Source organism: Myxocyprinus asiaticus, chromosome 27 (genome assembly GCF_019703515.2).
Source record: "Myxocyprinus asiaticus isolate MX2 ecotype Aquarium Trade chromosome 27, UBuf_Myxa_2, whole genome shotgun sequence".
NCBI lineage: Eukaryota > Metazoa > Chordata > Actinopteri > Cypriniformes > Catostomidae > Myxocyprinus > Myxocyprinus asiaticus.
The window spans coordinates 12791306-12912995 of record NC_059370.1 but is presented as its reverse complement, the minus strand read 5'-3'; the positions used below and the strand labels follow the sequence as shown (position 1 = coordinate 12912995).

The following is a 121690-nucleotide window of genomic DNA, read 5'->3' as shown; positions in this document are numbered from 1 at the left end:
TTTCTTCTGAAGAACACAAATGAAGATTTTTAGAAGAATATTTCAGCTCTGTAGGTTCATACAATGCAAGTGAATGGTGATCAGACCTTTGAAGCTCCAAAAAAGCACATAAAGTCAGCATACAAGCAATCCGTAAGACTTCAGTGGTTTAATCCATATCTTATGAAGTGATATGATAGGAGTTGATGAAAAACAGATCAATATTTAAGTCACTATAAATTCTCCTCCCTGCCCAGTAGGTAAACAAAAGAAGATTGTGGAAGTAAAAGTGGAGACTGAGAGTAAAAATGGACTTAAATATTGTTCTGTTTCTCACCCACACCTATCATATCTCTTTAGAAGACATGGATTAAACCACTGGTGTTTTATAGATTAATTTTATTCTGCATTTATGTGCTTTTTGGAGCTTCAAAGTTTTGGTCACCATTCACTTGCATTGTATGGAGCTACAGAGCTGAAATATTCTTCCAAAAATCTTTGTGTTCAGCAGAAGAAGAAATTCATACACATCTGGGATGGCATGAGGTGAGTAAATCATGAGAGAATTTTAATTTTTGCGTGGATTATTTATTTAATGTGTGGCCGCTGACATGTAATAAACTTTGTATTTTAGTTTTTTCTTTAGACTCATTTATTACCTCCCTAAAATTTGTGAGCTCAAACCAATTCTTTGTGTTATAGCCTGAGTTACAGAAAGTGCTTCTTTTTTTGTTGTTAGTGGCATTCAGTGATTGGATAATGACTCTGCTTTCTGATTTACAACTGCAAGGCAACTATTGTTAATATTTATCTTCTAACAGTACAGTATGTTTATTATACTTGCATCTAAATAATAAAAAGATTTATACTCGACTTTTGTTATATTCAGTTTTCTTTCTTTCTTTAAAATAAGTGCATTTATTTTAAAAATAAATTTTTAAAATGTAAAAAAAAAACTGCATATAAAACCTGTGAAAACAGGAAGCAAGAACATGTTTACATGAGCTGTTGACCCGTTACCCCCACAAGAGGGAAACCTTAGTTCAGTAAGAAATCTGGAAGGTCATCACACCAAACTGTCATGGTGGCTAGAAGTCTGTAGGCAGGTGCAGACTGGGACTTAAAAGTGGCCCTGGACTTTCTGGCCCAGAGCGGCACACCAAACCCAGCTCACAACACAACACACCACACCAAAACACACAGGCTCATTGATTAGATTTTCCGGCTCAACTTAAAGTTTTTGTGTTGAAAACAAATGTCTAATGACTGCTAGTCATAAAAATGGGCCCCACAGTGCAAACATTTTCATAACTTTAAAACATATAAAACCACTGTAAATGTGATGAGTGGATTTTTTAAGAGAAAGCACTAAAATAAGTACTTTATAGATCAGACAAATAACATGTCTGTAAACTTTTTTCCCAACATACAGATGTGAGGTTTAAATGTACATGAAAGTACAAGGGAAAGTGTGTATTTTAGGTACTGTGACAAGTCAGCATTTCTTTAAAGTTTTTAAATATCTTAATCACCTTTCAACATTTTTTCTAGAAGTGCAAATAAACTATTGTCTTAGTTAAGTATAATAATAATATATTATATATGTATATATAGCTATACAAGATCATAAAATATTGTTTAAAATAGTTAGATGAAAATCAATTAAAACAAAATTGGCCAGAATATGTACATATATAAATATAAACAAATATAAATAAATGTAAAAAAATAAATAAAACTTAAAGATATTTTGCAGATTATTTGCTCATATTTTCACTCTATGTGAGTTTGTTGCATCTTTATATCGGTAGTGTTTTAATTCCTTCCCCAGATTATTCTTGAGAAAAAGAGAAAAGCCCAATGCTTTAACAAGTGTTGTTTCTGCTTTCCTTTAAACAAAGTAAGCCTCAGAGACTCAAACTGCCACAAAGTAATACTTTTCATGACTTATTTTCTGCATTTTTATCAGGCGTGAGCATTATTCAGCAAGCCGCACTGCAACTCCCACTAATGCTATTCAGTATGAATAAATTATGCAAATGACTATGTACTGCTCATAGTTTTACTGTTTGCAAATTTTATATATACTGTTGTTATTGTATTTGTTGTAACTTGCAGTTATTTGTCATTTTGTGATTATTCAGAGCTCATCTTATACTTGTATAATATATGTTGTCTTTGGTTGTCACCATTATTTTAATTTGTATGTCAAATAATGAGGTCCACTCTAGGTACATAACTATTGTGCTTATATGGAAATGTGCCACTATGTGAATGTAATTTCAAGATAAAAGTCATTTCTGTTTTTCAAATAAAAGCCATTGTGTTTACCTTACAAAGTTTATTGAATATTCACTTTGTAATGGGGTCCGCGCGGGCATGTTGGAGCCCAGGGTGGCTGCCTATATCGCCTGTAGGATGGGCTGGTACTTGCGCAGCAGCGGGCCAGCCCAAATTGTCCAGCGGCCCACCTGGAAAACGCCCGGTGCTCCCGGCGGCCAGTTCGCCCCTGTCTGTTGGTAAAGTTTGGACACACTATTCATTCTTTATTATTACTATTTTCCACATTTTAAAATAATAATAAAGTTATAAAAACTATCAAAAAGTTTACTCTCTGGTCAAACTTATCTATGGAGGACTGTGAGGACTTGTGTGCCGTATTATTAAATAAATCTTTCATTAAAATCATCAATATACTGTATATACATTTCTTTCAACAAAGTAATGACATGAAATGTGTCAATAATAAATCTGTCAATAAATAAATCATGAAGTTGTCTACACACACACATAGATGTGTCAATAAATATATTAATAAATCAAAGTTCTAGGAAAGCATTTTATGTTTTTTGACACATTTCACATTCGACACATTGACAGTGTTTCATGATTTATTTACTGTATATTGATGCTTTTAATGACATCTTAAAATAGTTTTTCTTTATTTTTTAGAAATTTATACCTATGCACTTCTTTTTCTACAAATATATGTAGATGAACTTAATTTGTCTTAAAAACTAATTTCAAGTATAAACCTCAAGGGATCTTAAGGATGATAAGTAACAAACATTCAGTCCAATGTTCCTAAACATTTGTAAGGATTAAAATACATATATATATATATATATATATATTCACTGCGTGCCCAATTATTAGGCAAATTGTATTCCTCAGAATTAATTTTATTGTTGAACAAACACAATGCTCTCAGTCAATCCAAAATGTCATTGAACCTCAAACCTTAATGTTTAACAAAGAAAAAGTGAGTTTTGGTTTTCTCAGGGGAATATATAAGTGTGCACAATTATTAGGCAACTATATTACAAAAATAATTTCTCCCAACTCAATTGTTTATTCTCAATTTTTTGAGTAAGCGCAACAAATAAGTAACACAAAATGACAATTAAATAACATTTTTGGCCTTTCAAAAATATTCAGTGACCAATATAGCCATCCTTCTTTTCAATAACTGCCATGAGCCTTCCATCCATGGAGTCTGTCAGTTTCTTGATCTGTTCACGATCAACTTTCACTGAAGCAGCAACTACAGCCTCCCAAATGCTGTTCAAAGAGGTGTATTGTTTTCCCTCCCTGTAAATCTCATGTTTGAGAAGGGCCCACAAGTTCTCAATAGGATTTAAGTCAGGTGAGGAAGGGGGCCAAGTCGTTATTTGGGCAACTTTGAGGCCCTTGCTGGCTAGCCAAGCAGTGGAGTACTTGGATGCATGTGATGGAACATTGTCCAGCATAAAAATCATGGCCTTCTTGAATGCTGAGGATTTCTTCCTGTACCACTGCTTGAAGAAAGTACTTTCCAGAAATTAGCAGTAGGTTTGGGAGTTGAGTTTCAGTCCATCTTCAACTCGAAAAGGTCCAACTACCTCATCCTTAATGATAGCAGCCCATACCAGTACCCCTCCTCCAACTTGCTGGTGCCATAATCGAAGTGGTGCCCTGTGTCCATTAGAGATCCAGCCACGGGCCCATCCATCTGATCCATCAAGAGTCACTCTCATTTCCTCTGTCCATAAAACCTTTCAAAAATCTGTCTTCAGGTATTTCTTTGCCCAATCTTGACGCTTCAACTTGTGAATCTTATTCAGTGGTGGTCGTGTTTCAGCCTTCTTGACCTTGGCCATGTCTCTGAGCACTTGACCTTGTACTTCTGGACACTCCAGATAGGTTGCAGTTCTGGAATATGGTGGCACTGGAGGATAATGGGTTCCTGGTAGCTTCATATTTAATTCTTCTCAAGTCTTTTGCAGTTAATTTGCGCCTTTTCTTCTCCATGCGTTTTTTGTGCCCCAGTTGACTATTCGCAACAAAATGTTTGATTGTCCGGTGGTCACGCCTCAATAGTTCAGCTATTTCAAGAGTGTTGCATCTGTCTGAAAGGCATTTTGAAATTTTTTACGTTTCAGTGCCAGTTAAATCTCTTTTTTTGGCCAATTTTACCTGAGGTAATGAAGCTGCCTAATAATTATGCACACCTTGATATAAGGTGTTAGTCACTTTCGCCACACCCTCCCTCATTACACAAATATATATACCTGAAAATGATTGAATCCAATAAGCATTCAAGATTATATGGTTTGGAGTTGGAAAATTTGCATGGAAATAATAAGATCAGAATACTCACTTGCCTAATAATTGGGCACACGGTATATATATATATATATATAGTAATAATATATATATATATAGTAATAATAATAATAATAATAATATATATATATATATATATATATATATATATATATATATATATATATTATTACTATTAAAACTTTTTAAAGTGGCATTTAAAGCAATAAAGGCTCTCGGCAATCTTTCAAAAGTCTTGGAAATGGTGAGAACAATATTAAGCAAAGCTGCTGATTCTTCGTATTAAGGATCCCTTGACAAACACCTCCTCATGTGCAGTTACAGACACGTTCTTATATTAAGCCATTGAGCATGTCCAGGGAAACACCTTTTTCTTGTGCAAACTGAGGCCCTCCTATGTTTCCATTTTAAGTTAGATGACCTCTGACCCTGCATTCTCATGAAGTGATAAAAAAAAATGCATGACTGCATAGATACTGAACTCTATAGGATATTTTTTTTTTTCATTCAGAAAACAAGTACCACCTTTTCTGTCAATATATAATAAAGAAACAGAAAACCTCGTTCACTCAAGGATCAGTTATCTGAAAGAAGTTTTTCAAACAAGTTAGGAATCTAACTCGATGGCCCTGTTGCTTTTCTCAAAGTACCAGTGAACTTTGTGAAAGCCCTTTGCTTTTCTTAAAGGACCAATTTAAGTCTCTATACAGAGACAGAATAGACTCCTTATTGTCCTCATGACAATGGCCCATTCTGATCCATCAAGCACAAAATTCCTCTCAATAGATCCAGATCTGATGTGCAGGTGTGCAGGGGCTCTGTGAAGTTACATTCTTCCCCTGAGAAACGAACTTATAATACGCATCAGTTATAGGAGTCCAGACCAATGAAAACTTTTATCAAGGTTATAAATAAGGTTAGACTTTTATTAAGGGTAATTAAGAATAAAATATAGAGTACGTGGAAGAAAACAATAATGGAAGACATGTTTTAAACTTTTATTTTACACTAACTGAAAGACAGTTTGTTTGTTTTTTCAGAGTAAAAAGGAAAATCTTCAGTCAATTTAAAGTAAAATGCCAAGGTTTATGTGACACTGAGGTAAAGAACATCAGACCTGTATAGTACAAATCTAATTAATACATTAAATAGAAGATGAAATTAAGTAGTTTTTAAGTTACAGTATCGTTTGCTAGGTGAAGATATATCAACAACTTCCAAGTCTTTTCAATAGTCCTGCACTAAAAAAAAAAGAAAAAGAAAAGAATTTCACTATTGTCAATTTTACTCAATCCTCCCATGTTCATATTACTCAAAAAATTCATGTAACCAAGGAAACTTAAATTAAATGAGTTGATTCAACTAAAAAAAAAAGTGTCTTGTGAGCTTTACTTAGTCCATGTGCGTTGGGACAACATGAATATTTTTTGTTTGGCTAACTGAAACTGGGCAGAGGATTTCTAGTTCCAAGCATGCATTGCAAGGGACTCGACAGGGAGAGTAAATGTTAAAAGTGTTATGTTATGTGTCTTTGTGCAAGATTAATATAAAGAGGGAGAACTGTTAGTGTTTAATGTTTTGTTATGTTGAGATTTAGAAGAATTTCTGTTTTCTTGTGGTTAATCATGAAGAGCGGAGCTTGAGCAATTGCTGTGCTAACCAGGATAGTGACCAAGCTGCACTCAGTAGTGCTTCTCACCATGTAATTAGCATGCTAACATTTACTGTCACTAGCTAGCATATCACATCATTTGAGTTATTTTGACATATTAAATTATGTTGGGTTTACTTGATTCAGTTAGGTTCCCTCTACTTGATTTCAGTTGAAATTACATGGAAAATTGTCATTTAATTTAAACTTAAATCAAGTAGAGGGAACCTAACTGAATTGAAGAAAACTCATTTCAAACATGTGGAACCACTGTCCATGACTGAGTCAAGTTCAGCTAAAGAGTTTTTTTTTTTTTTTGAGTGTGTACACACATTTGCATAAAAACTCTCCTGAATTGTCATCTTACATTCATGCATTTATGGAAATCTTAGGTCAAAAGAGCAGAAAAAGCCCACCAGATCACATCAATACACATAGTAGCTTGAAATGCTTTATAAGGGATGTCTTTTTTTATGCAAAAGACAAAAAAGCAGACAACTCTTACATTGTATGCCTTTAAAGTGCAACATGCTTTGTAGGGAATGCACAAGAACAAATTTTTAGTCTCCATACACTTCAGATTTCAGTCTCTGAAGAACGGCAGCATAAACATATGATGCTTTAAGTTGTGATTTATCATAAACTGCACGGGGTAATATTTCATAATTAAAGCACAAAATAAGAACTATAATGGAAAAATAGTGCTAGAACATTCCAATCAAGCTGCTAATTTATACGCAATTTAATTCAAACATTGTGATTGATTAAGAATCTGAATACAAATCTCATCTCTAAAATAAAATTTGGGGTGAAAATTTTGCACAAAAAAAAAAAAAAAGAAAAAAGCTTTTTCTGTTTTGATGCTTCAGATAAACATTTATCAAAACAAAATCCCTTTCAATACTTCTGCAACACAAAACATCACATAATGTTCATTTTGCACCTCTATTATGCTTTTGGTTCATGTGTGTATGCAGTTTATACAGTAGTTTAATTATTCAGCTTAAAACATTGTCTCAGAAATCAAAAGGCAAACTCAGATTAGGAGCCAGAGGTTTTGGCATCAGCCTAATCTGAGAGGCCAAACAACACTCACAAAGTCAGATTTCAGAAGACTCAATCCTCTCTATCCAGGGCAGACCAGTGGGCGGTTTCTCTTCTTGTAAGGCTCCGCTGGCATCCCCGCCCCCTGCTCCCACCCCTTCCACTCTGGCCCTGCCCCCTCTCAGCATTGCCAGCTCTCTTTCCAAGGCCTCGCTCTTGTGGTACATCTCGAGGTAGCTGGCCTGCAGCTCCTTCTGGTACCGAATCACCTTCTCCTTTTCGTTCTGCCACGTGCTCCTCTCAGCCTCGAAGGCTGAAGTCTGCGCCTCATTCTGCCGCCTCTCCAGCAGCAGTTCAGCTCTGAGACGCTCCTCTGTGGCACTGGCTCCTCCGGTGTCACCCGTGTCCACTCGAGCGTCCTCAGAAGCAGGCAAGGGGCATTTCCGCCGGGCGCCCTGTAGGGCCATCTGCAGCATGTCCATCTGACTGTCTTTGGCCTGGATCTGATTGCGTGCCTCGTGCAGTTGAGTCTTTAAGAAGAAGATTTCGCTCAGCTTCTGGGTGACCTCTGCCTGAGAGTCCCGCAACTGTTGCTTCAGTAAAGAGATCTCTCCTGACTTCTGACAGACCTATACAAGGTTAAAAATCATTACAATTTTAATACACAAAAGTCAAAATATGATTTGAACATATTAAACATAAGACTGTCAAGGATAATTTCAATAGTTCCAACATTTAAACCCTTCTTGTAAATTAAGTGTTTTTTTAACATGGTCCATAAAATCAAAGTTTATTTGTTAAATATAATATGAAATAAATAAAATTGTATACAAAATTCTATATGGCATTTCAACCACTTATTAAAGGTGCAATATGTAACAATTTTCATGTAATATTCGCTTTTTTTTTGCCAATGTGTGAACGGCTTGTAACGCAATTTAAAAAATGAGCCCTTCCCGGACTTCCTAGGTTGCCTATTAAAACCTGTAGACTGATTGTCATGCGAAGGGAGTGGGTCGCTTTTGCCGGAAAAATCCAAAGGATGTGACGTTTATGCGTGCTCCCGAGAGCCTTGCCTCAGACAGTAGTGTCTCTTCCACTATTCAACAGCGACAACAAACTGCAGCACCAGGTAATGTTATCTTAGAAATGGAATCCAGCAAACGTCCGGCTCCCAGCACAACACCGACTCCTACACAACTCCGAGTAAGCGAAAAAAAAAACAAAAAAAAACATTCCCATCTGGCTAAGCGGGAACGTGATCGTGGTCGAGCGAAAACTAGAGTGAACATCGGCAGGGCATTTGATTCCTGGAGGGACCAAAGTTCGGTTTTGGGGATCAAAACCGACCCTGAATTGGCGTTCTTCTTATTGGACAGGTAAGCTTAAGATAAGATTGATCTGTGTCTTTTTAGCTAACTTGATCTTGCCTGCTAACGCTGACGAATTGCAAGCTACCTTGCTTCGTAACTTTCAAATAATTTCAACGATCTTCTCTTTATGTTAAATGTCAGGTTAATGTCAGTGTTAATCTGTAATTATTCAGGAAGGTAAACTACAAAAACACATGAAATGAATGCTAGTCAGTGTTCAAGATATTGCAAAAAGACCCATCCATTAGTGTAACATAACTTGGTTATACAGAAAATATTTACATTCTATAATTATAAAACAATAGTGCATCGATATATCAAAATGACAGTTGTGATGGAATCACATCAATTCTGAATTGTGTCAACATATTTATAATGTACAGTCTATTTTATAAACAGCTACTGTCATCATCCACCAAATTTAGCTAACATCTATTGATAAAGCTGGCTAGCTAGCTAACACCGACATAGGCTACCGTATAAATGCAGTCAATGTATCATGCAAAGAAAAGTGATTAATTCACACTACAGTCTCACATAGTCAGACCTATATCCACACTTTGTTGTAGCCCTGTTCCAGCACTGGAGAGCCAAATATAATATACAGTCTCAAAGTTGAGGAGTATTATTAAAACTACACTCATTATTCAAATTAAATTTAAAATGACAATTCAGCATCTTGTTTGCTACCTAGATTCGAATTCAGGAATTTATAATGCATTCTCAATTCAATTCTGAATGGAGCACATCCCTGCTAAACATGATGCATCCCCACATGTATCTCCAAACTAAAACCTACTTGTTAAATTTATCTCGTCTAAAAGTCTCTCAAGCCCCAAAGCCCTGATCACACATCTCTGACTTCATACATACCTCCCATTGAGTCTCCTCCAGCTGGGGATTATTGTTCTGGCTGTGTGCCGTTGGATCTTGACTCTTCAGGGTCTGACACTCGAGCCGGACAGCATCCAGCTCCTCCTGCAGCCGGTAGCGTTCCTGCTGTGCCTTATAGATCTGCAGCTGCAGGTTTCGCTGTGACCGCTGGGACTGCTGCGATACCTGACGCAGTTTGGCAATGTACAGGTGCTTCAACTCTGTCACTTCCTTCTCCCAAAGACGCTGCTTCCCTTCAAAAACCTGCAACATGGCATACATTTAAAAAGTTAAAATGACATATTTCACTTCTGGACATTTCATAAAGATTGGGATTTTATAGTAAAGTAGCAGTTTTCTGGTCTGTTGTAGATATATGTACTTTTGGAGATGCTGACCTGTGCAATGGCATCCTCACTCTCATCCAGGTTCCTTCTCATCTGCCTCAGCTCGTACTCCTTCTCCTGCAGATGCTCCTCCAGGTCCCTCACCACGTCCTCCAGCGAGTGCGACAGCTCGTAGGGGGGCGGGGCCTCACTGCCATAGAACTGCAGGCGGTTCAACGTAGCCATGCTCTGACAGGACACGTCCGTGATGGTGGAGGCGGCTCCTTTGGAGCCCAGCGAGGTCCGATCCAGGGAGCCAATGTGGTTGATGTGACCCATAGAGGCACTGATTTGCCCCAAGTGAGGGCGGAACGGCGGCCGATAGGGCGGCAGGCTGTTCATGGAGTTATGCCCTGAGTCCGATGTGTTCTCCTCTTCTTGGCTGAGGTCCCGGGCTGCTGCTAGCACGCCTTTGCTGGCACTCGTGCCAGGTCGTGACGGGGAAGAGGACGTAGAAGAGGTGGACAGTGATTTGGGTGCTGCTTTGGCATAGGACAGATGCATGCCGTTGGTTAAGCCGCTCTCGAGCTCCTCCGACTTGGATGGGTAGAGGTTCTGCATGGAACTGAAGTTTTTTGGAGTGACCGGTTTAAAGGCAGAAGGCCTGAAACGTGGCTGTGAAGGAACACGGATAAGTCAGTTACAGATTTAAGCTACACTTAAATATATAGTTCACCCAAAAATGAAAATTCTGCAATTATTTACCAGTACTCACCTACGTGTTGTTCCAAACCCATACTGTTATTTTTTTCCATGCAACACAACAATCGAAAATTTTGAGGAATCCTTCCATACAGTTCATAGTGACCATGACCAAAAAGCACCATGAAAGCATCATAAAAGTAGTTTTTACGACATTACAACATTGTATTAGTTTTCTGAAGCCTATTTTAGCTTTGTGTGAGAAACATACCTATATTTAAGCCATTATTCACTGATAATCTTCACCTTAGTGTCCTTAGGGTTAGTGTCCAGAATTAAAAAAATATGCATCATGTTTGGTCACCACACATAACAACCAATGGTGTTTGACATCAATAATGTATTATATGTATCCTTTTTAAAGCTAGACAGATGTGGTCACTATGAACTGACTAATTTTGGAACATATGGAACGACATAAGTAAATAATGACAGAATTTTCATTTTAGGGTGAACTGTTTCTTTAAATGGTAATTTAATGTAGACTACATTTACATCCATATTTCTTCTGTCCTGCAGAAATGTCTGCTCAATAACATCACCTGAGGGAGACCATATTGGATTATAGAGATAAATTTAGCCAGCAGAGGCTAGTCAGTTAGTCTACATGCTGCATCTGAACAGTTTATATGATTTATCTCTGTTTGTGAGTGGGGGGAGTAGTACACCTATCAATAAATTGAACTTGCCTGAGGAAAAAAACATTGCCTTTATCGAGCCAGACTGGAAACATTGTCACTATTTCTGCATCGTTTGCAGTCTTTGAAAAGGAACCCATTAATCTTGTTTTCATTCTGTCATTTTAACACCTGCTCTTTCAAAGATTTGTTGAATGCTTACTGAAAGCAAGTGTTCATGAGTCACAAAAATACCTATAACATTTGATATAGCAACTCAACCAATTCGACAACTACTGAATATTATTTACTCTTTCCACTAATGCTTTGTTCATGTCATTTGGAATTACCGTAATTACAAGATGACTCTGAGCTCTTCATGTCTTCAGCCTAATGGCAGTTTCTATGGCAATGCTTTTAATGACCTAATGGATCCATGTATGGCTTTGTTGTATGGCAATATATTCACCTCCATATGCTATTGCAAAATATTAAAGGTGAAGTATGTCATTTTTGGCACCACTAGCATCACAGAAACAGAGTTGCAAAAATAATAACTGTTTTCAAAAATGTTTCCCTGAACACTCCCCTTCCACCATAGGTCAGACAAACAGACAAACTCCACCCCAAACTCACGACTTTGTTTGAGTCAATTTTGATGCATCAGGCTGGTCGGGATGCTCAAACAAACAGAGAAATGTTTTGAAAGTGTCACAGAGCCACAGTATCTGGGTTCCATCTACGTATTTTCATGCAAATTTTGGCAGGCTATATCACATAAAAAATGCTGGATGAAAACAGGCATGGAAAAATGTATACGCTTGCTTGAGGTGGATATATCTTTTATTCAATAAGAAGACATGTGCATAAACTATGATGGAAACACATTTACTGAATACATTCCAATAGAATTTATATAGGAATACAGATGTGCTTCAAAAAAAGTCGTGCGACTTTGCCTCTACAACTTCCATTTTGTTGCAGTTTCTTCTGAACGCAGCTTTATTCGCATTTATTCAGATTTTTCACTTAAATTAATCCGTAACTTGGATGGAAACATCCCTGATCGCACACGTACATCACCCAGATGTCTATTTGATGTGTGTGTGTTTACATCTGGAAGACATATTTTTAGGTTGTTTGCTCAACTGCAATACATCTATATGCAATACATTTCCACTCGGATGTCAAAAAGACATTTAGCACATGTCTTTGAGAAGTTTGTAATTCTGCATGTTTTTTTTTTTGTTTTTTTTTTTTATTTTCTTCCCTTTTTCTCCCAATTTGGAATGCCCAATTCCCAATGTGCTTTTTAAGTCCTCGTGATCGCGTAGTGGTTCGCCTCAGTCCGGGTGGTGGAGGACGAATCCAAGCTGCCTCTGTGTCTGAGATCATCAACCCACCCATCTTATCATGTGGCTTGTTGAGCTCGTCGCCACAGAGACATAGCGCGCGTGGAGGCTTCACGCCATCCACACTCAACTCACCATGCGCCCCACCGAGAACGAACCACATTATAGCGATCACGAGGAGGTTACCCCATGTGACTCAACCCTCCCTAGCAACCGGGCCAATTTGGTTGCTTAGGAGACCTGGCTGGAGTCACTCAGCATGCCCTGGGATTCGAACTAGCGAATCCAGGGGTGGTAGCCAGCGTCATTTACCACTGAGCTACCCAGGCCCCCGTAATTCTGCATGTTTAAGATGTTTAGCAGATATTAATCCCAGATAGCACAAATACATCTCCGAAATGTCTGTTTAAGAACGTTTCTTCTGGAAATCATCACAATCTAATAAACATCTGCTAAACATCTTAAAAAGCATCAGATTTACAAACATTCTAAATCATAAATGTCTCAAAGACATCTGCTAAATGTCTAATTGACATCTGAGAGAAAATGTCTTATAGACGTATTGCAGATGAGCAAACAATGTAAAAATACATCTCCCAGATGTAAACACACACATCAAATGGACGTCTGGGTGATATACGTGTGCTATCAGGGTTTTAGAATGCAATGCTTTCCAAATGAAATGCTCTGAAACAGACATCTCTGAGATGTACCTGTGCTATCTGGGGTGACTAGTGTTGGCATAGTAGGACAATGACTAGAGGTTTCCACAAAACTACCTTTAAGTGTTGAAACCAATGCCAATTTGGTTGTTTTTAGACAACCTCACAATGGTCAAATGTGAAAAGTCTGAGCTTTTATGACATTTTCCAACTTGTAATTATGAGTTTGATAAAGATATGAACAGATTTCACAAGCAGAAAAACAATTACGGTAATTCCGACATGACATGAACGCAGCATTACTTGTAGAACACTATATACCTTGTCAAACTTTCCACCTATGGGAAGTGAGTTCTTTCCCAAATCAATCTCCTTTCCATCCCTGTGGTAGACCTTGGCATAGAAATCCTCCTCCTCTCTCCTGTGCTCTCTCTTGATGGAGGATGTCCCAGAGATGATGTGCTTGCTGCTTTTCACTTCCTTCTTGGTTATGTTCAGGTAGTTAAGCAGCTCTCTCTGGTTGAAACCCTTCTTGAGCAGGCCGTGGTTCTGGCGTCCTGGTACCTGTGGAACGGCTCTATTGCTCTTGGTAAGCGACACGTCTGGCTTCTCAATAAGGCTGCCTACACTTCCCATGACGCAGTGGCCGGATGCCAGAGAGGATGTGGGGTAAACAGCACCGATGCTTTTGCTGGGGTCCTGGGTCAAGGACAGGGCCTGGACTGTTGCCATTGGTTACAGGATGAAATAGCTCCACTGGGATTTCTAAATTGGAAGAAGAGAATGGAAAAATTATTAAAAAGAAACCCTTCAGAGGATCAGCTATGAAACCTGAATCCTTTTTCTGCAGAATATCTTGTTGAGTGTGTTACTGCAGAGACACAGTGTGTGTGGAGGCTTCACGCTATTTTCCGTAACATCCATGCACAACTCACCACGCGCCCCACCGAGAGCAAGAACCACATTATAGTGACCACGAGGAGGTTAACCCAACATTACTCTACCCACCCTAGCAACCGGGCCAATTTGGTTGCTTAGGAGACCTGGCTGGAGTCACTCAGCACGCCCTGGATTTGCGACTCCAGGGGTGGTAGTCAGCGTCAATACTCGCTGAGCTACCCAGGCCCCCCATTTTTGCTGCCTTTCTAAACAAAGCCGTTGTCTCTCTCTAACTCTCTCTCTCGATCCATGTTCTCTTTCCAGAGCACCTCATTAAGGGCCTGTATTGATTTCACCTCAACTACCTTCTCTTCCATTGCTATAAACATAAACTATTGGTCTGAAACAGTCGTAAAGACAAAATACGATGCACTCAAGTGTGTTTGCCTGTGTATAAACTCCTCAACAGGCACATCCATTGTGAATATGTACTCCCCCACACTCTCAAACGCAAGTAGATCTAATTTCTGTAACTAAGAATTTACCGAACTCTATTGAAAAACAGCCAGTGACCTCTGAAAATGTCCTAAATAATAAAATGACCGCGTTTGAACAACACCTCTGCCTAATTCTGACTCGCATTGAAGCTGATATTGAGAAATGGATCTGTTCCGAGGCCTAAAATATTCCAATATGCCGGCATTCCGCCAGACCACAGCGACTCAGCACCTCTGAGTCGAGTTCCTGAGAGCTGCCTTCTTGTCTAATGCATCTTCACCTCTGGCATCTTACCCAAAGGAAACATTTACTGAATGTGAACTTCCCCCAGTGAAGATCTGCTATTGCATTTTTACAAGTATAAAATCTCATAGACCCTACAGCAAAATATACTGATATGATAAATACATGGCAAATTTAATAGATGCTTCACTGTGAAGAAATAGTGAAATATTTAAAGGGGTCATGTCATACAGTTTTTTGTCTTGCTACACAAATTTATAAGTTCAAGGTTGTTTGTTGCCAGATCCAGTAAAGTATTTAAAGAAATATTTCACCCAAAAGAGAAAATTCTGTTATAATTTACTCACCCTCAGGGCAGTTGCAACACACTCTCACGGCAAAATCATCAGGATTCGCACGGCTTTTCTAAATTTGGCTAATTCGTATGATATTGAGCGACTGCACTCGTTTGAATTCCTAAGACTTTCACTACAGCCAATGACGTCGCTGTACATCGTTTCTATCTAATACGCGACAATTACTTGCTTCTGTCACACACACGCGTAATATTAATAAGTATGTCCTTAACGCCTTGTGCATCCGGGAATTTGCATGTGATGAATTCGTACGAGTTTATGCGAACAACATTGTGCGAGACCATACGAAATAGTCAACTTGTAAATTATGTACGACTTTTCATGAGATCGGGTTGGCAGTTGCCATACCCTAGCATGCAGACAAAACCGGGGAAATATACACCTCATTAAAGATAATTATTTATAGAACAGACTTAAATTTGAACATGACATCAGCAGGAAGGGTCTGTCAATAGCGGTGATTTATGGAGGTCATTGATGAGCTCTGTTTTCATCGTAACGGCATCCCGTTTCAGGATTGTGGGTAGTGTATAGTTTTTACCAGTTTTTGTTTTTTAAATAAAATCAGTTTAATGGAATCGGGCTGCATAAAGTGCGTACAGCAGCTTCAAAAAGCGTATTTTAAATATCCTAAGCATTCGCATGGTGCAAGGGTGTATGTATTCGTTTTCTTATTGCTGTTATCTGTAAGTCTGTGTCTGTGCATCCTTAAAAGTGTGGTGATTGCTTTCTGCACATACACTACCGGTCAAAAGTTTTGAAACACTTGACTGAAATGTTTCTCATGATCTTAAAAATCTTTTGATCTGAAAGCGTATGCTTAAATGTTTGAAATTAGTTTTGTAGACAAAAATATAATTGTGCCACCATATTAATTTATTTCATTACAAAACTAAAATGTAATTAAAAAAAAAAGTTTTTGAAATTGATGACTTGGACCAAATAATAAAGAAAATCAGCCAATAAGCGCCCAACATAGATGGGAACTCCTTCAATACTGTTTAAAAAGCATCCCAGGGTGATACCTCAAGAAGCTGGTTGTGAAAATGTCAAGAGTACGTTTCTGCAAATTCTAGGCAAAGGGTGAGTACTTTGAAGATGCTCAAATATAACACAGTTTTGATTTATTTTGGATTTTGTTTAGTCACAACATAATTCCCATAGTTCCATTTATGTTATTCCATAGTTTTGATGACTTTACTATTATTCTAAAATGTGAAATAAATTGTAATAAACAATGAGTAAGTGTTTTAAAACTTTTGACCGGTAGTGTATATTTTTTATTTATATACAGTTGTGCTCAAAAGTTTGCATACCCTTGGAGAATTGGTAATATATACACCATTTTTAAAGAAAACATGAGTGAGCAGGCAAAACACATTTCTTTTATTTCTTATGTGATTCATATTCAACTGTAGGTTATAACAGAATGGCACAATCATAAAACAAAACATGGCAACAAAGAAAAAAATGAAATGACCCCTGTTCAAAAGTCTGCATTCCCTTAGTTCTTAATATTGTGTATTGCCCCCTTTAGCATCAATGACAGCATGCAGTCTTTTGTAATAGTTGTCTATGAGGCCCCAAATTCTTGCAGGTGGTATAGCTGCCCATTCATCTTGGCAAAATGCCTCCGGGTCATGCAAAGTCTTTGGTCGTCTTGCATGAACCGCACATTTGAGATCTCCCCAGAGTGGCTCGATGATATTAAGGTGAGGAGACTGTGATGGCCACTCCAGAACCTTCACCTTTTTCTGCTGTAACCACTGGAGGGTCAACTTGGCCTTGTGCTTAGGGTCATTGTCGTGCTGGAAAGTCCAAGAGCGTCCCATGCGCAGCTTTCAAATCAAATCAAAATCAAATCAAATCACTTTATTGTCACACAGCCATATACACAAGTGCAATGGTGTGTGAAATTCTTGGGTGCAGTTCCGATCAACATAGCAGTCGTGACAGTGATGAGACATATACCAATTTACAATAACATCAAATTAACACAGCACAATTTAAACATCTGATATACACATAATTACACTCAACAATATACAAATAATAACATACACTGTACAGTATACAATAAGAACTATATAGATACACATTATTCAATAAAAATAAAAAATAAAATATATTTTTATATATATAGTGTATATATAAAAATATATTAAAAAAAAGTATATATAGTGCAAAATATATATTTCATGCTGAAGAATGCAAATTGTCTGCCAGTATTTTCTGATAACATGCTGCATTCATCTTGCCATCAATTTTCACAAGATTCCCCGTGCCTTTAGAGCTCACACACCCCCAAAACATCAATGAGCCACCACCATGCTTCACAGTGGGGATGGTATTCTTTTCACTATAGGCCTTGTTGACCCCTCTCCAAACATAGCGCTTATGGTCGTGACGATAAAGCTCTATTTTGGTCTTGTCACTCCAAATTACAGTGTGCCAGAAGCTGTGAGGTGGCATATTGTAACCGGGCTTTTTTGTGGCATTGGCAACTCGACCATGCAGCTCAATTTTGTTCAAGTATTGTCATATTGTGGTCCTTGAAACAACCACACCATCTTTTTCCAGAGCAGCCTGTATTTCTCCTGAGGTTACCTGTGGGTTTTTCTTTGTATCCTGAACAATTCTTCTGCCAGTTGTGGCTGAAATCTTTCTTGATCTACCTGACCTTGGCTTGGTATCAAGAGATCCCCGAATTTACCACTTCTTAATAAGTGATTGAACAGTACTGACTGCCATTTTCAAGGCTTTGGATATCGTTTTATATCCTTTTCCATCTTTATAAAGTTCCATTACCTTGTTATGCAGGTCTTTTGACAGTTCTTTTCTGCTCCCCATGGCTCAGTATCTAGCCTGCTCAGTGCATCCACGTGAGAGCTAACAAACTCATTGACTATTTATTCACAGGCACTAACTGCAATTTAAAAAGCCACAGGTGTGGGAAATTAACCTTTAATTGCCATTTAAAACTGTGTGTGTCACCTTGTGTGTCTGTAACAAGGCCAAACATTCAAGGGTATGTAAACTTTTGATCAGGGCCATTTGGGTGATTTCTGTTATCATTATTATTTAAAAAGGAGCCAAAGACAGCTTTTTTGCATGATCAGTCATATTTTCAAAATCAATGCCAAAATTTCACAATTTCTGCCAGGGTATGCAAACTTTTGAGCACAACTGTATTTAATGTGCTTTTATGGTTCCGTTAATCTTATATGTCAATGTGGTACGGCCAGAGGAAAATAAGCCATACACTAGGTTTTTGTGAAACGCAGCCACTGCTCACCCTCATGTTGAACACAAAAAGAGATGTTGTAATGAATATCACAGTCGGTTTTTGGCACTAAACAATGCAAGTTCTCGAGGGAACACATGAGCCACTGCAAACAAGCTTTTCTCATAGCGCACATTTTTGGGAGAACTTTTGCTTAAAGGTTGCACATAAGTGATCAGGGACCTTGTTAAAAATAAACCTCGGCCACTCATTTCCAATGTTGAGATACATCATAAGGACATGCAGAGCGGCAGGTGCTACACAGAGAGGGGAAGAGCATAAGGTTAACCTATTCTGTGAATAGGTGGATTGTTGACATGCAAATGACTCAAATGTGGTCTTGTGTTAAAGCTGAAGAGTCTAAATTCTGCACCATAGCGCCACCAAACGGAACTGCAAAAGTAAGAGTTGATGACAAACAGCCTTGTGAATACCCCCGTCTGCAGTTAATCGAACAAACAGATAATCCCTCCCTCAACTCACGCCATTAGTCGAGTCAGTGTTGTTGTGTTGGGTTGGACGGGTCGCTCAAAACAAACAGGAATTTTTATGATGCCACAGAGACACAGTGTTTACAGTTTTCTAGAAACTTAACCAACGAATGGCTTACTTATGTCTCTGTATATTAAGCAGGGATAGGAGACAGTATTTTATCACCAAAAAAGTTGCACACTTCAAATTTAATGTGTTCATCTGCCTGACGTCAGATATTTGCTGATGTTTGGAATGAGCCGTTTTTGCAGCTTAGTTTCAATAGATGGTATTTTTGTTCTGAAAAGTTACTATATGTTTTTATAGTGCATCACACTCTTTCTTTTCAAAAGATCAAGGCAAATTGGATCTCTTTAATGATATGACCCCTTTAAAAAATTATAAATACACTCCTGCTGGGCAAGATACCCAGCAAGAGAGCAGCCGAACAAGAAGAAAAAGATTTATTAAAGCTTTCTGGTTCCCTGAGGCATAATCGCAGTGCAATGGAGCACCAGTAAAGTTTTAGTAATTAAAATTAAAAGCAGTAACTCATTCCACTGATTTTCCAATTCAGAACTGCAATGCTAACAGTTTCTAGCACATCCCAGATGTAAACAGCCTGGCCTACTGTCACCACATTCTGCCAACAACAAACACAGTAAAGCACAGCCTCTCCTCAGGGCTCTCCGTTACAACAAAAAAATAAAAAATAATTTACCAAAACCAGGTTTCAGATACTGGAGTGATTATGCAAATAGTTGGAGAGGAAGCAATAAATGTGGCACTCAAGTTTGGGCTCTCACCCAGAGAGATCAAAAAGCTGCTCATGATTTTATGCATGAGATGTGGCTGAGCTCTCCTCGGTTTTATACCATCACAGCTCTCAGCTAACTACCACACTGCTGCACATGATCTGAATCTGCGCAGGCGCCGTTATAAATATGCCATGACTTGGAGTGCCACTTAAGTTTATGATTGACAGGATGAACACTGAAGTATCGTAATGGGGGATGTCAGAGAAATAGGTGACTGACCTGAATATGAAAGCAACTGGGTGTGTCGCCGGAATATATGAACAGATGCTAAGCTATGCCTGATGATGTTGGTTCATTACGGGTTGATATATTGAGTGACTGCGCTTTGTGTAATAGCATGAATAAATTCTGAGTCATATCCTCATATCCCTCAAGTGTAGGACTCATGGCCACATTTTGGCAAATATAGTTATTAATACATGTGTACAGAAAATGTGCATACTGTGGACAGTATAAATACTATATACTGCAGAAATAATAATAGTATGGTAGTATGCTGTTCTAAATAGCCAAAGTGATGCTGACACACAGACAAACCAGAAAATGTATGATGTTTATCCAGCAAGAGAAAATATTTCAAAATATACTATACAATTCTATGTGGGAAACATGCAGCTTGCGTGAATGTAGCTGTGTAAGGAATGTCTGTGGTCTGTTTTAAAAAGCCTAGAAGGTTTTTATGAAGGGAACAGGGGAGATGTAGGGGGAAGGGTTGGTAAGGGTTCAAAACCCTTTTAAAAGTGGCCACAAATCCTGAAGGACATGAAAAATGTTGCATCCAGTCTTTTTCCATAATTGCCTCAGACATTGAACAGCCAGAGTAGGTTGAGAGGCCGGGCATGATTTACAGCCTAGTCGGGTCCTTCAGAAGCAGTGGCCCTTACACACACACACACACACACACACACACACACTCTCTCTCTCACATACACATTCCCCCTATGGAAATGCTTTAATTACAAGCCTGTCTAACTTACAGCAGGAGGTCAGTTCATTTGTTTAAAGAGCACCTGAAACTTCCCATTTCCTCATTCTGATGCTTCTGATCCTATGCAACAGATGTAACAGATCACAAGTCCTCCATGAGTAGAGCTGGAGTTTTTTCTATTTACTAGTCCTATTTACCTGAAATAGGGTGTTTGGGTGAAAAGTAACAGTACAGCCAAAGTTACTACTAACCAAGCTACTCATAAACTTACAGTAGTTTAACTACAGTCAAGCTACTCTTTAAAAAAGTAGTTAGCTACACTGCAAGCTATTAACAAATGGTATCTAACTATATATAATAATTGGATGTTTAATTGGATATTTAATTCTGCAATCAGATATATACAGTACATATATATATATATATATAAAATTAGGGTGACACTGCCTAGTGCATATTTCATGGTCTTTGTATTAAAACCATAGTAACCACAAAATTAACCATGGATACTGCAGTCATAATTACTTAAATACTACAATAACAAAAACATGGTACTAGTAGAACCTTAGTTAATTTTCATAAGGGTTAAACAAGCAGAGTGAGAACATTCAATTGAACATACATTTTATACTTAATTATTACACAGCTCTTTGGAACACTCGATTCTGACTGGTCAATGGCGCCATCCAGCGGTCCGATATTGCTCTGTAACAACCGCAGATCCACATATCAGACCATTCTGGTTCTGCGAGCCATCTCTCCTACTTCTCGCACCACTGTGCGATCACTACAAGTAAGCTACTAACATAATTTCAACTCAAATCTATGTTTCATGTCTATTTATTAGTTTGTCCATTTACTGGTTGTTATCACACAATAAACCCTGACAGTGTGATATAATAAGCCTTGTGCAACCGCAGTAACCCACCCCTTATTCCTGGACCAGCCCATTTGAGCTTCACAAGGATGCCAGATTCCCCCTTTGTTTTGGACACCTTTTCCCCATAAACACTTTGATTCCCCTTTTTGGACTTTTTATGTTGTGTATTACTTAAAATAAAATTCCTCTACGAGGCTGACGCCACACTCACTGTGTCTGTCTCTTGCTCACCCCACCACACTGACTCCAATGCTAGAAATAGGAATATATCTTTCAGCTCCTGTCATGACCATGTAAAGCTGTAAAACACGTTATCTTTTGCACGATATGCACGAGGATACCAGAAAGGTAAATGTATGTTTACATGGAGCGAACTCCACCAACAAAAATGAATTTGGATCGCATAACTAGAAGTTTATCTGCCTAAAACCATATACAACTAATTTAGACAACTTTACAATGCAAATACCACACATTTCTGTATGGAAGAAGTGCTTTAACAAAAATACAAGCTTCATATTTCTGCATTTAAATGCTCTGGAATGCCTTGCCCCATAAACTTCCATTGCAATTATATTGTAATTCTATTGTAAGTGTATTGCTAGTTTTTGTTTGTCTTTACAAACTGAAGGAAATTATTTCCTGTGGTGTATCAACACCAGGCCACAGATGCTGTCAATTGAGCTGAACTTGTAATAAACTCGGAACTTTCCATTAATGTAATATTTACTGTAATTTCTTTACTTTTCACAACTCTTACAACAATGTAATTAAACCCCATATGCAGTACAACTTTATTTTATTAGCTGGGCCAGATATTACCAGTAAAAAAATAATGCCATGGCCTAAAACATAATAAAACTTCAAAAGCCAAAGCATCAGACATACACACAAGCAAAATAGTTCCTTTACATAAGCGCACAAGTAAGGAGGATAAGCAGAACAAAAAAGAAAAAGAAATTCCAAACATACTTTTAAAAATCAAGTTAAGACTTGAAGTCTCACTCAGAAGACAGTTCCCGTCTAGCTTGACATATCTCTGAAAATATCATGTTCACTTCCTCCTCTAGTACTAAACATTCATACTGCCCTATTCCTGCTTTGTTGCACATTTGTGATAGGAAAATAAGCAACAATTTCAGAGCACAGACTTATAGGCTATGTTTGGAATAGCATATTACCATATAACAATTTTAATGCTTAATATTTCTGTAGTATATAGTATGTTCTATATACTGTGCACAGTATGTGAATTTACTGTATATGCACAGATAAAACAGTATTTATGAGATGATAACTGATCACCAATCACCACTAGTCATTGCATAATGTGTTCTTTTTCACATGCTTAAAAAAAAACAAACAAACGTTGGCAGTATGCAGTTTATACTGTGTAGTATGCAATAAGCTGTACACTAGAATTCCATTCTGAACCCACCCACACCCCATGATCAATGTGTTAAAATTAAAATCAAACTTAAAAACACAGCCACAGTCACATGGCTGACAGCAGGATATGACACACGTCATTCCACTAGGCATTTCCACTGAGCCGTCCTTCATTTGCCGTCACCCAAAAAAAACAATAGAGGGTTATGTATTCACTCAGCATGTGCTTTCTGGTCAATGATCTCTGCGACTATGATGTAACAATGTTGTGATTAGTATTGTTTTGCCAGAGGCCATGAACAAAACAAGAAATGTACCCTTTTGCATTTCACACAAAAGAATGTCACGGAAACTGAAAAAGTTAAAGGTCATGTGCGTAATTATTTCGATGTTAATATACTTTCTCTCATCCCAGCTTATACAGAGACAGAGACAATTTTGTAATCCATTTGAAGTTGATTCGCTCAAAAAGTGCAAATGCTGTGGCTCTGTGGCGCTATCAATACATCGCTGTTTGTTTGAGAATCCCCACAAGCCCGGCATTGCAACACTGGCTCAATTAATGCTGTGTTGTGAAATTCTGTTTGCTTGATCAATTGAGTGCATGAGGAGTGTTTGGGAACACCTGTTTGAAAACAATCGTTATGATGGCTTGATGAAGACACTCAAAAAATGTATCTTTCACTATTATCTGTTTTACTAAATCTTCCATTGTTCATATTACTCAACAAATGCATGTAACCAAGTGAACTTAATTTAACTTGTTGTTTCCATGAAAAAAGTGTCTTGACAGCTTTACTTAATCCATTGGTGTTGGCTTTAACTGAAACCACAGGGATTTCTAGTAGCCAGCATGCTTTGCATGGAACTGGATGGAGGGAGTAAACATTTAAATTAAGTGTTTTATATCTGCTTTTGTTCAAGATGAATAAAGGGGGAGACTACTTAGTATTTATTTATTTTTTTTATCCCCCTTTCTCTCCAATTTGGAATGCCCAGTTCCCACTACTTAGTAGGTCCTCGTGGTGGCGCGGTTACTCACCTCAATCCGGGTGGCGGAGGACAAGTGTCATTTGTCTCCGCTTCTGAGACAGGCAATCCGCGCATCTTATCATGTGGCTTGTTGTGCATGACACCGCAGAGGCTCCCAGCATGTGGAGGCTAATGCTACTCTCCGCGATCCACGCACAACTTACCACGTGCCCCACTGAGAGCAGGAACCACTAATCGTGACCACGAGGAGGTTACCCAATGTGACTCTACCCTCCCTGGCAACTGGGCCAATTTGGTTTCTTAGAAGACCTGGCTGGAGTCACTCAGCACACCCTGGATTCGAACTCGCAACTCCAGTGGTGGTAGTCAGCGTCAATACTCCCTGAGCTACCCAGGCCTCCTGAGACTACTTAGTATTTAATGTTAGTTATGTTGAGATTTAGAGGAGTTTCTGTAATGTTGGAGTTTTGGGGTTTACCACTTGTGACGGGGTGAGCAAGAGACAGACACAGTGGGTGTGGAGTTAAGCTTCGGTAAGGCATTTATTGGAAATAAAATATAAACGCATGCCCCAATTTCCCCAGCATCGCATCTAACTCACGCAGGGGTGTTTGAGGGAGCGGGTCCAGCGCGCATCTAATTCGGGTGGTACCCTCCCTGCTCAGCTCCTGGACCTGCGAAGGACACCAGTGTGTGCACACAAGAAGATAGAAGCCGGCTTCCCGAGGAGAGGCGCGCTCTACCTTTTAATGGCAGCTAAAGTTGCTTCCCTATCTGTCACTCACTCGACGTTGGTGTCGATGTAGTGACACTAGGGGTCACTCTTGGGAGCCCGAGACACCTCTGGTCTTTGATAAAAGGCCAATGAAAATTGGCGAGTGGTATTTGCATGCCACTCCCCCGGACATACGGGTATAAAAGGAGCTGGTATGCGACCACTCATTCAGATTTTCTCTTCGGAGCCGAACGGTCATGCTCATTGAGCTGAATACTACTGTTCATTCACCTCTGCTGGATCTGATGGCGCATTTCAGCGGCTTCTCCCTCCTCTGCACTGGTGCACTGCAGAGAATGCCCCTGGGTGCTTCGGCAGAAAAACTAGAGAGTATATTTTCTGAAAGAGCGTTTTTCCCCTCTAAAAGAGTATATGTTTCTCTAAAAGAGCGCACACACGGAACGTCTTTTTAAAGACGCGTCTTTTTAAAGATGCTTTTCCGATTGTGTGTTATTCCTGGTTGCACTCGTTATCTCTCGCCTTCTAACGGTCATGATCACTGTCTTTTGTGTCTGGGCACTGCTCACGCGGAGACAGTGTTCGTGGATGGTCATGTTCTCATTGCGAGAATATGTCCATGGCAACGTTGCAGTCACGGCTCGCCTTTGTAAGAAAGCGAGCCACCCCAGAGGCTCCCGCCTCGGTCCTTTTACCCACGGGTATGAGGCCAGCGCGGCTAGCACTGCGGGGCGATTTGGGGACCCCAATGGGACCGCCTCCGCCGGGTATCCCCCCGCAGACCTCCCATTCCCCAGCACGCTCGTCTGCCCCGATCGGGCTTCCGGGTGAGTTCGCCGGCTCGTCTCACCGCGAGTTCGACCTCTTATTCGGAGCCCGCGAAAGTGATGAGCTCTCGAGCGCAGCATCGGAGAGCGGGCTCGTCCAGTTGGAAGCCTCAGCTGGGCTCCTCTCTTTGGGGTTGATTGCCCAGTCACAGGCTGACGCGGAGATGACGACATGCCTTCCCGGGCAGCCGCGAGCATCGGTTAGAGTGGATCTCACTGCTCTTCCCTGAACCCTCGCGGCTCGGTGATTGGTTCCTGGGCTCACTGCGCCGCTCAAAGCCACGCCCCACCCCCGTTCCTTTCTTCCTGGAAGTGCATGAAGAGCTGACAAGGTCGTGGGAGGCACTTTTTACTGCCCGGTCCTGATCTTTTCAGCTTCCCCGCCCTCACTACCCTCGATGGTGGGGCGGCCAAGGGCTATTCGGCAATCCCCCGGTGGATAAAGGCGCTCGCGGTGCACCTATGCCCGCAGAGCGCCGCCACCTGGCGCAGGTGCCCAAAGCCCCCGTCCAAGGCCTGTAGGTTTACGTCGTCTCTGACGGCCAAGGCCTACGGTGCCGCTGGACAAGCCGCCTCCGCCCTGCACGCCATGGCTCTCCTGCAAGTCCACCAAGGCGCTAAAGGAACTGCACGAGGGTAGTTCTGCCCCAGGATTGATGCAGGGACTGCGCCGGTGACCGACCTCGCTCTCCGAGCGACGGAGGTCACGGCGCGGTCTCTCGGGCGGACGATAGCCACACTAGTGGTCCAGGAGCACCACCTTTGGCTCAACCTGGTCGAGATGGGTGAGGCCAACAAGACACGATTCCTTGCTGCCCCATTTCCCAGGTGGGCCTATTCGGCGACACCGTCGAGGACTTTGCCCAGCAGTTTTCGATGGTAGAGCAGTTGATGGATGCTAGCCGGCATATCCTGCCCCGGCGCGGCTCAAGATCCCGCACCCCGTATACTCATCGCCAAGGGCGTCCCCCTGCGGTGACTACACTGGCTCCGCCGCAGCCCGCCCCTTTGGCCTGGCCCTGGCGTGGAGCCCACCGCAGGAAGCAGATGCCACCCGTCTCGCGGCCGCCCAGAACCCGTGAAAGGCTTCAAAGCGCCCTTGAGACGGGCAACCCAGGGACAACGAAAAGCTGGTAAGCAGATCTCCATCTTTTTGTTACCTTTTGCATTTAATTGCGCTGTATGCCCAAGTGGCTGCAGTACTCAAGAGCTCAGCAAGAGCGGTTTCCTTGTTCCCTGGGTCACGTGTTCGGTGTGTACGGCCGTCATCACAACCACCGTCCACCACTCTATTTGGCAGGTTTGGTGCTCCAGCGGCGGTCTCCCGGGTTGTTCCTCTAGAACTGGTCCCCAAGCGCGTCGTGGTCACGACAGACGCCTCCAAAACGGGCTGGGGCGCTGTTTGCAACGGGCACGCATCCGCCGGCCTCTGGACGGGTCCGTGACTGCATTGGCACATCAATTGCCTCGAGTTGTTGGCAATTCTGCTCGCCCTGCGGAGGTTTCGGCCGTTGATCCAGGGCAAGCACGTGTTAGTTCAGACAGACAACACGACAACGGTAGCATATGTCAACCGCCAAGGTGGTTTCCGGTCTCGTTTTATGTCACAACTCGCCCGCCGTCTCCTCCTCTGGAGTCAGCAGCACTTCAAGTCGCTGCAAGCCACTCAAATCCCGGGCAACCTCAACACTACAGCGGACACGCTGTCACAACAGATTACCTTCAGGGGAGAGTGGAGACTCCACCTTCAGGTAGTCCAGCTGATTTGGAGTCGATTCGACAGGCACAGGTGCACCTGTTCGCCTCCCAAGAATCCTCCCCACTGCCCGCTCTGGTACGTCCTGACCGAGGCCCCCCTCGGCATAGACGCGCTGGCACACAGCTGGCCCCCTGGCATTCGCAAATATGCGTTTCCCCCAGTGAGCCTGCTTGCACAGACAGCAAGGTCAGAGAGGACGAGGAGCAGGTCGTCCTGGTAGCACCCTACTGGCCCACCCAGACATGGTGCTCAGACCTCATGCTCCTCGCAACAGCTCCCCCCTGGCGAATTCCCCTGAGGAAGGACCTTCTTTCTTAGGGAAGGGGCACCATCTGGCACCCACGTCCAGACCTCTGGAATCTCCATGTCTGGCCCCTGGACGGGACACGGAAGACCTAAGCTGTCTCCCACCTGCGGTGGTAGACACGATCACTCAGGCTAGGGCCCCCTCTACGAGGTGCCTGTATGCCTTTAAGTGGCGTCTGTTCGCTAAGTGGTGTTCTTCCCGTTGGGAAAACCCCAGAGATGCGCAGTCAGATCAGTGCTTTCCTTCCTGCAAGAGAGGTTGGAAGGGAGGCTATCCCCTTCCACCTTGAAGGTGTACGTTGCTGCCATAGCAGCACACCACGACACAGTCGACGGTAAGTCCTTAGGGAAGCACGACCTGATCATCAGGTTCCTAAGAGGCACCAGGAGGCTGAATCCCTCCAGACCGCACCTCGTTCCCTCATTGGACTTCTGTAGTTCTTCAGGGTCTACAGAGAGCCCCCTTTGAGCCTTTGCAGTCAGCCGAGCTTAAGGCACTCTCCTTGAAGACTGCCCTCCTGACTGCGCTCACTTCCATCAAGAGGGTAGGTGACCTGCAAGCGTTCTCTGTTAGCAAAACATGCCTGGAGTTCGGTCCAGGTTACTCTCACATGATCCTGAGACCCTGACCGGGCTATGTGCCCAAGGTTCCCACCACCCCTTTAGGGACTAGGTGGTGAACCTGCAAGCGCTGCCCCAGGAGGAGGCAGACCCAGCCCTGTCGTCGCTGTGTCCAGTGTGTGCTTTACAGATCTATTTGGATCACACGCAGAGCTTTAGAATCTCTGAGCAGCTCTTTGTCTGCTTTGGTGCACAGCGGAAAGGAAGTGCTGTCTCCAAGCAGAGGATCGCCCACTGGCTCATTGACGTCATAACTATGGCATATGTCGCCTAGGTCATGCCGTCCCTGGTAGGGCTACCAGCCCATTCTACCAGGGGTGTAACGGCTCCATGGGCCCTGGCCAGGGGTGCCTCTCTAACAGACATTTGCAGAATAGTGGGCTGGGCAACACCCAACACCTGTGCAAGGTTCTACAACCTCCGGGTGGAACCGGTTTCGTCCCAGGTAGTGGCACGCAACACAAGCGGATAAGCCCGGGATAGCTGGCCGAGTGTATCGCTTGCACATAGCGCCTTCCATCTCCCTTGGAGCTGAAGACGTGCGCCATTAATTCCCAGTAGTGTTCACAGACTTTGTTCCCTGGTTGACTTCCTCTGAGCCCTGTGGCAGTCGAGTTTTCGGAGAGACTCGCTGCCGGCCCAGTACACGCGCTAACTAAGAGCCCTGTTCTGGGGTAGGTGCTCCGCATGTGGCGGTTCCCTGTAAGGCTAACCCCATGCGATCTATATCTTCCGCTAGTTCGTTTCCCTGCTGGCAAACTGCGTCTTCCTTGGGCAGAGCCCCTCTGCCCCAGTCTCCATGTTTGTAGTAACTCCTCCCCCATTGGGCAGGATCTACCTTGAAGGCTCTCCACATGGTTGGAAAGACCATGTGACGTATTCTTCCACTTAAATATCCCCCCCTCTCTTTGGGAGAGGTGTGGTCTCCGCGGTGTCTTCCCCTTCGGAGGGACACCCCCTGACTAGAGCTGGTGGCCCAGTCGGATAATCCCCCTTCTTTTTAGGGAGTGGAAAAAGAGAAGGGGAAAAGAGGCCACGACTGGGTTAAGCCTGTCTCTATCTTTGGGTAGTCGACTTGTCCCCAAAAAGGGCCGTTCGACACTCATAACTGTGTTGGTGGAGGTTACGTGTAGACCTGGTGTGCTGGCTATGAGGCACACATCAAGTCTGCCCACCACACACCGCCAGTTCACGTAACACAGTTCAGCCTTGTGGCGTTTTGTATAGGGACCCCTAGTGTCACTACATCGACACCAACGTCGAGTGAGTGACAGATAGGGAATGTCATGGTTACTGGTGTAACCTCCGTTCCCTGATGGAGGGAACGAGACGTTGTGTCCCTCCTGCCACAACGCTGAACTACCCGCTGAAATGGCCGGACCTTATATCGGCTCCTCAGCATAAAACCTGAATGAGTGGTTGCATACCAGCTCCTTTTATACCCATATGTCCGGGGGAGTGGCATGCAAATACCACTCGCCAATTTTCATTGGCCTTTTATCAAAGACCAGAGGTGTCTCGGGCTCCCAAGAGTGACCCCTAGTGTCACTACATCGACACCAACGTCTCGTTCCCTCCATCAGGGAACGGAGGTTACACCAGTAACCATGATGATCTCTCCTCTTTCCAGCCCACTCCCATCGTGAGCCTGACTGAAGGACGGCCCTAAGAAGCGGGGAGACGGTGTCGAGAATGGGGGCAGATCGTTCCACCACACACTGTGGTGAAAAGTGGAGTCTGAGTTTAGGTTTAGGAGGACAATTTTGTTGTGATTAACGCCAATGCCATACATTTACCATGATCAAGCAAACTGTTATCTGAAAGAATAAATTGGAATTTGTGTAAATTCAATGGTTATTATCGAGTAAGACAGACATATAATGCAAAACACTAACAAATCCAAATGGTTTGCATTTAATCAGTTTTGTCCAATTTACTTAAATTTATTTTGTTCATACAACTGAACCATGGCTTATCAGAACCACTCAACCCTGTTGCGTGGAATCACTTGACACTGCTTTTTTTTAAGTGAATCCAACGGTTTCTTTTTTTGAGTGCAACATACTGTTATTTCACAGTCTTGGTTTAGGGTTTTTTCAAAATCCCCTTTCATTATTCGTCGGTTTAGCACCAAACTGCAACGTCATTAAACTGAATATGACTCTCTGTGAAATACGACATAAGTCAAATAGTGGCGAATTCATTCACTGAAAAGGCCCCACCTTAACACTAGCTCTCTTTATAGGCATTGCATTATGTTCAACAGAGGTCTTTTTTTGGTATAGAAGCACCATTCATTTCCACAGTGTTGCGCACACTGGAGACATTCTCTTCAGCATGTACAGGGCCATTTAGTCATTGGGGAAGCTCCATAAACACTTGGCCCTTCAGGGTTAGAGGTTGGGGGTTAAAGAGAGAGGGCAAAGAGCGAGTGAATGTCTTATCACAGAGTCATGACCAGAGGGCCCCAGAGGGACATGCAGAACACTAAAAGTCCACTCTCTTGATAACAATGGTGCCGTATTTAACCAATTAGGTATAAGAGATTGTGCTATATTGTAAATCTAGTCACGGCTGAAGGGTGTTGTTAGGCATGACGTGAAGCGTGCTAATTGTTTTGATGATTTAAAAAACTTAATTGCATGAAATTACTTTTGTAGACAAATATAAATTGTGCCTACATTTGATTTTCTTTAAAACATTTTTTTTAATTAAATAGATGAGTTGGACCAGATAGTGAAGGAAAATCAGCCAACAAGTGTTTTATATGGAGGCTCCTTTAATACTCTTTAAAAAGCATCCCAGGTGGATACCTCATGAAGGTGGTTGTGAGAACGCAGTGTTAGATGTTATTTTATTCTACTTTATTTGAGAAGATTTGTCAATTAATTTTAATATTTTTCGGCAACTACATAATTTGTGTTATTTCAGTGGTTTCGATGACTTATTCTGAAAATAGGTGTGTCCAAACTTTTGACTGGTAGTGTAAATATCCCCATTATATCAGCCACAATCCTCACCTCTATTTAGATATCAGCATCATCCATTGAAAAACCCTGGATCTGAATAATCTGGAGCAGATTATTTATTACCAACAGTAAACTCTAAGAGCTTTCTTTAATAAACTTAAAAATGGTAAATGAATACACATAAGCAAATATTCTGTCAGCCAAGGGCGTAGATTTGGCTTGAACAGCAGTAAGCATGACAGAATTGTTGGACAGGAACAGTTGACATGGTCTTTCCGCTTACTATGAAAGGAAATTCATTTTACCACACAAAAAGCAACATCTACCCAGTCTGATCTAACAAATTACAGCAGCTACCATCTGATTAATTCATCCAAATAACATCAAACATCCCACATGCGCTCATGTATGGGCAAGAAAACTGGGAAATGTGGTCTGGAGTGCAACCAAATGCGTGTTGAGGTGTGCCGGTTACCACACGTGAACTAATGTAGCAAAGACAGGCTGAATAGCTTGCAAGGAGGATTTGAAGAGGTCACTGTGAGAGTGTTAAATCGTATTATCTCTAAAGCTGTGAAGTGCCCTAAACCTGAGCCGTTCATGTTTGTTTTAACACACCAAATCCTTGTTTGTCACCACACCCCACACCCTCGCCTGCTAAGTGCTGTCAATACTGACCACCAACTTCATTATAACAGAATGTAACCACACTTTTTCAAACAACTAGGTGAGACATTTGTGCAACAGTAGATTTGGATGTTCCATAACTCGACTGTAACGTGAAACTTTGAGAGCACTTTTCTGTTTTATGGATGCATTTTAAACAGTAACTACGGCAACTGAATGGAAACTTCAACCTACCTTTTGAAACTTTCTGGAAATATAGCTGGGATGTTCTTTGCTTGTTAACACATACAAAGCATTTTATGCATGGTGCATTGCTTCTAAATTGTGCTGCCAGTTTGATGACCTTTCAAAGTGCTGAGGAAAAAAGTATTTACAAAGATATTACAGTGATCTGGCTCATGTAGTTTTGTTGTTAATTTGAAGCGCAAATTTCCCTGTTTATAATCAAAAGTTATCAAATCTGACCTACCAATCTCCAATACCAATCAATATGTCATAAGCATAACAACAACTCCCATTACAGATATCTGTGCCATCATCAATAATCATATGATTTTGCTGGTGGTGATTTAAAAGGCAATAATTAAGACAGCAATCAAACATTCAAGTACTAAGTACTAAACTTCTTAAGGTACAGATTCCTTTCAAACCTTGTTTTTAAGTGCTAGCTATTTCTGGTTTTGTCCAGACTGATCTCACTTGCTGCATCCAAATATCTATACTTCCCTTCTATATAGAGCCCGACCGATATGGGATTTTTGAGACCGATACCGATTTTAGAGAGGGAAAATTCACTGATTACCGATATGGTGGCCGATATATTTAATTTTTGAGCTGGAATGAAAACAGACCTTTTTATGTGGATTTTTCACCAATTTTGCACCGATATGACTATGCAAAGGTACTCAGAAGGCTGCTTTCTTAAACAAATATTTTTATCAAAGAATATTTGACATTATTATTATACATTGTCAACAAATTCTAGAAATTAACACTGAGAAAATAAAGAATAAATAAAAATACAATAAATAGCTTAATAAACATCAGTACTGTATGTTTAGTATCAGTAAATGGCTGACCATTAAAATAAAGAATAAATAAAAATAAAATAAATAGCTAAATAAACATCAGTATTACTGTTAAGTATCAGTCAAATGCTGACTATATTAATACTGCCAAGACAAGAGATAAACACTGGCAGCGGCATTACACCGTATTCTGCTATACAAGTTCAGGGTTAACTTTCAACGGTGGAAAACCAGACTTTTAAATATTACATTTTATAAATGACATGACTGGAATTGTTCGGTTGAAGGGGGTACCAAACTGTGAATTCTGAACAAAACAGTTTGGTGAATACATGTTTACTCATTAGCTTCCACTCAGCTGACAACAATGAAAGTAGCTACGTGATTAGCTAGTTAGCTATAAGAGAGTAAAGATGGACGTTGTTTATTTTACTTTCCAGCATTGTGTCTCACCAACTAGGTAATAACATAGCGTGAAATCAACACTCCACAGACACAATCCACCACCACACCGTTGTCTACTGAGCTGCAAAAAGATGCTCTGATGTTTACCTTTCAATCTGCTATATTACTGCACTGACAAACTATAACTGGCTAACAGCAAACAGACATGAGTGATATGGTTGTCAGAGAAAAGGGAAACTGATGGGGTCATTGTTTATTAAGTTTCCAGTATGTATTTAACAGACTAGTTAACAACTTACCGAGACACCGCTTAACTCCGCCCTGTTTGCAGAGCCACCATCAGCTCAGAGTCACCTCTAAGCTGTCTGTATCAGAGCACGCTCTGCTGGACAAACTACGTAATGACACCAATTCTAAAGCATTGTTTTCTGCATTATATGTTCTGAAAAAAAGTTTTCATATCGGCGCATATAGGTAAAATATACGCTGATACCGATATATCAGCGAAAGGCTAATATCGGCCGATAATATCAGCCAACCGATATATATCCGTCGGGCACTACTTCTAATTGCCAAAAACAGTATAACAATGGAGTAGTAAGTCCGAATCCTCAGTATTCATGAAGTAGTAAGTGAGAAATACCCGGATGACCTACTATTTCCAGTGAGATTCAGAAGTGCGGATTGACTGGACATTTTACGATCCCACAATCTCTCGGGAGCTGTGGCGACATCACGTTTAAAACGCTGGATTTAAAAGAATGGTGGTGGGCCGTGAGTCGGATGGCTCTTTTTAACTGTAAGTTATATATGCAGTATACCAAGAAAGTTGTTCCTTTCCACGGGTCAATACCCACGTCCTTTGATGAAGTATGTCTGGAACCTATTCATACTACTTGCATGCATACCTAAAAGAACATAATCTTTTACCGGTCCTTTCAAATGCACTACACACTTTGTCCGTACACGATTTTGGATGTTGGGACTGTGAATTCGGTGACAGTAAAGGCGGGTACAGTAAAGTAAAATCATCAGTGCTCGTGTGGTCATGGCTCGTATCAAGTGAGAGGAATTACGAGCAAAGCCGAGTGGCTTATGAGCACCTCACGACCTCCCGATAATTTTTAAAACTGTCTAAAAAAATGTGGCCGCTGTCAGCTTAAATTTGTGAGGTGTGTGTGGTGGAACGAGCCGATTTGGTGATCTACCTGAAGTTTACCAATCAGGAGAAGGTGTTTCAACTGAGTGTTCATGAAGCTTTTAGACATTTGGAGAAAATGGTCATGTTTAAATTGTGTTTTTCCCATATTATTTATGACCACATCACTAGGAAGGATTCTGCAGAAAGGCCATGCTGTTCTCTGCTCTTCACACAAATCATTTGCCATACGGGTTGCGCTAGAAAACAATCTTTATCACTCTGACGGACAAAGTTTTAAAATTTCCGTCATGGTCTATTTTTATTCATCAAACTTGGATTCATTTCAGTTCTAGGGCTTCATTTAGCATTCATGTATATGCATGATAGTGGATATGTGATTTTTTTCAACTCCCCAAACGCGAGTCTGGTGAAACCAAGAACTTCTAGGTTGAAAGTTCTAGCTGTCAATCAACTGCTGCGCTAAAACAAGATTTTTAAATTTGGCTACGTGTGACTTTAAAGCGCGTTTACATGGACAAGACCTAACGAATCTTCTTCAGTATGTCTGCTATCAACATGCATGCACTGACACAGATGAGAAGGATGTAGCCAACATCTAAAGCTGAATAATACAGGTAGCCTACTCCACTAAAATAACTCACATCATGTTTGCGCCTAGATTCAATTAAAGTGACCGGCAGAAACGGTGCGTGAATTTACCACACATTCTTTTTAATCTTGTACATTTTGTGTGCTTTATTATCATGCATTAACTAACTGGTAGCAACACACTGACGTTATGATTGATGTATGCAGTCATGAAATCACACAGCCTCCCTTCGAAATCAGAATCTCTCAAATGTCGGACAGCATTTGTAATAATTTTTTTTTTTTTAATCGGCAGATGAGTTTTCAGCTAATTTAGCCCCTGGCCATGCCAGTCTTCTTTTTAATTTCTAGATCGCAATCTACAAGGAATTAAAGCAATGTCCTCCTCTGGCTTTATGTCTTAAAATGATAAATAGTGCAAAAATTCATGTGATTGCTTTGGAATTCGCCAGGTCGTAAAGTCGTGTACCACTGCATCTGTACCATTAGCAGATAAATTGTCTTGTAACGTGTGCAGGGGCTCACGATCTCCTGAGTGTCAGAACTCACACCATGTACGCCCGACTTAAGTTGGAAGTTCTGCAGCTGAAATCTCCCTGTGCTTACTGAAATACAAACCACTGCCCCAGTGGCCGAAGCTGGAAGTGTTGTTGAACTTATGGGGATGTGTGAGATCCAATTACTGGGTGAAAAGCGAATTGTAAAGCAAGTTGTTTTTAGTTGTAAATGATGTAATAAAGTCAGTAGGAATGCATATTTTATTAACATACACCTAAACCCAAACCCCATCCCTAAACCTAACCGTCAGTGGAGTAAAAATCACATTTTAAAGGGCAAATGAAACCTCAGAATCAAGCTCATCATTGATTCTGTGACGGTGACTACGTCCTTGTTTACATGGTATCAGAACACGCTTCTCTGAGGCTGCAACCTCAACACACTATCACTGGCGTGACAGGAAGGTAAACACATTTGAATTAATGCAAAAATGTCTACTGGGAAATGCCACTTGTCAATAACTTGGCAGAATGGGGTATGGGAAGCACTGAAAAAGTAACCAATAGCAATGCCGTTATCATAATATTTACATGTTGAATTGCGATTGGTCTTCAATTTATCCAACTATATTGTACAATATATTACCATTGTCCTCTCTCTCTCTCACTCGCTTTCCATTTCTCTATATTTATTTGGGTATATAACTGTTCTAACTATCATGAATAATATTTATGATAATGATAATAATATATCATTAATACAGTATATATCCTGCAAACAGTGTTTAGCTTGCTTTCTCATGATGTAATGCTAATGGTATTTTCTGTATTACTCACATCGAGTCAACAGGTGCTCTCCCATATTTCATCATTTACATCTTCATCTTTACAAGTACCAACCAACGTATCAATATTAACAACACACTGCAGGCAAAGTAAATGGAGCAAGAGGTCAGTAGTGACGAGGGGCATCAGCTTCTATTGTTTAACCAGCTCCTTTTCTATTTACTTTTCTCATTGAGTTAATGTAAGCCAGTCCCTCTCTCTCTGACCTGTTTCACTGGGATGCATGTTCCCTAATACGAGAAGCAAGTTAGATAAGTGAGTAAAAAAATGAGCATTCCACACATTTCTGTAGAGGTAATAATTAATATGAGCTTAATGGCTAACCTGACTAGGATGATGAGATAAGACCATGAGAAAGATATTTTGAAGAGAAATATCCGGCCAAATCTACACAAGACAAGGCAGCTGCTATACACAGTTTTTTGGAAAAATCGATGAATTCTGAGACCATTAATAATTAAATAATAATATAATTATATTAATATACTATTATGTATTATATTATATATTAAAATATATATATGAAATTAATATTAATATAATAAATTACTATATATATTCTATGTTTATTGATAGCATGTCACATATGCTGTCAATAGAGCTTAACTTGCATTGAACCTAGAACAATCCTTTAATTATGACATTGCACACACCTACCATGCCAGCACATGAAAGACAGTTCATGGTTTTCAGAGTTAAACCTTGTCAGTGGTCTCCGAACACAAAGCATTGACTTGAACAATGCCACTCTTGCGCAATCGTAGTAGAATTACAATGTTGTCCCTGTAGGGAATGAGGATGTTGCAGATCCTGGTTTTCATTGGACATCGGTAATAAAGAATTAAGTTGGTGCAATGCATTTCAATTGCAAATAAGCTTCCCAAAGGCTACAAAGAGTCTAACTTCACAACTTTCTTGACAGTAAACAGAATGGAAGTTAATCAGCAAGACCATAATAGGTTTGTATGCTGAGAGGATCTTTTATGATGCAGAGAGAGAAACAGCCTTCTGTGAGGCAGATAGAGTTTAATGTCACACTGAGAAAGTATTTTAGACAAAACACCCCATCCTTCTTATTTATTGATAGTACAAACACTAGAGAGAATTAAGCTTCTTTTACACAATGAAATGTAACCACATAAAATAAAGGTGTTCACCTGAGTAAAACTTGCTGCCGCTGCTCTTTGGTTTTTGTTCCGGTCAAAGCATGTCACTGAGAAAAAAGTTGGTCCAAATGACCCATCAACAGTTAAAGCATCTCATCTCTCACTCCCACAGACCTGCTGCCAGACTACAGCCAGGAAAATCCCGGGGAATGTCTCTGGTTACTCTCTCCTGCCACCTTTGCACCGATCTCCCCTTTCTGCCTTTTGTAAATAAAGTGCGATATTCTATGGGGCCAGTGTGGAAGAACCTGTTCTCCTTGTTTTGTGACAATCATGAAGGACATCACTTTTGACATGGGCAGCGATACTGAATGCTGCTAAAGCTGAACAGACTAGCTGTTTGAATGCGGAAATAACTTTTTTGCCTAAAGCCACTGAATTAAATGCTGTGTATTGATGGAGATGTTCAGAGGCTCACCGCAGGACCATTGTCCAGAGGGAAACAGGTTGTGCTGTCATCTTGCAATGTATCTAAACAATATAGGCATAGTCTTGCATGCCACAGCAGGCAGCCTTGGCGAGCTCTTGGCAGAATCAAATTACATCATGCTGGTGGGAGGCACTTGAATAAAATAGGGGGGCTTGTTCTACATGAGAATTTTGAACAGCAGATCTCTTTTGCCAACCATGTGACTACAAATATTTTACAGGTATTTGCACATTTAATCAGTTATCGATTCTTTAATACTGGGTCTACTGATAAATGACACCAACTGGTGGTCTCTAAAGAATGGCCCCCAACAATGCCATTACCCCTCTGTTCATTCAACAGGAAATAAAGGTGTTTACAGGTACAGTAACGTTCTTGTTTAATGTATTGTTTGCATGCATTACTCAACTTTTTACATAACCTACATTCATTTTAAACAGAGACATAGCCCAAAATATAGATTTGCATCCATTTAAAACAACTTTTCAAAAATATAATGGCACAGACACACAATCTATAATTATAATAACAACAACTACAACAAAAACATAATAATTATTATTTCTGGGGGCCTGGGTAGCTCAGTGGTAAAATACACTGGCTACCACCCCTGGAGTTCGCTAGCTCGCTAGCTCAAATCCCAGGGCGTGCTGAGTGACTCCAGCCAGGTCTCCTAAGCAACCAAATTGGCCCGGTTGCTAGGGAGGGTAGAGTCACATGGGGTAACCTCCTCGTTGTCGCTATAATGTGGTTCGTTCTCGGTGGGGCGCGTGGTGAGTTGAGCATGGTTGCCGCAGCGGATGGCGTGAAGCCTCCACACGTGCTATGTCTCCATGGCAACGCGCTCAACAAGCCACGTGATAAGATGCACTGGTTGATGGTCTCAGACGCGGAGGCAACTGGGATTCATCCTCCGCCACCCGGACTGAGGCGAATCACTACACGACCACGAGGACTTAAAAGCACATTGGGAATTGGGCATTCCAAATTGGGAGAAAAAGGGGAAAACATTTTTTTTATATTATTATTATAATTACTGGTAGTATTATTGTTACTGTTATTAATAATATTAAATATTAGTACATAATTGCATAATAATATTATTAAATATATTACTAATGCATATAAGGCTTAATCATAACAACAATAATAATTATTACTACATAAATTATTATATTATTGAATATATTCATAATGCGTTTAAAGCTGTTGTAGTTTAATGAATATTTAGTTATTACAAGCCGTAATAAAACTACACTTAAAAAAATAAATAAATAAAATAATGGGGATTCTTTGTAAAAAAAAAAAAAAGAAAAGAAGAAGAAAAAAAAAAGGTAGACTTCTGTTGCAGGTGCCAGGAAGGGCTGTAGAAGCCAATAATGTAATAACTACCTTTATTGTAATAATAATAATGTAATACATTTTCCATTCTTAATGTAATAAAAGTCAATAATGTTATAACTTACCATTAATGAAATAAAAGTTCTGAACCAATAACGTAATAATTTATTGCCCATAATGTAATAAGTTCTTACATTATTGGCTGGCTATTACATTATTGGCTGGATTAATAAAAAAAGAATATAAATTGTATGGAAAATGTATTACATTATTGGCAGTTATTACATTAATGGTAGTTATTACATTATTGGCTGCTGCAAGGGTCTTTCACACCTCTGAAATGTCTAAGATGATTTTGTGATACACTTTAAACAAAGTACAATACATCACTCTTGGCCAGAGATCAACCAGACAAACACATTCTTTCAGGGAGGGAGATTTTTGCAAGGCTGTATTAACATTTTTATTTCACAGCCAATTAGGCAGTGAGATCAAACAGAAAATGAAAAGCTATTCAAGGAAGAAGTAGACTTTATAATGAGTGAACGATACGTTGCCCCAGTGCTGTTTCTTAAAAACCATGTTGCATATTCTCTCTTCTCCAGACAAGTAAGTCTAGAAGCTTCCATAAATTCAACCATGGCTTGGGCTGGCAGGGGAAGGCGTCCCCCAGATAACAGAGGAGCTGAAAAGGAGTTACGGAACAGAGCAGGGGAGGAGATAAAGTGTTAGTCAGGGTAGACGAGTTTAAGCCTGCTCTCAGTTATCTATCGGACTCTTGATGAAAGACAGCTAACTGAGGCATACCTGTTTCATCAACCTGAGTCCACCCTGAAACAAGGGAAATTTCTCAAGAGTTCCCTGAGAAGAAACTACCTCTTGGAAATTTATGGGGGCAAAAAAGACTGAAATAATGCGGAAACAACTAAGCACATTTGTAAATAAAATTATAGTTGAAGTGAGGGTTTAAGAAATATATGAAAACTATATGAAATATGAAAAATATAATATAAAAAACATAAAATAATGATACATACAGTATATAAAATAAACCCCTTAAGGGTGATACAAGACCCCTCCACTTCACGTTGGGGTCCTGATCACCCTGTCTGGAATTATTGTACGATAACAATCGGCTGACTGTTCATTATCACTTACATATATATAGTATAATGTATATAATTTTTTTTTTATTGGACTTTGCTATGTGATTGCTAGGGTGTTGTGGCTAAAGTCAAAGGAGCACAAAATATATAATAATAATATAGTAGTAGTAGTAGTAGTAATAATATTAATAATAATAATAATAATAATATATGTGTGTGTATATATATATATATATATATATATATATATATATATATATATATATATATATATATATACACACACACATACATACTGTATATACTGTATGACTTAATTTATCATATATGCCTTTAGTGGTGTGTTATGCACTGGTTTACAGTATTACTTAGGTTTATGGATTTGTTCAACACTAATAATTAAAACCAATTAAAACATTTGATTGATGAAAACTGTTTGCATACAAATTATAGCCGAAAAAATACGTCCATAAATAAAATGTCCAATTTAGTTTATACCTACAAACTAAATTGAAAAGAATAGAAAACTAACCCAAACATGCTCTGCTTGCTCTAAACTAGCAGCATCAATGCTGTGCTCAGAAAACAAGACATGCACATCTAAAGATCCCAAACCATAGAACAACCTTGTAAAATTCTGGAGCAGCCATTAGCCAGCTATAAAAAGAAACAATAAGTACAGGAGTTAGACTCCTACCCTCCTGTAATGCAGCACAACAGTGAAGAGCTGAAGAACTGCAAACTGAGCACATATATATACTCACTTCAGGGTAGATTTGATTACAACCTGTTTAATGCTATGAGAGCATGTGACCGATACAAATAAAGCACTGAAACTGATATCACCTTTGTTTCTGTTGCTAAAGATTTGTTGGAAACTTGACAAGGAAGAAAATAACTACAGGTCACACACACCTTAAATATAACTAATTATTACTTACTTCCTCATTAGTAGACAAATTTGATCCAAAGCAACATGCGTTACATTAACTGCAGGGAAAATCACAGTGGAGCAACCTGGGGTAAAAATGGTAATAGAGCACAATTTTGACCAATAAATCTCTAGTTCCTAGGATTACAACCCTACAACCTTTGCATAAGCAGTCCAAATCAATAATCAATAGACTACCACTATCCCAAACTTGCTCATCATAGTAAGAAAACAGTTTCAGGGTCAAGCACTGTAAAGATATTTGAGGCACTATTTAGGGTTCTTCACACCAGTAGAACCCTCCGGAGATCCTCCAGATCCTCTCAAATATATTTATGTACTCAAGGAACTTCAAAATATATTTCAAGTGCTTCTAAGCCTTTCTCTTAGGATGGGGTTACTGAAGGTTCCATTGACAATCCAGTTCTTTAGAGTTCTTGCAGAAACTAAAAGTAAGTTTAGAGAACTGAAAGGGTGTCTAGAGGGTCTCCAGAGAGTTCTGCTGGTGTGGCAGCTGAGGATCCCCAAATGGTGCCTTGAGTATCTCTTTTTGAAACCACAACTTTTGTGTATGCAACCTAGTGTACGATTACCTAATTACGTCAGCTCAACAGCTACAAACGCAAAACACTTCATTCACATTATATCCAACAGACAATGGATCCACATCCAAATGTTCGGTAATGTAACCTGATACAAACAATGGCTGTCACCATCAAACTCCAACAAAACCTCTATTCTCTAAATTAAAAGAAAGTTAATGGTCACCACCATGGTACTAAAGGGGAAACAGAACAATCTTCTTACCAGCATAAACCAGTTTGGAATTAATGTAGGTCTAAGCTGGTCTTTAGCAGGGATCACACTGTTTAAACTATCAGCTAAACCAAAAGAGAGTGGTTGGACCAATGTGCAAGAGCACAGTCTTTACTTGGCTTGTTAAGTTTTGATATCAAAGAATCACATGAATTAGTAGAAAGCACAATTCAGAATTATTTCTGGTCAAGAAAGATACATTATTGGTATAGAGCACATTCAGTTAGTGCAGATATTTCAAAGGAATATTCCGGGTTCAATACAAGTTAAGCTCAATCGACAGCATTTGTGGCATAATGCTGATAACCACAAAAATGTATTTTGCCTTTTCTTTAAAAAAGGCAAAAATCTGGGTTACAGTGAGGCTCTTACATTGGAAGTTAATGGGGCCAATCTGTAAACGTTAAAATACTCACTGTTTCAAAAGTATAGCCACAACATGTTACCAATATGCATATAACCATAACATGATTTTAGTGTGATAAAATCACTCAGTAACCTTTTCAGTGTAAAGTTATAGCCAATTTTACAACTTGGTTGCAATGACGATGTATCACCGTAAACTAAAACTATAAAACAGCTCAAATAATGCTCAAGCTTTAACAGAAGAATTAATGTAGGTGGATTTATTAAATTATAATCTTCACATTTCTGATTTTAAACACTACAAAAATTGGCCCCATTCACTTCCATTGTAAGTGCCTCACTGTAATTTCCATTTTTACTCTTTTTAAAGGAAAGGAGGGACAAGTCAAAATATTTTTTGTGGTAATCAACATTATTCCACAAATGCCGTTGATTGAACTTAACTTGTCTTAAACCTGGAATATTCCTTTAATCATATTTTTTTCGACAGATCTGAAAATCATCAAAAGATCGCCTAATGTTGCACAATAGGTAAAGATTTTCTATTTACTTTATTCTTCAACGTCCCAAATTTTTAATTACAATGACAGACGTTTCTCTCAACGGATAAAAGGATCTAGTGGTGAGTGTGTGTTTGTGACGTTGTCCTGAGAAAGAAAGATGACTAATCCTAATCTGGCACGAGACTTTCTCCTCGGTATCAGATGAGTCACTGAGGTTCATGGGACAGCGAGTCAGCCCGCAGAGGCGAAGAGGAGAGATAACTCGGTGGGATTATTGCAGCCCTGATTAGCTCATCTTCCCTGTGCATTTAAATAACAGCCTGTTTAATGCTTTCAGAACATGTGACTGTTTAAATGTGCCGGACTCGATGGGGGTATTTACACTTTGTCACTTCATACATTTTTCCTGATCGGACTGCTATCCGATTGAATAAGCACAGTCTATTTACACTTGGCCACATAAACACATCTCTGGCAAACGGATATAGATCCGATTTCCAATTCCCCCTCTATACAGGTATGCAAAAACAGAGTTCACTTCCGTGATTATTTTAATGCCAGGCAGCAGATTTAAAAGATGTGATTTATTTATTTTTTAAGTGACTTTGCCCCATGCAGGTATCTATGTGTGCACACTGTGTATTTTTCCCCTGGGGTCTTGTTGTAGGTAAGATGCATAATGCACGTCAGCATTTTTGTTTTTAGTTTCTATAGCGATTTGCATCAAATAAATTAAGAATAAGGTTCTGTCACTCCTTAAACATACATCCGTTCCTTTCTTTGTTATCCTTTACTGTGCGACACGAGCCTTATGCAAATACTTGGTAGCAGCTGTTACTGTACGTTTTACATTTTCCCTATGTTGACATAGTCCCGTTTGGGCAGAGTTAAAGGGATAGTTCACCCAAAAATGAAAATTCTCTCATGATTTACTCACCCTCATGCCATCCCAGATGTGTATGACTTTCTTTCTTCTGCAGAACACAAATTAAGATTTTAAGAAGAATATCTCAGCTCTGTAGGTCCATACAATGCAAGTGAATGGTGATTAGACTTTTGTTTTTTTCTTACTGTAAATCTCCACTTTTACTTTCACTTTTACATCAGAAAGTCACATGTAGTGCCTGTTTAGTTTCACTTCACATCTGAAAGTGAAAGTGGAGATTTAGAGTACAAAAGGACACATCTGGGATGGCATGAGTGTGAGTAAATGATGAGATTTTTCATTTTGGGGTGAACTATCCCTTTAAGTTTACATTTGTGGCTTGAACGGTCAGATGCATGTACACTTGATAGAGTTTCCTCCGGAATGCCTCTGAAACCACCACCGGAGATGGTTTGAGTGATCGTATTTAAATCCATCTGGAATCGTTCTTGGAGGGCATTTACACTTGGTCCTTTCATGATCGGATTGCAGTCAGATCAGCAAAAACGAAGTGACCAAGGGTAAAAAAAAAAAAATGATATCACCTTGAAGTGATTTCTGCTTAAGATTTGTTGGAAACATGACAAGGAAAAAATGTACATGTCAATTAAAGGTCAACTAATCTACTCTAGAAGCCCAATGTCCCCACTAAGGTCATGTGGCTGGAGATATCAGCTACCAAACGATTCAAATTCTAGAACAAGAGGACCTTTCAGTGATTTGAAGTGTTCATGGCATGTGTTGAGTGGCCAAAAAAGGGCTATAGGATAGAAGTATAAACTGTTGACGCGATTGCATGCTAATGCATGGTTTAGATGCCGGGCCAAAGCCCTGAAAGGACCAGCTTTAAAGGTGTAGTTTCTGATCACGCCGATGGACAGCTTTTTTTTTTCAGCACATCTGCTTTCCTGATGCTTACGCCAAGTTATTCCTGCTCACAGTTGGTTTGTGTTTCTCCCCTAGGTCTTTTCCTAACTTAGAGAGTGTTAAATTATACATCCTTATTTAGGGTGCACTCAGTCATTTTACTCTTTTAAAAATGCTTTAACCCATAAAAATATGAATAGCACTTTTGAAAAATATGTTTAAAATTCTGTACACTCACAAGACATTTTTTTTTTTTAATCTCTTAATCCCCCTATTATTGGACACTAAATAAATTAATCAGGGCTATAGCAAATTTCTAGGCTTGACTTATTAAGCAAAATGAAAGTATATTAACATGATTCTATGACACCAGTTTGGCATTTCTACAACAGCATCTGTAAGTGAAAACATTTGCGTGATGCTGCATCAACGGTAGGTGTCAGTATGAGTTCATAACGACTGCTATATCGGCCAGCATGATATAATGTAAAAATGTGCAGCTGTAATGTTGTGAAATCCACAATCCACAGAATGTTTAGTGAGGAAAGAAGCTTAAGTGATAACAGATGAGAATCCTCCCCCGCTGTAAGAGTAACAGGGCCATTCCTTTCCAACAAGTGTATTTAGCTGCTCAGGTCAAGTATGGTATGATAGTTTGTGCTAGATTGATTCACTGAACACCAACCTCTACAATCTCATCTGACAATGCCGACAACTCACCTGTGACAACCTATCAGATCAGTTCAAAACCCTAAAAATAAAGACCACTTCCTAAAGGCTTCTTAGGTTTACTCTGAATGCATGTGCACTGAAAGCTTTCATTGTGTTGATTTCACAATAAACAGTCCAGTCCATTGTCAGATCTCCCACCACCTTGTCTAAAAGCCAGTAAGAGACACTCTAAGTGCAGTTTTATGTTGTCAGACATTCCACTTGCTCATTTGAAAGAGATGTGAGAGCCATGAAGGAGCTTCAAGGCCTCTGACCAGCATCACTTGAGAGCCACTGCCACAATGGGCCATGACTCCATAGGTCAGGGGTCCTGTTGTGGCCCCTGGTTTCCAAGGTTACTGCCAGGCGGAGAAGAACGCTGTCTCAGTTCCCTTTTGTCCCTAAATTCAGGGCATCGAAAGGAGAGCAGAGCTGGAGTCTAGAGCAAGGACTCCCAACCAAACATTTCTGTATAGTCACCTGAAAATACATGCACACACTATAGAGTGACGTGAGCTGGGGGTCTGAGCACGCTACAACCACCAAGGCAGATGACAGGAACGGGCAGGCTGCACTCCAAGTATGCATATTGCATTTTTATGGGTTGTGGCAACCTACTAAGTGCTGAGAAAACGTCTTAGTGACCTTAGCAACTGACCTGCTAAATATGCATTGCAATTGTTTTTCAGACAAGAGCCAAGAAATCTTTAAAGTATGGTTTTCATCCAGTGTGTACAATCACTGACTGCCACCATGACCACTAACAAGAAATAGATGAGAGACAGAAAATAATGATAATAAAAAAGAATGTTTATAACAAGAATGTTAATTATTTTAAGCAGGTGTACAAAATTAGATGTTTACCAACATAATGCATTGCCCTTTGTCAACTATATGTTAATGTATAACATTACATAGATAAACTTATTTCTTTAACGTTTTGTATTACCTGTCACATGAGATTTGTTTACAGATGCACAGTAATTTAAACTCTGAGACACCTGTAAAGATACTATTTCAGATCACATGCACAATTAAAATACATTACAGTTCAACAAAGTCTTAAGAAAATATTTATAATAAAATATTTGAAGCAGCCTATATAAAGACACTGCAGCAAGTGCAATCACACTCTCAAAGTCACATCAGACTCACCATTATTGCTCGCGCTCAATCACAAGACATATGCGACTGACGTCTGGATTGCCAGATCAATTTTAGATGGTTTAAGGAGAAACAGCGAGCTATTCCTCAGCGCCGATGGCGAGCGGTGAAGACGCTCGGAGATGATCTGCTTTCGGAGCTCCTGCACAACAGCGTCATGTACTGTTGCGCGCTTCGGGTTCCCTCTCTGAGATTTAAACTAGTGGCGCGCTGGAGAGATTCAGCCTGTTTCATAGAGCGACAGAGGACGACTCAACAGCGACACCTTGCGATTTCATCGAGTAGCTGCTTTCACTTTCTCCTTGAACAGTAATTACAACAAAGAACATTTTCAAAGACTTTCTTTCTTTCTTTCTTTCTTTCTTTCTTGTATTCAGGTCAGTGATATAACGTTTATTAGTTTTTTTGACTGGATCTATGAAGCTTTTCCAGCTCAGTTCAGGCAATTTTCATATAATAATATTAATAATAAAAAAGTGATGTTACCAACCAGACAGAGTAAATATAAAACAATACACTCACTGAGCACTTTATTAGGAACGCTAACATGGTTTTCTGCTGTTGTAGCCCATCCGCCTCAAGGTTCGACGTGTTGTGCATTCTGAGATGCTATTCTGTTCACTACAATTGTACAGAGTGGTTATCTGAGTTACTGTAGCCTTTCTGTCAGCTCGAACCAGTCTGGGCATTCTCCGTCGACCTCTCTCATCAACAAGGTGTTTCTGTCTGCAGAACTGCCGCTCACTGGATGTTTTTTGTTTTTGGCACCATTCTGAGTAAACTCTAGAAACTGTTGTGTGTGCAAATCCCAGGAGATCAGCAGTTACAGAAAAACTCAAACCAGCCCGTCTGGCACCAACAATCATGCCACGGTCAAATTTTTTTCCCCCATTCTGATGGTTGATGTGAACATTTACTGAACCTCCTGACCCGTATCTGCATGATTTGATGCACTACACTGCTGCAACACGATTGACTGAATAGATAATCGCATGAATAAGTAGGTGTACAGCTGTACCTAATAAAGTGCTCAGTGAGTGTAAATAAAAGTTTCATTAAAAGCTTGAAATTCTTGAAAATAGAAATGTTGGAATAAATAGCTTACAGTAAGTAGGAATAACCTTTTATTATCCATTCTTCAAAAAAAAAATTGCAGTGAAATAATTTTGTTTTGAATATTGTTAATTGAAAAAATGCTGTCCACCAAATCAAAGTCAGGTGGCGTAACCAAAATGCATGTAGTAAATAAATAAATAAATAACTGATAACAAAAACATTTTTCAAGGAGCAATGTATTTTAAAAACTTTTGATGGTTAAACCACTTTATTTATTTTTTTTTTTGTTTGTTTGTTTGTTTTTTTTTGTTTTTTTGTTAGAAATTGCTATAAATGTTTCATTTATCTGAGGGAAAAAACTGTTCTTGTGCCTAACGGTTCCGGTACTCAGTGCTCTGCAGCGCCAGCCAGAAGGCAACAGTTCAAAGAGGTAGTGGGCTGGGTGAGTGGGGTCCAGAGTGATTTTACTTTATTCCGGAGGATAGCTGGGATGATGGTGTTGAAAGCCGAACTGAAGTCCACAAAAAGCATCTTTGCATATGTCCCTGGTCTGTCCAGATGTTGCAGGATATGATGCAATCCCATGTTGACTGCATCATCAACAGACATGTTTGCTCGATAAGCAAATTGAAGGGGATCTAGAAAGGGTCCAGTGATGTCCTTCAGGTGGGCCAACACCAGTCTCACCAAACTCTCATTTCATGACCGCAGAAGATTATCTTTATGTATAATCATATACTGTATGCACTTACATGAACAGTATATGTAACATATCTATTGTTCTATATATAATTTTAATAATGTGTTACTGTATTATAAACAAGTGCGTATTTTCTATGAAGTCTCCTAAGTTTCGGATTTTGCTGAATATGTAAGACAAGTAAGACCTGAGGCTGTACTGTGTAAAGAGCTGCATCAGCTTCATAAAACTTTTAGATAGAAAATGCACTTCCAATGGGAATGAACAGAATACACATGATCAAAGATGTGTATCCCAAGCTCTGACACATCCGGTGGTTATAATTATTCACATAACTCACAAAATCAGATGCATTTAGACACAGACTCCTATCTACCCCAGACATCATTACAGTGAGTAAGACTGACGGCACCCTGTCATTATCGTTCCTTTCCCCTCAGAAACGCTGATGACATTGGCCTCTGGGCACACACCTGAATGCACACTGCATACTTCCTGCGATCTGAGGATGGAGGAGAGACATCCTGAGTGGTTAAATTTCAGGTCACGAGAAAGGTAAATGAATGAAAAGCTGATTGCATTTACTCTCAAGGGAAAAGAGTTGGGGTTGGGGCACACATATGACACATGTGGAAGACACTCATCAAAGGTTCAATGGGCAGCTTGGTCTTGGTAATGGTCAGTGGTTGGTGTGATAAGGACAAAATGCTTGTTCAACAGAACAAATGTTACGCCCTCTGCTGGTAATGTTCAAGCTGTTTTATGGACAATTTAGTGGCCAATTTTCTGCATTGATAAAGTAATCTGACAAACTATGGCAGAATAATGAGACATTTATTATCGTTTTATTGGAAAATAAAAATACAAATTCAGTTTACATATACTATAGCTGGTAAACTGTGCAATTTATAGTGCAATTATCACAAGAGTTTTAATTGCTATAGAGAACATAAAACAAGAATCTGGCATAAATATCCTGTGTTTTACTTGCATAGTCTGAAAATGTAATTTAGGTACAAGATTCGGCAGTATTAAAATGTGTTAAATATAATTACATGCAGTCTATGTTGTTTTCTGAAGGTAGAATAAGTACAGACAACCCTATTTCCAACATAAAATATATTTTTAAAAAGTTTGTCTTTTTTAAATCTTATGTCTCTCAGTTTTGCATACTTCATGAATTTGCCATAATTAAATTGTTGACATTTTGCTCAAAGGACATAACATGTTTACATTCTTACGTATGTTCTACCATCTTCATTAAGGTTATGTCGGTGGTACACTGCACACGAAGCCAAAATAAAGTCAAACAATAAAGTCACTCTGTTCAGGTCTGTATCAGAACCCCAAGTTAAGAGAAACTGAGATTCTGATTGGCTTGTTCCAGGGTTCAACAAAAAAGTTGTGAAGACTGGGACTTCTCTGATGGACACCTCTTATAGTTTTTTAGGTTTGTTGGTAGTGCGTGCTGACTGCACTTTGACTGAGGTGGATGCAGATCTTGAACCCACAAGGTTCTGGGCTGTGCAGGTGTATGTTCCTTGGTCGACCTCTCTGATCTCATCCACCAGCAGCACCGTCTGAGAGCGCTGTCGGTTCTGCCCGTCCACCTGCACTGTTTGCACACTGTCTTGGGTGTACAGTGGGCGGCCAATCTGATATTAAGAAAATATATATAGCTAAAATGCAACCAGTTTGGAATAAGACATTTCTTAACAATGAACTTTGCAGTTTAATGAAATGTAATGTTTAATGGACCCTTTTAAGTGCTATCTTAGATTCATATTCACAATTGAGGCTTTGCATTAAAAGCGATTTATGATCTAAATCAGGTGACTCCAGGGGTCAGTGGCAGTACTGCAGGGAGTACGTGAATTTGTGTTTGATCTTTTATGAAAAAAGGAAAAATGTCTTAAAATGCAGTATGTATAATATCTCAAGGCTAATGTCAAGAAGTGAAAGTTCAACTAAATGTTTCATTGTCTCTCCAACAATACATTTAAAGTATAAATAAAATGTAATGTAGAAGTACAGGTATTTGACTGTTCACATTAAAATTATAATTTTAATGGCTTTACAACGTAATGTTATTGCCTTAATATAATGTAATACATTAAATCAGTACCATATACACATGCTATTATAGGCCAGGCTTAAAATGCAACACTCTTGACCTGAAAAAGTTTGAAGACCCCTAATCTAAATTATTAGGGGATCAAAAGCCAGAGTCCACTTGTGAAAGTGCTTTTATTTAGCTTTTATATATATATATATATATATATATATATATATTGAAAATGTTCCAAAGAGCATATTTTGTGCTTCAATGAATGCAAGGAATTTGACATTTCACGAATTTGCTTATTTGATAAGTGAACTGGGCGCAGAGTCTTTAATTTTTCATAACTGTTTCTCACCCCTACCTCAAGATTTTGAATCCCAGATTTTAAAAGTGGACTTTTGAACCCCACTATATAAATTGTGAGGTTGTGTGTAGTCACTCTATTCTTACCTTCTGTCCAGGGTATTCCCAGGTGAAATCCACCACCACATCCTGTTCTCCCACCACAGTGCATGTCACCTGGAGATTCTGTCCCATTGCCACAGTGTTAGAAGAAGCCTGGACTGCAGGTGTTGGAGGGGCGGCTGGATCTGGCAGGACAAATGTAGACATTTCTGCGGTCAAACATACAGCATATGGTTTCATCAGTATTTCCAAAAGAAAGCTGTTTTTGCAGCACAGGAGCCTGTCGTAAAACACAAATACATTATATATACTATATGGTATATACAGTGTACATATACACACATATATATATATATATATATATATATATATATATATATATATATATATATATATATATATATACAGTATATATACAGTAAATATTACAAAGCAAACTGAATTATTAACTAAATTATTTTTTGTGGTAATCAACATTATGCCAGCTTAACTTGTATTGAACTCGGAATATTCCTTTAAATGTGTTGGATATGACTGAAAGTAACAGTAAAGTAAAGGGTTACATACTTATGCACTGCATTCAATTTCAGTTGATGCGCTTGTGAATACTCACAGTTGACATAGATCAGCATGTACTTGGTTGAGCTCTGGCGAAGGTTCCCTAGGCTGGCCACACAGTAGAGAGATCCAGCATGATACTGCTTTGGCCTGTGGATGGTGAATCCTTTTTTATTGTCAAAGGAGATCTCTGTACCATCCACCTTCACCTCCATTGGAGGAAACTCTTGGTGCAGGGTCACCTTCGCCAACGGAGAGGTCACCTGACACGGCAGGATGGTTGGCCAGTTAGTACGAAGCCGAAGGACCTCATAATAGTCAGAGGAAGGTACAAACAACTCCTGAGGATCTAGGAGAGAAACAAAGCAAATGCCACAGACATTTTTTTTTTTTTTTTTTTTTTTTTTGTGGATTTCTGTGTTTTGGATTGGACACAAAACAAATTTAGGTATTATTCAGTGAATATTTGAATATACAACTGTTCACGTCTCATGACAATGGTGCGAATTACAGCAGGGGATTGGTCACATAACATGTCGGTCAGATGGTCTCTTCCTGTCTAAGTGGGCGGTTCTTGGACCGAATAAACTGCAATAATGACCAGACCTTTATACGTTAGGCGGCTAAAGGCTTGATTGATACTCTACGAAACAAAATATGCTCAGCTATACAGTTGTATTTCTACAGTACATATTAAATAAAGAACACTTCATCAGTGAAAAAGTTGAAGACCATATTTTCACATTCAAATAGACTCACATTTTGTTCGAGGAGGTAAACATGGCAACAGAAAGCTGCTGGTGCGCTTTTGGATCAGTATTGGTTGCAACATTAGAGCTTCAGATTAAATTTGCACACTATTTAATCACAAAAGGGCTAAAAAAAATCTGTGAGATAGGAGACATAATTAACTGTGCAAGAGATGAACCTCATTAGATTAATGATTTAGGCCTACCAACAGAAATCCTTTTAAAAACTTGACACCGCTGAAAGTTAGTGTAGCGTACAATTCGCACAGTTTCCTCAATTTAATTACAGTACATTACTCATATTACCAGAGAAAAAGATGAAGACTTTGACGCCTTTGACATATTCTTTTCTGCAGTCTTTGTCCTCACAGTACAAGGGATAGCAGGTGTACTCCCCTGTATCAGCCGCTGTTGCATTTGCCAAAATCAGTGTGCCATAACGTTCATGCTGAATCATCCTAGAAATACAGACAGACAAAAAACAGCAATCCATACAAAAGCGATGTAATAATCTAATGCACTAAATAATCGGACACTGGAAATTGCCACTTGTCAGCAATACCTCAAATCATTTGCCTTAATATTATTTACTAATACAACTTGCACCATAATATTATAGTTGGTACTCAAGTCAAGCTCTTTATTGTCATTTTACAGGTACAATGAGTTGTCTAATAATCTCATCTAATACATATCTTGAGTTTGTGACAAACTGTTTAATGACTCATAAAGACTGGGGTGAAACTGAACTAAATTGATGCAACCTAATGGAATGTAATGACAGATTAAATATCACTGTTAGCTCATACCTGAGTCGTCCTTCATCATCCTCTTGTAGATACGCAGGAACAGTCCACTGCACAGGATTTCCTTTACACCTCATCTCTAGCGTATCACCTGCTTGAATAGTCAGCGTGTCCCCCACTTTCTGGAACTTTCCCTTGTCCACCACCTGGGTGAGGTATGTCTGAGCAGCTTTAGGAGTCTGAGGGGTGCTTTTCACTCTCGGTTTGGAAGCGAGAGCCTTTCCTGACCCTTTTCCAACCTTGGCCTTGCCATTTGGTCTCTTGTCAGCTTTTGTCTTTGTGTTGGGTTCAGCCTCTTGGCACATGCCTGTTTTTAATGTGATAAATAGTTCTAAAACATCATCAAATTGTAAGACTGTTCATATTTATTATACTCCTGGAGATGAAGCAAACATATGGACTTATTGGTCTTTAAAGTCAACATGAAAACAAAACTGATCCTTATTACATTCTTAATGCATGTTCATGGCCTTATTGTGCATGATTCATCAGTACACATGATTCCAAATAAAAAGGTTACTGCAGAAATAGTAAGAGTAATATGGTAGTACGCTTTTTCAAATATTGCCAACCACTCCCCTCCAACCACCTGGCTGTATTCTGGTTCATAACATCCACTTTTCAAGATCAAATCGATTTCTGATGGATAAAATCAAGTCCCGCCATATATTTTGATATATTTTGATATATTTAAATTCTCAGATATTCTTGGTGAATATCCTGTTCAGGGGCATAGATTCCAGGGGGGATGGGGGAGAGGTAACCCCCTCAATAATCAAAACAAGCAAGTCAACCCCCATCTCCCCCGCTTTTCACTTGAAAATACTGTAGGTTAGATTAGGGAAGTAAAATTGGTTATGAATGCTGTTTCACAGTGACTATAAAGACTAAATTGGAATGCACATGAAGACAAAATACCCAAAGTTTCTACTTTATGTAGATGCACATACTGTAATTTTTTACATGCACACATCAGATTTTACAGTAATAGTTATAATAATTTTCTCTGTCTTCTGTCTATTACTAAAAATGAAATACTTTTGAAAAAGTAATGGACGACGTGGCCTCTTGAGAGATAAGATACTCACCAAACTGAATGATCAAAATAGAAACAAGCGGAGCAACTAACAGCACCCTCCACTTCATGGCAGAGAATCCTCACAGTGACCACAGAAAACTTTTAGTTCACTCTGTTAAAGGTTCCCAGATCTTCAGGAAACATGCAGTGGATGAAAAGACAGAAAGAGAGTGGGAGAGGAGGAATACAGTGTGCAGAGAGAGGGGTCAGTTGTTTACCCGAGTGGCATGAACACCCTAAATTCCTCTGGTTGCACTCAATGGATCCTTTCTGTGTTCAGTCTGCCAATCAGGGGCTGTGGGGAGCTGGTCATCCAACTGAAAAATGCACTCAATGTTTATTTAGCTGTAAAAACAAGCTGCAGAGCATAAGCATCAGTTGGGAAAACAGTCTGCTAGCTGTTCATCAAAAAAGCAAAATGGCCCCATCAAAAGACTACACTGGCAATTGCTGATGACTACATGGTAAACATCAAAATGATCTGCAAAATATTCATGACTATGAATATCTATACAGTATAAATACTATATATCTAGTCAAGCCAATACAGCTTCTATCTACTTTTGCCTCCTAAGATCAAATAAATAATAAAATTATATATATATATATATATATATATATATATATATAGTATAAAAAGACAGATATGATTTCACCACAAACGTAATGAAAGCTCTGTTTAAAACAAGAAAGAAAGAAAGAAAGAAAGAAAGCTGCAGAAATGCTATCAACATGACAGATGCAAATTATTTTTGGAGGTTTACGGGTTTTGTTACTTTGGTCCATCTTTATCAGGTTTGGTTTCAGTGGCTTCAATGTTGACCTGACTGCTGAGTAACCTTTGCCTCTGGACACTGTTTCTCACTCCATATCCAAAGTAGATAATGAATCCTGAGCAGATAAAAAGACACAGATTTTCACAAAGTTTCACCTAAAGATATACATTTGATGTTACATTTGGTAACATTTCAGATTTTGAGTTGTATACCTCCAGCCATCCACACAGCGAAGCGAGCCCAGGTGGCTCCTCCCAGCTGAACCATCACGGAAATGTTGATGAACACACTCACCACAGGAAGTAACGGCAAGAATGGTACCTATGGTCACAGAGAAACAGGTTTAATCATGTGGATTTGTGTCTTACTTGGCCATTGACCATCTGTATCTCTTAAAGTTCTGGTGTCACACACCCAATATCAGATGTTTCAAATAAAAATGCTAATCTCATACACATGAGCTTTGCATTATTTGCTAGATTCTCCCTATCACACTCAACAAAAAAGTGTCACACAAAATTGGCGACAAAAGGGTCCATTTTTTGGCCTGCTAAAATTGGTCTCTCTTTTACGAATTTACGAAACACCCCCCGTGGCCAAAGCTGGAAACGATTCTAAGTTCAGTCATCAAACTCTGCATGGCTCAAACTGATATAAGCGGCCTTCTAGCTATAAGTGATATAAGCGGCCACTTAGGGCCCCGCAAAGCAAGGTCATTTTATTTATTTTTGCATTTTTTTTAAATATACTAAAAGTAAAACTCAGGCAGCCATTATGGCTCAAGTAGACAGTTATAGGCCCCCTTGTGGCATGAGAGGGAAGGGAGAATGTAACTGCAAGGATAGAGTTGTAACTAGATGTGACAGGCACGTGCATACGCTCGCTCAAAGGGCTTTTTGCCATCATAAAGCGCACCTTCAAGTCTGGAGTGTAAAAAGCCAAGTAGAACTTTGCTTAGGGCCCCCATATGCTCAGAAACGGCCCTGCTGATTGGTCCTTTGACATTTTTGATTTGCATACTCTCTCATTTTCTAACATTTAAATTGCTCCATCCTTTGCAGGTGAGCTGGTTTCACTGCAGCGCAAGTTTTCTCTCTGAAACTCTCCTCCTCCCCATCACCACCTGTGCAGATCTGTTTCAAAGGGATTGTATTTACAGTATGTCTTATTGTGCGGCAGTAGCATGTCTTTCATACTTGATGCAACATGTCTTATTATGTCTAATTGTGGAGCAGCAGCAGTGTGTCTTGCATGCTCAACACAGCATGTGTTTGTTCTTAGCAGTAGCAAGTTTTTGTACTTGCTTTGCAGCAAAAGCAACAGCAGCATAAGCAGATCTAGTCCAAAAAGACCAAACCTACCAACTTGTCATATACATTATAATACCTTCAGTTTATTCTGAGGATTGTCATGACTGAACTACAGTAGAACACATGCAAACCTTTGCGTGACACACTGCACAAGACATGAGCAAACATTATTCGAACAAAACATTTTAATATACTCTTAACCCTAACCCTAACATTACTGAGATCAAACTGCATTATATCACTTGTTTCTTTGCAAATGTAGTATCTCACTAGCCGCATATGAAAAGAGATGTGACCTCAAAGGCACAGTGGGGCCAATTTTCGGGGCATACGATTTGGAACCAGTATGCCAATTTTGCTGAGAGATCATGTTGATTTAAAACTGAAAACCATTGAGCTAGGTGCTTCTATTATTGGTCATGTTGTCACAGTACTCATGGACAAAAGGGTTCCAATGAATAGTAATTATTTTGACTCTATCAGGTAAAATTTTGACAGATAACTATTCTTCTTCAATAGAGTCCTGTGCTCACCATGAAGGAGGCTTTGGTTGGGTTCTGGGGCTGCCGCCAGACAATAAATTCAGTGAGGAACATTATGACCAGGATCACAGATACACTTGCAACACTCCAGACCTCCACAAGCAAAAAAGATCTGATAGCTTTGGACATCAGCAATGCCAGAATAAGCACCAGGAAAAAAGGTTAACAAATCCATTGGCTTATGCATTAAAAAAAGATTTTTGCTGCTTGTTCAATTGATTAAAGGAATAGTTCACCCAAATATTATAATTCTCTCATCATTTACTCACCCTTCTCAAACTCGTATTGCCTTTTATCTTCCGTGGAACACAAACAAAGATATTTTAATGGCGATATGATGTCTGTAGGTTCATACAAATTGTGAAATCCCAATTTATCTTTGTGAGCCTCAAGTTAAATTTGGAAACTAAGTAATGCAAAATAATAAGAATAAGAAAAAACTAAGCACAGTGGATCCAGTTAGAATCATTAAATCATTTCAAAAGTTATTTTATAGAGTAAATTTGTCATTTTATAGGCAGCCTTATATGAACAAACATTTTAATTATTATATCAAATATAATAAAGAAATAATTAAATATAATACACAGCAAACTTAAATATAATTTAAGTTAGAATGTGCTAGTGTATAAGTGGCTGGAGCTTCTCTACACTATTGCTTCATACAGCTGATATTGCATAGAGAGATGTAAGAGATATAGTAGAAAGTAATGGAATTCTCATTCAGTCTGGACGGAAGCCTGATTTTTGGCTCCATAAGATAATAATGAAAAAGCACAAACAAAGTTGCCTTTATGTTTAAAAGTTGCTTGCTGGCACACTTTCTCTTTGTGCTGGTTTTCGCTAATCTGTCGACGAAAGATTTAGAATCCTAATCCTGCCTGGAATCTTTTACTGCATACCTGCATTCTATCGCATGGATCGCATATACAGACCCATACATATAGAACTCAGTGTTTCAAAAAATGTTACTTTGCCAATATCATGTGTAGGATCCTGTTGAAAAATGTACATTATCCTATGTTTTCTAAGTGCATGCAATTGAAGATTTTTTTGTATGCTTTTCAGTATTTTCCTTGCATTAATTATACACATGCCATTGCACTGAATGTTACACTGAAAAACAGTTGCAATGATGCATAATCATAAAATAAGAGAGGTTGCATGAATGCATTTCATGAAGCATCTGTTTAGTAAATGAATGTATTTGTTTCTTTACCTTGAATTTGGTCTGGAGAAATTTGCAGTCTGTATCTGACAGTATCCGTCCCTTTCATACTGATGTGACCAAATGATTTTATTTTTTTATTTTTTTACAACAATATATACAAGAGTGGCCTGTTTGACCCACCCACTCAATGGCATTAGCAACAAAGTAGCCTTTCTCTCTGTAGTTTGAAACTGGTCTGGCCCCATAAAGTGCTCATATACAGTAGTTGGAGCCAAGGCACGGGGTGAGAATGGAGGATAAAATTCCATGGTGAAAACCAGTGTTTCATAAAAGAATGAAATAGGACATTCAGTTTCTTACAAGCAACATCAAGGGCTACCCAACATGTTAGTTCAAGAACATTTTGAAACTGCACTGCACTTTCTGCACACTAGATGACAGCACAGAACAATTTTGCTCTTACATGTTTTTGGACTGCAAAGAAGTCAGTCAAGCTATGTTCACAATGGAATGCTTACCTTCTTGCTACTAACTAAACACTGCCGACTATTATTTTAAATATTACGTGAAACATAGGCAGTATTCCACAATAAATATCTCTTACAGTAGTTTGCAACATTGTTGTCACCTGACCTCATCACTTACACTGAAAAAAATATGTTGGATTTACTTAAAAATATATATATGTCAAATGTTTGTATCACCCTTTTTAAGTAAATTCAGGTTATGGTCATTTTATGTCAGCACAACTAGCAAACCTTTGTTAGATATACACAAATGTATCAGTATCAGTTCATTCAAATTGATTTTCTTAAAAATGTATGTCTCACTAATAATTTTCCTTAACAAATAAGAAGCTGCGCATTCAAACGTTTCTTTCACACTTTCAGAAATAAGAATTTATGAATTTTTTAAAACTATTTTATAAAATTATATTTAAAATCAAAGTATGATCTGTAATATTCTGGCCTGGGTCTAATCTGGGTGGGCCCGGCCCACCCTTGGCTACGCCACTGTTTATTTCACTGTTTCTACTTAATTTAATTGTCTTTAAAGAAAATACTAACTGAGGCCAGGCACTGAACTTGATTCCCCAAAGAAGTGCACATAAAGCTGCACTTCATTTATGCATATTCACATGCACAAGGAAAAATTAAATAGATTGATGAGGATCCACTGATCACAAGACACTAGTCACCCTATTAGTGACTTAAGATGAAATGGTTAATAAGAGTAAAACAACATCAATAATACTGAAAATTGCTAAAATCTCTATGAATCCTTTATAACAACTAATAAAAGGCCCACAAAATTTCCTGTTGACCAAACAAACAGGCTTAAATTATTAAAGTGCAAGGGCTTATGGGTATTCCCCACAACCTCAGTTGATTGTTTGAGTTAGTTGTACTTAAAATCTCAATTTTACGGAATTGTAAGCTAAAGAATTTCAATGAACTCATGATAATTCATTTACTTTATGTAAATTTCTAGTTCACCTTAATCTCATAAAAAGTAGAACTGCATGGGAATGCACCTGGCAACCTAACGTTGAACATGCAATCGACTTCTCGTCACTTCAACCTTGAGAGTTGCAAAAGCAAAGTGACCTCTTTTCGACTGACCCAGGTGAGCGACACAAGACATCTTTTAGCAGTTTATAATCATTTTTTCAAATATTCATCATTTGACAATAAAAATCTGAACATAATTTTCGACAAGTAGCTGTGAAAAGTTCACGTTCTCAGACAGATACTATTAGTTGCGTTAGTTGTAACGGCCATTCTGTATAGTATTGAAGTAAGCACTTACACATTTAGAAGTACTAAGTAACCAAATTACCTTGTCTGTGAACAAATGTTGCTGTATTTACCCCAGTCGAATGTGCGCAACACCCCGTTTTTTATTTTGATTTATACTGGCCACATTATATGACCCATCCATCTAAAATATAGGCTAGTTATATTATGTGCAAATATAACATGTCTAAATGTTTTGCTATTTGCTATTGATTTTTGTATTTTGTTCTCTAGGTATGGACAGGCAGAGAATTGGAGTGTTCTTCAGTCATTTGGACATCTGGTGACTTAATACTGAAGTATTTGAATGGACTTGTAAATGTGTATAGTCACAATTTACCTTTATGAGTAACATTTATGTGATATATGAGTTGTCATTGTGTAATAAATGTTCTGTTTGCAAAAAGGCCTCACTTGTTTCATTCTTTTTTTAAACTTGTAATAGACAGAAGTTTACTCTAACTCTGTAAGCTAAAACTGTGCTTACTGTGGTTAGTTCTATGGTATGGACACTGCAATTGTATATACAACATACAAACAATTACTGTAATTAATTTTACTGTACAGCTAAAATACTGTATTTTAATATACGTCAAAAAAATCTGCTGTAATACATTTTACAGTATGACTGTATGTTATGGTCCCCTTTCTACTCTACTATGCAGTTCTGATCTTGAATTCCACACCCTCTTACTGGAAAGGCTGGGACAGAAATAGCACTGTCAGAATCTAATGTCAAGGCAGACACAATCAGTCACTGGATACAGAACAAATACGGGCAAGGACACACTTTTCTTGTGACTATTTCTCTAAGGTTAATGCATAAAATGCCGTGTTTGACTTTATTAAACTTGGCTGCAGTTCAGACTTCAGAGCACTTAATCTGTGCTTTTTCGTTTACAGTTAGAATAAATAGTTTCATTAGACATATTTGCCCTAATACGGCTTACCCTGCATATCCAGACTCATGTTTGTTAAGTGTTATGCTCTGTTCCCAACAGTTCCCATGCAGCTCTGCACTGATGCATGAAGAATCAGCAGCAGATAAAAGAGTTTCATAAAATATAAATCATTGAATTTAACTTTGAAAAATTATTTGAAAGGATAATTGATGAACAAAATCAATAGATGAGAAATCTCATTAATGGCATATATGTGTGTGTAAAGAGCAAAAAGCAAGAGTAGCTTTTGTGTTTCTTATTTTTATTGTTTACATTTTGCTGGAAAGCATACAATACGCTTTTTAATGGCAGGTTATATTGTGACAAACTTACACCATTGGGGCATGTGGTCACAAATCATCAAGGTGTGTTGAATGAACTATATATATATATATATAATTTTATTTGTATTTATTTTTTCTGGGCAATAACTGTGGAAATATTCTCTCTCTCTACACACACACACACACACACACACACAGAAGGTGTGAATGCGTAAACTCAATCTTAATATTTTGTGCAATATTTAACACACATTAAGTATATTTTTACATTCACTATGCACCAATAGACATCTAATCTCATTTTATGTAAGCAATTCAAGGTGAATATTTGATCTTATCATTGAAACTGGAAATTACACTTTCTGACATAGAGCATTCATATGTGGCTTGATGCTTAGCAAGTGCACTGTAAAACACTCCTGAAGACCGAGGTATGTATTTATTAACCATTTGAAAACTATATAAACTAAATAAATCAGCTGAGATTTAGATTTAAAGCAGTTGAAATTCACCAGCTTCGCCAAAGTAACATCAGTGTTGGGACTGACAGCATTCACCATTTACTTTCATTGCATGAAAAAATAAAAAAAACATGCAATGAAAGTGAATGGTAACTGAGGCTGTCAATCCTAACATCTGCTTAACATTAGTGATACCACTTATTTTACAGAACACTCTCAGTGATTTAATTTAAATAAACGTATAACCAACGTCACACAAACCCATTATGACAAATGTCACATTTGGATTTGTCATTATTTAGTGTGAATTAACTTCAGTACTTGCTCGTTTTGATTATTGGGGGGGTTACCTCCCACCCCATCCCCCCGGAATCTATGCCCCAGTCTGCGTGTAAAGATGAGCTGAAGGAGAAATAATTCCAGTGCTATGCAACTTTTTGCTAATCTAATGGTTTTTTTTTCTTCACTTCAACGCGTTAATTTTCATGGTAACTAAATTATAAAATTACTAGTTAAAAAAAACAAACATTAGAATCAATTTGTAATGTGAGGATTGATATTCTTTATCAATACCTTTGGATCGATCTGCTCATCTCATATTGTGTTTCATGGAAGGAACAGATTTGGAACGGCATGAGGGTGAGTAAACAATGACAAAATATTTTTGGTTGATTTATCTAATTTAGCTGTTACAATTCCGTTTAATAAAGAGGTGGGGCTGTTTTAAAAGGTTGTACTGCATAGTGACTTTTTAGCACCACGTAATATGAAATTGTGATTCTAGCCTTGCGAATATTGATCTGCTGTGTGAGTATTCTCCCTTATGCCCGTCTTGACTCAGGACTTTACAGGAATCCCCAATATGCTGCATTTGCAAATCAGAGGGTGCACTGCAGATGACACTAACAGAGAAATCATGTGATCATGTAGGCTAGTCGTAGTAATGTCATGCCACTGATATTTAACATCACATTTGAGAACTGGGTATTGCGACACGTCAACGGTGGACATTACGTCATCGCTAGTAATAGTGAGTTAAATGTTGAGTGCTCTTCACTGCGCCGCGTGCGTTGCGTCAGTGACAGACAGCTGATCCTCGCGCGGACGTTTCTCAGCAAGACCACTGGCAACTAGAGCTCGCGACTCCGTCTGTATAAGGTAAAAGATGAAAACGGAATATTTAATTATTGCTTTTTAACTTTTAATGTGTCTAAACATACTTTATTAGGAAAAAATGAAGGTCTTTTTGACGCATGACGTAACGTAACGGTAGCTCTTCAGTAACTCTGGCATAGAAAGAGACACGTAATTTAGCTCTTTTCTCACACTACAAACCTTGTTGTCATACTATATTTCAGGCTATATATATATATATATATATATATATATATATATATATATATATATATATATATATATATAAACATGTAGCCTATGAGAATCCACAATGACTCCATGTGAATAGTTTATTATAAACCAACGGTTTTAAGATAATTTTTGCAATAAAGGTCTATCTATATCATATCAGATCAGTTTAAATTGGTTTTCATTCATTTTTGCTTCATTTAATTACAATTTATGGTAGAGCTGGCAGGGTGGGGCTGTGTGAATCTCTCATTCTCAGATCTTGGATGCATTCCTGACCCAACACACCAGACAGGGAGACATGTCTATTTTTGGACTCCAACTGCACACATTTAAAATCTAAACAATACTGTACACATGTCAGTGATGTTCCTATTTGTTCATGTTTTTTTACTCTCCTTGTTTATGAAAAGCAAGATATTGAGTATGCAGAGTCAGAGTGCAAAATTAATCATTCTTAAACAAGACTTTGCAGAACATTTGATGTAAGTGTTCTGCTGTGGTTTTTCATAGTGCTGTAACAGCTCACATCATCTGGATGTCTTCTGCACATTGATTTGGCACTATAAAACAGGAATAACCCATTTCTCTCGTGGTTTGTTTTCGACTGCAGGTTCCTCCGTTATTGAGAGTTCCCTGTTGCTTATTTTCCTGATTATGATGTAGTGAAAGAGAGCACAGTATAGCCACAATGGGGTGTAGCCAAGAGTATCCTGTGGAAAATGTGGCTTTACCTTAAGCAGCCAGGCCTGAGACATTTTTCCAGAAACATGCCATCCTTTAGGGAGCACTCTAAAATAAGTTAATCTAAAAATGTGCTTCATGTGGTAACATCTAAATGAACCAGTTTGATTAAAGTCACAAAATATTATTTAACATCACAGAATCAACCTGAATACATTAGGTTACACCAATAAAACTAATTTTAGGGTTAGATCAAGTAGAAACGGCTGCTTAAAGGGATAGTTCACCCAAAAATTAAAATTCTCTCATCATTTACTCACCCTCATGCAATCTCAGATGTGTATGACTTTCTTCCTTATGCAGAACACAAATGACGATTTTTAGAAGAATATTTCAACTCTGTTGGTCCATACAATGCAAGTGAATGGTGACCAAAACTTTGAATCTCTAAAAAGCACAGCATAAAAGTAATCCATACGACTCCAGTTGTTAAATCCATGTCTTCAGAAGCATTGTGATAGATGTGGGTGAGAAACAGAACAATATTTAAGTCATTTTTTATTAGCAATCTCCACTTTCACTTTTACATTCTTCTTCTTTTGTTTATGGCGATTTGCATATCGCCACCTACTGGACAAGGAGGAGAATTTATATTAAAAAGGACTTAAATATTGATCTGTTTCTCACCCACGCTTATCATATTGCTTCTGAAAATATAGATTAAACCACTGGGGTCGTATGGATTACTTTTATGCTGCCTTTATGTGCTTTTTTGAGCTACAAAGTTTTGGATACTATTGACTTGCATTGTATGGACCTACAGAGCCGAAATATTCTTCTAAAAATCTTAGTTTTTGTTCTGCAGAAAAAAAGAAAGTCATACACATCTGGGATGGCATGAGAGTGAGTAAATGATGAGAGAATTTTCATTTTTGGGTGAACTACTCCTAAAAGGTAACAACTGTATCTTTTTCCATAAATGCATTTTAATAAAAGAAACAGAAGTTTATTATCTGAGTGTGGAAAATCACTTCATCGTGTAACAATTGCGGGTTGCCACTTTTTACAGTGTACGAATGTTTAGAATTAGGGAGACTGAGTTTGTTCTTTCAATATTTTTTCACCTGTCAAACAATTCTACGGAAGAGTATTTAGCCTGCAAAAAAAGTAAAAAAAACTAATTCAGAGGTTACTTAACAAAATACCTATAGAAACATTTGTTGCAGACTGACTTAAAAGTGGTTTGAACTCAGTTACCTCATAAGCAGAGAATCCTGAATAATGAATCCACTTCCATAGTTCCGTATATTAGGCAACTAAGAGAATGAAGCATGAGGAGTATTCTTAAAAATTTTTTTAAAAAAATCAACAGCCCTTTTTCAAGAACTCCCAAAGTAAATTGAATCATTTAAATACAAGCAAAGTTAAGGAAAGTTTAAGATTAATGGGGTTCTTCTTAATTCCCTCTACAGGTTCAAGACTATAATTCCATTGACAACTGACAACTAATCAGACATGGGCAAGGTAAGCTAAAACATCTACAGTAACATGTTTACTTGATTTATGTGATGCTGATGAACCTGATATAGGCTTAAAATTTGATCAGGTATCTTGCTGCATTTGGTCATATAACATAAAATAATGGCTACAAAGACATGTCTGTCTCCGTTTACATGGTAACAGATCTCGTTTCCCATATATTGTACTGCAGGGAGTGTAGGATGTCAGAGTTTTCTATATGGAATTTAAGAGGCAGATGATTACTCATTAAAAAATTAGGCCGTTTGATAATACTCAATGCTGCTGGTAGACCTGAGATGATCTAGTCATCATGTTCAAAGACATCTGCGTTATTCTTTTTTTGGGAGTTTTAGTTTAGGGTTAGGTATTGGAACACACCCCTAACCTAAAGTTACTCTAGCACGAAACTCGTCTTGTAAATGTATGTAAAAATTCTCAATGACATGTTGATGCAATATACTTGATGATTCCTTGCCACTACACTAGGGGACACAATGTGTTTCTCTTAGCATTGTAAAGGTGTGTTTGGCTTTTCGGATGTTTGTTAGCTTAGGTCATTATTGCTAGGGGTCTGTTGCTCAGGATGTGGAGGCCTGCAGCTGCTGTGTTGGGCAATAGCTGCAGGACAGGCCTTGAGCATGTGCAGAGAAGCATGCAGGGGAAGGACTCTGGCATTGTGCCCTTGTTGGACCAAGACATGCCAGAAAGAACGGCATTATGGGAATGAAAGTAGGGAGACTGAGAACAGTATAGAGGTGCTTTGGAAATGCACAGTCCTGTAGCATTTATGCCCTGTCAGATGTGGGGTCTGCAGCTCGCTAAAGGACTCAATATGGTTGAAAGTGTAAGGTTTTTTTAGTCTCAGTTGCATGCAAGCTCTCTCTCTCTCTCTCTCTCTCTCTCACACACACACACACACACACACACACATACTACTCCTTGCTGAGCATAACACACAACTGCAACATTGACAGGTGTCATCTTTGCACTCTATAGACCCGTTGAGCCTCTGAATTTGGACTAAAGCTCTTTCATACCAACAGGAGAATTCTTGTGCCGTAGAAAATGAGGGAGTGTCTGATTGTAGGTGTAATATTTCATTTTAAGAACATATAAACACATACAGTATGTACCCAAGAGCAACTTTAAATAATTTTTTCAGTCCAATCAAATGGGAGTTGCTGTAAATGTTATGGCTTGGAAATGATCTGTGGACGTATGCAATAATCTGGTGGAACACAGAAAATGAAGACAAACTGCATCTTCAAGTGTTGCTGCAATGCTGTAGTATGTAAAGACAGTGTGGATGTGCTTTTTTTGTTTGTGCGGAAGTACCCGGGTTCGATTCCCCCTTTTTGTCCCACTGTTTTTCCCATCCCATTTCATGTCTCCACTCTTAAAGTTTCCTTTCATGCTACTTATAATAATAAATAAAAAGGATTAAAAACATTTGATTTGGTCATTTTGAAGGTCGTGAGTTTGATACTAAGGTTTGATATGGGTAAAATGAACCATGCTTTTACTATAGTAATATTGTAGTAACCATGTTTTTTTGATGGAATCCATAGATTGAATGCAATTAACCATGGTGTTACTACAGTAATATGGTGTTAATATAGTAACCATGTTTAATTTTATGGTTACTATGATTTTACTACAAAATACCATGGTGATATCATGGTTACCATGGTTCATTTTTGTAAGGAAAGGTTAGGGTTAGATTTAGGGATAGGGATTAGTGTAGGGTGTCTATGGGACTCCCCAGTATAAAGGATGCCCCTATACTGAATGTTAGTATATAATTAGAGGTGCAAATAGCATCTGCCACTATTTGCACCGGGGGTGACCGCATTGAATATCTGGGATTTGTCATTTAAACCATGAAATTATCTGAAATACATAGGATTTTGGTTTACAAAAAAGAATTGTCACTGGAGTGAGGAAGGCAGCCACTTTTAACTGCCAGTTGCCTCCACGTCTGAGACCATCAATCTGCACATCTTATCACATGGCTTATTGAATGCATTGCCACGGAGACGTAGCGCGTGTGGAGGCTTCACGCCATCCACTGCGGCAACCACGTTCAACTCACCACGCGCCCCACTGAGAACAAACCACATTATAGTGACCACAAGGAGTTTATCCCATGTGACTCTACCCTCCCTAGCAACCGGGCCAATTTGGTTGCTTAGGAGACCTGGATGGAGTCACTCAGCACACCCTGGGATTCCAACTAGCGAACTCCAGGGGTGGTAGCCAACATATTTTACCACTGAGCTACCCAGGCCCCACTGGATTCCATCTCTAAGATAACGTTACCTAGTGTTGCAGTTTGTTGTCGCTGTTGAATAGCGGAAGAGAAGCACTGAGGCAAGGCTCTCGGGGAGCGTGCATAAACGTCATATCCTTCCGATTTTCCCGGCAAAAGCGACCCGCTCCCCTTGCATGAAAATCAGTCTACTTTGCTTCAACAAGCCATGTGGATAATGATTCGCTCAGAGAATATAAATATCATCAGTATCAACAACATCATCGCATAGCATCTCAAATGTTGCTCTGGTTACTTTGAAATGCCAGAGCAAAAACCTGTCATCAAAATGATTAGCTACTTTTACCTCCCTGGCAGTAATATGTTCACAGTGAATCCGTTCTTTCAAACGCAAACATGTATTTCATCAATGTGTTTTGTCTGCACGCTCTAAACTGCAAGTAACTTATTACGTTTAATAAAAGAGCCACAGTGGCTTCAATTTCCAATTTAATTTCTATTTTGCACTAATTTTCCCAGAAGTGATAGTTTTGCTCTTTTAAACACATTGGATGAAAACGCTGCTGTATTCACAAGTTATTTTTGCGATTTTGTGTATAAATTAAATTCGTACCTTGGAGGGAAACATGTCTTATAATATTTAAGGTGCAGTATGTAAGATTCAGAAACTCTTGTTATTAATGACACCTGTAGCCATTAAGTGAACTGCAGCCAGCTACCTGTTGCTCGTGCACACACTCCATAGGGACCTGAGCGAGCATCGGCCAAAACAATGACGTAACTGTCATGCCGACAGATGAGGTAGCATAATTAAAATGACACAGTTATGATATTTTTACTACAAACTTTGAGACTAAACTAAAACTACTTATCAGCTAACATAGCATACTGATACATACTACCAAACTGTAGCAGACAGTTTACTGTTGCGCTGCACTGTTATGTTGCACTATTGTATGTTTTGTATGTCATATGTTGTACTACGAATAAGAAACCAGCGTATTTGCTTACATTTATCCGGTATACCTGACTTTTAGTATAAAGAGAAGATCGTTGAAATTATTTGAAAGTTACGAAGCAAGGTAGTTTGCAATTCATCAGCGATAGCAGGCAAGATCAAGTTAGCTAAAATTACACAGATCAATCCTTATGGCACTATATTTCATATGCTTTGCAGTCATGTAAGCTTACCTGTCCAATAAGAAGAACGCCAATTCAGGGTCGGTTTTGATCCCCAAAACTGAACGAAGGTCCCTCCAGGAATCAAATGCCCTGCCGATGTGCATTCTAGTTTTCCCTCAACTATGATCACGTTCCTGCTTAGCCAGATGGGATTCAGTAGATAAAGGTTTTTTTTTTGTTTTTTTGGCTTACTCTGAGTTTGTATAGGAGTTGGTGTTGTGCTGGGAGCTGGCTGTTTGCTGGATTCCATCTCTTTTTTTATTTTGTGGATTTTTCCCCTTTTTCTCCCAATTTGGAATGCCCAATTCCCAATGCGCTCTAAGTCCTCGTGGTCGCATAGTGATTCGCCTCAGTCCGGGTGGCGGAGGACGAATCCCAGTTGCCTCCGTGTCTGAGACTGTCATCACATGGCTTGTTGAGCGCATTGCCACGGAGACGTAGCGTGTGTGGAGGCTTCACGCCATCCACCGCGGCAACCACGTTCAACTCACCATGCGCCCCACTGAGAACGAACCACATTATAGCGACCACGAGGAGTTTATCCCATGTGACTCTACCCTCCCTTGCAACCGGGCCAATTTGGTTGCTTAGGAGACCTGGCTGGAGTCACTCAGCACACCCTGGGATTCCAACTAGCGAACTAGCAAACTCCAGGGGTGGTAGCCAATGTATTTTACCACTGAGCTACCCAGGCCCCTGCTGGATTCCATCTCTAAGATAATGTTACCTAGTGTTGCAGTTTGTTGTCGTTGTTGAATTGCGGAAGAGAAGCACTGAGGCAAGGCTCTTGGGAGCGCGCATAAATGTCACATCCTTTCGATTTTCCCGGCTAAAGCGACCCACTCCCCTCGCATGAAAATCAGTCTACAGGCTTTAATAGGCAACCTAGGAAGTCCGGGAAGGGATCATTTTTTAAGTTGCGTTACAAGCCGTTCACACATTGGCAAAAAAAGTATATATATATATATATATATATATATATATATATATATATATATATATATATATATATATATATACATTTTTTAGGTTACATTTTTTTTTTTTAAAGTGTTATGAAATCCTTTGTACAAAATATTATTGACGCACACAAGATGCTCTGTGGAACATTCTCAAATTATGCTGGAATAACATCATCAGGTTTTACACTTGCGGAATCCATACCAGCTCGAGTGCTTTATTCGATTAAACTTTTCACTAAAACAGTTTTGCTTTTAATATAACTTCTACTGAAATTGTTTGTATGATATTGTAAAATTGAAGCAAAACAGGTCTCAGACTTTTTGATCTCACTGTATATAAAGTTTTTGCTCTCACTCTCTCTCTCTTAGGGATTTAGAGGTACAGTCACAGATCAGCCTGACTTTGATTCAAGCAGTGATGCAGAGGCCCTCTATAATGCCATGAAAGGCTTTGGTGAGTGTCAGGGACTCCTCATCTACAGATGTTTGGTATGAAGCCAATGACAACTGGGATATTCCACATGATCTCTTTATATCTTTGTCTGTTGTGTCACAGGAAGTGACAAGGAGGCCATCTTAGATCTGATTACCTCACGCAGTAATGCTCAGAGGCAGGAGATACGCACTGCCTACAAATCTCTCTATGGGAAGGTACTGGGACATATATGATGCTCCTAAAATGGATTAAAGACTTTAGAGAGATATTAGGGAGAGTAAAATAATTGCAATTGATATCTAACATGTACAGCTTAAAAGTGCACTTTATCATAATCACTTCACTCTTTAGGATTTAATTGATGATCTGAAGTACGAGCTGACGGGGAAGTTTGAACGTCTGATCATCGGTTTAATGAGAACTCCAGCCTATCATGATGCCAAAGAAATAAAGGATGCCATTAAGGTATATATAAAAGAATCTAGATATTACATGTACGTGACCATCCAATTAAAACTTGCTGTGCCTGGCTGCTTGAAGAGCATACCTTTGCTTGGTTTTTCAAATGCATGGCTTGCACAGATAATTAGATTCAGATAGATGTGTTATTCTGGATTTCTGCTATTTTATGTAACTATATTGAATGATGATTATTTTTTAATATATAACTAAATTTGGCTTTTAATATATAGGGCTCTATTTACATGACCACACTAGGCACAGTGCAGCACGCAATGACCATGCGCAACCCTTATCTCATTTCTGTGAGAGCGCTAATTCTAAGGACAATTTACTTGCCAGCACAAAGCTCTATCTGTGTTATCTGTAGGTGTATGAGTGCAAACTGTGGGTGTACTGTATGCTAATGAAGTAGCGCATTGCACAATTTGCTTTTTTCCTGAGAAAGAGGTCATTGCTTTGCAAAACAACGTCTGTTTACAGCGCAAAGTTTTAAACTCAGTTCCTGCATTTACAGTTTGAGGTTTGCGTGCAAAAAATAAAAAAATAAAAAATGGTCTCTCGACCCACAGCTTAACCTGGAAGGCCGATACAGTCACTATTAATACTAGACAGCCATGATTTGTGTGTCACTTGATCAGTATGATTAATAATACTTACATTCTCTATAATTTAACAGAGCATACTTCCAAATACTGACGAGAACCATATTTTCCATGCGTATAAAAGGAGCGTGTCACTGTCATAGAAATATGCCTGATAATACTCGACAAGGATGCAGTTAATGCACAAAATAGTGCAAGTCCATATTTCTATTCTTCTAATTCATTGCATACAGTCCATTTTATACTACCAACTTCTATTGAATGTGCTGTCTTTGTTTATATTTCTGGTGTTTGAATGGACTATATAATAGAATGCAGATGGTTCAATAACCGGAGAAGAACCTCAAAATTAAATTGCACTTGACCCAGCCCATTAGCGCTTTGCGTGTGCAATTTCACCAAACCCACTCGTGCCTAGACTTAGCACATGCTTGCACAGAAATTCCAAAACGTAATGGCCATGCCCACTGATTTGACGCGTATGGCATTTCGCATTGCGCTGCACTTAGCGCTCTTACAATAGGGACCATGATGTGTACTTAGATTTAGACATCTATCATACAGGGAAAAGAACAAAATTGTGTATTCCTGACTGCTTCACCAAAACATCAGTCATTTCAAGACCAATTACAATATCAGTTGACATATACACCGTCATTTTTTTGTTTTATTTACTGGACGTTTTTTTCCCCCTGTGAATCTCTTTTACAATTGCTATCATTAGGATTTGGTAAGTGATGATTTTCCTTAAATATTGTAAATAATGAGAGTTAGGTCAAGCTAATTCTTAAAATATTAACCATTTAATGATTTTTTCATGACTATGAATCACAAAGAACCAAATTTTAAGGACCTACATGAAATGTCTGACACTCCCTTTGAAAAGTTGAAAAAATATAAATATTTTTTTCATGTAGTAATTACTTTAACTCTCATTTAAGAGTGAACACTTAAGTTGTAGTTTATTGTACATTTTATTTACTAAAATGCCTTTATATTACCATACCTTTTTCAACAATTATATTAACACTATCCTGTGATAAAATAATATGTCTTTTTAGCAACATAGAGTCCACTTTCATTTCTCTCTTGAGTAACTTCACTCATTTCCCTCTAGATAATTATACTGGCATCTTGTATAATATGCTATATCTTCAAAATAATGAGATTAAAGTTGTGCTTTGAACAAAATAATTGACTATACTTTCTTCCTGTATTTTAAAGGGAGAAGGAACAGATGAAAAATGCTTGATTGAAATTCTTGCCTCAAGAACCAATGAGCAGATTCATAACCTGGTGGCAGCATACAGAGATGGTGAGTTTTATTTAAAGTACCTAAGGCAACAAGAGATCAAAATATTCTTCTGAACTGTGCAGTCAAAGCCAGACAATGTGATTGTTTGTTCACAGCATATGGCAGGGAGCTTGAAGAGGATGTTATAGGGGACACATCTGGACATTTTAAGAAGATGCTGGTTGTTTTGCTTCAGGTCAGTGAAACCTGTGATGAACTGTTTATTTACAATAATACAGAATCATGTTTTAAGCATTTATGTTCTCAAACCCTTTCTGGTGTGTTATTTTTCGTTCTTTGCTTTTTAACTGAGAAATGGTTATTATCCTCGGTTGTTCATATTCTCCTTTGTACTTTCACCTGAATTTCATACTGAGTATGCATTTCAGTATGCATACTTTGCATTCTGAGCCAATGATTTTACAATAAAAGATGTGTTGACTGCAATGCTTTTATTATGGTGGTCCATACTGTGTTTAATGTTGATGATTATGGGGTTTCTTAGGGGACCAGAGAGGAAGATGATGTTGTTAGTGAAGACCTTGTGGAGCAAGATGCTCAGGTGAGCATGATCAAGTGTGTAGCTGATATTCGGCTTCTTATCGTGACCGTCATTTAGTCTAATCAGAAAATAGAAGAACTAGGTTTAAGGTAATCTATTTGGGACAGGTCACAATTATTCAGAATCATGTGTGTAAAGAGTAATGCTTGTGAAAAGTTGTTTATGAAGTTAAATGATTTACCCCTACATACTGAATGAATGGAATACCATATATTTGTACGCACACCATGCAACTTAACAAGTGTTCTTCTGACCTCTTGACTTGGAAAGAGTTGGCATCTTGAAAGAATATGTATGTGTGTGTGTGTGTGTACTCTCACTATAGGACCTGTATGAAGCAGGGGAGGCACAATGGGGCACAGACGAGGCCAAATTCATCATGTTGCTGGGAAACCGTAGTGTGACCCATTTGCAGTTGGGTATGAGAACCGCAGTCGCACACTGGACACACTGGATACAGACATTTCTGCGGACTACACCACTCCCCCACTTTACACATTCACTTGTCTGTGTCTCTAACACTCCTCACCACACCTCAGTGTGCTGATTTTAATCACCTTAGAGAGAGTTTGTATTGCAAAAAAAAAAAGATAATATATTGACCTAATCTATGAGTCATTAAACAAATGTACCATTTTGTAATATTATGATTGCATATAAGATTATTAATTACAATTAAGGTTGAGATTTTTGTAATATCAAGATTATGTGATATGTAACATGGATTAATGCTGTATGACATAATAGAACAATAGATAATTGTGTTTTTATTATGTGTTATCTAGTATTTGATGAATACCAAAAAATTGCAGAGAAATCCATTGAAGACAGTATTAAAAGCGAGCTATCTGGAGATTTTGAAAGATTGATGCTGGCAGTTGGTAAGCTTTGGGCCCCATGATGCGATCAAAATAAGTGAAACAGTGCATGACCTTCTTTAAGATATGCTCCCTTGTTTACCTCCCTCAGTTCAGTGCATCAGGAGTAAGCCCATGTTCTTCGCCAAGCGTCTTTACAAGTCCATGAAGGTAGAAACTGCTGTAATGTTACCTGTTATGAATCCTGATGAAGTGAAAGTGCATTGCTTAAGGTGGTTATCAATGCTTTCTGTGCTTCTGTCTTTGTCTCGCATCTCTCTGCAGGGTCTGGGCACTGCTGATAACACTCTTATTCGCATTATGGTCTCTCGCGCTGAGATTGACATGCTGGATATCAGAGAGTGCTTTAGGCTGTGTTATGAGAAATCTCTGCACAATATGATTCAGGTAATGCATATACACAGACATAAAGAATATAAAATACACATTATCTTCCCCTCCATATGACAAATGTTCCTTCATTATGCTTGCATGATTGTTATATTTATTGCAACGTAGTACATAACTGTACACAACATAATAGATAATTGCACAACTACATAATTTCATATAGTTTCATTTAGGGTTTTCTCCTTGAAATGTTGTCTTTCACAACCTTGTCATTTGTTTCACATATTAAATGTTGTTAATTTATAGTATATGGTAGGTGCATACTAGTATCAATGGATTATATTTTAAATGTAACTCACAGTTTGTATGGAGAGATTTAGCAGACAACATCTAAATAAAATTATATTACAGATACAGTAAACAGTAAACAGAAATAGACCTACATCATGAAATAATTCAATATATCATTTAAGGCTGTTGATTTAACCTGTTAATTCAATGTGATTTATTATATAAAAATAAGACATTCAAATAATTTACTTAATTTATTATTTAGGCCAGTGATAACCTTATGTTCAATGATATGGAAATAAAACAAACAATATATTGACTTCTAAAGCCACTTTTTTTTTTGTTTGTCTAGTCAATGCTTTACTCGTCTGCCATAGCAATGTAATGAATTATAGCCTATTAATCATATATATTATATTTATAATTATTTTGATTATTATATATTGAATTATCCTTATTTTGGGGCCTTTCTCAGCAAATATTCATACAGTATATGCGATTTAATTGCGATTAATTTGATTAATCAACATATCATGTAATAATTAGATTTAAAATTGTAATCGAAGGACAGCTCTAATGTCATGAAGTGCAGCAATCACTTAATAAAAATACTATGAAATGTGAGCATAAATAAATACATTTCACAGTTTATCTTTTATGCTCACATTTCATTGTATTTTTATTTATTTATTGCAACATTCCATGTTGTATTTCATTATTTCATGATATATTCATGATATATGTTGTGTGTGTTTGTAAATAAACATTTATAATATCTTCTGCTCCTCTGTGTGAATTCAACAGGATGACACGTCTGGGGATTACAAACGCACCCTGCTGAAGCTGTGTGGAGGAGATGATGAGTAAGCCCTTTTCCTTTAGATTTAGTGTTTAGCTAAGGACTTTTACTTCTGTGCTGCAATATCTTTGAAGAGTCAGTTGAGGGAGACATTGGACCATCATGAATTGCAGGACAATGTGTTTACATTGCAGTGTCCCAAATTATGTCCCAATTTCCAAATGTTAAGACACAAGACATGAGTCTCTTTCTATGTACATATCATATTATTTCATACTTATATATTATATTATAGAATTCAGATTTCTTGATAAACATTGGTGAGATCAAATCTTTGCCCTTAGTGTTTGGATGCATTTCAGTGTGACTGAGGACAGGGCCAAAGATTTTAAAATTGTTTGGTTTGTCAAGTCCTCAATCTGTACATTGTTATTTTGTCAGCACAAAAGGTTAAAGATCTGTTTGTTTCTCAGTATTGCAGGGGAGTTCTTCCCAGAGGCTGCACAAATTGCCTACAAGATGTGGGAAATCAGTTCCATGACCAAAGTCCAGGTTAGAGTCACCCACACTCTCTCAGCGGCATGCATCATATTACCCTCTAATGATCCCTCCTGCCTCTGGCCAAGCAAGAGCCTATAACTATGTCATACACACTGAGAGCACAGCAGAGCTTTTGTCTGTGCACAGATAGCATCCGAATGCACTCATTTTGATAATCAGAGTCTTGATTTGCTACTACTTCCTATGACTCTTATCTAGTCACTCAAAAAGTGCTCATCTTTTACCAAAGACACTGTACTGCAACTGGGTTATTGTTTGTCTATGCTCATACTGTATGTATATATATATATATATATATATATATATATATATATATATATATATATATATATATATATATATATATATATATATATATTATTGTACTCATACTTTAACTCTGTTAGCAATATTGGAATAGCTTTATCTTGTGTTTCTGTCATCAGTTAAGAGGAACTTTACAACCATACCCAAATTTTGACCCTGCGAGTGATGCCCAAGCTCTGAGAAAAGCAATGAAGGGTTTTGGTATGTAACAACAGTATTTTAACTTTGTTTGAGTGAATTTGGCACTGTCACTGAGACTTATAAACCTTTATTTCCTGGGATTTTCAGGCACTGATGAAGACACAATTATTGACATTGTGACACAAAGGAGCAATGCACAGAGACAAGAGATCAGAAAGGTTTTCAAATCTCTTTTGGGACGGGTAAGACTCTGTCTTTAACTATGATAGGCCAAATCTTCTTTTAATGTTCCCAGCGTTACTCATAATAATTGCATTTTTACTAAAATTCCAATTACAGATTTTTATAATGAATTTTACTAGTAAGAATTCCAATTACAGAGCTCTACAATTGCATTTTTACTAGCAAAAATTCTAATTACAAAGCTTTATAATGAATTTTACTAGTAAGAATTCCAATTACAGAGCTCTACAATTGCATTTTTACTAGTAAAAATTCTAATTACAGAGCTTTATAATGAATTTTACTAGTAAGAATTCCAATTACAGAGCTCTACAATTGCATTTTTACTAGTAAAAATTCTAATTACAAAGCTTTATAATGAATTTTACTAGTAAGAATTCCAATTACAGAGCTCTACAATTGCATTTTTACTAGTAAAAATTCTAATTACAAAGCTTTATAATGAATTTTACTAGTAAGAGTTCCAATTAGTGAGCTCTACAATTGCATTTTTACTAGTATACATTCTAATTACAGAGCTCTGTAATTGAATATTTACTTTAAAATTTACTTGTCTTTTGTTTCCATTCACTCCCATTCATTTTTAATTACAGAGCTCTATGACTGAATTTTAACTTGTAAGAATATTAACTAGAGAGCTGTACAATTGCATTTTTAATAGTAAGAATTCTAATATGAGAGTTTTGTAATAGCATTTTTACTAGTAAGAATTCCAGTTAGAGAGCTGTACAATTGCATTTTTACAATTAAAAATTCTAATTACAGAGCTCTATAATTGAATATTTACTTGTCATGTTTCCATTGACTCCCATTCATTTTTTAATTACAGAGCTCTACAATTTGAATTTTTTCAACTAGAGAGCTCAACTGTAGAATTCTTACTAGTAAGAATTGTAATATGAGAGCTCTGTAATTGAATATTTACTAGTACAAATTCTAATCTAATTTAATTGTTACTAGTAAATACCGCATTAAAGATACGTTTTAATTGCAGAGCTCTGTAATTGAATTACTAGTATTCTTACCGGTTTTGTCCCACTGACCACAACTGACACATCAAACATACAGTAAAGCTGTATTAAATGTGCATGTGTATTAGCATCTTTCTAATTTGTGAAATTATTTTCGGACAGAATCTCATGGCTGACCTCAAATCAGAACTGTCCAAAAACCTTGAAAGGCTCATCCTGGGCCTGATGATGACGCCAGCAGAGTTTGATGCCAAAATGATGAAGAAAGCCATTGAGGTAAACATGCAGATTTATGATAGCATGGCACAGATTTGTGTTGATAGATACAAACCAAAAGCTTACTTGAGTCATAAAAAGCTGTAAGACTGTTTTATAATTAAAATAACAGACTGACCTGCTTCTGTTATTCAACCTCTGTGTTTATTTGTTCACTGGGGGGCAGTGACCTGCCCAAACTAGAGCAGAGGTGATGATCACTACTATACACTGACTGTTTACTTTTCATTTTGCTTCGATGTTGAATAAAGATAGAAACAGCAACAATGATTGAGATATTTTAATTTGAGAAAAGCTTTTGAAACAAATGTATTTGAATATACTGTATATTATGTGTATTACTTCTGTCCACGTTTGTGATTAATAGCAATATTTATGCATAAATGTATTTTCTATTTTTTAAAGGGCGCAGGTACAGATGAACATGCATTGATTGAGATCCTGGTCACTAGGAGCAACCAGGAGATTCAGGACATGTGCTCTGCCTATCAGCATGGTAAATAAACCCATGGCTGTTTCATAGCAATATTGTGTACAGGAGGTGGCGCCATTTGTCTCTGAAATGGTGCATTAATATAAATTACATTACAGAGTAGCTTTTTACACATCACCTGTACATCACTTTATGTCTACCCATGTGTCTTTGTGTATTTTCCCCTACACAGCCTTCAAAAACAGTTTAGAAGATGCCATCGCATCAGACACATCTGGACATTTCAAACGGATTCTGATCTCCCTGGCACAGGTACTATAAACACAGCTGAAACACTGGCTCACAGTTTACACATTGGGACTTATGAAAACATTTTTCACCAAACTACATTTGTGTTTATCAGGGAGCACGCGAAGAAGGACCTGCAGACATGGGCAGGGCCTTGGAAGATGCCCAAGTAAGTTTAAAATAGCCTACTATGTAAATTGTCATTTGTTTACCAAGTACAATGTTACCGTAATAGCAGTGTATTGCCATTAGGTAGATGGAATTTAATTAATATGTTTTTCTCCTATGTAAGGCATTGGCAGATGCCTGCAATGCAGACTCGGGTGACATGGAAGACACGTTCATGAGTATTCTATGCACGAGGAGTTTCCCTCACCTAAGGAAAGGTAATGTTAACACAAGTTTGCTATTGGTATTGTGCTAATACATGTTTTCATGAACTCTCCAGCCAACATTCATTCTATCCCTTCCAGTGTTTCAGGAATTTGTCAGATGCAGCAACAAGGACATTGAACAGATCATAAAGAAGGAAATGTCAGGAGATGTTAAAAATGCCATGTTTGCTATTGGTAAGAGCTGTTTACTTTTTCAGCGCAATGGCCAAGCATCTGGAAAACACATTTTATTTATATGGGCCATTCCTGCAATTCTGTGAAATTGAACACCCCAGTACAAACTGTGGTATATATAACATTTAATTTTACTGGATTACCATTTTAAAAGGCTTGATGAAAAGAATAAAGACATAATTTAGCCTAAAAGCTACATTTTAAATAATTTAAATCATTTTCAATGATTGTTCTAGTGTAATTTCCTCATGTCCACAAAGCTGCACGTCAGCCATCTTTGATAAAAATAAGCGCTAAATCATCGGATTTCAAGAAAAACTTACGATAAGAGTTAAATGTGGGAAAGTCTGTCAAACGTTTTGCTGTCAGCCTGATCACACTGTGAATTCGGCGACAGTAGGTCGAAAGTTCTGCTGCTGAAATTGGTTCTTATTGAAATTTGAATCACTGCCTCCAGTGACCGAAGCTGGAAGTGTTGTTGAACGAACAACATATGCAGGTGAAATGGCCACAGAGTGGCACTAAAAGCGAGTTTTATTTTTAGTTGTAAATGATGTAATACAGTGAACAGGAACACATTTTTTATTAACCATACGCCCAAACCCCAACCCTAAACCTAACTATCAGTGGATTAAAGAATTGCAATCTTAGAGGAAAAATGCAACCTCAGAATCATGCTCACCATTTTTTATGTGAATGTGATTACTTCCTGGTTTCCACGGGCCCAGAACCTGAGTCTCTGAGATTCTTTACATTCTAATTGAAATGATTTCACAGTTTAAATTATGCAAATGTATCTGATAGGGCATGGCCCTCTATTTCAGGGTACATAAACTTTTGAAGGAACAAGTTGATTTCCTGTGTTATCATGTTGGTGCTATTCCCATCTGTGAGTAGAATCTGCTGCTCTGCGTATCCTTCCAAAGGAACAGAGACAGAGAGAGAGTGTAAACAGTCTTTAAAATGCTAAAGTATAGCTTTTATGGTGGAAAGGATTTAAGATTACAACTCCAGTTATGATACAGTGATAAAAAATGCATGATATGACACCTATACTAACTACATCAGTAAGCAGAAAAATGTCTGATCAAATGTATTATTATACTGTACTGTATGTGTTTTGTTGTGGAAAAAAATAAGACATGACACTGAAGTGATCATATGAGTCCAGTCATTGAAAAATAACAATTACATATTCATATTTCCCAGTGCGGAGCGTGAAGAATCAGCCCTCTTATTTTGCTGACCGATTGTACAAAGCCATTAAGGTACGACTTTTCCTCTGCATCTACATCAGGCTCTGAGCAGTACGGCAATTTAGGTCAAAATCACATCATTCAGCTTTTATATGAGTGACGAATTAATTTAGAGTCATTGACTAAGAACAAGCTCTAGTGAGTAAGTCATCTGAAACATTTTTTTTTGTGTGTTAATTTTGTGGGTCAAAAGCACTTATGTAAGGCAACAGTCATGTTGAATTCATTTGACGACAGCGTGTCTGCTGTTGACCTTCCAGAGAAGGTTCTCAGGCTTGATTATGAGTCACAGGCCTGTGATGAGCATCTGCACTATTGCTGATGCTCTGCATTGTTCAGATCAGCGTCAGGCTGAAGTTTTCTAAGCCATGTGACTTTCCCTGCAGGGTCTGGGAACAGACGACAGGGCTCTCATCCGTATCATGGTGTCCCGCTCTGAGGTTGACCTCTTCAACATACGCAAAGAGTTAAAGGAGACCCATGACACCTCTTTGCATGAATTCATCCAGGTAGAAACCTTGGTTGTAAGTTGCGTGCTCCTTGTCTACATACTGCATGCCACTGTGTATGTGCATGATGTGATTGAAAATTTGTGAATTTAAAAGAGAGTTGTGTAGATATTGTATTTTGTCTTACTGTAGGCATTGCACATCCTCTTTTGGTTAAGTCAAGGGGGGAACAAAGTGTTTTACAGGTTCCTGTGGTGTACTCGCTCGACTCAGCTGTTTAGGAATTTCCCCTGCATGCTTGACTTCCTCTCTGTATGCTGAACTGATTGGTAGAAAGTGTGGAGACAGGAAGTGTTCAATAACAGGTCTATACTGGCTCTGTAGTCAAAACTCCCTTCAAAGATCAATAATAGCACTCGATAATAACTTATTATGCTATATTTGTTGTGTTAGTATGCAAATAATCCAACCAAATCAAGATTTTTATAAAATTATACTCCTTTTAAATCAAAGGAGACAGCAGCATTTATTTTTATATGGTGTTTGGAAGTTGCTTTGATATCTGATAATTTTAGTGATAGATGCTACTAAATTGAGCATGCTGAGAGTAAGTCTGTGTGTTTTTAAGGTGTGTGAAAAAAGAGCATAACATTTCCACAGATGTTTGGATTGGATTTATTGTTTTGTAGGACTACAGGGTTTCATACGCTTTTCGTTTTCTTTTTTTACTTTATTTCCACTAAAATTTACTTTAGGCTGTGAAGGAAGGGAAATAACCTGTTGATCTTAATGTACATACATTTATTTAGTTTAAACGAAACTCTCTGTAATTACATAATGCAGTGAATTACATAACAGCTTAATAGCATTATGCAATGCAGCTATCACTGGTATGACCGTGTTGCATGTTCCCAAGGCATTGGGTGTGTTTTGATGCTTTTGTCAAAAAGGTGATGTGTGTAATTACTGTGCCAATACTGTGGCAGTAACTAGTGGTTGAGCCAATGTTGCAGTTGTGCTGGTCAGGATGCTCAAGCATACAGAGTCACAATGTTTACACTTTCCAGGAGGAATCAACTTACCTATAATTGTCTCTGCATATTAAAGGTGCACTCAGTCATTTTTTCCTCTTTAAAAATGTTTTCCTCTTTAAGAAATTAATTGTTATTTTAAAATATATGTATAAAATCATGAGCACTCACATGAGATAAAGACTCCAGTCATATCAGTAGCCTTATAAAAACTGTCTAAATCTACATGGAGAGGATCCCCTCAAGGGGGCTGCCATGTTGAAATCACATGACCAGCCAAATACTACTCACTTAATCTCAGTAACCACCTTGTTTTTGGACACTTTTACTCATGGATTAAAGTAATCATGGCTGACTGTGAATAGGGCATTTCTACAATGGCATCAGTAACTGAAAACTCATGTGTTTGAATGATGCTGCATCCACGCCACTAGGTGTAAGTGTAAGTTCAAGACGACATGCATAAAATATTACTGAGTGCACCTTTAAGCTAAGCTAGGAGAAAGTATTTTAACATCAAAAGGTCCCACTTTATATTAGGTGCCTTTAACTACTATGTACTAACATTAAAATACTCCCAATACAATGTATTTAATATGTAACTGCATGTTGTTCTGCAGAATTCTAACAAGATTCACATTTGCTGCTACTAAGTTTATGGGTGGGGTTAGGGGTAAGATTAAAGGTGAAACTACAGATGTAATTAAATGCTGGTACTTTAAATGTACGTAAGTACAATTTAACAACACGTATGCCCATAACAAGTACATTGTATCAAATGCTTAAGTACATAGTAGTTAAAGACACCTAATATAAAGTGGGTCCCATCTAAAAAATTACACACTTTACCTGCAAATATGGTTCATATGTTTTTCATATGTGTTGATTGTGCTCTCTCTCAGGGTGACACATCAGGAGACTATCGTAAAACGCTTCTGATACTCTGCGGAGGGGAGGACTAGAACATTTTCCTGTTGTCCTGGTAAAGGATATTGATGCCTAGCAACCAGTGCGCTGTGTTCCAGTCCTATGTTTGTAAGGTGCTTGTCAATATACAACCTATGTGCCCTTTTTACCGCCATGCCTATGTCAAAGCTAGTGATGACCTACTATGCCACACCTTGTTCAAATGTTCCATTTTCTGCAATCATGCACGATATGGAAAAATATATATATATTTTTTTTAAAGTTCAAAGCACTAAGCATTTACTATTAGTGCTTTACTTGTAATCCAGCCATACAGTGTTCAAATTGATCACCCCAGAAATAAAGGAAATGACCCGGTTTGAGTTTGTGTTCTTAAACGAAGAGCAGTATTGTTATTTTGTTGTTAGTCATTGTTGCTTTAAATCTAACAGAAAACACAGTAATTCTGCAGTCCAGTGGCTCAAAAGCATCTTATATTTTACTTGACAGAGATTTTTCACATCCTTGTTTTATTCATTACTGGTCCAGAGAGCTGATTAACCCAGATCAGTCATTAACTCTATTTACATTATGGACACACCAAGGAAATTCCCTCCTGTTGAAATCTACGTAATTCTGTTCTAAATAGGAAATATCTGGTTATAAATTTCAGATGGTAAATGTGATATTTGATGATCTTTAGATAATGTGTTTTGACCCAAATCCAATTTTTGAAGAATCTGCATTACAGATAATATTTTTTCCAAAAACTATGACTGTCCTGAGAATATTGGTTTTATTGGATTGGTTCACTCCTTATACTTTAAAGGGATAGTTTACCCAAAAATTATGTAATCTTTTTTTTTCAAACAATGTCTCCTTTTACGTTCCATGGAAGAAAGAAAGTCATACGGTTTGGAACAATATAAATGTGAGTAAATGATGACAGAATTTTCATTTTTGGGTGAACTAAACCTTTGATTACATATACTGTGACCACCATGTTCAGTTTTTATTTTATTTTATTTGATTGAATTTCAGCACATTTTCTGTTCTCTTGTGATTCACACTAGTTCCAAGAGACGTTTCCCAGTTAACAGACAGCAACGGTATTGTCATCTGCTTTTCTGGATGTGTGTAGAGGCATTGACAAGTCTTTTTCTGTATAAAAGCGTCCTCTGTCAAACTGAGCCTTCAAACCATCAATTCATTATATTCTTGTCTGCAGCTATCTATATGTCTATGTCCGTATGTGTTTATGTGTGTGCATGCATGCATGTGTGAGTTTGTGCGAGCGTGTCTTTGTGTGAACGCAGCTGTTGTCAAGCCATCTTTAGTTTAAAGAGGAAAGAAAAAAAAAGCTTGCGGGGCTAGGAAATCCCCTGCACTAGACCAACATCCCAGTCACTATCGATGATGCCTGCAATTGCAGTAGCATTTTGAAATTCAGAACAAAACAAATAAATGATCATAATGATATTTTCGATTGTGTGTGAAAAGTAGTGCATGCAGAAGTAAAGACAAAATGCACAGATGCATAATGCCATGGGTGACAAAAGGTTACTAACCTAAACAACATGAGAACATATTTTGCATTTCTAAGTGCAGTTTCAGCTGACTTTGCAGTGACTGCATGCAGTTATGATTTGAAGAAATTTACTCTTGGCATCACTAAAATAATCCATTCAGACATTTAGCACAGTGCCCGTTGTGCAGGTAACCACAATGTTACACTTTTAGTTGCTTTACAGTGGTTGAAATACTACAAAAATGTGCAATTGTGCTGCTTTTTATTTATTTATTTATTTTTTCAATTGAATGCTTGCTATGTTTCAGCTGTGTGGGACAAAAAGTGGTTAGTTATTTATAGGGTTAAAGTGAATTAGAGGGCAAATGCACATAGGTTGATGGTGTCTAATCCAATAACTCAATCTAAAGTGCTGATTTATGAAGCTGTTTTATAATAATTTGAGTCGGATTAGGCTCCTCGCAGCATTTCCAGCTATGGCATTGGGAACAGTCAAAATGCTCTAGTTTTTGTTGAATATAAGTGTTGTCTGGCAACACTTAGCAAAGCAGACACAAGTTCCTGGACGCATACCAGGTCCCACTTTTGAGCTGAAAATATCAGGGCCTTTCACTATGTGGGAATTCCCCCTTCTGTATAAAAACACTGCAAACACTTCCCCCATTGCCATCAGTTTTCTTAAAAAACGCCTCTCGGACACAAGTATAATGTGTAGGTGAGTACTTTTACCATGTTTATATTGAACAATGTCTTATTCCTGTATTTGCTATTATACATAATGTGCTCTTTGCTTTTATAAATTTGTGAAATTGGGAATTAAAGTAGGAAACCAGTAAATTTGTATTTTCCGGAGGCTGTGACTAAAGAAATGAAGGGAATTTGTTTCTGATAATGATGTAGTACTTTTTTTAAAGTAATTTTAATAAAAGTAGCTTTTACTAAAAGGTGTAGGCCTATATGTTTTCAATTCAAACAATAAGTTTGAATTGTCATACCTTTCAAAATCATACCTATTTCAAACTGTGTTTGATTTTCATTGAACTTTATTCATTTTTTTTGTTTTTGGATAATTGAAAAATGCAAGTGCCTTTTTTTTTCATGGCATTTTTTTTATGCTTGATTGTTGACCACATACAGTACAAAACATAATTTTTTTTTTAAACATTAAAACAAAAGTTATATTCCATGTCTTTTCATTTATTATTTTTGGACAGGTAACCAATCAGACTTTTCCATAAAGATATAGATCATATAGATTGGATGCGTTATGTGTTAGAATGTAGTATCTATGTGATGTCAATCTTTAATACACAATGATACATTTCCACAAGGTGTCACCATTTATTTTCAGAGCAGGGTATGATTTATGGTAGAGGATGTTATGGGGTAATCTTAACGTTTTATGGTAATGGCAGCATAATCAAATGTTTTTTTTTTTTTTACTTACATTATAGTTACATTTAACATTACAGTTAAATTACATTAAATCTCACTATGAAAAGGAAGACTGTTCTGTGCTTACATGGCGTTTTAATGATAGGAACTGAATTCGTATTAGGATTACAGGACAAAAGGTTACAGATATCTGCAATCTGGCTAGATAGACCCTTTTGTTATTTATGAAAGGATTTAGATACACATTGCTTTTCTGCAATGTTGTTACAGCAAATGTAATGAGTTTCTACCCATTATAAAATTCAAGATATGTTCAAATGAATAAAGGAAAGTGATAATCACATAGTACTGCTTATACAGTAAGTTTGGAAAATGACTGTTAATTAGATTTGTTATGATTAATAATTAAATATCCTAAAGTTCCCTGTCAGCAGTGATTTCTGTTTTGCGATAAGGGTATCAATGAAGAAATGCTAAAAAGCACAAATCTCAAGTGTTGTTTTTATTTAGATAAACCAAGTTAGATGTGGACATTGACTTTAAAACATACAGTATATGCTCCACATTTCCTAATGTTCACAAACGTACTCTGTCAGTCCATTAAGCCTTTGGAATAATTTCAAACATACACTGTCTAACCGGTTGACCTAAAAAATGTGCTTCATTTGGTAACATCTAAATTAACTTGTTTGATCCATGTCAAAAATTTTATTTACCACTTAATCAACCTGAATACATTAGGTTATACCAACAAAATTAATTTAAAGGGTTAGATAAGGTAGAAAAAGCTTCTTAAGGTATGCAAGTCACCACTTTTTTCAGTGTATTGTGGCAGCAATAGACTACAAGTCTCATATCTTAATAAATGAATCATGCTTGAGTATCATGCCCACCTAAGTGTAATATTTATGTTCAGCATTCCTAAGATGTTTATGATGGACAAACAATTCAGTCATTTGCTTGTAGTTTGTGAATTTCTGGGAGGAGAGCTTCCTGGATTAGCCAATAATGATAACTCTTCTGTTACCCAATCCAACACCTCATCCCCATTATTTAATTCCTTTGTGAATTTCATAATTTCTTCATGTAGCTACTTGTACATATTCTTCTAAAATGACTATCAATTTTTATTCAAACTCAAACAGTGTTCAGAACTGCTCAGACAGCCAGACTATTTTTCTGAAGAACTTATTAATGTTTTCAAGACAACTCACTCAAACTCTGTAGTATCAGAGACCCCTGATTAACTATTAACTTTGGTTTAGTTGTTTAACGTAACGATTGAAGGCACAGCTTCATTTACCCTCCTAGAATGCTTATGTGGGTCAAAGTTGAAACACGGAGAATACAATTAGTTTCAAATTCTTTATAAAAATATTGTTTTTTCAATTAAATGAATTTCAATGAGAATTTTGATTGTGTGTGTATGTGTGTGTATTGCTCCAAGAGGACTATCACTGTAATAAGTGTACTGTAAATCACTATGGATAAAGGCATCTGCTAAATGGAAGCTTCCTTTTTATTTTCTTTCTAAAGATAAATCTGAACATGAACATTATATTCAATATTGCCCATATGTAATAAAATATATTAATTATATTTTATATATATGGGGGGGGGGGGCATATTTACCCACATATGTAAATTAGGGATATTCATTCATACTTTCCTTAATTTAAAAAACAAAACAAAAACAACTTAAAGCTGAAGTAACTTTTTCTGTGTTAAAAAACTATAAGTAAGCCATTCATAGTTTTTTTTTTCTCGGAAACTGTAAACACTGTTTGTTTCGAGCGACCTGCATAGACCCGTCCCAACAACGATACTCAGCCACTGACGTGAATTGGGGGCAGGACTATCTCTTTGTTTGACCAGCGGCAGATGTTTTGAAAACATTGTTTATCTTTGCAATTCCGTTTGGTGGCACTAATGGCTCAGAAATTACATCTGCTTTAATTGAAGAATTCCTGGAATGTAAAGAGTAAAGACCACTTCATGTCAAAGGCAGAATAAAAGTAATCCATAAAACTCCAGTGGTTAAATCCATGTCTTTAGAAGTGATATGATAGGTGTGGGTGAGAAACAGATCAATATTAAATTTTTTCCCCCCTATAAATTCTCCTTCCTGCCCAGTAGGTGGCAATATGCATGAAGAATGCAAATTGTCAAAAACAAAAGAAGAATGTGGAAGTGAAAGTGGAGACAAGCACTTAAATATTAATCTGTTTCTATCCACACCTATCATACCACTTCGGAAGACATGGATTTAACCACTGGAGTCTTGTTGATTACTTTTATGTTTCCTTTATGTGTTTTTTGGAGCTTCAAAGTTCCAAACACCATTCACTTGTAGTGAATGGACCAAAAGAGCTGAGATATTTTTTATAAAAATCTTTGTTTGTGTTCTGCGGAAGAAAGAAAGTCATACACATCCGGGATGGCATGGGGGTGAGTAAATAATGAGAGAGTTTTAATTTTGGGTGAACCATCCCTTTAACATTATTGTATGTATTGATGTACTGTCGCTTTAAAAATGGTAATTAAGATTGAAAGGCTCCTCGGCATTGGTCCGTTGGCCTGCCAGACACACCTGAGTTGTATTCATATTCTTTCGCGTTTCGGGACATTTAAAAAGCATTACAAATTCTGTTGCGTACATGTTTTCCACAACTATGTACGAACTTAAACGGTTAGGGCAATGATGCGTGCAGTCCACACATACAAGACGTTTGCCAAAAGTGGACAGTAGGAGAACATTAGAAGTCCTTTAAAATGCCATTAAAAAGTGAATGTTACATAAAAACACACCAAAGTGCAACCATACCTGAAAAATGAAAACGTCTTTTTAAATGGTATACGGTTATAGTCACTGAAGTAGCACAGCCTCCATAATATTAAAAAGAAGAACTCATTCGCGAACGCATGTGTTGCTGTTCAGCGAGAGTGAACGCGCATCTGTTTACATCTGCGCGCGGGTGGAATTTCCCGGCGCTCGTCGCGAACCACTTCCGCAAACCTCCGGCCGATCAAAGACGCGTCTCCGTCAAGGTACAGAAAGAGCTCCTATTCTATGTCAACAAAACAAACGGAAAAATACTGCAAATTACACACGTTACCGTGCCACCACTCCGTTTGATTCTTTCCTAGGGCAGCATTGAGTGCATTTAGGTCGTAGTTATTGCTTTGGGGAAGGCTAGCGTAAAGGCTTTTGTCTGCTGGCGTGGTAAACAGATCACCTGCTGGTAGCTGGATGCTAAGCTAATGGCATCGTACATTGTTTTGAAAGTGAGTCATTTATTTAGAATACAAAACACGTTGGTTTGACCTTGTGTAAGTAGGGGGTTTCGGCTCATGGTTATAATAAAGGCACAGTGTTGCCATAATGTGTGTGTCTGAGATCGTATTGTCAAGCGAAGTCACAAATTGTGTTGTGGGGTATTACAGATTAACCCGATCCTCTAGATTAGGTTTCTTCTTGTGTAAAATCACCTATCAGCGTGATGTTGACAGCACTAGAGCTGTTTAAACACGTCTTGTCATGGAAAGGAAAGTGAAAGGGTTTGGCTGATCTGGGTGTTTGGCAGTACAGAGTTCAGTTGCTGTTGTCAAGGTGGGTGGCACTTTTTGATAGTGTCCTCAGGTGACACTGGATCATTTATTTATTTGTTTGTTTGCTGGTTTGAGCTATGATTAGGTTTAAATGTCCTGAGCTTTTTGTTCTGATTGCATGTTTGTGAGTACCTATGTCTTTCCCTTGTTGAATGACTCTTCAAAACCTAGTGGGACATGTATGAAGTCTCTACTTCAGCCTCTGCTGAGATGTCCACTATTTTAGAATATCTCCTAAAATGACGCATTTTAGTTCCGATATTAACGTCGAGCATTCTAATCATCAGGTCTTGAAATAGCCAAAGAGAAATCCCCAAGATGCCAGTATTCAAATGCCTCGCTTTGACTTGCAAATCAACAATCTTTACACACATTCATGCTGCCTGTTCATGTTACTGTGGTAATCTGAGAGATTTGCTTAAACTGCCATTACAGTACACTCACACGGATCATCTGATTTCTTTGTTTTAGTACAGGGAAACATGTCTGGTAAGTGACGGTGTGACCGATGGAAGGAAAAGGCCCTTATCGCATCTATGATCCCGGTGGGAGCGATTGCCAGGTCAAAGATGAGGCCAGCAGCCTCAGCTACAGACAGCTGCTAGAGGAGAACAGCGCGTTGAGGGAGAGAATGAAGGGTCTGAAAAGTTTAGGTGAGGGATTTATTGCTGTTGCTTCCCACTGATCCGTTTTAATGCTTTTAAAAATGGAGAACTTGATGGATCAGGCTGGTTTTGTGCTATGAAGAATGGCTCGGGTCAGCTGTCTCTTAATGTGTGTCACCAGTATTCAACGAATTGTGTAACAATTATCCTATTGTACTCAAAGTAAAAGAGACAAAACTCAAATATGAAAATGAAAATTCTGTCACCATTACCCCACCCTTGTGTTGTTTCAAACTTGTAATACTTTCTTCTGTGGAACACAACAGGAGATTTAAAGCACAATTTTACCCACAGTCACCATTCACTTTCATTGCATCATTTTTCCGTGAATAGTAACCGAGGCTGACATTTTGCTGTACATCTCCTTTTGTGTTCCACAGATAAATATCATACAGGTTTTGGAAAACTTGAGGGTAGGTAAATGATCACTGAATTTACATTTTTAGGTAAACTGTCACTTTAAAATGTCTCTTTGGGCATAAACATTAGCTGTGATCTATTATTGACCAATAGAAGTAAAATGTCTTAAATATTGCTCATCTGAGTCCTCTCAAGATGAAACTCCTTTATTAGTTCAAGCGTGACTCATGTTTCTAAATTGGAAAAAAAATGAAGAGATTCCAGATTTTCAGCTTTTTGGCTGCTGGCACTGTGCCATAATATGAAGCATTTGACATACAGATGCCTGAGACATGTAATGTAACGCATTCATTTCGCCTGTGACTGATAGGAGACCTGTTAGAGGAGTCTCAGACCGAGGCAGCAAAGCTTCGGAAGAGGGTGGAGGAGCTGGTGAGGAATAACGAAGCTCTAAAGTCGTCCACGGCCAGCTTTGCCTCCAGTCTGTGCATGGGCGCACCCGTTCAGTCAGAGACACAAGGTACAGTTTAAACGTTATCCCAGATTCTGATTGAGTGAGGTCTGTGGTAGGAAAGACCTGTTTTGTAAAGCATTTCTTTTATGATTGTGGCTACTTTAGGTCATGGCAAACATCACGGGCATCCTACAACAGACAGGCAAGAATCTCGAGACTGCTTAACTGGAAATATTTTACAACCACAGGCAACTGTAAGCACTTCTACAGACATGATACAGTTGACACGCATAATGCTGAATCTTTCCATTATATCTTTATTGTTATGAGTGTATGTGTTAGGATGTTATGTGACATGCTTATGTAACTTTCAGTTTTGTAAATTGCTGAACTTTTTAATCCTTTCTGAATAGAAAAATATGCTTTTGAGTTCATGTTGTTGGAACCCACGTGTCATAACATATTAAATTGCCATTATAGCTTTAATGTTACATGTGAATATGTGATATTGTTTCACAGTACGTTGTGAAAATCTTAAAATTGGAGTGGAACTCATATTGTGTGTTACTGTCTAAATATACCTTTTATATTACCATTATAGCTTTGTTACATGATGTGAATATTTTATATGGTTTCACAATATCTTGTAAATTCTTTTAATGAGAATGTAACTTCCAGTTTTGTGAATAGCAGGCCATTTTTCCTCTTACATGAGCGGTAAACTATACTTTGTGTTGATATTGTGTGTGACTGTCAGAAAGTGTTGCAACGCTGTGAATTCTTCCGTTTACAGGAAAGTTCGTCGGAGTTTGAAGTGGTGAATATGGAAGAGAAAACCATCTCTGAAACCCAAACGGTGAGTTTTAGGGATGTTAGGAAATCATGGGCAGCTGCACTCACCAAATGGCACGTGTGTGAAATTGGCTTGTGCTTTGCTGCATTAGTGCTGTGTTTTAAACTTTCCATATTCTATCGTATGTGTCCGGGCACTCCAGTCATGTGACACACATTCCAGTCACCGTAGTTGCTCAGCTGTTTCTCACTGCGTTTGCATATCAGGGATCCATTTGTTGGAATGAATCAACATATTTGTATGAGGCTGTTCCCAGGATGACTCAGGGGTGGAAACTCCAGGATTTTAGTTAGTAAGCATGTGTGCAAACTCATGTGTGTCTCAGTTTATGGAATACTTTTTTGGGTAAAGTCACAGAAGTTTGTTTACAAGTATAACTTGAAATATCATTGTAGAGGCATTTTAGGTATTTAATGCTGTGGTTTCATAGCACTCCTCTGGCGTATCAAACACAAAGGGTAGATGACGATATTAGGGGAGCCGATAAATGTGCCCAGTAATTGGAATTATATGCCGATGTTTTTTTTAGGGAAGAAGGTTTAGGTGGTATTTATGTACAGTGCTTTGTAATGCAGCCTGGAGTGATGCACCTGCCCCAGGAGAACGTGGAGCTGGCGAGTCAACTCCAGCGACTGGAGAGTTCTTTCAGTGTGTTTGCTGAAGAGTCCAACCCAAATCAGCTGCTGGCTCACCTGGGCCGCATGGCTGTGGAGTTCCACCACCTCTCATCCAAAGTCCAGAAGAATGAACAGAGAACATCTCTCTTACAGGTAAGTCTTCGACCTATATGGTATTTTCTAATGGCCGATATGAGTAGGGTGGCCAATGGCCAATATAATTCCTTTATAAAAATTAGAGTTCATATTAGAAAACTCTAAAGGTTGTCTGTCGATTTTGTATCGACCAATGAAGTATGTTTATCCGCTGTAAACGGCCAAATATCAGCCAATTAATCTGCCTATATGTGCGATATGTCAGTCTATTACAACCAAAGACTCCATCTAGGCCTCTCATTCAGCAGTGATTTGTATTGCTTGAAATAATTGAGATTAACATTGTTTTTAAATATATAACGTGATGAGTATTTTTCGTTCTTATCTCTAGACACTTTGTGAACAGCTAAGACAGGAAAACAACGAGCTTAGGAAAAAAATGGAGGAGGACCTTCAGTATCGCAACATAGATTTGGAACAGCTAAGGTAATTTGGTTCATATGGTTTACTGTAGAGTTATCTTGATTTCTTGTTAGCAAATTTTTTTTTTTTTTACTTATGGAAGACCTCTAGAATTGATTTTAAGCACAAAAAACAAAGCCCAGTTTCCTTTGTGTGAAACTATTCAGTGTGAGTAAGCCATGAGAACAGCATCAGGGGCTGCAGTATTTCCTGCTGTGCTGGAACTGAGGGGTCTTTCCATATGATGCTCTGTTCCTGTGCCCATCATGAAGACTTAAGTGTATCAGAATCCTGCTCAGTTTCCCTCACCTCTGGTTTTGGTTCTGTATAATATGGACAGACTGGAGAACCTGAAACTGAAGGAGAAGGTCAGCGGAGGAGGCCAGGCAGCCCCGACTGAGCAGCCGAGCCCGAAGGCGGAGCCAGTGAAAGAGGAGGCTGCCAAAACCAAGGTGGAAATGACCATGACTCAGCAGGTGTGCACTTATTTCCATGAGCCTCTGTATCTCAGGTGACATCACTGTAGAATTCCTGGTGCCTTTTTAAGTTTGCGTTGGGTATTTTCTTTTATTTTAATTTCCCTCTCAGTCTGGTGATGTTGAGGTTTAGTTGCTCTTTTGTTTTGTTGGCTTTTTCTGTGGGAGTTCTTCAAAAAGAACCGACGTGTAAATTGCTCTCCAGTTTCTAAATTGAGAAGCTTCTTATTGAGTCACACTTGCCACCTAAATGAGTTTTGGGAATACCACTTTGGCTCTGAATACTACCCTTCCTTAATGGTCTTTCAGTTTAAGTTCCTCATTTGTGGACTTTTTTTTTTTTACAATATGACTAAATACCGAAAAAAGAACCATTCATATTGAGGGTCATTGTGTTTTACGTTCTTACACAGCCTCAGGATTGCAAGTGTGACAGGAAAATTCTGGTGTCCTTTGGTTGGTCGTCATTTTATCACTGTGACTGATCATGTGATATCAGCATTCAGTCTAGCTGTGCTGTTTTATGACATTTAAATGGAAAGACAATTCAGAATGATTTTCAGTTCTGTGGAAAGGATGTAGGATGGATATTATGTGATAATTATTAATGATTTATTGGTTACTTTTCTATTTAACAGATCTTGAAAATGACTAATTATTAAACTGTATTGTCTCTAGGTTTATTGGTTCTAAAGATTTCATTCTTTCTTCCTCCATATAAAAGAATAAGGGTTGTGACGGTACCAAAAAACAGTGGTATGTACACTACCATTCAAAAGTTTGGGGTCACTTGACTGAAATGTTTCTCATGATCTTAAAAATCTTTTGATCTGAAGGCGTATGCTTAGATGTTTGAAATTAGTTTTGTAGACAAAAATATAATTGTGCCACCATATTTAATTACAAGACAAAAATTTTATGTAAAAAAAATAACGTTTTGAAATGGATGACTTGGACCGAATAATAAAGAAAATCAGCCAATAAGCGCCCAACATAGATGGGAACTCCTTCAATACTGTTCAAAAAGCATCCCAGGGTGATACCTCAAGAAGTTGGTTGAGAAAACATCGAGTACATGTCTGCAAATTCTAGGTAAAGGGTGACTACTTTGAGGATGCTAAAATATAATGCAGTTTTGATTTATTTTGGATTTTGTTTAGTCACAACATAATTCCCATAGTTCCATTTATGTTATTCCATAGTTTTGATGACTTAACTATTACTCTAAAATGTGAAAGAAAAAAAAAGTGAGTAATTGACCCTAAACTTTTGAATGGTAGTGTATGTAGGGGTGGGTAAAAATATCGATTTTCAGATGCATCGCAATCTTAATTTTAACGAGTTCGATATCGATTCTTGAACCGATTGCATTTGCAACCAAATTTCATGTTATGTGACTAAAATGTCTGTCTTTGGCAACTGGTTGGTAAATGTTCATATTTCACTCACCAGTAATTGTGTAGTTTAGTTGTGAAGTGTTCAGCAGCGAGATCCTTTCACTGCGTGTTGAGAGTAAAAGTTGCTCCGTGTAATGTGTGTCCAAAGGCGAGACCCACTCAACCCATTTGTCATTGAAAACTGCCTCTTTTCTCTGTTCTCTACAGTCAGTTGTTGATCAAAAACAACAAAAATAAACATTTAATTCTAATCATGCATCACACAGATGAGGTCAAGCCATTCGAGTCCTCTCTCGTTAACATGCGCTCCTTTACAGAAATGCCGGTTTTGTTAAAGAGACGGTACCGGTTTTAGCATGTGTTCAACAAATCAATGTAAATAGTACAAATTATGCTATTAAACAATGTAACAAAAAATAATATATGAAACACAATATCTTATTATTGATTGAATACATGAATTTTTTATTTTTAAAAAGCAAAAATGTGACCAATGAGGAAAAAGTAATTATTAATAGTTCCATAATGTACCTAGTTAGAAGGTCCTTTGTATAATTAACAGCATTAGCTGGGAGATCATTTCTTTCATATGTAAGCAAAGTGGGCATTATAACTGAAATAAACCTATATGAATCGATGTCAAATTGAATCGGAATGCAATCGAGAGCTTGTGAATCGGAATGGAATCGTGAAATCTGTACCAATAGCCAGTCCTAGTCTATAAAAATACCGGTTTTATTTCACAATTTTTAATATTCCAGTTTTGATACTACAGCCAAACTAATGTGTTCTTAAATAAATTCTGTTATTTTAAAAAAGTTGAATATTAACGAGTTAATTAAAAACAGTGGCATGTGGCTTATGTAGTATTTCTCAATTAAACATTGCTTTAAGTTTTTCAGTTATTCAAGTAAGCATAAATAACAAACAGTTAAGAGCAGTGAGGTTTTTTTTCTTTTTCTTGTCAATATGTTTGTTTGAATAATTTTAACAACACGCATAATAGACAGTGGCAGGTCGGTTAGGCTGTATTTACACCAAGGCCTAATGCACAGATGTAGTATTTTCACTCATCCAATTTTTTTTGTTGCGCCTGGGTACATTCTCTTAAGACAGCTGACTGTGTTTACATTAGTACCATGCCAAGATTTACACAGACACTAGGTCTAAACAGAGCATGTGCTCAAATATGCATGGGGGTTCAAAGTGGCCACCTGTAAGTCAAACAGCACTCGTGCTCTGAATTTAGTCTGTTTTCTTTACTACTGAATAGCTTTTTGTAAAAAAATGGTGTAGTTACTTTATAGTTACTAGTTTTGTATCAACTTGCCTAAAGCGTAAGCAAAAGGGTACAAATACACCGAAATGTTTACATTTTTTTCTATATTCACAGTCTGGTAAAGCTGTGGAAAAAACACCATCAAAGACCCTCGATCCGGAGGCTTATGAGAAGAAGATCAAGCTTCTGGAGAAACAGAGGAGAGATGTAAGAATTTTATGGAGGTCCCATCCTTTCTTCACACTGGCCTTTAAAGCAGTCATAATTTCCCATTCGTTTGAACTGTGACGTGTAAGCTGTAGTGTTTGACCTTTTTCAGGTACTGGAGGTGAACAAGCAGTGGGACATTCAGTGGAATTCTATGAAGTCACAGTTTGAGCAAAAGGTACATCACAACATATACACTAGAAATCTATAAATATCTTCCAGTTGGCCTTGTAACCTTTGTGGCTCACCTTATTGTTAGTAAGCATGACATAAAGAATGAGTTCCATTCATGTGAATGGAGGTGGGAGATCATAGCATATGAATCACATCATTGTGAAGTTCCTGTGTAAAGCGCAGGACACAGACGGGCACTGTTACTGCATTTGGGTGGCAGTGGAAACGCTGTCGGGTCATAGGAAAGGAAAGCAGCTCTGTGACTGTCATGGTATTGCACAGCAGACCACAGGCCCCTCCTGTCACACCTCTGGTAGAATTTCCCTCACCTCGCTCGTACCCACTGTCTTCCTGTTGTGGCCCGCCAGAGGGGCTGGCCATGGTTGTACAGCTGCGTGATCTCACGGCTCAGAGATAGTGAAGCCTGTGGCATCTCTGCATCTGCTCAGCCTGATAGAGGAGACAAAAAAGAATAAAAGCTGTTTCTCTACACACATCCCCTGTCGTCACTGGGGATTGTGTTCAAACTCAAAGCAATGGAACAAAAACAGCTCCCACTGTGACCTTTTTCAGTTTTTGCCATTTCTTTGTTTGCTTTTTATGATTTTATCATTCTTGCTGCCGTAAAAGGCATCACATGACTATTAAAATGAGTTACTGTCCTTTATCAAACATCTCCCAATAATGGACAAAAGGAGATGTTTTAATGAATGTCATGACAATTCCTTTTATTCCTTATATATATTCAATAAGACATCTCCTTTTGTGTTCCGCAGAAGAGGGAAAGTTGTAATTATATAGTTTCTGCAGTGTTTACACTCCGTTTTCTCAGAATCTGAGCATAATTGAGCCAAACCCCTCTGTCAGAGGACAGATCACAGTCTGCAAGACCTGATTTCGGTTATAACTACATTTTGACAATGTTAGTTACTACGTTTTGTCATTGCACAGCAGTGTTAATATACAATGTTTTTCCCTGACACAATCAAGCACTAGTTTTGACGGACTTTGATGTTTTCTCAAAATGATATGCAAACGGATGTATCTTGTGAGTCTTTGACACTTTATGACTACTTATTTTTCTCTATAATGTCATTTGTTTTGTTTTTCTCTTTTCCCTGCCAGATTACAGACCTGCGGCAGCGGCTTGCTGACTCTCAGAAGGCCGTACTAGAGCTCGAAACAGAACGTGAGCAGAGACAGAGAGACTATGACAAAAAACTCCTCCTTGCCAAGTCGAAGATCGACAATGTGCAGGTACACCGTAGTCTTAGCCTACAGCCTGTATACTGACAGTCTGATGAATATTGCAAGCGATAATGGCAAGGAATTTTGCAATCTGGCGAGCTCTAATTTGATTGGCTGACATTATGCAGACAAAATCCAGTTTATAAGGTAACTAGTAACTGCCAACGTTTGCCAGGTTAGCGTTATCAAAACAATAATTTGAATAATGTTTTCCATGGTAGTCTATTACTGTGGTTTAATCTATTTAAGATGAACCCACCCATAAATGGCATGTAAAACAAAACAAACTGCCGTTGGTTGCTTAATATGTCAGTCAGATGTTCTCTTTCTGTCTAAGTGAGCGGTTCTTGGCCAGAATAAGATGTTGACCAGACTTTATGCCACAAATCAGTCTAGACTAGGTGCACCACGTCCTCCTCCATCAATAAACCCATTTGGCTTTTATTTGCAACCCCACAGAGCTCAATGTGGCTCTTAAGGGCTTCATGTAGTCATTCAGTTCTTTCGGTTTTCTCTTGGGAAGCACCAGTCTTTCCCACCAACTGACCATCATGTAACATTCTGAGTATACAGTGATAGTTTCCCTTCACTCCCCTCAAGGGACAGTCAATTATACCACAAATAACCTACCTCGTATTGTGAGTTTTATTAAATGTCATTATAGACTGTGTCATAAGATGACTGGTTTCATTTTCACATCTATGGTCTCCTCTGCATCTCAATGCTCTCATGTGTTGTAGTTTATTTATACGTTTCAGACAATAGTGCAGTTTTGTCAGCATGTCCCGCCCACAGCAAACTTCGGCAAATATGTTTGTCTTTAGATGTTCCATAGGATAGGCCTTGACGCAGAACAGCAGTAAGTTTCTGAAGGCCAAAATACCGTGTACAATACTCCTGTAAATTAGGTCCTTTATAGGTACACGCTTGTAAAAACAGTCCAATAAATGGTGTCATGACATTACCTATAACTATATAGAAAGTATATAAAAAACAGAGTGATAGTGCTTTTCTCTACTGGCTAACCAGTGCTTTTATGTATGTTTTCTCATAGGGTGAGAAGGAATGCCTTACCTCAGAGACATGCGAGTTGAAACAAAAGGTGCACTACCTGCAGGACCAGTTGCTACCACTTACCAAACAAAGAGAATACCAGGAGAAAGAGATCCAGCGGCTCAACAGGGTCAGTTGCCAGAAATACACACACACACACCCCTAGACTTCCTAGCTATCTAAATTGGGACTTTCCATTGACTGCTGTTGTTCTTTAAAATAGAGGCCGACCAAAAGTGGAATTTGCCGATTTCGATAACTAAGGTGGTGAAAAAGACTGATAATCATTTAATCAGCCGATAGTTTTTAAAACCGATTTATTGAATGGCCTTTCCTTACTGTGAAGTGCACATACATAGAGGCTGTAAGAGTCCAAAATGTGTAAAATCTCAAATGCGTGTTTGTTGTGCAACCAAAATCCCAATAATAACTAGAAAACAAATGGAGATTAGGTGCATAATGCAGACTTTTAATTATAAACAAGCCCGGTATATACCAGGGACTATTATTTTGAAATGTCTGTACTTTCAGCTCATAAAAGCACACAAACCAACATCGTCTATAAAGTAAACGTTGTCAATTGTCATATTTGTCCTTTTTATAACATTTTGCAATAATGATTGTGGATTAGTCCATAAACAGTGATGGTGACAGAATCTTGGGTTTATTACAATGCTCTGTATGTAAATATTCACCAAATTATGCTTTTTGTAGGCTCTACAGTATATTCACCAGATGAAGGGTTTTGACCAAAGAGGAACAACAAGAGCAACAAAAAATTATAGGGCATTGAAGACATTATTTTGCTTATGAGGATGTCCCTAAAATAAAAAAGTTTTGTTTTCAGATTTAGCCATTTGAGGACATTTGTCAGTAATTTTGACCCTTAAAGCATTGCTAGGTCAGAAACAAGAGCACACACATTTATCTACCTATCTAACTAAGGAAGTGACATAGATTTCTGTAGTGTTTATATAGTTGATTCTAATTACTGCAGACTAAACCAAACCTTTCCCTACCCTAAAAAGAAGTCCTTTTGAATGTTTAGAATTTAAAGAATATATACAGTATTTGCATCTGTTGAGGACATCCCCAGATGTTCCCAGAGGGAGGTTTTGTCCCTACTACATGCTTACGTGCACACACCTGCACTCAGACTCTCACACTATGCCGATAGATCACAAACATTCTTTCTGTGGCACAAAATGTCAACAGCAGTTTGTCTTTACACCGTTTAATTCACCCCTGTGGCATTATAAAGGAAATATTGCAATGTATTGTGTACGTAGTACTTTTTGTGAGCATACGTCAGTTCTGACCTGAAGTATTGTTTGTTTTTTAGGCATTAGAGGAAGCATTGAACCTTCACTCTCCCTCCTCCACCCAGCCTGGCATAAACCTGGGAGAGGGTGTGGCTAACCTGAGACAGCAGGAGCTGCACACACAGATAGCCGTACTGAAAGAGCAGGTACTAACACACCGAGACCTCGTAGCAGTCAATAAACAATGGCCCCAAAAAGTATTTGCACACTTATGCCACACTTAAGAATGAATTTAATTAGCATTTTTCTAATTAACATTTTTACTGGTTGATTCTCAAACATAACACAGAACAAAGCAAAATATACACTACATGCACAGAGTCAACCATTATCCCCCTTAACCCCCATTAATTCCCTATCCACCTTCCAGTCCCAAACCCCACTCCAACCCCCAACAAGTATTCCCATGGTCCAAGCCTGAGTATACACATATAAACACAAAGAGAGAGAAAAACATGTTTCTCTCCACATGGCCCTCACTGAGAGCCTTCCAGAAAGGTCGTGTATTTGTCTCATTTCTTACCATATGCATCTAATCTGCCAAGCTGTTTGTATGACATCTTTTCGAATGCCGCCACCCTGCCCAATTCTGTGAACCATTTTTTCCTCCCCAATTTGGAATGCCCAATTCCCAATGCACTCTAAGTCCTCGTGGTGGCGTAGTGACTGCCTCAATCCGGGTGGTGGAGGACGAATCCCAGTTGCCTCCGCGTCTGAGACAGTCAACCCGCGCATCTTATCATGTGGCTTGTTGAGCGCGTTACCACGTAGACATAGCACATGTGGAGGCTTCACGCTATTCCCCGCGACATCCACGCACAACTGACCATGTGCCCCACCGAGAACGAACCACATTATAGCGACCACAAGGAGGTTAACCCAATGTGACTCTACCCTCCCTAGCAACCAGGCAAATTTGGTTGCTTAGGAGACCTGGCTGGAGACACTCAGCACGCCCTGGATTTGAACTCGGGACTCCAGGGGTGGTAGTCAGCGTCTTTACTCGCTGAGCTACCCAGGCCCCATTGGTGAACCATTCTTGAAATGAGGGAGTACCAATTGACTTCCATCCTCTAAGAATTATTTGTCTGCCAATCATTACACTAGTTTGGACCCAACTTTTTGTATGTTTGTCACCTACGTTAATAACCGCCCCATCACCCAATATACATAGTCTGGGGCAGAATGAATTTTGAGTATTTAAAATCTCACAGAAAACACTGTGGACTCTTAACCAGAATTCTTGAATCTTAGTGTAGAACCACAGAGCACGGGCTATGTCTATGTTTAAAAGGTGTGTCTTTTAAACCAAGCCTAAACAATCTAGAGGGAGTCCAGTAGAAACGATGGGATTTAATTAGCATTAAATACCAATATTATATATCTCTTGTAATAAATTTTAAATCTAACAAGCTTTCTTAAAAATAAATGCTATTTAGTTGATATTTTGTTGTCTAATGCTGAACTACACCTGTGGTTACTGTGCTGTGACATCTTTGTGAACTTGAGGGGAACTGACATTGTTTTCTGTGTAGTGCAAAAGCCATACAAATAGACAACAAGTGTACACAAAGAACTTTTTATTTTTTCTGTTACTGCTATTATCAAATGACGTGTGAAATGATGCCAATATGACTTGCCTGAGGTTGGTTTTGTAAGACTAAATTGACCATTTTCCAGTCTGAATTTCACATCCTTTGACAGTGTCCACGCTTTGTCATTCTTCTAAAGCCCCTTTGACTACCTGCATAATATCTTAATATTAAATAATTTGATGCACATGCTATATGCACATTTTTACGCATATATTCTGTTTATTGTTAGCAAAAATAAATTAGTTGTAAAATAAAACAATTATTATTCTTTTTTTAATTAATTAATAAAAAAAGAAAAAAAAAAGAAGTCCACATCAGATTTTTCAGGCTATTCTCTGACCACCTGCCTCCGTCCACATCTCGGAAGAAATCGAATCGGGTCCTGCGGGAGTTCTGTGAGAATGAAGACTTCTAAACTGACTTCACACAGCCACTAAAATGATCTTGGGACCAGTTGGTTGAAAGTAACTGCAAAGCAGAAACGTGAAGTTAGCTCTGAGAAATGATCAAAATAGCATCATTTATTTGCAGATGCCTCACATAGAAGATTAAGTGTGGCTTATGTGTCCAAATACTTCTTAGCGCCACTGTGTACACTGGTATGGAACGGTGCCCTACTGTGGTCACTGTCATTGTGTCAGAGCTGTTCTCTGTGGTTCTCAAGGAGTTGAGGTTTCACTCATTAAAACTCTGCATTCATTGATTTTGCAATCCTTTTTACCTCATTTATCAAACACGCTTTGAAAGAAATTAGTGCGTGAAGGTTCCATGGTGAGTCGTACAGTTTGCTTAAGGCTTGATAGCTTCCTGCAGCCTTACAGTCTGCTGAAGTGCACCAATGGCTGCTCAGATCTTCTAACTATAGATCTGCATCCTCATCGAATGCCTTTTCTCAGGTCAAGATCTTTGAAGAGGACTTCCGGAAGGAGAGGAGCGACAGAGAGAGGATGAATGAAGAGAAAGAAGATCTGAGGCGGCAGGTGGAGAGGCTACAGGGTCAAATGACTAATCTGACTAATCAGGTGGGCAGCTACTGGGCAGCTGTAGAGTGTCAAGTCATTTTTTATTTGTATAGCACATCTCACAACACACAGTTTCAATGCAGCTTTACAAAATCATGCTCTTACAGAAAAAGAAGCTATGTATTGAAGTCCTCAATGTGTGGTTTAATTGAATAACTTGATTGTAGATGATGCATTAAAAAATTATTTGTCTTTAGGCCTCAGTGTCAGAATTAACCAATGAAATTACTCCAGAGAAAAGCCAATTAGTCAATAATGAAACATGAATGTCTCTGTTACTCAGCTTCATCAAGCACAGAATGAGTGTCAGAGAGAGCGTTCTGAGAGGTGTAAACTGGAGAGACTGCAGATGCAACACAAGCAGGTAACTCAAATGTGCCACATCAGCGCCACCTTGTGGTGGAAAGCATAATAGTCCACAACAATTTTTTTTGGTGTTCAACATAACAGATTTCAGCCATTTGCTTTATGGCTTTAAGTCATACCTCATCCTATAAATAAAAAATAAAAAAGTAAAATATTTCTATAATTTACATAGCAACTATTTTGGAATTTTAGTACAGTGGAAAAGATTTAAGCAGATGTGAAAAATGTACAGAGAGGATGTTTTCAAAAATACTGCCATGAATCATTTTTATGTATCAATTAACTTCAGAAAAAGTGCAGTAAACAAACTAAATATTTGTTGTCACCACCCTATGCTGAGATGCGTTTTTAAAAGAAAATCTTGACACAGCATCTTAACGCAGCAATCACGTAAATGTGTGAAAATGTTCAAATACGTCCGTCTAGCGCATGTTTGCATAGAGAAATGGTTAAACAACCGCATAAACAAGTTCTGTGTGAATGGCCCCTAAGGTGAAGAAAAATCTCATTCTCAGTGCTTAAATACAGTCCGGACAATGATTTCCTTGTTTTTGTTTTTTTTTTAATAAAACGGCTTAAACCAAAACTACCATGATGCTTTCTACAATTGTACGTTACAATCAGTAAGTCTGGTAGATTCCCTAAACGGAAGACAAGTAGAACTCATTTTGATTTTGTTTTCCGATGTTTTGGAGGGGCAACAGGAGAGGAGGACATCCGATCCCACATCTGGCACTGCCAATGGCCCCATGAGCCCTCCATACTGCGGTCCGTTTGTTCAGGTGGGCCATCAGGGTCTAGAGGGATGGCCCATTCACTTCCCCCCCAGGATGCCTAACATCAGTACGGCGCCCGGCAGGGACTTCCAGCCTGTTAACCCAGTAAGCCTGAGTTCAACCCTTTTTTTTTTTTAATCTATGTGTATGTGGTATGTGCATTAGATGTTTATTTGCTGAATTTTGTCTGAGCTTTAACACTGGGCTTCTGTGTGTTAAGAGTTCAGTTCCTCCACAGTTTTTGATGTTATCAAGTAGCCTATATTAGATCCAGTCACGGTATAAGATCTCTCTCTATCTGTCAGAAGATACCAAAAATCTCCCTTACTCCCTTACTTTTGTCTGATATACAAAACTAATCAATATTAAAACATTCTTATGTTAACTCTTTTACCAGCCCAAGAGGCAGAAAGGGAAGAGCAGGAGACAAAGTGATGGTAAAATGAGCAGAGGTTATTGACTAAGCGTAGTTGCAGTGCTCAGACTGATTTTGTCTGTTCAATAAGTATGTTAAGTATGGTTGAGTACGGTTTGCTAACCATGCTGAGAATTCTGGGCTGAGAACGGTTTATAATCGTGCCGTGCCGAACCGTGCTCAAGTGGAATTGCTACTGTAACCGTTACGTACCGTTGTCAGAACCATTTGGCCCGATGGTGGAAAAGCGGCTTTTGATGTTGGCTTGACTGACTGTTTAAACTAGTTTTAAAAGTTTTAAAGGTGAAAACTGAAAATTCTCTCATCATTTACTCACCCTTCATGCCATCCCAGATGTGTATGAATTTCTTTCTTCAGCAGAACACAAAAATTTTTACAAGAATATCTCAGCTCTGTAGGTCCATACAATGCAAGAGAATGGTGACCAAAACTTTGAATCTCCAAAAAATTAGATGAAGTCAGCATAAAAGTAATCCATACGACTCCAGTGGTTTAATGAACGGATGGATGGATGGATAGATAGATTGATAGATAGCAACTTAAAGCAGATTAAAGGAATATTTTGGGTTCAATATAAGTTGAGCTCAATCGACAGCATTTGTGGCATAGTGTTGATTACCACAAAATTTATTTTGACCCTTTCCTCCTTTTCTTTAAAAAAAGCAAAATTCGAGGCTACAGTGAGGTACTTACAATAGAAGTGAATGGGGGCCAATTTTTGAACATTAAAATAATCACCGTTTCAAAAGTTTAGCCACAAGACAAAAATGATATGCGTGTAAATGTGATTTTAGTATGAAAAAATCACTTACTAACCTTTTCTGTGTAATGTTATAGCCAATTTTAAATTGGTTACCATGACGATATAATGTCAACAACCCCTAAAACGACTATAAAAATGTCAATTTAAACAATACACAAGTTTTAACAGAATAATTAATGTGTGATTTTATAAAATTGTAAGCTTCACATTTCGGTGTTTAAACCCTCTAAAAATTGGCCACATTAATTTTCATTGTCCCTATTTACTTCTATTGTAAATGCCTCACTCTAGCCTCGATTTTTGCTTCTTTTTTTTTTAAAGAAAAGTAGGGAAGAGTCAAATTATTTTGTGGTAATCAACATTATGCCACAAATGCTGTTGATTGAGCTTAACTTGTATTGAACCCGGAATATTTCTTTTAAAGGCTTTTTGTGTGTTTGTTTGGAGTTTGAATTAACGAGCATTCCGTTGGCCATTTTGAACATTCTAAGTCAATGGGATTTTTCAGTTGTTTGATTGTCTGTTGTTCATAAACCGTATGTCTGATCATTTAGAAAAGGCACAGCACAGTAAGTCAGACTAGACTGAAGGTCTGTACCAAGTTTGGTGGATGTAGCTTGAAAACTCTGGGAGGAGTTAGTGTTTGAAACTTGGTCTCGATTTTGAAAAAAACCCTAAACAAAGTGTGCAGAGTAACAATATATCCTTCAACTATAACAGTCAAATTTTTAAATGGGATGTTTGTTATTTATTTATTTTTTTTTAATTAATGCTGTTAATTAGTAATTGGGAAAATGTCTTGTTTTTGCTGAGTTTGCTCACTTCACATCCTGGAACAGACACTATATTGCCATTCCAGCACTTTAAAGTGGTTAACAGTTTTACCACGCTGTGGTATGATGTAGATATATGTGGCTATGTTCATTTGTACAAATAGAGTTTTACAAAAGGTAGAGCATGTCTTCGATATGCAGAAGTGGACAGAGACCGAAACCATTGTCTTTTGACAGCTTCTGTACACATCTTTGTAATGGTAATGATTTATTTTTTCTTTCGTGTGTTTTTGTGTTTAGGGTTTTCCCTGGCAGTCATCCTTTCCGCAGCCACGTGGTTCTAGAGGACAAGCAGACACAGCAAGAGCCCCTCCAGAAACTGCAGGTATTTACTTGATCCCGTGTGTCTTTTCTGGACTCCTACAGTCATTCTTCATCACACAGGTCCATTTTGTTTTGCCCCACAATCTCTGCCTGACCCAGTGATATTTAATCGCTCTGTCTGAATCAGTGCGCTTCAGTGGAGGCAGTACAAATGCTGACGACAATGAGAACCATGACAGAAAAAAAAACAAAATGAAATGGCAAGCTTCCAATTTCACAATGATTGTACAAGGTCTACGCAGTTCAGTTTCAGTTTGATTCCCTGTCTTATTATTTGTATCAATTGAAGTCAGCATGAAATAAAATAAATGTCACTGGTTATATTGTGCATGATTCATCAGTGCAGATTATGTGAAGAATATAAAGAAGAAAGACTTTAATCAAAATATAAAAATTTTCCCTGCCACTGAAATGACTTTTCTGTTAACGTAACCAAGGCCATGTCATAATTGGAGCCAGTAATATCATAGCCTAACTTTGAACAGACCAATTAAATAGATGAAATCAATTTCTTGCTGAAGTTTCTCTTTCAATTGGAAAGGCGTCACATTACAGAATACTGTCATTTCAGTTTGACATTTAAACATGGTTTTATAAATGAAGGTTCTCAACCCATCTTTTTTATGTTGACAGAAATGGGAGCAACTGGATTTGGGAAAAGGGAGCGTCAGAACATAGATCCTGGAAAGCACTAAAGGCATACTCTCTCCTGGAATGGCTCCCGGCTAGTAGCATGATGCAGTTTATTTTCAGTCGGCATGGTGTGAACTATTGGTTTTTTTTTTTCCTACTGTGTACATATATATATCTACCACTGAGACAAAAGTTGTTTATATACTTAAGTTTTATAATCCTGTTTGTGAAACACTGTTCTGGCAAATTAGGAATATATACATTTATTATTTTTCCTTTTTTTTGATTGAATTTGAATTATCCACTTTATATAATTCTATGCAGGAATTGAAGTCAGTTATTTAATGGATAAAATGATTGAACATCATTTTTTAAACAATATACCTGTAGAGTTGAGTAAGGGAGAAAAAACAAAATCTACACCACTTCATTTAATTAAAATCACTTTACAAGTTTATATTTATTACAATGTGATTCAGTAACACATCAGAATATAATGTTTTGGTAGTCGTAAATAGACTGAATGATTTGTGAAGGCAAGCTTTAGAATATTGAGCCTTTCATCAACAAAGACAATTGTAGGGACAACCTGAGAAAAGATTAAAAAGTCAGCAACTCTATAGGTGAATTGTCTTGAAAATGTCTTAACAGTTAGATTGCCTGATCTGAATCATGAATCATTCATTGGCTGTGGTTGTGATGGTCACGCACAGTTGAATGTGTCCATGTGCATGTCACCTTACTCTGACTGGTCATCATCCCCACCATTTATTGAAGCCATATACAACACCTGTTAAACCTTTTTATCTATTAGGTTATGCTCATCAGAGTTCTGGGATCGCTCTAATAAGTGCTTCAGATGGCTTGTTGATCTTTCAGATGCTTATGATTGTAATTTAAATGATGATTGATGGAGAAGGGCCTTTATCAGGTCCTAGTAAATGGATGCCAGAAGTAACATGATAGATTTGCTTAATTTTGTTCAATATTCAGTGTTCAAAAATATTATTCCCAGTGTGCAAATGGAAGTGATAAGTTATTTATAATCTATTGTTTTGACAGCTGAGTGTGGTTTATTGTCTTATGTAATGTTGTCTTTTGTGTATTTTTTGTGTCTCCCTTTACATATTGTAGCTACTGGAAGCTTTTAAGATGTGAGTTTGCGTGTTTGTGCATGCACACAGTCATAGGAAGTGGGCCGGAATAAATGCTAAATTAATGGTATCACATCAGTGCCGCCCACCTTCATTGGTCTCGCTCTTGATTTAGGCTGAGCATCAGCATCAGTCAGGAGAGGAAATAACCAAATCATCACAAGACTGATTTGCAAAGGTTCCAATGTTGCACTTATAAACGTAATGTGTTTGGAACTAGATGATCAGGGTAAGAATCATGTCCTATCTGCTTTACAGTCATCTGCCACCATGAAGGCTGTTTGTCCGCATGTGTACAATGTCTTCAACTGCATTGACCAATGCTTTGAACCAAATGCAAAACAGTTTGTATGCTCAAAATATTCCCAATGGCAAGCAATTCATTTGCGTTCAAACAATGATAATGTAATTTAAAAAAAAGGCAGACTTTTCATTTATTAATATATGGTTGAGTTAAATGAACAGATTAGTGTTTTTAAATGAAATTGAAATGTCTGTGAGCTGAATTGCACTCTGAGATGTGTGCTTTATTTACTTGTTCTCATAATGTGCTGGTTGGCAGTCTTGTGCTTTTTTTTCCTTCAGTGGGTGAAAGCAGATCTCATGTGAAACTTTTGTAATTGATTAGTATAATAAATATATTCTATCTGTCTAATCCTCCAAATATTATTGTGTGAGAGCTAAAATATTATTCTTTTTTTTTGTGTGTGTGTGTGGTGGAGATTGGTTTGGACCTCCAAGCTCAAGCCCAGTCCTGTGCTCAAGCCCCTCCTTTATGGACAGCATGCAAAATCCATTTACCTTGATGCGCTCCAGCACTATATGAACAAGTGAACTCGTGAAATTGTCTTTGGAAATTGGGAACCTTGGTGTCAAAAAGGTTCAGAACCACTGCATTACTCCATTTAACACTTACAGTTAAATCCATTCTGCAGGTTTTGCTCCCAAAAAGTCTGAATTCCATTTAGGCCTGGTTTAAAGGTATGAGGCTAACTTCTAAAATTATATCGTCAAAATACACCAAGTCTTCAGCACATCAGGTTAAGACAAGTTTGTCTGTAACCCGTGTCAAGAAAGCTTGACAGATAATCGCATTTGCATATCTCTCTGTTCCTGACATGCAGTCATCAAACTAAAACCTTTAGTGTCTTGCATCTCTTTATTTACTGAACATCCACAGAGGCAGCTACAAGATCAAAGGATTGTTTAGGAGATGAGGCATGATTGCAAGGAAACAGTCGAGCGGCCTGAATGCACTAAAGAGCTGCCCACTAGCCTGCAGTTTCGGGTCCGGCATCACAGCATGTCTGTTTTCAAGCCTTCCCGTCATTCACATGCCTAGTCTCCAAAGTGACCTTTTGACGGTCTCTGAAAGGGCCAGTATTGAAACTATATTCTAATTTTAATATTCTTGTAACAATCCAATTGACAAAGGTTTAAATTTTTAAACTTTGCAACATACAGTTTAATCTTGCTATTAACTAGTAACAGTTTAGGCTGGAGAGAGAGGAATGTACAATTAAACCCATTATTTCCAAAGATAATCCGCCTTTTGAACAAGATGACGGAAGTATTTACGGATGTCTGCTCTCACTTCAAATCCGTTTACCCTGGAAAACCACCTCATTAAAGGTTTGCTATCTGGACCCACCAGAAACTTCTCAAAGTTCCACTTGATGTCATAGACCTTGAGAGGTTCCCAAAATAATTTGTTGGCAGGGGTACCAAAGCTTTGAACTTTGAGCTTGAACTGTCCAATATGAGATTTGGTTGCATGCAAAACTGGAATTTGGTCCTAAAGTACTATTTGGCATCAAAAAACCAGCACCATGTTTGATTTTTGATGGGAATGACAACAGGACTGTAAGGGTTAGACATACCGTCATGGCGCTACTGTGAATAAGGTCGGTAGGTGAGGGCATAACAAGCAAGAAAACCTCCCTCAATATTTATACCATGATCAATAAAAACATGGGTAAATGATTCACACTGTCATGAATCATGAATTTCAAACTTTACGTGTTCAGCCTACACACATACACCAAATAATAATAATAAAATATTTATATATATATATATATATATATAAATAATATGTGACTGTAAATTAGATTTATCACCAGGAACACACTGAGGGGGTTATTGGTTTACTTGCATTTATTCAGTTACTGATTAGAAGAGTTAGTAACTATAGTGTTGTTAACCAATTTGATTGGCAAAGATACGTAGCATTCAGATCGGGCACGATAATCACAGAACTGATAATACAGTCATTTCTTTTTCACAGTTCTCTTCCCAGATTGAACAACTCTCAGTACAACTCAAAAGTTTGGCTCAACGTACAAGTCACAATACAATACGGCAGTGGGATCAAAAATTATGAGCTCTTGCACAACACAGTACTTTCCACAGGGGTTGAAATCCTCATCATTTTAGTTGTACGCACAGGATGACACAAAATACTCCAAAAGTCCCAGGAGCGCTCTTCCACACTTCCCACTGAGCGTCAAGTAGAGAAAGAGAGAGAGAGAGAATAGCATTGCTGAACAAAACCAGATCAGAATAAACCAAATCATAAAAGAAAGCAAAAATTCATATTTGGACAATTGGGAAAATGAAAGTAAAATCCAAAGCAAATTGGAATGTTATCAGGCCCTAAACAGAAAGTATAATCTGGCAGAATATCTCTACACTGTAAGAGATCCAAAACAGAGACGGATCCTCACCAAATACAGACTCAGTGATCACAGTCTGGCCATAGAAGGAAGAACGAGTCTGTGCTCACTGTGACACTGGTGATGTCTCTCAAACCTCATGCCACAGTTGTCCAGTTCAGCAGGAACAGATCAAATGCAGGTGTTACTGGGGGAGGACAATCATGCATCAGTTGCAGCTAAATTCATTTTTGAAGTGCACACACTCAGAAACCAATCACTGCCTTAATGTACTTCAGTCACAGTATTTTTATTTTTATTATTATTTTTTTATGTTCATAATGTCTTGTTAAATGCTTACTTTATTTTATATTGTATAGTGTATATTGTTATTATATTTTTTATTTTATGAATTACCTGGCACCTTATTTTAATTCTGTTTTTATTGTTATTTGTTACTGTTTTATTATTATTATTTAATATATAGTCTTGTCATTGTCTGTTTGGCATATTAATGCTTTGACAATATTGTATCTAAACACAATCATGCTAATAAAGTACTTTAAATTGAAATTGAATTGAGAGAGAGAGAGAGAGAGAGAGAGAGAGAGAGAGTTTCTCAACTTGTGCCACACGTAGCCACACTGACATCTCCAGGATAATTCAGGCAATAACAGTTATTTGTCGAAATACATAGCTGGAACCCGCACAGTTGAACATGAAATAAGATTTGATAATGCAAGAAAATAAACAAAATATAAATACCATTTACCACCTGGCTACAAATATATTTTGTTGATGCTATTTGCACCCTGGTGCAAATAATGGTATATGCTATTTACACCCCAGTGCAAATAGTGTCAGATACTATTTGCACCCATATTTAAATACTAACATACAGTATATGGGCATCACTACAGTGTGTTCATTGTGTTTATTTAGAGTCCTACAGACACACTACATTAACCCCAACCCCTAAACCTAACTCTAACCTTACCTTAGAAAAAATAACCTTGGTTTTCCTACAGTAACCAGTTTCACCATGGTATTTTTTTGTACATTTACAGTAACCACAAAAGGTTATATTACCACCATATTACTGTAGTAACACCATTGCAAATTGCATTAAAACTGAACTAATATTATGATTTCTGCCAAAAACATGGTTACTACAATATTACTATAGTATGATCTACATAACCGATGCCGAGCCGCGGGAATGAGTTCGATGGACAGACTCCGGATCAAACCCTTCTCTGCACTCCTCGACATTCACTGTGACCAAAATCACTGCTTGAAATCAACCTTTATATTAATGATTTTATGTAGTATTAAAGGAAATATTATGAGTGGAAACAGGAAATCAGATGGGAAAAAGAGTGTGACAAAACATGGATTTGAACCAAGGTGGCTAGGACAACAGTACACATCCACACCATCTTAACACCCCATGCCACTGCAGCGACACCTGTTGTCTAATCTGTCCTATATTTCTGTGGTTTCACCAGACTATTGGGGTGCAAATAGCTGCACTGTGTGGCAGATGCTATTTACACCATGGTGCAAATAGTCACTCCGTATATGTATTAATATATAAATAATATATAGAATTTAATAAAATTCCATCAAATTGAATTGAGAAATCTTTAATTAAATAAAATAAAAATAAAAAATCTAAATATTTTCACTTTTATCAATTTTGTAGAATTTATTATGAAATTGAAATGTGTTCATCTTAAAAATAGGCTAAAATTATATATTTTTTAGTAGGGATGTGCCCGAAGTCAAATACCTTATTCGGAAAGGCACAAATAATGACTTCAAAATGAATAATGGATTCATCCAAATAATATAAAAAAATATTTGTTTGACTGATTATCCAAGAAGTGCAAAGATAAAGCGACATTTTAAATAAACATATCCAAAATTAAAACTTATGAATCTGTGCAGCCAATATTTCTAGTGTAAATCTTATGAATAAAAATGCGCACAGTGTGATTTCAGATAGGATGCGAAAGTCTCGACTCAGTTTGCGATCTCCGTTAATTGTATGCGTCTTGAGCTTGTCAAGTGTAATATTAACTAAGATACGACATCATATACACGTTCCACTTCTTGAAATGTCTATGTTAATGTATCACACGTGATTCCCATGTATTCATTTATAGCCTAAACCTGAACGCAATGTTAAATTCCTGACCTGAAGAGATGATTTAATGTCGGAGCTCGTCTATCCGTCTCTTAAAGTAGACCATATTTATATCCATATCAGCTAAGGTAATTATTTGGTAAAGACTTTATTCCGAAAAAATTTAAATGCTCCATAAAGGTTTAAATGCTCCACAGAGTATTCATCTGTTCAGAATATTCCTACTCATGTAAAACAAATAAACTGAAACATGCTTTTCTTCTTCTTTAAACTGTGCTTAATTTGAAAATGTAAAGTGTTCTTGAGCTCTGGAAAGGCGCTGTATAAATTTAACATCATTATGTTATTATTATTATTATTATTATTATTATTTAACTAAATAATGGTGTCCTATCGTAAAAATTCCTGATAGACTTATGGGACTTTCACCTGTTTGTAGGCTATATCAATTTATTTTTAATTGCTTTTAATGTTTGAATTTGTATTTAATATTTACTGCAAAGTGTGTGCTTGACATTTCACCTTTTGATTGAAACCTCCTGCCTCCAGAGTAATATTATACATGCACAGACATAAACGAAATACTGTTTCAGCAGATATTAAAATCAGAAATACCAGGAGAAACCACAACATATTCCACAGTTAATGTAGCCCACAAATTCAGCTTGATCTGGTAAGAACAAAATTATAAAATAATAATTAAATTAAACAATATTTGTAGCCTACAATAATAATAATAATAATTATTAGTATTAGTAGTAATAGTAGTAGTAGCAGTAGTAGTAGTAGTACTATTATTAGACTTTTATTATGAAAAGGCATTTATAATTATGTTTTATTTATATAAACTATAAATGTAAAAGTAACATTTAAAAATGGGCATTTCATTTAGTTCTGACACATTTCCGGGTTAAGCCCCGCCCACATCTGGTTCTATGAGACAGATACAGATAATTTTGTCCTATGAACAGATACAGATACAGATCATGGCTTCGCTGCACACCCCTATTTTTTAGTGTAATTACAGCAAACCAAAAAGCATAAAACACATTGTAGTCGTTTGTGCAAACCATATTTATCTTTCTTGCAAGTGAACCCATATTCAAAGTCGTCTGTGTCTGTATTTTTTTCTTAACTTGCATAGCTTTATGTTGTTCAGTTATATGGTTGCTTGCATTTTATTACTTGCATTTAGCATTGTTTTATCCCTGCTGTTCGTGACAATATAAGAAAAGGCCGACTAGTTGGAAACAATGTTTTTTTATTTTATAGTTATAGCAGTGCCATGTATGTTTTTTTTCAAAGAGTAAAATCAACTCACTTTAATGTAGGGAGAATTTCATCATTTTCTCCAGGCTCTTATTTCCCAAACTGGTTGCAAGGGAACCCGAGAACTATGAATCCAACATCATGGAACTCCTTGTGTAGTGCATTCATTTCTAATTAGCTTACGGTAAAAACATTTATCAGAAGAACAGGTTTAGTGTTTACTGTGCAAGCTGTGTAATCATGAGAGGTGTATATACAGAAATGTATACTAATATTTGAGTTACAGTAAGTCTTGCACACTTACCCACATACTGGAAGGTGAGTCCTCAGTAAGTGGCCACATTGACGATGAGGACATGCTTCCCAGCATAATGGGAGAATGGGATGTATTGGGTCCCATTTATAGTTTTCGCACCATAGTTGAATATGGTGTCAGCCCCGCCTGGAAAATGGATTGGATATGATTGTAGACAGTAAGAAAAAGAAAAAAGAAAATGTAAATCAGTCAAAAAACAAACAAACAAATAAAAGATTTAAAAAAAGATTTAAAAAAAGAATATATCACCTTGGCGCTGTAGTCGTGGGTTTTAGAATATTCCGCCTGATAAGGTAGAGTAAATATTTACCTTCTGATGACTTTTACTGTTAGTTACCACACTTAAAAGAACAACTAATGGGTTGCAAAACAGTCTTCTTGATATATTATTTCACTATGTCTATTCTTGAGCATAACTGGACAGTGGCTCTTCTTCATCTCATTTATATTTTTATTTTCTGTGTCAGTTTCTGTGGCAACCTGCTCCAACTGCTATTGCATGGGGGACATAGTCTGCACGTTGTCACCAAATCACACAGATTTATGTCCCAAAACATGCCCATATGTCCCATATCACTACCTTTATATCACGCTTTAATATAGAGGCAATACAAGATACTTAGCTTTTACACCTATACATTTGTGTATTTTCCTGTAACTTGTTTACAGAGCTTCAGTGTAACGTGTAAGTACTTCTGACATTGTTACCTTGTTGTTGCATAATTTGATTGCTTTGGGCACTCCAACATTACCAAAATATTACATTTTAAAGATTAAAAATGTGATGTATAATACTTATTTGTCTTATCTTACCTGGGTATCGGATATACCAATATCTTTGTGTAGAAGACCCACCAGGAGCAGAACACAGAGCCAAGGAATCTTCTGGATCTCCATGAGGATGATGTGTTGCTGCCCCGCAGGTGTCTGACTGTGTGCCATTTGAATGATGTGTCGCTGTGCCGGAGATGAAAAAAAAACAAAACACATGAGGAGAGTCACACAGACAAGCCAAAAACATCCTCATCCTCATCCCACATATTTACTAAGGATCTAGTGATTGAAAAAAAGAGGTGGGAGGAACAAGGTCATTACAACCATGAACGTTTAGGGGGAAAGATGCCCCCCAATTAGGGATGGGTATTGATACAGATTTCCCGATTCAATTCGATTCCGATTCACAAGATCTCAATTCTATTTGATTCCGATTTCGATTCAATATTGATATATATGGGTTTATTTCAGCTACACTGTCCCTTTTGCTTACATATAAAAGAAATTCTCGCCCAACTAATGCTGTTAATTATACAGGGGACCTTTTAACTAGGTTTATTAGGAAAATATAAATTTTACTAATTATATTTGATTACTTTTTTCATCATTTTGGTCACATTTTGGCTTTTTAAAAATTAACAAATAAATGTATTCAATAAATAAATAATATATTATGTTTCATATAGTATTTTTGTTACATATTTATTGTTAAATTGCATAATTTGTACTATTTACAAGTATTTACATTGATTTGTTGAACGTGCTAAAACCGGTACTGTCTCTTTAACAAAACCGGCATTTCTGTAAATAGCGTCTTTAAATGAGCGTATGTTAACGAGAGAGGACTCGAATGCTTTACCTCATCTGTGCTATGCATGATTAGAATTAAATGTTTATTTTTGTTGTTTTTGATCATCAACTGACTGTAAAGAACAGAAAGGGTATTAAGAGACAGTATTCAATGACAAATGGGTTGCGTGGATCTTGTCTTTGGACACACATTACACGGAGCAACTTTTACTCTCAACAGGCAGTGAAAGGATCTCGCTGCTGAACACTTCACAACTAAACTATGCAAATACTGGTGAGTGAAATATGAACATTTACCAGCCAGTTGCCCAATATATTCACTTTAGTCGCATAGCTCTAAATTTGGTTGCAAATGCGAGTGATTTCCTCGCATTGCAGTGGAGGGTTGCACACTGAGTGAAAGATCGGAAAAACAATATTTTTACCTACCCCCAACAGTCAGAATAGAGATCAATTAGTTTGGGGTTTTCAATGAGCCACTGAGGCCTGATATGGGGAAGAGAGAGAGAGAGATTCAAAAGACTGGAAGTCATCACCACAAACAACTTATTATTATTTTGTTATGTCTCCTATCACTTGAATCGCAACATTTTCACTTTACATTAGTGTTCATGTTACTACGTTTTTACATAAAAATTTAGTTTTCTAAAAACAATAAAGCCAGAAGGTGTCTTCGCTTAATGGATTTGCCTCAATATCTGCAAGATACACATTTATTTATTTATTCATTATTCATTGATTTAATTAGTATTTATAGTTTTTATTTATTGTGGTTATACTATAAACGCGAATCAGCCATCAGACTCTGTGACGCTGTTTGTTCTGTTCCAGCTGCACTGTGACGTTTCACTGTTACCATGGCGACGACTTTTGACCCTGCACGCGTCCTAATAAATCAACACTTTTGACAACTGCACTAGTGCGCAGATCACAGGTGCTTACTCTTCTCACTCGGCGATTCAGCTAATAATTTCCATAAATATTTATTTGTATAGTTAATCTGTATTGGTTTATTTATTGTGTCAATAATTATATTTATTTCCTATTCTTAATCGGTTAATAAATATCGTTAAAACGGGATCGCCGCTTACCTCCTCAGGATATTTGCTGATATGAAATCACACACCATCCACTTTAATCATTGCACGTATAAGTGTATTTTTCATGCATAGACGCGGATGTCATTAAGATCTTTCTCGACTTTAAATGTTTGATACTTGATTGTAAACAGTGGCCAAAACACTTGTTTCAGTAAAATCCTCTTGAGTAAATAATGGACGGTGATAATAGTAGTGGGGCGATGATGGCCTCTGGTGGCGATTTGAAGTAACTGTCAGAGTGCATATGACCATATGACAAATAAACAAATAAAGCTTTCATTGCTTTTAGAGCTTAGTAAGTGGGTAAACCTTAGAAAGAGGTTGGTGGCTAGTGCTGTCAGTTTCAAAAAGTCTCATTTAGAATGCTTACGTGTAATAGACAGATCTGCCACCCATGTCTCCTGGCACTTGAATTGCAGATGTTTGAGTTGTCTCAATGATTCTTTTGAGTTATATACACTATACATCTGTGGTCATGTTACTGTGTATTTACATTAATTACACACTGAGTAATACTACTGAACAACACGTACTTAGCATGTAATTATTTTGTGGAGATGCTTTGCTATTGTTATAGCACTTAATAATACTGTAGCAACATGTAATATGTGTATAATGGACACAGTAATGCTATCCTTTATAGTTTGTTATAGTATTTTAATCTTGCTCAAATGTATGTTCTTTAACCCAATTGTCAGACAGTTAGTGTTCAATCAATGGGAGTTTGAATCCTGGTCTAACCAGCGTCAATAACTGCTGTCTCTTCAGTACATCTAATGGAACTTTGTGAATAAATATTAGAAATAAGTGTTTAAGTGTGTGACACATTATAAGTGTGTTTAAATATACACGTCCTTTATGTCTGTGAGAAGTAATTTGTTATCTGTAGCTAGTGGTAAATCAATATGGGGTTTTCAATGACTATTTCTTACGTTTTTACATTTACATGGTCTGCTGGAGTTGAAGCACCGAAGCGGAACAAGTGAAGGGCAATTTGGAAGGTTCTGAATGATACAACACACTTTAATGGCAGCCTTAGAGAACGTAAGAAGTGTGTGAGATCGAATCCCAGTCTAACCAACGTCAGTAACTGCCTCTCTCTCTCCTGTCTCATGGACTGGCAATGCGTTTGTGGAGGACAACCCCAACATGGGAGATTGAGCTTAACGGGTACATATAAGAAAACTTTCTGAATAAATGTCTGAGTGTTTAAGAGTGTGACACAAAGCCTTTCAAACAATATCATTGTGACATATGGACAAAATTCACAATAGTGGTTAATCAATATGGGTTTTTAAATGACTTATTCTTACACTTTTACATTTACATGGTCCTCAGGAGTTGAAGCACCAAAGTGGAATGAGTGGACGGCAGTTCGGATTGATACAACACACTTTAATGGTGGTTTAAAGGAACGTAAAAACTCTTGGTTAAATCCAAGCGTGAGTGAGATCGAATCCGGTCCAAACAATGTCAATAACTGCTCTGTCTCTTTCTCCTGTTACAATGGACTGAGATTCCTGTTGTGGAGGACAACCCCAACGTGGGAGAACCAGCTTCACGGGTACAGTATATAGTGTAAATAACTGCCCTCTCTCACTTTCCATCCTTGGTCATGGACTGAGATATCTGTTGTGGAGGACAACCCCAATGAGGGAGAAGAAGCATGACTGGTACGTCTAAGAGAACTTTGTGAATAAATACTTTTTCAGTTTTGTGGTGGAACGACCTGCCCCTCCCTCTCATCATCGTCGCCCCAATTCTGAGGGCTGCCCCTCAGCGAGGCTCTCAACGGAAGTGGATAGGAGAGAGGAGGGGAGCAATTTAATAATCGCATTTGGGCAGTGGATGATGAGGTGCACCTGATGTGAATAGAGCCTAATCACTGCTGCCATTAAAACGTAAAGAGTGCCTCTCCTCGGTAGACTGATCTTTTACTCCAATGCATTAACGGTGGCATCCTCGCTGGTCAGGAGCACAGCGGGAATGGTGTTGGATGCGCCACTGGACCCGCTACATGGAACCCTGTCACGCCCAAAAGGCTAGGAAGACGGGACGCCTTCCCCTCACTCGCTGTGGCCTCAGGGAAGTTAGGTCTCCAAAGGAGCTGCCGCCCCTCGCTCCCCGGATTCAGGAGGGAGAAGCCGGCAGCAGTCGGACCACGCCCACATCCTGGACCATCCCATTGCACTATAAAAATAATATAGGCAAATCCTGAATTCGTTTAACCCTCCAAAATACAGTATGTGTTATAATGTGTTTGGCTTATTTTAATGATGAATTAAACAATGGATCACAACAAGACGTGGCTTGAAGACTTGTTATTGATATAAGGTAGCTGTATAGTTGCCGAAATACTCCTGGAATTTTGAGGTTAAGGGAACATTAGTGGAATGTCATGCACAACCTTAAACAAATGTTCCATTTTTTTTTTTATACAGGGGAATAAATTGAGTCTAAACAAATGGAACACTAATCTGACATATCAAATTATTGGATCGGTGCAATTTGAAATGCAACCCTAATAGACATGTCACTGTCTGTTATAGGCACATTGTCAATATTATTCAAACAACAATATTGACCAGAAAAAGAGAAAAGTCTTTTCCAGTCTTTGAACACCTCATCTGCAACACTGATTTCACAAAAATCCAGGAAGAGAGTTCATTATACATGCATGTAAATGGGTGTGCGCTGTTTGAAATGAATAGCTGGATGTGTAACTTTTCTTTTAAGTCTGGGGAGTGTAATGAGGTGATATAAATTGAAGATCTTGGTTTGATCTTGCACTGTGAGTTAAAGTTTTAAAAACAATATATAAAAGGACAATTTCAATATATATATCAATCAATGTATTAGAAGGACATCTTTCTCTTTGCTCAAGGAAGAAAGCTCTGAAATGTTCAAATAAATATGTTAGATGTTTTAAATAAAGCCTGTCATAATTTTTACTATTGCATACACATGAATACTCCAAAGGGTTGTGTTTTTGTGCAACTAAAGAAACAGAGCTTCCATGAAATCCCTTTTATCCTTGAAACTGTCAACTGACTATTATACTCTTTACAGAATTAATCACTCAGCAGGCTGATTAATGGATAACAACTATGCAGAACAAAGCTATGCAGTGTTTCTACATCTTTGCTCTCTGAGAAAAAAAAAGAGTCATATACATAAAACATCTCAAACAGGCTTCTTAGTAAAAAAAAAAAAAAAAAAGAAAGAGAGAGAGAGAGAGAGAGAGAGAGAGAGAGAGAGAGAGAGAGAAAAAAAGGTACAGCTACGTCCAACTTCAGAGGCGCTATTGAGACAATATCTTCCGAAATAACGTGCTGTGACGTCATCGTTACGTAGACAGAAGGAAGTCGTGAGAAATGGCGACACTGCTGCAGCCAGAGAAAGTGCTTTATCTCGTCCGAGGCGAGAAAAAGATTCGAGTTCCACTCTCTCAGCTGTATTTTTGCAGATATTGCAGTGAACTGCGATCATTGGAGTGCGTGTCACATGAAGTAAGTAACGTGGGTTGACGACAACAATAGGTGTTTGCGGTGCTAATAACAGGCTAACTAGTTGTTGACAGCAGTTGACCCGCCATTCAGTCGAAGTGGAACGAATCCTCGGCCTGTGATTGGCTAGTTTATACATCTGTCATAAATTACACGGCAGTGGCGTTTTCCAATTGGCTACCTAACAAGTCAGTTTTCTACTACACCTCCCACTTTTTGTGGAACGGTACAGAGACCATGAAAATGCTAAAAGCTAACAAGAGAAAACTATGAATGAAATTAATTGAATGATAAACATTAGTTGCAGCTTATAATTTGAGTTTAATTATAGAAATTCAAAAAGGAATAATGTAATGTTTGCATCAGTTATTCTTGTTGATTTGAAGGCCCAAATATTACCACACCCTACAAAGATAAATGCATGCTATAGCATAATAAACCATATTATGTTTGATTAAAGCTACGCCTGAACTTCTCATCCGTCATCACCAGACAGTTCATATTTGCTGTCCGTTTTGTTTCTTTATATATTCAATGCATGATATCCAGAAGTTTTACAGTGCTATGATTATGTTTTGGTTTGTACCTGTTATTTAGGTCGATTCACACTTCTGCCCCAGCTGTCTGGAGAATATGCCATCAGCTGAGGCCAAGCTCAAAAAGAACAGGTAAAGCCAAATCTGTGCTAAACATTTAGTACATGAAGGCCTAAGTATGAATATTTATAAAGATTCTAACCATTACATAACTATGAAAATGTTCAATGGTGGTGATATTGGAAGCATTTTAGACCCAACACCATAAATTCAGAATCACAGCTTGAGAAAAGAAATAACTGATTGTAAGGTCAGTTACCCTTAAGTTTTAGTTTGTAGATGTGGGACAATTCTGCAGTGGACGGAATCAAAGTAATTTTTGAGTAATTCATAATGTGCAAACATAAAGTTCCAATACACAGTTCTTCGCAGAAAATATTTTTGCTCTTATCTAAAGGGCTTTTTTTTTTCAATTACACATATTCCTTGTCGGTAATGTTCTGGTCTTTTAAAGTCATTATATATTTTGAAGTAAAGATGTTGATTGCAGTCTGATGTATTCATTTCAGGTGTGCCAATTGCTTTGACTGCCCATGCTGTATGCACACCCTCTCCACACGTGCCACCAACATCCCAGCACCACTGCCTGATGACCCAACCAAGACAACCATGAAGAAAGCCTATTACTTGGCCTGTGGATTTTGTCGCTGGACTTCAAGAGATGTAGGCATGGCTGACAAATCTGTGGGTGAGTCCCTGCATATGTACCAGTGGCTGTACTGAAGGGTTTATTAGCAAACCCTCTGTTTTGCACTGTAATAAATCTTTAAGCATTTATGCATTGCATAATAAAAATGACTTGTCTTGGGATTCACAGGCTTGTATTGTGGTCTAGAAATGTGTTTAGCATTAGATTGCATGTATGTTATATAGTAAAACTGTTTGTCATTATTGTACTTTAGCCAGTGGAGGATGGCAGGAACCTGAAAATCCTCATACACAAAGGGTATGTGGACAGTCAAACCACTGCTTAAAAATACT

At 38.1% G+C, this 121690-nt stretch overlaps 5 protein-coding genes across 10 annotated transcripts in view; 3 read left to right on the top strand and 2 right to left on the bottom strand.

Annotated features, from left to right (window-relative positions):
* Window positions 1-5522: 5522 nt before the first annotated feature.
* LOC127418321 (NEDD4-binding protein 3-A-like) lies at window positions 5523-46848 on the bottom strand. 2 transcript variants are annotated; one of them, XM_051658868.1, is made up of 5 exons: window positions 46668-46848; window positions 13566-14009; window positions 9924-10526; window positions 9526-9789; window positions 5523-7908 (listed from the first exon to the last, which is right to left on the bottom strand). In XM_051658868.1, the coding sequence occupies exons 2-5, from the start codon at window positions 13974-13976 to the stop codon at window positions 7336-7338; spliced, it is 1851 nt and encodes a 616-aa protein (XP_051514828.1). In that variant the 5' UTR covers window positions 13977-14009; window positions 46668-46848; the 3' UTR covers window positions 5523-7335. The 2 variants fall into 2 exon arrangements, with proteins under 2 accessions (XP_051514828.1, XP_051514829.1); XM_051658869.1 differs by lacking the exon at window positions 46668-46848 and adding an exon at window positions 37508-38227.
* A 2408-nt stretch (window positions 46849-49256) lies between these two features.
* LOC127417893 (platelet-derived growth factor receptor-like protein) lies at window positions 49257-57996 on the bottom strand. Of its 2 annotated transcripts, XM_051658154.1 has the most exons (9): window positions 57938-57996; window positions 55079-55187; window positions 54867-54981; window positions 54101-54407; window positions 53016-53319; window positions 52513-52664; window positions 51513-51806; window positions 50945-51084; window positions 49257-50087 (listed from the first exon to the last, which is right to left on the bottom strand). In XM_051658154.1, exons 4-9 carry the CDS (start codon window positions 54156-54158, stop codon window positions 49869-49871), a joined length of 1167 nt encoding a protein of 388 aa, XP_051514114.1. In that variant the 5' UTR covers window positions 54159-54407; window positions 54867-54981; window positions 55079-55187; window positions 57938-57996; the 3' UTR covers window positions 49257-49868. The 2 variants fall into 2 exon arrangements, with proteins under 2 accessions (XP_051514114.1, XP_051514115.1); XM_051658155.1 differs by lacking the exons at window positions 54867-54981; window positions 55079-55187; window positions 57938-57996 and having other exon boundaries at window positions 54101-54221; window positions 54309-54325.
* Window positions 57997-61909: 3913 nt separating this feature from the next.
* Window positions 61910-82816, top strand: LOC127417764 (annexin A6-like). Of its 3 annotated transcripts, none has more exons than XM_051657971.1 (25): window positions 61910-62010; window positions 64893-64944; window positions 69724-69808; window positions 69911-70005; window positions 70142-70255; window positions 72079-72169; window positions 72265-72344; window positions 72654-72710; window positions 73036-73129; window positions 73496-73591; window positions 73680-73738; window positions 73853-73975; window positions 75014-75072; window positions 75482-75560; window positions 75995-76076; window positions 76164-76258; window positions 77393-77506; window positions 77912-78002; window positions 78172-78251; window positions 78343-78396; window positions 78520-78613; window positions 78701-78796; window positions 80006-80064; window positions 80439-80576; window positions 82435-82816. In XM_051657971.1, exons 2-25 carry the CDS (start codon window positions 64936-64938, stop codon window positions 82492-82494), a joined length of 2004 nt encoding a protein of 667 aa, XP_051513931.1. In that variant the 5' UTR covers window positions 61910-62010; window positions 64893-64935; the 3' UTR covers window positions 82495-82816. The 3 variants fall into 3 exon arrangements, with proteins under 3 accessions (XP_051513931.1, XP_051513930.1, XP_051513932.1); XM_051657970.1 differs by lacking the exon at window positions 61910-62010 and adding an exon at window positions 62221-62529; XM_051657972.1 differs by lacking the exon at window positions 61910-62010 and adding an exon at window positions 62222-62529 and having other exon boundaries at window positions 80439-80561.
* A 5440-nt stretch (window positions 82817-88256) lies between these two features.
* LOC127417766 (TNFAIP3-interacting protein 1-like) lies at window positions 88257-108190 on the top strand. Its single transcript, XM_051657973.1, has 19 exons — window positions 88257-88409; window positions 89442-89623; window positions 90016-90048; window positions 90366-90515; window positions 90615-90703; window positions 91243-91305; window positions 91878-92072; window positions 92407-92501; window positions 92818-92953; window positions 95744-95836; window positions 95949-96014; window positions 97136-97267; window positions 98313-98441; window positions 99654-99779; window positions 102125-102250; window positions 102534-102615; window positions 103310-103497; window positions 105665-105749; window positions 106382-108190. The coding sequence occupies exons 2-19, from the start codon at window positions 89479-89481 to the stop codon at window positions 106441-106443; spliced, it is 1995 nt and encodes a 664-aa protein (XP_051513933.1). The 5' UTR covers window positions 88257-88409; window positions 89442-89478; the 3' UTR covers window positions 106444-108190.
* An 11762-nt stretch (window positions 108191-119952) lies between these two features.
* The window catches only part of LOC127418302 (dynactin subunit 4-like), a 9465-nt gene continuing 7727 nt past the window's right edge, over window positions 119953-121690 (top strand). For both annotated transcript variants that reach the window (XM_051658832.1, XM_051658830.1), the window contains exons 1-4: window positions 119953-120116; window positions 120711-120781; window positions 121219-121397; window positions 121612-121655. In XM_051658832.1, the coding sequence (XP_051514792.1) occupies window positions 119982-120116; window positions 120711-120781; window positions 121219-121397; window positions 121612-121655 (429 nt within the window). In that variant the 5' untranslated portion in view covers window positions 119953-119981. The remainder of the gene's footprint in view (window positions 120117-120710; window positions 120782-121218; window positions 121398-121611; window positions 121656-121690) is intronic.

What these genes read in the sequence shown, in the direction of transcription:
- LOC127417893 (XM_051658154.1), bottom strand. Translation starts at nt 54,158, where the DNA reads ATGAAGTGGAGGGTGCTGTTAGTTGCTCCGCTTGTTTCTATTTTGATC. An exon ending in AGTCTTCATCTTTTTCTCTG is followed by an intron (nt 51,807 to 52,512) that starts GTAATATGAGTA and finishes TTTCTCTCCTAG; the next exon opens with ATCCTCAGGAGTTGTTTGTA. An exon ending in CATGCTGATCTATGTCAACT is followed by an intron (nt 51,085 to 51,512) that starts GTGAGTATTCAC and finishes TTGTCCTGCCAG; the next exon opens with ATCCAGCCGCCCCTCCAACA.
- LOC127417766 (XM_051657973.1), top strand. Translation starts at nt 89,479, where the DNA reads ATGGAAGGAAAAGGCCCTTATCGCATCTATGATCCCGGTGGGAGCGAT. An exon ending in TTTTACAACCACAGGCAACT is followed by an intron (nt 90,704 to 91,242) that starts GTAAGCACTTCT and finishes TTCCGTTTACAG; the next exon opens with GAAAGTTCGTCGGAGTTTGA. An exon ending in AGATCCAGCGGCTCAACAGG is followed by an intron (nt 98,442 to 99,653) that starts GTCAGTTGCCAG and finishes TTTGTTTTTTAG; the next exon opens with GCATTAGAGGAAGCATTGAA.
- LOC127417764 (XM_051657971.1), top strand. An exon ending in TAATGCCATGAAAGGCTTTG is followed by an intron (nt 69,809 to 69,910) that starts GTGAGTGTCAGG and finishes GTTGTGTCACAG; the next exon opens with GAAGTGACAAGGAGGCCATC. An exon ending in TGCTGGTTGTTTTGCTTCAG is followed by an intron (nt 72,345 to 72,653) that starts GTCAGTGAAACC and finishes GGGGTTTCTTAG; the next exon opens with GGGACCAGAGAGGAAGATGA.
- LOC127418321 (XM_051658868.1), bottom strand. Translation starts at nt 13,976, where the DNA reads ATGGCAACAGTCCAGGCCCTGTCCTTGACCCAGGACCCCAGCAAAAGC. An exon ending in TAGGTGGAAAGTTTGACAAG is followed by an intron (nt 10,527 to 13,565) that starts GTATATAGTGTT and finishes GTTCCTTCACAG; the next exon opens with CCACGTTTCAGGCCTTCTGC. An exon ending in GTGAGGATGCCATTGCACAG is followed by an intron (nt 9,790 to 9,923) that starts GTCAGCATCTCC and finishes GCCATGTTGCAG; the next exon opens with GTTTTTGAAGGGAAGCAGCG.